Here is a 118,647-nt window from a genome sequence, read left to right as displayed (position 1 = left end):
TAGGACTTGACCCCATGATACCTATGAATCTCATTTGTATTGCATCTCTTCTCTGTGTCATGTTTTGGGGGATGGTCATTGGCATCTAGCCAGAATGTTGAGGGAACTCAGAACCTAGTAGGATCAGGTGAAAGAACTAGGGAACTTTGCACTGTTAGTGAAGACGCAGTAACTGTCTTAAAATATCTGAAGTTTCCATGTGAAAGAAAGATTAAGCACAAGGTGACTCCAAAGGGAGAGACAATAGTTAAAACTTTCTGGACTTGGAATGCCCTGCCTTGTGAGACAGTGAGTCCCTTGTCACTGGAGGTGTTCAAGTAGGGGCCGGATGACCACTTCTGGGGATGTTGTAGAGGAGATTCCTTTATTGGGTGGGAGGTATGACTGGGTGTCCTTTAAGTTACTTTCCAACTCTGAAATTCTGTGATTGCATCATCAGTGTTAAAAGTGAACCTTTGTTGTCCAGAATTTTTTGTTTATCTTATAACCAGGAATATATTAGAGATATTAAGGAGCTTCTCTAGGATTATAATTTTGCCCATCCTCTCCTCTGGGGTAGTGTCAGAAGTCAGTTGACTTTTACTTCCCATTTTGAAGCTGAGGCACAGAGAAAATGAAAAAGTTTTCTTTTTTTCCCTACCCCTCCACTTAGTGCTTACTTAGCTCCATGCCCAGCACATAGTAGGTATTTAATAAATGCTTGTTGGCTTTATTTCTACTGCTGGTGGTACTTAGGTTTTTATTACTGTAATTGCCCCTTTCTCACATTACCCCACAACTATTCTCTGAGTTCTTAGCACAAACTCCTCCCTTCTCTTGCCTCCAGCTCTGTCCTCTTAGGTAGAGCCAACTTTCCTTCTTAGGTTAGCCCTCTCATTCACAGGACTGGCTCATCAATTTGCAACCAGTCATTCTGATTACTTTTCTCCCTTACTTTTCTTACTTAGGGATCAGAGAGGAACCAGTTAGAAGACATGAACTGGTTTCTTATTTGAATAGTAGCTAATTGTAGTTAACTAAGGATACTTGTCAGGACCACATGTCTCCCTGTAAGACCTTTGCAACTCAAAGAAAGAAAAAAATTCTCTGAAATAACTTGGTAATTTATAAGCAATCTAGTCATCTTAAAGAGGAAAGAATAGGTCAGTTTCACATTTTGGGGAAATGCCTGTTTTTGTTTTAATTAAACCAGAATTTCAGGAAGCATTATTATCTAAGAGACTGAAAGAATGGGTTACCCAGGACAGAACTTATATAAATACCTCTCAGGCCTGTTGCACAGAATGGTGGATTTATTTTGTTCAGAAGTTATTTCTGTTATCTGACAGGTACAGTGCTTTTGAGGATGAATCCCTTATGGCTAAAAAGCATACTCTACCTCCATTAACATCAGAACTGACAAGATTGTGTTTTTTCTAACAAGAAAAACTGAGAACACTCAGTAGGACTTGGCCCCTTCAGTCTGTTATTCCCCAGTGAATTTTTTTCTTTATCTTATAGTGCATACTAAAGGCAAGGCTTACACTATGACTGTTTGCCTTTTTTTATGTCTAAAGCAGATGATTTGACAGCTGGTGAAATGTGTCTTAATTTTTTTTTTTTTTGCAGGGCAATGAGGGTTAAGTGACTTGTCCAGGGTCACACAGCTAATAAGTGTCAAGTATCTGAGGCCAGATTTGAACTCTATCCACTGTACCACCTAGCTGCCCCTGTCTATTAATCTTGATAAGGTAGCCTGTGATTGATAGAACAAATAGAAGTTTTATTTTACTAGTAGCCAAAAGAGGGACCTACCCTGAGGGACTCTTGTGATTAAGAACCTCCTTGGGAAAAAGGATTAGAACCCAGATCTGTTAACAGGATTACTAAGGGGGAAAATGTTTAAAAGAGGTTTGAGTCAAGTAGTGCCTTGAAGAAAAAAATCAGACCCCATACATAGAGTGAACTTGATTGGAGAGTTTGAGAAAGGGTATGCAGGAAACCTTCCTACAAGGAAAGGAAGAGAGGCTGAAAAGGGTTACACTAAACTTAATAGGGAGTTGTCAGTCAGGAGACCTGGGTTCCAGGTCTGCTCTTAGCTTACTGTGTTACCTTGACCAAGCCTCTTTGGTTCACTTTTTTCACCTATAAAATGAGGAGGTTGGATGAGAGCCTTTTGGGGTCCTTTCTAGCTCTTAATTTTGAGACTGGGACCCAGAAATGAAATGATTATACTGTCATTTTAAAATGTGGCAGGCCTGCGATACAAATCAATAAAATAACTTTTTTTTTTTTTGGTGGGGCAGTGAGTGTTAAGTGACTTGCCTAGGGTCACACAGCTAGTAAGTGTCAAGTGTCTGAGGTCGAATTTGAATTCAGGCCTTCATGAATGCAGGGCCTATACTTTATCCACTGTACTACCCAGCTGCCCCCAACAAAACAACTTGAAGAAGGAGCTTGTCAGTGTTGTTCTTAAGCTCTGACCCTGTTCCCTGGGTTGGAGGTATGCTATAATTGTAGAAGAGCAAGGCCCAGTCAAATCTGAATACTCTCTGATTTCTAGGCAATATAATTCAGAAATTGAGGAGGGTTTGGGTATATAAGTGGCAGCCTCCAGGTGGCAGTGTTTCCTCAGGTTTCTGTAGACACATCAGGCCTGGCTCTGAGTATGGAGCTAGGTCCCAAGCTTCCTTTTACCCCCAACTGGAACGTCCTTTCCCTGTATACACAGGCTTTGGAAGTAGCCCCGAGAAGAGGCTACTTGGCTGACTGAATGCTGTGTGCTTGTTTTGGCAACTTATTTAAATAATTCTCCCTGCTCTCCTGTGGAATAGTTAATTTGTTTGTTTTTGGGGGGGCAGGGCAATGAGAGTTAAGTGACTTGCCCAGGGTCACACAGCTAGTGTCAAGTGTCTGAGGCCGGATTTGAACTCAGGTCCTCCTGACTCCAGGGCTGGTGCTTTATCTACTGTGCCACCTAGCTGCCCCCTGGAATAGTTATTTTAAGCAATGATTTTCAGATTGATGATGTCAGTCCATTTGATTGCCGTGTATGAGTGTGTGTGTTGTATTTGTGTAGATTTGTGAGTGTCTGTATAATTAACCTCCACTGAAGTCCAACTCAGGTGTATCATTGTGCCATGGCTGTGACTGGGTCCTTGAAAACGCTGCCCATCTAGGAGCCAGAAATCCAGTCTGTAAGGTCAGTTTGTATATAGTCCTAGTGACATGATGTTTTTATGGTCAAAAGACAGACCTAGTTAAGAGGGCCCATCGGCTGAAGGGTGGCCATCCAGTGATGATTGGCCATAGCAACTCATGAAACTTCTCTGTGGAGCATTGAAGGGTTTCAATCTGCATCAATGGAGGGAGTAGCTACCCTCATGAAATCACATGCTTTTGGAGCATATGAATGGATGAAAAAACATTTATATTAAGTACTTGCTATGTGCCAGTCACTATGTCAAGGGCTAGGAATGCAAATAGAAAAGTGAGGCCCTATTCCCAAGGAGCTCATTCTAATTGGGAGAAACAACACATAGGAAATTTCAGTTGCAGAGCTTATTGAAAAACCTGAGGGTCCAACAAAAGGGTAAATGGACAGGCTCACAGGTCCTTAGAGTTCCTCAGTTGGAGCACATGGCAATCCCTGGGAGTCTGTGAGGCATTGAGGCAGGGCAGATGTTCAGGCTGGAGGTGGGTGGGTGGGCCTTAGGCCAGAGGTGGTCCTTTGTCCTACTGCAGGGGTTTTAGTTTAGTGACTTCCTGCTTATCTAAGCGATATGTATAATTAGATGGTTAGAACTGGAAGGCCCTTTGAGATCACTGATTATGAGAAAACAGGCCCAAATTGGCTAAGTGACTTCCCCAAAACCACAGAGGGAAAGTTAGTTTCACAAATAAGAAAAAAGTAGCCATGAGAAAAGTGGGAGGAATTAGCAGACACCTCACAGGTAAGTAAATAACTGCTAAACTATCCCCAGTTAGGATTAAGAAATATAGGAAATTAGGGGCAGTTAGGTGGTGCAGTGGATGGAGCACCGGCCCTGGAGTCAGGAGGACTTGAGTTCAAATCTGGCCTCAGACACTTAACACTTACTAGCTGTGTGACCTTGGGCAAGTCACTTAACCCCAATTGCATCACTAAAAAAAAAAAAAGAAATATAGGAAATTGCCCTATGCACAAAGTAGGCTTTCTAAATTGGATTTTGAAGCTCAAATTCTCCTTATAGAATTAGTTTCTCAAAAATGACTTTTTGACAACCTTCTAAAAGATACCTTGTTAAAATTCTTTTCTAAAGCTATTCCTTGGCAAAAGCCTAGTTTTGGCTACTTTATTTAAGTATAATTAATTTTGTTTTGAGGTGCAGTGTTTTGGGGGGAGGGCATCGAGAATTTTATAACACCCACTGGCAAGATTGGTGTCTGGGTGTTGCAAAAAGACTTATACCATAAGATGTCAGGAAAAAGAAATGATGGTGCTCTAAATCTCTTCTCCCTTTTATAACCAAATTAGATAAACATACCCAAGAGAGTCAACATTGTTGACTCCCTTTCCTTCCCTCTCACTTTTCAGCCTCTTGACTTCAGCCCTCTCCAAAAGTTACCAGCATTCTCTTACATGCCAATTCTAATAGCCTTTTTAGTCGCCATCCTTCTCAATCTATTTGCAGTGTTTGGCACTGGTGACCACCTCACCTAGATATTCTCCCTTCTTTAGGTTTTCCTGACACTGCTCTTTTCTGCCTGGAAGCTTTTCACTCTTTTGGATCATCATTCACGGCCCATTCCCCTAAACAGGAGTGCCTCAAGTGCCTATCAAGTGCTCTTTGCTCTACGTATCTTTTCTGTATCTGGTCATGGGTTAATAGTTACCGTGGATTTAGTTCTCATCTCTATGCAGATGACTCCCAAATAGATATTAGAACACCCACGTAGCATAGATATATTTATATGTGTGTATGGATGCCTCTATGCACACATATATGTACACGTCCAATCCTATATCCAGTATTACACATTTCCAGATGCGTGTCTTCTAGGTATCGCAAACATATCCCAAACAAACCCATTATCTCCTCCCCAAAAAACACCCCCCCCTTCTAACTTCCTTGTTTGTGTCAAGGGCACCACCATCCTTCCATTTCCTCAGATGAGAAACTTCAGAGTAATTGTTGATTCTTTGCCCTCTCTCATCTCCCATGTTCAATCAGTTGCAAAGTCTTCTTGATGCTACATCTACAACATCTCATGCATCTGTCCTCTCCTTTCTACTCAAAGGGTCCATCTTCTTGTTCACGTCTTACATAGCGCCTAGACTACTGAAGTAGCCTCCTGATTGGTCTCCCTGCCTGTCTTTCTCCCTCATCCATCTTCCATACAGCAGCCAAAGTGATTATTCTAAAGCACAAGTGTGACCATGTCACCTCCCCTCACTCTCCTTGCCCGTCCCTTCTCAAAAAGCTTCAGTGCCTCTAGGATATAACACACGCTTCTGTGTGACATTTATAATCTCCATTTGACATCACAGTCATTCTTACACACTTTATCTTCTACCTAACAGGCCTACTTGTTCTTCAATAAACTTATTAAGTACCTGCTATGTCCTAGACACTCTGTTAGCACTGGGGATACATGTAAGAAAAAGAAAAGACAGTCCCTGCCCTCAAGGTGCTTACAGTCTAACGTGGGGAGACAACACTCAAAAGGAAGTTGGGAAGAAAGGGGGTACCCCAGGTGGGGGCATCGTATTCTTTAGAGTTAAGCCAAGAAAGCAGGTGGAAAATGGAGAGTTAGCTGGAAAATTCGGATCCCTGGCTTCTCTAAAGGAAGCCTCTGGAAGGATTTGAGTGCTCCAAGGGAGAGGAGGCTGAGGGAGTTGGGGAGGTATTGAGTATCTAAAGCTGAGTTAAACAACACGATGAGATTCCAATCCTGGAAGGGGCTCCAGTGCTCTTCGTTCATGACACCCCTTTGCAGTCTCTGCCTTTGCACAGCTGTTCCTCCTGTACCTTGAATGCACTTCCTCTTTCTCTTTACTTCATCAAATCTCTAGCTCCCTTCAAAGCTCAGCTCAGGTTCTACCACCTAGTTCCCTTTCCTGATCCCCCCAAGATTTCTAGAGCCCTCAAGTTCCCCAAACTATTTTGTATTTACTTGGTATTTACTTGTATTGACTTTAGATGTATGCAGTTGTTTGTGTGTCTTCCCCATTAGACTGTGAGCACCTTTAGAGCAGGGCCTTGTGCCTCGCCTTGTGTCCCCATCAACCTAGCACAGTGCCTGGAACATAGATGTTTATCATCATGTTGATGCTTGTTGATTGATTAACTGAATTGGGTGTAAGTCTTGGTTAATGTCTAAGATAAGGGGCTAGAAGGTGCTGCATTCTTGTACCTTCTTCTTTGAGCATCTGAGACCATTGGCTGGAAAGCAAGCCCAGTGGCTTAGGGAGAGAGATTCTGATGCTAACCCAGGATCAAAAATCTAGATCAGGAAGAGATGTTTGGAATCCATTGAGGCCAATACTCTCATTTTACAAATAAGGAAACAGACCCGGGGACACTAAGTGACTTTCCCAAAGTCACATAGGTAGTTAAATATAAGGGGTAGGATTTGAACCCAGGTATTTTGACTCTGTTATCGTTCTACCTTCTGTTCATGTAAATCATTGACAGTTTAGAGCTAGAAGGAACTTTGGACATCATTTACTCCAACCCCATTGCTTTACCAAAGAGCTTGGTTACCTGAGGTAACCTGGCTTGAACCCATGTCTTCTAACTGTACCCCAGGTCTTGATGATTTTTGTTTGTTTCCATGCTACAGGGTTTATTTGCAGTTTTTGAAGATGAGTGAACACTGTTCAGAAGCCATCTGTTTATTAATCCCTTCTAGAATTTCGCTGGGGATTGCCATCAAGCTTGCTGGTCTGTCATTTCTACATATGTACCTTTTTCTCCTTTGTGAGGATCAGGACATTTCTTTGTCTCCAATCTTCCCAAACATTTCTCACCTCTCTTCTCAAAAATCACTGTCAGTGGTTCAGCAGTCACACCTGCACATTCTTCAGGAACACTGGAATATGATTCATTCGGGCACAGAGACTTCAACTCATGGAAAGGAGCTGGGGCTTAGTCTCTTACTATTTCCTCACTCACCTAGAGCCCTGTTTCCCTACCCTTTGTAATTCAAATATCATTCCTTTAGATGCAGTAGCAGTAAGCCACATCCAAGTCAAATGGCTCTTTGTTGTTGGTTAACATCAAGCCTCACAGCAGAGCTGTCCCTTCTTTGTTTTCATTTGTTCTGGGCTTTACCCTCCTCAACATTGTTTTTACAGATCTGTTCCACTCTTTCATACTCACCCTTTGCTAAGAACCCTCTTACCCGCTGCACCTGCCCTTAAAAAAATGATCTCATCAGGGTTTCCTATGCAGATATATTAGTTTCATTTGATCATAGGCTCAGAGATTTAAAGATGAAAAAGGGCTTTCATGGGCATCAAATCCACCCCCTCATTTTCTAGGTGAGGAAACTGAGGCCTAAAACAGTAAAGTGACTTGCCTAAGGTCACACATGCAGGAACCAGAGCAAGGATTATGGATTAAGGATGCTGACTCCAAATTCAGCCTTCTTCCCACTGTACTGTTCTGCCCCCATGACTCTTTGGTCATTTTTGTCTCTATTCCCAGAGCTTAGCCCATTGCTCGACATACAGTAGGCATTTAATAAATGCTTATTGATTAATTGGTTGATCATTTGCCCTTCTACTCTCAGAAAGCCAGGGATAATAGACTTAAAAAAACAAAACAAAATTATGACTGCCCCTTTAAAAGTCTTGGCCATAGGAACATCCCCTTCTCTTCCTTAAATGTTTTGAAATCTTTCCTAAAGTCCAGGGTGTGTATCTGTCTATACTCAATCTTTGTCTTCTTTGGTTATTGGAAACTTTAAAATGATATGGTTACTTCCAGTCAAGGTTCCTGTTACTTCCATATGACCCTCTAATTCTTCCTTTTGGGTCAGAATTGTCCCAAGCATGTGTTGCTATTATTACTTCTTTTACCTGAGGGATGAAATTGTCATTAAGGCAAGTAAATTTTTTTTTTATCAGAGGTTCTAATCTTTTTTTTTTCTGTAAGAAATTTCCAACATAATCTCAAGATTATTTCTTTACCATGTCTTGCTCATGTGCCAGTTTTATAATCTGTATCAGAAGACACCGTCCATATCCTATTTCTGGCTTGTTGGTCTCCAGTATTTTTACCCAACAATATCACTTTTGTGTCTCTTTATAATAGCAATAGATGACATATATATAGTACTTGATTTATGTACATCATTTAATTTGATCCCCATAGAAACAGAGAGATTATCTGACTTGCCTAAGGTCATCCAGTTAGGACTCAAAACCGGAATTTCTCTGACTTTGGTTCCAAGCTCTTTCTACCATACCACAATGTCTTTTTCTCTGTCTCTCTCTGTCTCTGTCTCTGTCTCTCCTCTGTCTTTCCTCCTCATCCCTGCCTCATGTTTTTATTTATTTATTTTTTTTATGGGGCAATGGGGGTTAAGTGACTTGCCCAGGGTCACACAGCTAGTAAGTATCAAGTGTCTGAGGCCAGATTTGAACTCAGGTACTCCTGAATCCAGGGCCGGTGCTTTATCCACTGCGCCACCTAGCTGCCCTGCCTCATGTTTTTAACCACTCAATTTTGGGTCATTGAGAACTTGATGAGGAAATTTTAGTTTTTATTTTCAGCTAGTAAAGCAGTTTTTAAAAAAGAACGTAGCATAGATGCCCCACAGCAAACCATGTTGACAGCTTTTTTATGCAGATGGCCATAGGCTCTTGGAAAGGAATCATGTTCTTTTGTGAAACAAAACAATAAGCATCTCTTCTGGTTTTCACTAAAATGTATCTTCCTAGAGGGCGTGAAGTGGCAGTAGATGATATTCAATATTCTAGTTCTAAATTGGAGATATTTTAATTTCATTCTGTGGCTGGTGAGCCAGTGAAAATTCCTTCTTATATTTCCAATTACACCTAGGCAAGCCTCAGTCTTGAATCACTCCCACTGTTTGCTGCCTTCCTTCCTACATATGTGCTACTGAACAAAGATGGGAAAAAATGACAGAACCATTTGAGTCCACTAAAAATCTATGTTATATAACCTTAACTGGACGAGGCAGTCTCACTTTCTTCTCTTATCAACTCATTCTCCTCAACAGCTCTTCCTTTTCATCTCTCCTTAAGCCTCCCCTGGCTCCCTCTCATCCCACCATCAGCTGAGAATCTTGTCTCATATTTTATAGAAAAGATTGAGGTCACTTGCCATGAACTCGCTCTTCTCCTCTTTTCCTTGTATCCTATCACTCAGGTGCCTTCTGCCCCTCTCTCCTCCTTCACCCCTGTCTGACATGATGAAGTGACCTTACTCTTTACCAAGGCCAACCCCCCTATTTGTTCAAGCAATCCCATTCTATCCTGTCACCTCCAACAGACTGTCCCCTCTATCATTCTCACTCTGTCACTTATTTTCAATCTCTCCCTCTTTACTGGCTCATTTCCTACTGTCTATAAACATGCCCATATCTCCTTTCTTCAAAAACCATCACTTGATCCTTCTATCCCTGCTAACTATAGTCTTATACATCTCTTCTGCCCCTTTGTAGCCAAACTTGAGGCTATCTACAATAGATGCCTCCACTTTTTCTTCTCCTACTCTCTTCTTAACCCCTTATAATCCAGCTTTCTGACCTTATTCAGTTCACACTATCTTTAAAAAGATCAATGATTGGGAGCAGCTAGGTGGCACAGTGGATAAAGCACAGGCTCTGGATTCAGGAAGACCTGAGTTCAGATCTGACCTCAGACACTTGACACTTACTAGCTGTGTGAACCTGGGCAAGTCACTTAACTCTCATTGCCCCCCCCCCAAAAAAAATTACCAATGATCTCTTAATTGCCAAATCCAGTGGCTTTTTCTCAATCCTCATTCTCCTTGCCCTCTCTGTAGCTTTTGACACTATTGATCACTCTTACCTCCTTGATACTCTGATATTCTCTTTTCTCTAGGTTTTCCTCCTGGTTTTCCTACCTCTCTGTCTCCTTTGCTGGATCTTCCTCTAGATCACAACCTCTAACCATAGGTATCCCTCAGGGCTGGGTCCTCTTTTCTTCTCTGTCTATATTACTTCATTCAGTGATCTCATCAGCTCCCATGAATTTAATTAATATCTTATGCTGATGTTTCTTAAATATACCTATCCTGCCCTAGGCTCTCTGCTGACATCCAGTCTCATATCTCTAACTGCTCTGCAGATATCTCAAACTGAATGTCCAATGGACATCTTCAACTCAGTGTGTCCCAAACTAAACTCATTCTCTTTCCCCCTAAACACTGTCTCTCTCTCCAGACTTCCCTATTACTGTTGAGGATTCCACCATTCTTCCTGGGTCCTCAAGTCTTGCCACTTTAGTGTCATTCTGACTCCTCACTCTCTCATGTCTCAAGTCCAATCTGTTGCCAAGGCCCATGAATTTCAGATGTCACCTTTGCAACATAGCTTGAATATACCACCTTCTCTCCTCTGATACTACGAACACCCTGGTGCAGACCCTCATCACCTCATGCTTGAACTATTGCAATATCTTGTGGGGGGGGGGTCCTGCCTATCTCAAGTCTCTTCCATTCTAATTCATCCTCTACTTGCCAAATTATATTCCTAAAGTGCATGTCCATCATATCACCCCTTTACTCAGTGAATTCCAATGTCTCCCAATCAATTCAAGGATCTGGTATAAATACTCTATTTGCTGTTATGGCCCCTGGGAAAAAGTACTTACAGGTACAAACATTTTAAAAAGCATTTCCAGGGGGGGCCCTGGAACAAGGCATTCTAATGCCCTAATTAGTCCAAACCTTCAGACGTCCAGGAAGTTAACTCTTGGCCCTTGGGTCTAGTTTGTCAAAAACAGAAAGCAGCATATTTGAGTTGGAAGTAGGGGAAGAGTCAGCTTTATGCAAATTTCTCCTCCTTCATTAGCCATTTCAGTTCTGTCCACCTTATGCCCCTGAGGCCAGTCTACTGAAAATAGCAAGAAAAACTTTAGAGATAGGACTTTGTGAGAGAGAACTTGGTACACATGTACTGCCCCTGAAGCATATAGCCTTTCGTCCATGGACCTTTTAAGATTCCACTCCTTGAATCTCCTTGTAAAGTGGCATTGAGTTCAATAATTAGTCTACAGAAAGAAGAACCGGAATTCTGCTGCCTCTCGCTTTTCTCCATCTCTTCACAGCCAATCCCTTCTTTATCATACACTTCAAGACTCAGGACCTTGAAGAGCCTTCGGCTGATACTGCCTTCTTTGAACTCATGTCCTACTTTTAATTCAGCTCCTCATCTCCAGGCCTCACAACGAGACCTTTTCATGATATTAGGAGCCTCTATTTGTGTTTTCCTAGATCTTCTATAGAATAAACAAACCTTGTTCGTTTCAGTGACTCCGATTCAGGACATGGCTCCCTATCTACTCATCATTCTAGATTTCTCATTTTGTTTTCTTTTGTAACGATTGGAATGACGCCACCTGCTGGAGACTTACTGTAGAAGAGTTCCGCCCATGAAACGAAGGTCTTTGAGGGCAAGACCAGGAGTCTTTTCTTTGGCGTCAGGAAGTGACACGGACTAGTGGGAGGAGGAAGGAAGAGACTGGCGCTCGCTCTCACTCTCTTTCCTGAGGACGCTGGTGGAGAGGGGAGCTAGAAATGTGCTCTCCCTTTAATAGATAGGAATCTAGGCCTTTCTTTCTCTCTTTATCAAATTCTTATTCTCCTTAATAAATGCTTAAAAGTCTAACTCTTGCTAAAGCTTATAATTTATTGGCGACCACTCATTGGATATTTTAGACAGACTAGCTAGAATTTTAGCCCTTAACACTTTTTTCACATGTTTCTTCAACTAGATTATAAACTTGTTAAGTACAGGAAGAAGTCCGCTTCTTTGTTATCCCCCATGTTTCTTAGCCCAGGCCCAGCCACACAGTAGGTTGATTGATTAGTCTACAACTGTGGAGGAAGTCCAATGGAGAAGAAAGAAACAACCCTGGATTTTGAATTGGAGGACATTGGTTCAAATCTAGGCAAGCTCCTTCACTTTAGGCCTATCACTTAACAATTCCTAAAACCCCTGTTTTCTTTTTTCTTTCTTTTTTTTTTTAAAAAGGGTTTAGGGCTGCTAGGTGGTGCAGTGGATAGAGCACCGGTCCTGGAGTCAGGAGGACCTGAGTTCAAATCCAGTCTGAGACACTTGACACTTACTAGCTGTGTGACCCTGGGCAAGTCACTTAACCCCAGTTGCCTCACTTTAAAAAAAAAAAAGGGTTTAACTTCTAAATTCCCTTCTAGCTCTAAGATTTATAATCCCACTGATTCATGGAACAGTATGCCCTAAGAAAAGGAAAATAGGGGAAGCCCCCAAGGTCAATGAAGGTAAATGCTGGTAATGTCCTAAGCCAGAATCAGTCAATAACAATAGTCAATAAGCATTAAGAGCCTGCTATGTGCCAGGTGCTGTGCTAAGTCTGAGAAATAGGGGAAAAAAAAGCAACAGTTTGCCTTTGGAATGTTAATGATCACTGTGGCCACAATTCTGTGATATTATTTTGGATCCAAGGGAGGCTTCTTTACTTATCTGTTTATTTACATAACCCCCCACATACACATACATACACAGAGAAAATTCTTATTTATCTAGACTAGAATCCACAGAACCTAAAAGCTCTAATAATCCCACATATTTTTACAGTGCTGTTCTGTGATAATTGATGTTCATAATAGGGTCCCTGAGGCACTGTGAAATATGGCAAGCTTTCTGAGTCATCAGATGAAATTATGTTTGGGATAGTTGGCATTTAGTGTATTTTATTATATTCTAATTCTTTGCAAATTGGTACTCCTTACATACAGGATAACACTTTTAAGTAGAATATTCAATTAGCCAGAACACCCCATTTCCCAACCATCCAAGAGAATTCTGTAGTGAATTATTATTGTTTATAATTGATGTTATTACTGGGGAAGGAGGCTCAGGGAAGGATTAAATTATAAAAGAATTTTTTTGTGTGTGTGCTAGCAGGAAAAATTGGGAAGGTAGCTTGAATATACCACCTTCTCTCTTCTGAAGGCCCATTTGCTTCTGAACATGATTATAGGTGGACACCAGGTAATCTACCTGTCCCTTTTGTAGCATTGCAATTGTTGAGTAACCTTCTCTCCAGAACCAGGCTTAGCAACTGGAGCATTTTAGCCACAGGAACAAGGTGGAAAATTCTCTTTAGGACAAGGATCTATGAGTGCAGATGGAGAGAAAAAAAGCTTTCTGACTAGAGAGAGAAGAGAGCAGAAGACAAGCTCAATGGGGCAGAAAGAATCTTAGAGCAGAAACATTTGTCATAATGTCACGGTCACACCAGGGGATGTGCCAAAATCAAGCTAATGTGCCATTTTGTAGTTGTTTAAAAAGCAATTCTCCATCATTATCATAGGTTATCTGTCATATGCAGCTAGTACCTGGGGTTCCCTGGAGATGAGGAAGTGATAGAATTTGCTACAAGTCATAGCCTAGTTTAAGGAGAGGCAGTGTGGGGTGGTGAGCTACAGCCTGAAGACTTGAGTTTGAGTTCTGCTTCTGGGGCTTGCTAGCTGGGCAGCCCCAGGTAAGCTTCTTCAATTCCCCTTCTCTTAGTTTCCTCCTCTGTAAAAAAAAAGGATAATCTATCTCCAAGGGTAAAGTGCTATGATACAAGCTAGATACAAGCTCTTATTCCTGTACCTTAAGGAGCTGTCTTCATTAGTGCCAGCACTTCCTTCATAAATGCAGATTGCAGCCCCTTCTCTATAATCAGATGGTTCTGAGACGAGTTGGGGAAAAATCCACTCCCCTACAACCACCATGTAGGGATGAGCCTTTGGAAACTTAACTGGCATGGTCATTAGATAACAGACATAGGAGCTTCTCTAGCTTGATGGTGTCCATCGGGACTTGTGCTCTGTTGGCATCATCTTCAAGAGCCCAGGAGTATCTCCACACTGTACTATGAGAAGGCATTGGGATGGGACCATAGTGGAGAGATGATGATTCCCTAACATCCACCCACAAAATGAAAGGTTTTATAGAATGGCAAATAGAAGTGTTGCTTGTCTTAGAGCTCTTCCATTCCCTTATCCTTTTTATTCCCTCTTTTTACTCCCTCATTCCAAGAATTTCCTTCTATGGTTCATTAAGACCCTGACTGCCAGATGCAGACTTGTGGTCCTTGCCAGTGAACAATTTTCTGCCCTATTGGGCCAAAAAAAAAAAAAAAAAGCACATCAGGAAGTAGCATACCTGACCTTTTTCACAAAGCCCAAGGACCTTCCATAGTAATGAGTACGATGAGTTCATACCTCCCTATAGAAAGGCAGGAAGCCAGCCACTCAATGAGGCTGAAACTTCAGCCTTCCCTGCTGTCTGCCAGTGTCCAGATGTGCACTACTGATCATTCTCGTTCTTTGTCCTTTCCCACGATTGAAAAAAATCAAATGTAGTTCATGGCTATCACCAACATCCTGTCTGATAACACTTTCACTCCTCTCCAGCTGGATTCTACAGGTTGTGCTGCTTTGTCTGAGTGCTCTAAATGCTTCATTTATATTTAATTGAACTTGTCCTGTTGTGCCTTATTGTCCATGTCCATTTACTTTCGATCTGTAATGAACAGTAGTGATGGAGCAACCTTCCAACTGGTGTCTGCTAAGTGGAGTAAAATTTGGGTCAATAGACCATTGCTTGGTTCTGATTTAATTAGCAAAGTTTACTGCAGCTATTGCTTAGAAATATTAGCTGATAGATCAAGGCTTCAGCATTTCAATGGATCTGTGATCGCAGTGATGTAGTGATTCCCTTCAGTGGTCCTAGGGCATGCTTTCTCATGTGTGTTTCCTGTCTACATCTTTCTATAAATCCTTCACAGAGGATCAATTGATGCTTTGGAGTTTTTAACATTTCATTGACATGAATCCAGTATTAAGCATCCCTGGAAACTGTCTAGTTGTTTCTTGGGGATGTCTTGAGTTGTGTGTTATACATGTGTCTTTTCTAGTCTTCTAATGTTACATGACAACAAGAACACATATGACTAGAAAGGGAGTTAAATAATCAAGGAGAAAGAATGAAGAATAATTGATCATTTTTGGTTCTGATGTTGACATTAAATACTTGTGACACCAAAAAGAAAGGCCAAGTGTTATGTGTCCTGCAGCTTTTGCCACTGACTGTCTCCTTGAGAAAATACAGAAAAAGGGGGAGGGGGGGCAGCTAGGTGGTGCAGTGGATAGAGCACCAGCTCTGGATTCAAGAGGATCTGAGTTCAAATACAGCCTCAGACACGACACTTACTAACTGTGTGACCCTGGGAAAGTCACAACCTTCATTGCCCCACAAAAAAAAAAATACAGAAAAGGGCCAATTCCTATACCTGGAATTTCCCTGTATTTTTTTAACCTCTTTTCTCCCTTCTGTCTCCCACAGTCTCCTTCAAAAATTTCACTTTATCTATGAAGCTTTCCTAGATTTCATTCAACTGCAAGGAAGATGAGGCATTTTCTTCGATACTTTCCTTTGTGTCTTCAGGACTTAGCACAATGCCTGGCACATAGTAGGCACTTAATAAATGTATATTGACTGACTGACAATGGCAGTAATGTTAATTGAGGCCTCTAGCTTGTGCCTCACTCCCTGTAGTTTTTCTGTCCTCTTCTTGATCTTATTTTTTAAAAGAAATCAAGATAAGTTGTATGACAGAGTGCTTGTTGGGGTGGGAGGGCATGATGGGAGCTGAGAAGACTAACAAAAAGCAATGTATGTGTTTATCTCCAGCCTCAGAAAAGACAAATCAAGTTAGATTATAAGGAGATAAGGTGAAAGAACTACAGGCCATGAGTGTAGATGCTCTTTTTGGAAGTATGGCAGAGAAGAGGAATAGGATAATAACCATTAGGATAATAACTTCAGAGAATGGTAGATCTGGGTTTTTTGTTCGCTTGTCTTTTTGTTTAGGATACCTGAGGCCTGACCATTTTTGTAGAGTGAGAATAAGCTAGTAGGGTGGGAGAGGTGGAAGCTGTATGGGAGTGGGAAGGAGATCAGAGGATTTGTAGTCAGAAAGGATCTTAGAGATCACCTAGGCCCACCTCTGAATTTTGCAGATGAGAGTGATCTATGGAACAAGGGCCCAGAAGAGATGGGAGAGAAGGGAATGCAGGGCACGGGCAAAGGGCTTAGTTTTGGCCAGGAAGAAGGTAATGTCATCCTCTCAGACTGGAGAGAAGGCTAAGATTTTGAGAAGTTAAGAAAATCAGGAGAGTTGAAAGAGTATCAGATGCCTTAAGCCTTCTCAATTAAGTCTGAAGCAAGTTCTGACAATGAAGGAATTCTGACTGGAGATGGGGGGTTGGGGAGGAAAGAGGAGCTGAGAAGTCTTTGTGGGGAATAAAAAAACCCAATAAAAAAGAAATAATTGGGTTACTGGGCAGTAGTGTAGACCCAGGAGATGTTAGGCAACCTAAGTGTGCAGTAATACCACTGCTCCAAGAACACTCCTCCTAAACAGGACAACTTTCTTTGAGCGTTCTCCCTAGTTATGTTCTTTTTGTTGTTGTTTTTTGTTTGTTTGTTTTTGGTTTTTGGTGAGGCAGTTGGGGTTAAGTGACTTGCCTAGGGTCACACAGCCAGTAAGTGTTAAGTGTCTGAAACCGGATTTGAACTCGGGTCCTCCTGACTCCAGGGCCAGTGTTCTATCCACTGAGCCACCTAGCTGCCCCCTAGTTATGTTCCTACCCTTGCTGCTGACTCCTGAAGTTTGTTTGTTGTTCATCCTTTGTTCTCAAAGAGATTCTGATGACATCAGGACATCAGGAGAATGTTGACTTGCCTGTGAATTGGATTTAAGTGAGGCAGGGCTGTGCAAAGTCATCAGCCTCACTCTCTACTCCAGGGTCCTTAATCCATGTAATTAGGGTTTTTTTTTGTTTTGTTTTTTAGTGAGGCAATTGGGGTTAAGTGACTTGCCTAGGGTCACACAGCTAGTAAGTGTTAAGTGTCTGAGGTCGGATTTGAACTCAGGTACTCCTGACTCCAGGGCCCGTGCTCCATCCACTGCACCACCTAGCTGCCCCCATGTAATTAGTTTTTATTGGATAGTAAGCATCCTTACTTTTGTATGCAGTTCACAAAGCCTTTTCATGTATGTTGAAAAGTTATGGCACCTGATATTATGCTCATTTAACTAATGAGGAAACTAAGACTCAGAGAGGTTGTTGTGTACCTAAGGTCACATAGCTTGTATGTGGCAGTGGCCCTATTTTGTGCTGCCTCATACGTATGGCATGGGCTCTTTACTCTTCTTTCATGTTTTGGTTTAGTGAGTTTATGGTGAGCAGGCCCCCAGCAAAAGTTCTGACAGGGATGGATCTTTTTACAATGCCCAACACTGCACCCTCTGCAATTAGGTATATAATGAGGGGTTTTGGGTGATTGATGAAGGCCAACCTAGGAGAATTAATGAGGAGCTGTGAGAAGATGGTAAAAGAGGAGGATGGGAGATGTTTTATTGGACAAGGGGAAAGGAAAATTATCTCAAAATTGCCTAACAACCTACTCACACCAGGCATCGATTTAACCTGTTCTTTTGATGTTACAGTCCAAAAGCAGATGTTTCTAATGAGTTATTTTTAAACATCAGAAAGATTGATAATTCCCCAACTCCTTTGTGTCTTAATTAAAGTAGATAAAAAATGACCTTTATGTACAAAGATGACACTATTGACCCACAATGTGGAGAATTATTCCCACTGTCAAAATGCAGTGGAGAATTTTGCAAGTTTAAATGACTCTAAGATAAATTAGAGTTTTATTGAGCAGAAAAAAAGCATTTGCATAAAGTAACTCATGTCAAATTGTAGCATAATAGAAAGAGTCCCAGATGGGGAGTCAGGCCATCCGGGGTCTAAGATTTAGTCCCAAGTTTGCCTACATGACTTAGGCCAAGTCATAAATTCTCAGGCCTCAGTTTCTTCTTTTTTTGGGGGGCGGAACAATGGGGATTCTGTGACTTGCCCAGGGTCAAACAGAGTTTCTTCTTTACAAGGAGGTGGTTTGACTAGAGCAGGGTTTCTTAACTTGTCCATTAACTTGTTTTTTTTGTTTTTGTTTTTGTTTTGTTTTTTTGCAGGGCAATGAGGGTTAAGTGACTTGCCCAGGGTCACACAGCTAGTAAGAAGCAAATGTCTGAGACTGGATTTGAACTCAGGTACTCCTGAATTCAGGGCCAGTCCTTTATCCACTGCACCACCTAGCTGCCCCCCATTAACTTGTTTTTAAACATTTTCATAATTGTATTTTAATATAAGAAGCTATAATCCATGTATTTAATTTTAAACATTCAAAAACGTTATTTTGAGGAGTCCATACTGCCAAAGGGGTCCATAACACCCTGGACCAGATCATCCCTAAGGTGGTCCCTTTCAAGCTGACTCCAAATACAATGCAAGATGCATTTCCATTCCCTCTTCTGGGATTCACCCTCACATCAAGGAGAGTTCTGTTGCTCTCTCATGACTACAACTCCCCTACAGCTCTGACCTAGACTGACCTAGACCTCTGACCTTGGGCTCTCCTAGAACTCCCCAGGTTATTCTTCCAAAAGTTTCTCCAGTTTTGGAGTCCTTCTACAGAATCATTTCTTCTGAGCAAGCACAAGCCCCTTCCAAGGCCTGAGATAAAGGGATTTCTTTCATCTTTGAGGGAAGAAGGCCTGGCTACTGCTACAGTGTCTTACCTCTTCCTTAACCACTCCAATAAAAGGAGAAGAGGAAGAATAAATTAAACCAAGGGGAGAAGTGGTCAGGAGTAGCTTTGGACAAACCATTATTTGTATTGTACTGAATATACTCTGAGCCTCCTTTTCCTCATTTGTAACAATGAAGGTGGGGGGCAGCTAGGTGGCGCAGTGGATAAAGCACTGGCCTTGGATTCAAGAGGACCTGAGTTCAAATCCACTTCAGACACTTGACACTAGCTGTGTGACCCTGGGCAAGTCACTTAACCCTCATTGCCCTGCAAAAAAACAAACAAACAAACAACAACGAAGGTGTAGGCTGGATGACCTCCAGGGCAAATGTTCCAAATTTCAAGGGAAGAAAGTGGGTGGCATTTGCAAGCCAGAAACTTGGATACCTGGAAAAATTCTTGAATAGATATCTTATAAAGGGGATCATTTGAGAGCATTTAGAAAAAGTGATTTCTAAGACCTGTCATAGCTTAAAAAATAGACCATACGAGAACATTGTACACAGTGACAGCAATATTATAAAGACAATCAACTGTGAAAGACTTGGCTCCTCTGATCAATACAATGATCCACAACAATTCCAAAGGACTTGGGATGAAAAATGCTATCCACCCCCTGAGAGACAACTGGTGACCTCTGAGTATGGATTGGAGCATATTTTTTTCACTTTATTTTTATGGATTTTTATTTTATTTTAGCAAGATGGCTAATGTGGAAATATGTTGTGCATGACTTCACATGTATAATGGGTATCATATTGCTTGCCTTTTCAATGGGTTGGGGCCGGAGGGATAGATAGAATTTGGAACCCAAATGAAGGATGTTAAAAAAAAATAGGCCATACCAGAATTGCAGTGGGAACTATATGTCTAATTGCTTTTTGTTGTTGGAAGGGGTCAATGGAGTGGGGAACTGGTGCTAAGGTGAAATGAATGTGGTATTAAAAACCAATACAGGGGCAGCTAGATGGCACAGTGGTTAAAGCACCGGCCCTGGATTCAGGAGTACCTGAGTTCAAATCCGGCCTCAGACACTTGACACTTACTACCTGTGTGACCCTGGGCAAGTCACTTAAACCCCTATTGCCTGCAAAAAAAAACCCCCAAAACAAAAAAAACCCCAAAACACAATACAGGGCGTGGCTAGGTGGTGCAGTGTATAGAGCACTGGGCTTGTATTCAGGAGGACCTGAGTTCAAATCTGGCCTCAGACACTTGACACTTACTAGCTGTGTGACCCTAGCTGGGCCTCATTTCCCCCTCCTAAAACAAAACCAAAAAAAACCACCCCAAACCCAATACAACTATTTTAGAACAAAATTTTAATTAAAAAAAAATCACAAACCACCTGAATTCCTTTTTTGATAGAATTCTAAGATCAGTGGAGTGCTATAGGCACTACTGTGCAAATCTATATTAGATTTCATCAAAGCATTTTACAAAGCATTTCCCCTATCCTGTAGGCAAGGTAAAGAGATGCCCTGGTGAATTTGGACTTGGTTAATTCACTGGACCAAAAGAGTAGTCAGTGGCTTAATGTTAACTTGGAGGGAAGTCTTTAGTGGAGGGCCCCAGGGACTTGCCCTTGGTCTTGTACTATTAACAAATTTATTAGTACCTTAGTTGAAGTATAGATTATCAAAGTTTCAGACAACATGAAAGTGAGAGGGATTAGGTAACATATTAGATAACAGAGCCAGGATCCAAAAAGATCTCAATATGTTATAATGATACTCTAAATCTATTGATGAAACATAATAGGGGAAAGTTTTGAGTCTTTCGTTTGGGTGAAAAAAACCCCACAAACCTAACAAACGTCAGAAACACACGATAGGACAGGCATGGCTGATGTCACAGCAGTTTGCTCTAGATAGAGCTCAGGCAACATCTTCAGCTTGAACTATTCTTTATCCCCCAACTGCTAGTGTCCTACCTCCCAAACTACCTTGTATTTAATTGTATATATTTGTACTTATTCACCTTTTTTATGCTGCATATATTTGTATATATCCTTACTATAATCCCTTCCATTCCCCATTAGAATGTACTCTCTTTCCAGTAGGGATTATTTCATTCCTCATACTTGTGTCCTTAGCACATAGCCCAGTATCTGGCACATAAAAGGTACTTAATCAATGCCTGTAGTGATAAAAGATTTGGAGGATTTAGTAGCTGGCAAACCCGATGTGAGCCAAAGGTTCAACATGGCAGCAGCCAAAAAAACCCTAATGTAAAATTGGACTACAGGGAGTGGATGAATGATTGAATGGACGAAAAAGCATTTATCAAGTTGTAGGCACCATCCTATTTAAGAGGCATAGAGTACAGCACAAGGGATGAGTCCTTCTGAATTCTTCCCTCATCAGAATACATTTGTAGTACTGTATTCAGTTCTGGGAGCTGTGTTTTAGAAGGGACACTGACAAGCCAGAACATGTCCAGAGGAGGGCAACCAAGGTGGCAGGAGAGACTTGGGACGACACCATATATCATAGCAGGATTGGTTGAAACAACTGGGGATATTGAGCTTAGAGAAAAGACTAAGGAGGAACATGATAACTTTTCTTAAGCCTTTGAAGGGCTATCCCATGGAAGAGGGATTGGATTTGTTCCAATAGGCTCCAGAGGGAATAATTAGGAGCAATGGGTAGCTGTACAGAGGAATATTTAGGCTCGATATAATGAACAAGTTCATATAACGATTAGAGTCATCCCAAAGTGTAAGGGGCTTCTTTGGGAGGTAGTGAGTTTTCCCTTACTGAAGGATTTCAAGTGGAGGTCGGATGACCATTTGTTAGGAACACAATAAAGATAGTTACTGATTATGTATAGATTGGACTAGATAACTATTGGGGGGCCCTCCCAACTCTGAGATTCTGGGGTTCTGAATCCTTCCATTCAACAACTCCAATTCAGCAGACATTTATTAATTGCCCGTTATGTACAGAGCACTGTGGCAAGCCTCTGGAGGTACAAAGATAGGCATAGCATAGACTTTATCCATAGGGAATTTACTACCTAACTGGGGAGGATGGAAGACACAAGTATTTGTGACACATAGGAGAGGGAGATGACTGCCAACAATAAAACTATTAAAAAGAAATCCCTGGGGCAGCTAGGTGGTGCAGTGGATAAAGCACCTGCCCTGGATTCAGGAAGACCTGAGTTCAAATCCAACCTCAGACACTTGACACTTACTAGCTGTGTGACCCTGAGCAAGTCACTTAAGCCCAATTGCCTCACCAAAAAAAAAAAAAAAGAAAAGAAAAGAAAAGAAAAGAAAAGAAAAAATTCCATGGATTCCAAATTCCTTGGGAAAACATTTGCTCCATAGCAGGGGGTCCTGCCCAGTTTTATGCAATTTCTCCCCCTATCTAGTACTCAGGTCCAGTTATCCAAGAAAACACTTAGAAATTAAAATTTAAATGATTAAAGAACTGATTGCCCTATTGAGAAAGAACATTTTTTCCCATTAAACATAAACTTGGGGATATTTTTACCCATTTCTCTTCATTCAAAAGAGAGTGAAATGGTAATATGCACTTTGGGTTATTTTTATACAGTAATGAGCTTAGAATAAGTTAATTGGATATATCATGTTTCAACCTTATTTTCCCAATCTTTACTCATTATCACTACCAGTTTATTTGACTGAAGATTGCTCAGCTCTTCTTTGAGAAAAATCATTCCCTAGAGTCTCAGACAGAGCTGAGTTTCAAAGGGTTCCTTTGGTTATGTAGGCAAGTGTGGATGCCCCTCATTCTCAGACCCAGCTGCAGGGGATCCTGACAGCCAAAGGAGATAAGGAAAGGTTATGGTTGGGGGCCAGGGTGTGTGGACGAATCAGTATGTTATGTTATGTTATATAGTAGGGAATAGATGGGGGATAAAGGGATCCATTGTTCAGAGAAGCTATGTCAAAATGGGAATGGCAGCAGGGGGAAAGGGGATGTATTGCCTATTTATCTCTAGTTTTTCACCCCTAGATTCTCTCCATCCCCACTGCTCCTTTAATCTTCTCCACCTGGAGTTCATCTTTCTCAAGTGTTATGATACATCCTGTCCCCTTGGAATCCCAGGTGTGTGGGACTGTGGAAAAACAGCACAACCATTGTATGGGTGATAGAAGAGAAACGAAATGAAAAAAGTATGTGAAGTTCTTTGTAAAACTTAAAGCCTAGGGGCAGCTAGGTGGCGCAGTGGATAGAGCACCGGCCCTGGAGTCAGGAGGACCTGAGTTCAAATTCGGCCTCAGACACTTAACACTTACTAGCTGTGTGACCCTGTGCAAGTCACTTAACCCCAATTGCCTCACTAAAAGCAAACAAACAAACAAACAAAAAACTTAAAGCCTGTATAAAACTTAGCTGTTCACCACCACCACCACCATCCAGCCCCCCAAAGCATCCTAAAATCCACTTTTTAAAAAAGACAACTTTAATGAATGTTGGAATCTTTTCAAGACATACTTTGGGGACGTTAGACCCTTAACATGCATTAGCATTAAGTCTGTGGAAGGAGAGACTCTAGAGCACTATCTTATGGTGGGAAGACAGAGATCCAAGTACCCTGGGAGGTTACTCCTGAGAAGGTTGCTACCAGGGGAGAGGGCAGGCCAGGTTGAGGAGATGCTCATCTCGGATGCAACTTGGGTGAGGAAGGAAGTCACCATCTTGTAACTTCTGATTTTCACAGACCGTTCTTGATAATTTCAGGAAACAAAGCTTCTCTTGGTAACCAAGGTACATCTTTTAAATACCAATATTCTACAGGAGTTTGTTGAGTGAGTGTAATACATGGAACACAATGGTCTTTGGAGAATTGAAAATTAGTGTCTCGGGGACAGCTAGGTGGCACAGTGGATAGAGCACCGGCCTTGGAGTCAGTACCACCTGAGTTCAAATCCGGCCTCAGACACTTAACACACTTACTAGCTGTGTGACCCTGGGCAAGTCACTTAACCTCAATTGCCTCACTCTAAAAAAAAAAAAAAAGAAAATTAGTGTCTCTCCCAGGGCAACTTAGAGGTAATTCATTGGTGTGAACAGCCTGCAACAGATAGTTGTTATTCAGTTATTTCAGTCATGTTCTACTCTTTATGACCCTGTTTGGGGTTTTCTTGGTAAAGATACTTGGAGTAGTTTGTCACTTCCTTCTCCAGCTCATTTTGCAAATGAGGAAACTGAAGCAAACAGGGTTAAGTGATTTGCTCAGAGTCTCACAGCTAGGAAGTATCTGAAACTGGATTTAAACTTAGGCCTTCCTGTCTCTGGGCCTGGCTATCCATCCATTGTGCCACCTAACTGCCCTGCAAAAGATAACCAATGAAGAACTTGGAAAAAGAATAGGAGTAAGAGATATCTTCAGGGAAGTATAGGAAGGGGAGATGGGCTGGACAGGCAGATAGCTGGAAAGCTCCACTATTATATTTGGAATATCAAGGTAAGAAAGAACCCCACAGCCTCCTGTGTTGAGCCTATGATCAGTACTCAAAGGATGGGTAGGCATGGATGGGTTTGATCAGTGCTACTGGAGGGGACATCCAGATTTTTGAGATTACACACCCACTTGAGAAGCATATATTTTTGCTAGCTGATGGCTAAACTTAGTTATTTTTAACTGTTGGAGTATAAATGCTGTAAACTCCCTTTAAATTTCCATATCCTGGGCTTTTAATCTTCACTCCTGTTGGAAAGTAGCCTCCGTTGCACTCAAGACCACCAGCCTAGAGAATCTTTGGCAACTTGTGACTGAAGTGGGCCACAGGAGAGGTCAGGGAGCAGAACTATGTTCTGGAGGCCAATGGTCCCCATGATGTTGCCCCCAAATCCTTGGGTGGTGGTACTTTAAAGCATTTAAAGTAAAAATAGGGGGCTTTATAATTTTGCCCCACAACCCTAGTGAGTTTCTTGATCTCCTCAAATGAAAAGATTAAAGTAGAAACAGCACCAGATGTAAGAAAATCATATTTTCCAAATAGTTAGCTCTCCTGGATTTGTCCACAGTGGTGACATTCTATGTACATTTGACATGAAGTAGATTGAGAGATACTAGAAAACGAAAAACTACCAAACCAGTCATTGCATGTACTATATCCCAGTTGGTCTTTGGACCCTCACTGTCTGGTGAGTGGGGAGACCTTGGCAGCTTAGTAGGGAGTTGAGAGGAGAATGTTAAGTGGAAGTATTACAATTCAGCAGCCAAGGGGAAGGTGCCACAGATAGTCTAGGACTCAGAGGGAGAAGATATATATTGGAAACTAGAACCAAAGATCTCAAGATCACAGAGAGACTCCAGGGTAGGATGGCAACAGGCTCCCCTAGGGCCCAGCCATTGAGTCCACTTTGCCTACTCTATAAGCAGGAAACAGTTGGAAATGCCTGTCAGTGGAGTACTCCAAATAGGAAGGCACTGGCTATGGGAGCTTCAGTTGGCACCCAGTCCTGAGTGTTTGCACTAAGTTTGCAAGGAGGATCTAAGACTCAGATCCAGAGTATTTGAATCTTCATCTTATGACTATGCCTACTGGCATAAGTTGGGAACTATGTTGTATCATCTATACTTCTTTGTCCAGTTTCAAGATGAGCAGCTGCAGGGAGTGGTGGGTGGGGAGGGGAGCTAAGCAAATTGAACTGTGTCCAGGAGTGAACTGAAGCCAAATTGTACCAGCTTGAGAAACTAGATTGTTAAATTTTCATTGTTAGAGCACTTGTACCTTGAAATGGCAAAGTGGGGGCAGCTAGGTGGTGCAAGAGATAGAGCACCAGCCCTGGATTCAGGAGGACCTGAGTTCAAATGTGGCTTCAGACACTAGCAGTATGACCCTGGGAAAGCCATTTAACCCCAATTACCTCCAAAATAAAAAAGAAACAAAAGAAATTGAAAAGAGTACAAATCAGGGCTTGACCTATTATTTTGTTGATTTTCTAGATGTAAGAAAGTAATGGAGAAAATGTTAATAATGCAGAATAAACGTAAAAGTGAGTCATGTGTAAACTTTTTTTCCTGAACAGTTGGTTGTTTGCATAGCACTGACTGGCTTTCTTAGAACGACTGGGTTTGGAATGGCCTAGGTTCTACCTGAGAATTCCCTTGGGGACTCCCTGGGTCTAGGAAAAGCTATGGGGATGTAGCCACATGGCAGATGGCTTAGTGTGCATCATTTTCTTGTTTTTATTATTTCTATGTCAGGCACTGTATATATTTACCACGTTGTGTCTGTTCCTAGTCAGTCAAGAAGCATTTACTAAGGCCTTACTATGTGTCAGGCACTATGTTAACCTCTGGAGATACAAAAGAAAGACAAAAACAGACTCTCTTTCCTAGGAGGTTAATTCTAATAGGGGGAGACAAGTCAGGAAAACAAAAGGCAGAAGTGAGGGGCTAGAGCATCCCAGGTATAGGGGACAGTCAGTGCAAAGGCATGAATATAGGATGTGTGTTTGTATTCAAGAACTGCAGGTAATCTAGCACTGATGGATCACAGAGGGCAGGAGGTGTGGGAAGGTGAGGGTGGTGGTGGGGAATTAAGGAGACTGGGAAAGGAGGGAAGGTTGAGTTTATAAAGAGCTTTAAATGCCAAACAGAGGCCTTTATATTTGGTCCTGGACGTTAATAGGGAGCTATGGGAGGTTGTTGAGCAGAGACAGGGAGTGAAATGGTCAAAAAAGGATGGATCAGGGTAGGAAGAGACTTTGAGGGCACAAGACCAGTTAGAAGGCTAGTGCTGTAGTCCAGGTGAGAGGTGATGAGGTCCTGAACTAGGGTTGTGGCTCTGTGAGTGGAGATACGGGGACAAATATAACAGATGTCGAGAAGATTTGACAACTACTTGGATATGTGAGATGAAAATGAAGACTGGAGGGGTGGCACCAAGGTTGTGACACCATTGGGGACTGGGGAGAATGTCAAGGTATCCTCGATAGTGATAGGGGAGCTGGGTAGAAGAGAGGGTTTTAGGGAAAAGATAATAAATTCTTTTTTGGAAGAGGAAGAGAAGAGGAAGGGGATAAGCATTTATAGTTGTCAGGCACTGTACTAAGCTGTTTTACAAACGTTATCTCATTTGCTCCTAACAACCATTTTATATTTTGTAATTAAGGAAATTGAGGCAAGCAGAGGTAAGTGATTCAGGGTTACACAGCTAGTAAGTGTCTGAGGTGGGATTTGAACTCAGGAGTTTGGAATGACTATAGGATATTTTGAGATATCCAAGAGTTGATGGTAATGTGGAACTGGAGCTCAAGAGAGAGGCTAGGAATGGATATATACACATGTATATATGTATGTATGTGTATGTATGTACATATATAAAAATATGTATATACACAATAGAGATATACCTGCATATACTATATACACATATGTATACATACATAAATATATATATATATATATATACACATTATGTATATAATCTACATAGTTATTTGATATCACATTCATCCCAATTTCTTGGACCCCTTTCTCTCATCGATGATGGGGTGATGATATTTGCTCATAATAACAGATTCACTAGGGAGCTGATGAAGACACCAAGAGAGATAATTAGGAAATCTGGGCTTAAATAACAGCTCTGCCACCTATTGGCTGTGTGATCTTGGGCAAGTCACTTAATGTCAGCCTTAGGAGATGGCAGGTTCTCCTTCACTGGAAGTTTTTTAGCCAAAGCTGGATGACTATTTTCCAGGGAAGCAGAGGGGATTCTCACTGAGGTTCAGTTTGGACTAGATGTCCCTGAAGTCTCCTTCCTCCCGGGATGGTCTATGATTGCATGACTAGTCTTTGGGCTTTGGCTCCTTCATTTGCAGAATGAGTGTTGGAAGGGAGGTGGCTAGCCTGGAAGATCACTGAGATTTTGACTCTAAAATCCTATGATTCTAGGTATCCTATAACGATCAAGGCCAAGCTGCTTCTAATTGTCGAGGATGTCCCAGTCCTCTTCAGGAAGGATATTCTCCTTCACTAATTATTAAGCCCTCAGCAGACTCATCAGTCACTTACTATATTCTTGTAGCTGTGCTATGGGCTGGAGATATGAATTCAAGCAAAAAGAAAGACAGTCCCTGTCTTCAAGAAGTTTATACTCTAATGAGGGAAGGTAACATATGAAAAGAAAAAAAAAACAGGGAGGGAATGAGATACTCACGTGAGAAAATGGGGGCAAAATTCAGAAAATGAGGGATGGCTAGCTTGGGCCATTCCTTAAAACTACTGTTCAGAAATTTGGTTCAGCTAGGTTGTGTACTGGCCCTGAAGTTGGGAGGACCTGAATTCAAATCTTACCTCAGATATGCCCCTGGGCAAGTCACTTAACCCCAATTCCCTTAAACATCTGGGGCCATCCTGATATATATCTTGCCATTGGACCCAGATGGCTCTGTAGGAGAGAATGAGGTTGGTGACCTTGCACAGTCCTCCCTCACTTAAATCCAATTCATTGCGAGTCATGACATCACCTCCTGATGTCATAGTCCTCTTCAAGAACAAAGGACAGAGAACAACCACCACCCAGAAATGACTATAATCTCATTTTAGGAGTTCTAAGAATCTTAGGCGAGACATTTCAAGCTCTCCCCCTCTTCTATGTCACTGCCTCAGAAGATCAGATGACCACAGTCTTCTTACTGGCAGGATGTTAGAGGAGTGGTATGCTTTTCCTGTCTCCTAAGAATTGAGAACTAAATATGCTCATGTTTGAGTGGAAAACTGGGAGACGGGAAGGTAAGAATAAGGTTCCGAAATCTGCTCGCTGATCAATCAGATGACAAACATTTAGTGTCCTCTCTGTGCTGGGTAGAGCAGTGTTGTAGATAGAACACAGTCAGATGGATCTGGGTTCAGGTCCCGCTGCTGACATGGACACTGCTTGCATGACTCAGGACAAATCGCTTAACCCCTCAGTGATCAAGATGACCATCTAAGACCCTAAGCTGTGGGACCCAATGCTGATCTACCTGGGTAGAACCAATTTTCTCACTGGCAGGTCCTCACAGTACTGAAGATGCCATAGCACTTCTTCTCTGCCACCACCATTTTCCCTCTGCCCTGCCCCCCACCTGGAAAAAAAACCCACTCTGTACCAGGCATAGAAACAATAAGTTATCATTTTATGTGGCACTCTGAGGTCTGCAAAACACTTTAAATGTATTATTTCATTTGATCCTCATGAAAAACCCTGTGGGGTAGGTGCTATTATTATCCCCATTTGGCAGATGTAGAAACTGAGGCTTAGAGAGTTTAAATATTAGGAGATAATGAATACTAGCTCACATTTATACAAGTTTTACAAAGAGTTTTCTTCATAGCAACCTTTCAAGTTAGTTCAAATGTTACCACATATCATCCCATTTTAAAGAAATTTTATGTTCACCTAATACTATTAGGGTTTAGTTGAGATGAATGTAAGACCTCTTCTGAGCCCTTGAAGGCAGGAAAAGATTAGAGAGACAGATTTTAGGATGAGAGGCACCAGTTAGTTCAGCTCCCATCCCATCTGTCTCTTCTCCTTCTCTGGGTCCATTCCATATGTCCCCAAAGAAATCACCTCACATTTGTGCTTGCCAGGCCCAGCCAGGGTTCAGATGGTGCTCGCTGAATCTCAGATGGTACTGATGCTCAGTTCAGGGAGAACCCCTCCCCTCTAGGAGTGTGGGGGCATCTGAGTTCCCTCCTGTCATCACCCACATATTATGACAACTACCCCTTCCCTGGGGAATGACAATCCAACAAGAGAGCAGGTGAAGCCCAGAAGCCTAACTCAGAAACATGTCAACAAATGTTAATATTGTCTTCACCCATCTCCAGACAGACTTCATTTAGAGAGGAAAATTGCCCAGCTCACGCAAAGACTGCACGGTTTTTGGCACAAAGGACTACGTTGCTAGGTAACAGCCCACTAGTCATCCCCCTGCACCCCCACCTTCTGTGCTGCCCCCCCCAACACTCTTTTATGTTTCTGGGCATCCAATCAGTATCTAGAAGGGGTGGTGATTCTGGCCAACCCAGCCCTCCTTCCCCCTTGTTGGAGAATGGCAGCTCACCTGGGGGACCATCTGGGAGGGGGTTCCTGGGGGATACAGAGAGGGGGTGGCAGATAAGAGCTGGCAATCCAGCCCAACTGAGGATTCTGGGTACTTAACCAGCCAGGAGCTCCCAGGGAACAGAGGAAAGTCCTACCATAGCAGATTCCGAAGCCTTAGCATTGTGTTCCCTGTACTCTCTCACATGGTAAGATCTGCTCTATTTATCCTTTCTTCCCCTTGCTGTACCCTCTCAAACCTTATATCAAACCTCAGTTTGCCTTTTTCAGAGTTGGGGGGAGGCTCCTCAAGTGACTCCAGGGATGGGGCTGAAGCTGGTACTTACTCTTCGCTTTCTGAAGTTCTGTCTAGTCAGGCCCCCAACCCTAGTACAGCTCCGCAGGCCTCTCTCACTTACTTGGTGATTTATTCACTTTGAAGACTGGATAAGACAGTCTCATAAAGGCAGGCCCTGGGAATTCTCTTTGAAAATCAGGATTTTCCACACCCATCAATGTCCCATTCCCAGAGCGGTGCAGTGAACAGAACACTGGGTTTGGAGTATGAAGTCTTTTTCAACTTTAAAGTGCTATAATTAACCCCATTTTATAGAAGAGGAAACTTAGGCAGAGATTAAGTGACTTGCACAGGGTCACACAGCTGGTCAGTGTCAGAAGATGGATTTGAATTCAGGTCTTCCTGACTCTAGGCCCAGCACTATGTACACTGTGCCATCTGGTTGCTCATCATTCCCCAGGAGCTGGTGGCATTTCATTTCTGCCCCATTTCTGGCAATTGATCCTACTCATAGGTCTCCTGAGATCATTTCTCAGAGATGTTTATAGACTATTGACCTGGACAAGGTATCACAGAAATTAACACAGATCTACTTTTTCCTTCCTCCTCAATTCGATGGAAAGTTATCAGGCTAAAATTCAAAGATGGAACAGAGCTGTGAAGCCCAAAGGCCAAAACTAGGGAAGATGTCAGGGGCAGAACAAACAATCCTATTCAGTCGAGGGTTGGAGCTGTGCTATCGGACTGGAGAAGGGCCAACATTCGGATTTAAACAAAACAAGTAGAGTCAGCAAACCACAGGCCAGAGGACTGGATTTTGATTCCTGGCAAAATTACAGACAATATTCTTTAAAGGATAGTTCTCAAAGACAGTTATCAGCAGCCATCTAGTTCAGCCTAGGCCTGAAAGAGACAACACAAGCCCATGGACTTCAGGCTCTGGTCTTCGACTTCTAGTGCGGGGGACCCTACCACCTCTCCAAATTCTGCTGTATCTAATTGGGAAATTGTCCTTATATCAAACCTCAGTTTGCCTTTTTCAAAACTTCCACCTATTTTCTTAGTTCTGCCCTCTGGGGCAAAATAATCTAACTCTTCTTCTATATGACAGCCTTTAAAAATACGACTTAATTGTTTTTAACATTCATTTAGGGGCAGCTAGGTGGCGCAGTGGATAGAGCACCAGCCTTGGAGTCAGGAGTACCTGAGTTCAAATCCGACATCAGACACTTAACACTTACTAGCTGTGTGACCCTGAGCAAGTCACTTAACCCCAATTGCCTCACTAAGACAAACAAACAAACAAAAAAACATTCATTTAAAAAATTCTCCGATCTAAATCCTTTCCCTCTCTCTAGCCCCTCCCCCACCGGAAAGGCAAATGATATGATAGCAATTACACATGTGAAATCATGCAAAACATATTTCCATATTGGCTTATGTTACTGTCTTTCACATTGCTGAAGACAGGTTCCATGGGTCCTCTCAGCCTTCTCCAAGCTAAACATTCCCACTTCCTCCACCTGATTCTGATATGGCACGGACTCAAGGTCCTTCACCATTCAGATTCCTCTCCTCTACACTCTGTCGAGCTCTTCAATGGCTTATCTCTTGTCTCTGAGCATGACAGAGAACCATCCTTATCACATCCTTACCCCAAGAAGCTATGCCCCTCTCTAAATGTAGCCCAAGTTCATGACTGCCTGCCATAATCACCCTGCTGACTCAAACTGAGCTGTTTGACCACTAGGAACCCCAGATCTTTTTCCAGACAACCATACCTTTCCCATCCCATTCTTGTGAAATCCATTTCTTGAACTCAAGTGTCAGATTTTACATATATCCCTATTAGATTTAGCCCAATTTTTTAGCCTGGCATGATCTCTCTTTTTTGGGGGGGAAGGGGAATCCTGATTGTCATCTATGCTTAATATCCATGCCTCCCAGACTTGTATCATCTCCACCTACGATCAGCCAGTTATCTATGCCTCTATCCAAATCATTGATAAAAATATTAAATAGCAGAAAAGGAAGCGGTGATCAGAAAGACCAGGCCCGTTTCAATTTCTCTCTCTCTCCCTCTCTTTCCCCTCTTCCTCCAAGTCCTAGTCCCCCTCTAATTCAGTTCTGTCCAGGCAGTGTCTGTGCTTAAAGCACATTAAGAGCCAGTTGGTCCTGTCCTTGGGTAAAGCTGGATGCCTCCTTACCCAGTTCGCCTCCAAAGCTGATCTCCTTTGGTATCAGCCCCGTCTAACCAGCAGCCACAGGCTGCTCTCTCTTCCTGCTCCAGAGTCCTAGGCCCCCTGCTGGGCCCTTCCCTTGGCAGGCAGGGGGATGCCTGTCCCTAGCTCTGTGCTCATTTGCAGAGAAGGGATGAGGACATGCCCCAGCCTCTGCCCCGCCCAGGGCCCAGCTCCTCCTCCTGACTCAAGTTCTCTGGGTGATGACTAGGGTGGACGTGGGCTCTGGGGTCTGTTCAAGGAAACTGGCACTCCAGGTCCACAACCAGGGGAACCCTCCTTCTCCAAAACCCTTTCTGTAAGCCTTGATAAAAGGAGCAGCTCCCATCGACAGGAAGAGAAAGGTCTGGTTCTAAGAGTCGCAGAGACCTGGCCATGTTTGTAGGAGGAGAGGATGGAGGCAGGAGAGAGGAAGAGGTGGACAGAGGGCCAGAGGAGGTGGGAGGGGCCCGGGGGGACCTGGGACAGGTTAGCCCTAGAAAGGGGAGGAGAGAGGGACGAGAGGATGGGTGAGGCAACAGACAAAGGCTGGGGTGGAGAAGAGGGGAGATAAAGGGTTGGATGATGTGCCCACTGGACTAGTCTAAAGACCAGGAGGTCGAGGCATCTGCTAAGAGGCTTGCCAAACATCCAAGGTTTACTGGCTGCTTGGGGGCTTCTTATCTTAGAAGTGAGGGTGTCTCTGAACTTTTTTTTGGGGGGAGCAATGAGTGGTTAAGTGACTTGCTCAGGGTCACACAGATAGTGTCAAGTGTCTGAGGCCGGATTTGAACTCAGTCTCCTGAAATCCAGGGCCGGTGCTTTATCCACTGTGCCACCTGGCTGCCCCTGAACTGTTTTTTTTTTTTGGCTGGGCACTGAGAGTTAAGTGACCTTGCCCAGGGTCACACAGCTAAGTAAGTGTCAAGTGTCTGAGGTCAGATTTGAACTCAGGTCCTCCTGAATCCAGGGCCGGTGCTCTATCCACTGTGCCACCTAGTTGCCCCTTTAGTTAATTTTTTTTTTACATTCTTTTTTTAAATTGGTTTCCTTTGTAATCCTCTGTATTTTGTTTTATAAATTGAAAATTTTTATTTTGAGAAGCACATATACACAGGCTTCACCAGACAGCCCAAAATGTCAAGAGTAAGAGTCTGAGTCTGATAATGGAGGGAGGGGGTTCTTTATATCTTTAACTTATTTTTCTTCCTAGAATGTGAATCTGGCTGACCAGCATGATTTGAAAGATCATCCTGGAGGGGAGGCCAGCCCGGTACCAGGAATCCCCAGAGAGGAGCCAGGAGGCGGGCCAGAGATAGTCCAGTACCGGGAGCAATTCAGTGAGGACAGGGTCGGGGAGGACAGTGGGAAATTCTATAGGATCCTATCACAAACATTGGAAGAAGGCCTTGAGGGTGGAGAGGGTCTGCTGCTGGTCATCCTTCTCTGACCTGACAACTATCAGGCATTGCACAAGAGTAGTTTGTGGGCTATTCTAATCTCTGGGGTTGCCATCTCCCCTCTTCCTCCATAGTTTGCAAAGCACATCTATTCAATTAAACAAGTGATTAGCCTTTACTCTGCGCAAATCATCATGCTAGGTGCTGGTGGTACAGAGTCAAAAATGAAAATAAGGCCTGTTTTTAAGAACTTATATTCTGAATGGAAAAGAGTAGTACAGGTACATACAGGAAAGCCACTAAATATACAAAGTAAATACCAGGCAGTTTTGGGAGTTCTAAGAGATGAAGGGGATGCCTTCAGGCAAAGGCCACAGGGGAATAGCAAGTGACTAAATTTAGTTGGGCATAGATCACATGAGGGAAAATAATGTGAAATTCGTTTAGAAAGATTGGCTGGAGTCAGTCTGGCTTTAAGTGCCAAAAAGAAATCTCTGTATTTTTATTTGGGAGCTAATAGTGAGACACTGGTACTTCTCCAGTATGGGAGTGATTGTGGTCGATATCAATCTGGCACCTGTGTGGAGAATAGATTGACAAGGGAGGAGACTTGAGTCACAGAAATCAATTAGAGGCTATTGCAGCAGTTTAGTGGGGAGGGGATGAGTGCTTGGACTTGGAATGGGAGCCACATGCGCAGAGAGGAGGAACAAGACATATTGTAAAAGCAGGGTTGACAAGGCTAACCTTCTGACTGGATACTGGGGTGGCAGAATGCCAAGGGAGAATTGGAAGTTTCAAAGCTGAGTGTTTGACAGAAGGGTGTTGACCTCAATAAAAATAGGAGGGTTAGAAAGGGAGGTGGGGTTTGGGGAGAAAGATCGTCTTCTGTTTTGGATATGTTGAGTTTGGGATGCCTTATGGGACCCCCAGGTCGCGGTTCCATAGGAGAGAGATTAGGGCCAGGTGTCTAGGACTTGGGAGTCATCTGAATGGAGGTGGATAACTGAGCCCATCAGAGGAATGAAATCACCCAGAGGGAGAAGATAGAGAGAAGAAAAGGGGGACCAGCACTGAGCCCTCCACATGCAATGGGGCATTGTATTCTTTGATTTGTCTCCCAGCAGCCCTGTGAGGCAGGCCATCCAGGTAACCCCGTGCTTGTTTTACACATGAGGAAACGGAAAGTCAGCAGAGTCTTTGTTCATTCCCTCTTCTTCCTATTCCTGACCAGGAAGAAGAAAGAAGAGGAAGCTCTCTTGTTCAGGTTGCCCTGAAGAGGGACAACTGAGTTTCCTCCCCTTTCCCCGTTCCATTCCCATGACAGAGGTGACCTTCAAGGTCACTTGCTGATGGTCCAATGGGAGGATTCCTCAAGGTGGAACATGGGGATGGGGCCTGTATTGGGCTGTCGGGGTTCTGGGTCCCAAGTTCTCTCTGCTCCTTTTTACAGACTTTCCCGATGGTGGCTGGACCTTTCCAAGGTGGGGAAAGCGTGGGTGTATCTTGTTCATGACCATTGGGCTGATGGCTGGGATAGGCGTTGGGATCTGGCTTCTAGGTCAGTGATATGTTGCATAGTAGGACTGTCTCTGGGTCTGAGGACACTGGGCCAAGGACAATGAGGCCTGTTTCTTGTTTTTCCTAGGCCTTATAAACAATCCTTTCTGACCCATATAGAAAAACTAGGAGGATGGGGGACAAAATAACAGGTTTGGCATGGGTCGGGGGCAGGGGAGATAGTTTGAAGGGGAAGGGGGTACTTGAGAGAGATGGCCACTAAAGAAGGAAGGGGGATAAGGATTATTCCTAATCTCCACCAAGAAGAGAGCAAGGGAAAATGGATTAGAACCACAGCAGGAAGGACTTGGGTTAGACATAAAGAGGAACTTTTCAATAGTGAGGGGTATAAGTCATCTGAATGATTAATGATTGACCCAGAGAGTTTATGCAACAGCTTTTGCTAGAATGGGTGAAAGACTTTTACCTAATTGCCCTGGACAGGGCCAGGGATGAAGTGGCCTCTTTAGGAGGCCTGCCCCATTTTAGAACTCCCTGGTTCTCCTTGGTGGCTGTCACTGGGCCCTTCCAGAACAAGTCTCCTCTCCTGACCTCCCCTATCCCCATCCCTTTTCATCTCTTTCTTTAGTTCTGCTTTTCAAGACAATGCCTTGTTGAGGACCTGCAACAAAAGAACATCATGAGCTGTACAGAGAACCCCCCCACCCAACGGTCTCTAAGTCAGGTGGGGTGACTGCTTCCCTCCTTCTCAAGTCCTGCTCACCAAGTCTGTGCTGAGAGAAATCCCTCCACGATTCTCCCCTTCACGTTCTCAGTTCTGGATGCAAGTCAAGAGAATTTCCGAGCCTCCATTACGTTTCTACTCTCATCAACTATAGTCAAGGATGGTTGGAAGGCTCCCTGGGAGAGAGGGAGGGAAGTTGAGACATCAGGGTGGAGAGGGACAGAGCCACTGAGCTGGGCCTGTCCTTAAATAGGCGGAGACTCTGGCTCTTAGTCTGTGCTGACTCATTGTCTCTGGGGCAATCCAACTGTCCCTTCAGCTTACTCAGTTGGGACCTGGGGCAAGGAGACATCTAGACGCTTAGGCAGTCTTAGAAAACCGAGCTCCAGATGGCTTTCCCTCTTGTACCAGGAGACAGAGTTCTTCTTAGAGACAGGTGGAATATTTGGCCCAAACTGGGGCAAGGGCCTGGGGTTTGGGGATCTGGATTTTCTCTAATCTGTGCATTTTGCCTTCTCTTTGGAAAACACCCCTGCTGGTTTCCATCCAGAATAACTGAGATGGATGTCTGTACCAAGACCTTTCTCTCCAGCCCTATCAAACACCATCTTGTCCAGACTCAGGGGCTCACTCTTGGGTTCCAGAGAGACTGGGTTTTCCTGCTCTCTGAGTGCGGGTGGGCACAGGGGACAACATGTTTTTTTTCATGCTGTGGTTCCAGTATCTTTCAGAATAAACACCAGAAACTTCTTACTGGAAGTGCAGGTGAGGACGTGGCCAGGCTGGCTTTTGGTATGCTATGAGGGCTGGAGTCCTGCCCTAGGCACCCAGATTTGTAGACACCTCGGGCATCTCAGGTACCTTGGTGGGAGTGGAGGAGGGGTGGGGAAATAGAGAGGAGGAAGAAGGAGAGGACTGGAAGGTGGGCAGATGCCTCTATTTGTCCATATTTATCCATTTCTTTCAGATGGTCCCAATGCTGAGGTCACCTAGGCTGTTCTCTTGCTTTCAGACCCCAGTTCAGCCCAGACTTTTGAGAATCTATGTTGTTTTCTACAGTGACAAAGAAGGAAGGCTCTGTCTTCCTTCCTCACCAAGCCATCCAGTTCAATATCTTCCAATTTGGAAAATCCTCCTTTTTCTCTAATTTATCTTCCTTCTGCTGGAGTTTCAATCAATTTCTTCTTATTTCTAGATATGCTACCCTTTTCTTTCTTTCTTTCTTTCTTTTTTAATTTTGGTCAAGACTCACTCACCACGAAGGAGTGAACTTGACTGAGATCAAGGTCAACAATTCTCAGGAGTTTGTTCAGCTTCTTCCCAGATTGGGTGATGACCTGGAGCAGATGTGGCAGCGCAGGTAGGGGAGCTAAGTTTGGGTTGAGCAGGAATCTTTCCCCATTTCCCCTGAGAGGGGGCAGCTCGGTGGCACAGTGGAAACAGCACCGGTCCTGGATTCAGGAAGACCTGAGTTCAAATCTAGTCTCAGACACTTGACATTTACTAGCTGTGTGACCATGGGGCAAGTCACTTAACCCTCACTGCACACAAAAAAAAATAACACGCATTTCCCCTGGAGACCTTAGGCACAAATCCTTCTTTTGCTTCAAGGGGAGGGAGGCATGTCAGGCCACTAGGGGCTCTAGGGATGAGGCAGAGAGTTTTCCCTAACCAGAAATTACAAAGGATCCGGGGTAATTCCTCAAGAAGATAAATCCCCTCTTCCTGCCAGATCAGTGGACTGCCCAGAGAGAAAAATACCTCGGGTCTGGAAGATATTCTTACAAATATTGGAAGATGGCAAGGACCAATGCAACAACCCCACTATGAATGAGTGGGGATACCTGCATTTCTTGTCCTGTCCTACATCCCCCTCTCTCAGACTCTGCAGGATCAATAGGAGAGGAAGGAGTGTGTGTGGTGGGGGTGGGGGTGGCATGAGTAAATACCGGAGTATATAAATAGGGGAGGCCTTTCTGTTTTCTCCAGGGGGAGATTAGAAACACTTGAGTTTAGTGAACAGAGGTGCCAAAGTGGAGGCAGGGACCATGCAGGTGGTGGGGGAGGAGAGGGAAGAGATTAGGGTAGGGTGAGGACTAGTGAAATGGAGACTTTTCCAGTGTCTGATGGGGCCGAACTCAACTGGGAGCAAGACAGGGCAAGTATAGTTTTCTCAGGGAATTGTTTGGACTCGTGATGACTGAGCACTGTATCTCTTTGATGTATATGCTTAAACTGTAAATAGGATCATGGGGTCATAGATTCAGAGCCAATAGTAATAGTCTATTGAGACTCTCATTTTATAGATGAGGAAACTGAGTCACAGAGAGGCTAAGTGACTTGCTTAGGGCCACACAGTAAGTGTCTGAGGCAGGATTCAGACTCAGATCTTTTTTTCCTGACTCCAATTCTAGCACTCATTCACTTACAACCATCTAGTTGTTTATAAATAGTTCAAGCCTATGTCTACCCTTGCTGCCAGTAGTGGATTTTGCTTTGTCTGAATGAAGACTGAACTGAAGGTGTGTGGCCATTCTGATGTCTGCCTCTGAGGAGGGGGACAAGAGCTTTTAGTTGTTGTTCAGTTGTGTCTGACTCTTCATGACCTCCATTGGGGTTTCTTGGTAAAGATACTAGATTCGTTAACCGTTTCCTTCTCCAGTTCATTTTACAGATGAGGAAACTGAGGCAATCAGGGTTGAGGGACTTGTCCAGGGTCACCCAGCTAGGAAGTATCTGAAGCTGTATTTGAACTCAGGTCTTCTAAACTCTAGGCCTGACACTCTATCCACTGAACAAAAATTTAAAGGGTGACAATATTGCTATGAGATAAAAGGGCCCTGAGCCCTTGGGTATGAGCAAGAAGCACCAACATTAAGGCTTCCTCTTCTTAATCCCCACTGCTTTGTAGAACAGCTGTGCCTTGGGCCAAGTTGTCTCCCTCAAATGCTCAGGTGAGTTCCATCTTGGCCCCTAGAAGAGGAATGAGCAGAACCTGAGGATGTGGAAATGGATGGCCTTGGCAGGGCCCTCTCTATAGTTGGGGTCCCAGCGGGGGATTAGGGGGTAGTTCAATCCTCAACATATATAATTCACAAATATTTATTCATCCATCCCTGCTGTGTGCAGAGCCCTAGGTTAGGCAATGGGAAGACTCCTTTCCCTTACAATCTGGTGTTATGTGTAAACATAAAGGTATAAACTGTTTACTAGTGAGGTAATTGTTCACCTCTACATGTATGTGGTGACCATTTGTCTACCTATGCACCACTCTCACACGGGATCCTATTTGATTTTGACCCATTATTCATTATTGGATGATTCTATCTGTAGACTTAATAATTCATGGGGGAAAGGGGTGAGATGTTGCCAGGGGACAATATGGCGTCCCATAAAGGGAAGCTAAGTGTGGACTTGGTCAATGGGAATGAAGTGACAAGAGGCCTTTTCCATTCCCCTGGAGATGCCAACATAGTTCATGAAGTCTTAGAATTATCTAGGTACTGTTTTGTACCTGTTATCAAATGTCTTTTGGCCATTTTATACCTTCCCTTCCTCCTCTTCACCTCCTAGAGTCCAAACTGAGGTGAAATTCAACTAAGTCTGTCCTACAACTTGTTAACGCAGGCACAAAACCAGGAGGAAGTAGAAACTCTTGGTCAAATTGGGGTTACAGGGATGAGGGGGTGATATGTGTGGAGTTCCATTAGCCAAGCTTCCCATTTTACCCCCAAGTATTATTGAGAGTTAGCCATGATCACTCCATGACCCCATAGGCCCAGGCCATCCCCCCAAGGAGCTCAATGCTAGTGCTGACACCAACTTCTCCTCCTTTATTTCTACTCCCACCAACTATGGCCAGCATGTGGGGTCCAGCACCTGACTTCCCGGATTATCGGTGGGACCTCTGCTGTCCTTGGGCGCTGGCCCTGGAGGTCAGCATGTTCAAGGGGCCAGTACTCATGTGGAGGCTCTGTGCTAGCCCCGAGTTGGGTGGTGACTGCAGCTCACTGCGTCTACAGGTATGTCTCCAGAGGCTCCCCACCCACTCCCTCAATGAACCTTTGCTTGAGCCCTGGGGAGCATGGGAGCCCCCGTCTGTTCATTTGTGGATGGGCCCATGTTCCTCTCTGGTCCTGTCTTTATGTTCTATACAGGTGTGTCTGATGTAGGTGATGACTTTCTAGAGGGGAGAGTTAGTGTTTATAGAGTATTTTCTGTGCCATCACTAGGTTGGGGCCACATACAATTTCTATTATGTTTATGATGATGACCATTCACTTCTTCAACAAGTGTTACTAAGTATGTCTCTGGCTCTGGATAGGAAGTGGAGATACAAATACATCACCTTACTCTCAAGAATGCTAACAACAACCATAATAAATTCCAATTCATTCAACATAGGGTTTTTTTTTTTTTGTTTGTTTTTTGCGGGGCAATGGGGTTAAGTGACTTGCCCAGGGTCACACAGCTAGTAAGTGTTAAGTGTCTGAGGCCAGATTTGAACTCAGGTACTCCTGAATCCAGGGCCGGTGCTTTAACCACTGCGCATCTAGCTGCCCCTCAACATAGTTTTAAAGCACCTAAAATATGCAACTCGCTGCTTGGAACTGAGGAGAAAAAAATATCCATAAAACCATCCTGTCCTCCAGAGCCCTACACTCTACTTGTGGAGAGGGGATAGAACCAAACATATAGTAAGTAAATGCAAATTATATACAAAGGATTTTAATCATGGAAGGAGGGAGACAGAGGCCATAGAAAGAGAGAGAGAGGAGAAGTGGGAGACAGGAGAAGGAGGAGAGAGAAGACAGAGACACACAGAGAAGGGGAGAGAGAGGGAGAAAGACAGACAGACAGACAGACACACACACAGACAGACACAGAGAAAAGAGAGAGAGGGAGAATGAGAAGGAAGGAAGAAGAAACAGTGAGACAGAACAGAGAGACAGAGAGGAATGCTGATAACTGAGGGGTCAGAAAAGGAGGTGGCATCTGAGCTAAATGTGGAAGGAACCCTTATATAAATTCCTTTCATTTATTTAGTTCTTTACAGTTTTATAATTTCAATCCATTTCCTCCTTTATTCTCTTCACAACAATCTCAAGAGATAGGTGGAACATTCTTATCTATGGGAAGACAAGGCTCAGAGAGGTTAGGTAATTTGCCACGGTTGCCCATTTAATCATAGGAAGAGTTAGGATTTGAACCTAGGGCCAGAATTCGAACTCAGGCTTTTTGACTCTTCTTCCTATGATACCACAGTGCTTCTTGCTTGATAATAATGATGCAGTAACAAATTGAGGGGCTGGAGTTCCCTTATATTTCTGGCATCTAACTCATCAATCAACCATAAAATATTAATAGATGCTTGTTCTGGGTTCCGTCAATGTGGATCAGTGGGGACCCCCCCCCCCAGACTCTGTAGTCTAAAGACTGAGATTCAGAACCTTCTCCTATCACTACCTGCCTACTGCCTGTGTTCTTTAACCTTTTTGGTCCTGAGGTTGGACCAGACGGCCTCTGAGGTTCCTCCCAGCTCTTGGTCAAGGTGCTGATGCTCCCCATGCTTGGTGATGTGGAAATGCAGATGTGTATAAGGCTTGGTCTGTACCCAGAGGGAGTTTCTTTCTTTCTATCCTTTACATTGCTCCCAAGAGGACCAATTGCCTCTGCCCCCAGCATCACAGTCATCCTGCCCCACCTGTGCCCTGTGCTCAGCTCCTAGCGTCATCTCTTTGTCCAATTGCAGGCTGTCCCACATGTCCAGCTGGAGGGTCTTTGTGGGGATTGTCAACCACAGTGACATCATGCCACATATGGGGGCCACGGTGGAAAATATCATCTTGCACCCCCGCTTTAGAATCCGCAAGCAGAGACACGACTATGACATTGCTCTACTCAAGCTCCAGACCCCACTGAACTTCTCTGGTAAGTAAGGCATGATCTCACTGGGCACTGGCCCTTTAAGTGGGTTGGGGGCCCAGTTGGGACGACTTTCCTGATAACCTAGCACAGAGAGCTAGACACCATACTTGTCTGATCTCCATATTAGTTGCTTCAGTCACACGCATTCTCTGTGGCTCCAGGAAAATCCCTGTGGGGAGGAGGGAGCAAATTGCTCAGTCCAGTGGTGACTTCCTTTCTCAGCCTTCCCCTCGTCCTTGTCTCCTCCTGAGGCTTCACTTTGGTGGTCAAAAGACTGTGGGGGAAATAAGAAGTAGCACCCCATCCGGAAAATATGCGGGGAACCCGCCCCTGATGAGATTTCCCTTTGACCCACCCCTCCAGACTAGGAGGGGTCTTCAGCACAAGGAAGAGAGCCTAGGTTTGCTAGAGGGTTGTGGGTGTGGGCCTCAGGCCCTCAGCTGGGGCTGAATTAGCAAAGGCCAATGTAGGAAGCCAGGGCTGTGTCCTTCTTCTCCAGACACGGTGAGGGCTGTGTGCCTGCCAGAAATGAAGCAGGATTTCCCACAGGGCTCCAAATGCTGGGTGTCAGGCTGGGGCTCCACAGCCCCTCATCAAGGTGAGCAAGACCAGAAAGGATGGATGGTTGGTATTGGACAAAAGGTGGTTGGGAGGAACCCCCTTTCCCCTTGTGAGCAGATTGGCTGTGACACATTCATTTCCTTTACCCATATCACTGTATTCCAGATCTCCTTTTCCCGGGTGCCCTCTCTGGCCAGATATCCTAGTCTGGTGTCCTCTGGACCAGACTCATGTTGGGAAGACAGCTCTATGTCAATTCTTTTTTGTTTGTTTTTGGTGGGGCAATGAGGGTTAAGTGACTTGCTCAGGGTCACACAGCTAGTAAGTGTTAAGTGTCTGAGGTCGAATTTGAACTCAGGTACTCCTGACTCCAGGGCCGGTGCTCTATCCACTGCGCCACCTAGCTGCCCCCCCCCCCAATGTATTCTATTCCTTCCTCTTCCCTGAGCCTCTCTTTGTGTCCCCCACAAAATACCATTACCCTCCTGTGGCTTTATAACAGGCCATTTGTAGAAGTCTAAGGCCTAGACCATTCATGGTACCCTACCCAGGGCCTCTGTTCCCCCGTCCCCTGGTCCCATCTGACAGGACTGTAGCCTCAGTTTTTGCCTCTGTCTCTGCCTCCTCCAGCGTATGGCTCAGACACCCTCCAGAATGCTTGGTCCCCCTGATCAGCTCCCAGCTCTGCAACAGCTCCTGCATGTACAAAGGCATGATCACTCCTCAGATGCTCTGCGCTGGCTACCTGGATGGGCACGCTGATGCATGCCAGGTGCTAGAGGGAAGGAAATTTGGGTTGGGGGGATTGGTACTGAGAGGGCTCAGGCTGGGGAGCTCTAGGCAACCGGCAGGAATGAGGGGTGGGTACAATGATGAATGCATATGAAACACTCATTCACCTAGACTGAGCAGAGGTGATTTATATAAAAATCACCATGGGCACTAGTCGTCTGAAGGAGCCAGAGGAGTGGGAAGAGTGACTCTTCACAGAAGGGCTTTGGGTAAGGTGGGCATTAGCTCTGTCCATGGCCACCTGAAGGGGAAGTGGGGTGGCAGTGGCCATAAGTGATATCCTTCTCCTGAGAGGAGCCAACCAACCTGCTCCCTTTTCTGTCTCTGTCCCTGGGGTCTCTAAGGGAGACAGTGGAGGCCCCCTGGTGTGTCTGGACCGAGGGATGTGGCGCTTGGTGGGCATGGTGAGCTGGGGCTGGGATTGTGGGAAGCGCCACAGGCCAGGAGTCTATACCAAAGTGGCTGTGTTCTTGGACTGGATTCACCATCAAATGGGGGTGAGTGGGGAAGTGGGGGGGATAGGATGGCCTCTAGGGACCTTAGGAGCCTTGGAACTTCTCATGTGTGCCCATTTTCTGTTGGAAGATGGGAAGGAGACCAGGAAATGCATCACTGAGTAGGGTGGAGGCACTGGGGATAGGGCGATGAGGCATCTAGAATGGCATTCCATGGATTAAAAAAAAGTGAACTCTTGTCTGTGGCACTCTGCCTCTCCACTGCCTTTCCCTGCTTCCCCAAACATGAGGGAAAGGAGAATGACCAGGGTGACCAGTCACTAACTAACCATTGGTACCGGATCAGACTGTAATCTATTCTCTGATCCTCAATTCTTCAACGTAAATATAAGGCTAAAAACACTCTCTGTCCTAATCTCATGGGGTGATTGGGGAAATAAAATGAATGTTTGTGATAGCCCAAATAGTATACAATATTATACTGCGGCTGCTACTAGTACTATTTGCCCCAATATGTACATGGTAGAGTAGAGAGAGTGGTAGGGCCTGGCAGGAAGACTTATTTTTCCGGAGTTCAAATCTAGGCCTCAGACATCTTACTAGTTGGGCGAGGCGACCCTGGGTAAGTCACTTAATCCTGTTTGCTTCAAGGTTCTTACATCTGTAAACTGAGCTGGAGAAGGAAATGGCCAACCCACTCCACTGTCTTTGCCAAGAAAAATCCAAATGGGGGTCACAAAGTCAGACACAACTGAACAACAACAAATATATAATCAGTGTGGGGAACTCCTAATGTGACTGTAGTTCAGGAGACCAGACCCTGAAAGAGGTTGAGTGACTTGCCAATGGTCTGCAGCTAGATTGTGCTGGATACAAGACTTGACCCCAGGTCTTCTTAATTTATTTTTTTTGGCAGGGTGGGGCAATGAGGGTTAAGTGACTGCCCAGGGTCACACAGCTAGTAAGTGTCAAGTGTCTGAGGTTGGATTGAACTCAGGTCCTCCTGAATCCAGGGCCTAGGCTTTATTCCCACTGTGTCATCTAGCTGCCCCTGGTCTTAATTCTTAAGGCTCGTTTTCTATCCCCTATGCTGAGCCGCTGCTTCTTATAATCATTTAAAAAGGTGTGAAGAGGGAGGGTATGAAATTAAAGGAGTGAAGCACCATACCTCTGGGACCTGTGATTCTGTTTCACTGGATCTTGGTGGTGGGGGGAAGGTGGGGGTCCTCCATAGGTAAAGGAGCTAGCAGCAGCAGATGAAGAAGGTGGCAGTCCTGATTTGACAGTGGCCTGCTTTCCTAAGATAGATGAAGCCCACAGCGGACAAGCTGCCCACATTGTACTGGGGCCTTCTGGATGAAAGAAACATCCCTGCTGGGACTTCTCCAGCCTGGCATTTTGGTTTCCAGAAGAGCACTTGTGGAAAGGGGGAATGGGGTGGGGGGATGGGGTGTGTCTATGGCTAACAAGAGGCCATAGAAGAGTAAGAGAGCATGGGTAGCTGTCAACTGAGCCAATATTCTGCTACCTAATAAATCAGAATGATTTACTCTTCCCACCAGCCCGAATCTCTCTCTGTGTGTATGTATGTGTTCTGTCTTTAGGAGATAGAGTCCTACCAGGGTACTTGTGTGTTGTGAACTGAAGACCAGGACATTCGAGTTCTAGTCTTCTTCTACCATTATTTGTGTGACTTTGAATAACGGCTTTGTATCATTGGCTTAGAGTCCTCTTATTCCCTCCAAGATCTGCCCTTCTCCTCCTTGGAATCAATCAACAAACACTTATTAAACTCTTACTCCATGCCAGACTCTATGCTAGATGCTCGTATACCAAAGACAAAAAAAAAATAAGAAGGCTGTATAGTGTGGTAAAGATTAATATTCCCATTTTTAGCTATAACTCATTTAGGAGGGGCCACACCTGGCCCACCCCGAGGTTACATATGCTACTAAGCTCAGAAAAGCAGCTTTGTGAAGGATCTCCCCTTTTGAGGGAAGGAGAGATTGAATGCTCCCTTGAAGGGAGGCAGGCTGCCTAGCCTTCTGGAACTTGGTTCTTTTTCCTTCTGAGCCCTTGCGCTGGCGGCGTATGTTTTGTGCTCTCAGTGTGGTGACTGTGGTCCAGGTGGCACAAGAGCAACCTTAGACTGGCGGGGCTGTTGAGGTGTTTGGTGAGTTTAATTACGGAAAACCCTAATACGCTAAGTTTAGAGGTAAGAGCATTTATCTGTATTTCTATTTTCCTATTTCCTTATCTTATCTTTGATTTTTTATCAGTTTCACCTTTGTTGTTTAATTTAATTCCCAAGTAATAAATCAGATCCTTTTGGGAACTAAAGCTTAAAGGCTACTTTCTTATTGGCCTGGGAGAAATATCTAAAAGGGCAGTTCAGAGCAGAGGGAGAACCATAAAAGGTCCCTCATATTTCCAGGACCCCAATATTAAGGTGAGTTCCACCCAAATAACGCTCTGTATATCAAATTTTGGCCCTCACAATAGAATGCTAAGGCAGAAAAAATAATCAAATATTCATTAAGTGCCTACTGCATGATGGATCTACGAACATCAAACAAAACTAGTTGTCTGCCCTCAGGGAGCTTATGGTATAAGCTTGGTATCCATCTAATTAGATGAAAATTCATGGGGATAAATGTAAAATCTACACTGGGGTTCAAGAGTTAGGTATATAATTATAGGACAAAGGAGTCATATCAGGTCCTGCCCTCCCTGATAGCTCTCATATCCAGCTTTATATGTCTACTTGGTCACCACCATAATTCAGGCCCTCACCTCTCTTAGGAAACCATTGCAATGCCCCTCCCCCAGTCGTCTTCCCTGCATCCTGCTTCCCCTTTTTCTTCGACTAATCTTCTTTCACTAGCAGCCAAATTGATGTGCCCAAAGCACAGATCTAATGATGGCCACTCCCCCTGCTCATGAAGCCTCAGTAGCTCACTATTACATTAGGATAAAACAATCCAGACTCCTGTGTTTTCTATTTAAAGCCTTTCACAATTAGCTCAAACTGATCTTTTCAGGTGGATTATACATGGACTTTTCCTTATGTATTCCATCTTCTGGTAAAACTGGCCCACTTGCTGTTCTTATTCACAACATCCTGTATCTTCCCTTTATGTATTTATACAAGTTGTCTCCCATGCCTAGGATGAATCCCCTTCCCCCTGTGACACTTGAACCACTAGCTTCCTTCAATGGGTCAAGTCAAGGCCACTCCTAAAAGAAGCCTTCTTTGATTCCCCCAGCTGTTGGTTGTAACCCCTTTCAAATTACATTGTTTATATTTACTTATCTTCAAATACTGTTTTCTGAACTAGAGTATAGGCTCCTGAGGACAGGAATTGTTTTTTTGTCTTTATATACTCAAGTGCCTAGGACAGTGTCTGCCATGGATACTTGTTGACTTATTCAAAAATTCATTTCATTCCAATATTACTTACACTGTGTTGCATTGGAAATACAAAATAATAGAAGAAACAATCTTTACTCACAAAGACATATTTTGAATGGGGTGGGGATAACATACTTATATAGTTATATGTAGAATAAATTATTGTTGTTGCTTGTCCTTTGTTCTTGAAAATGTCATGAGACTCACAGCGAATCAGATTTAAGTGAGGGAGGGCTGTGCAAGGTCATCATTTTCTCTCTCCTCCAGAGCCATCTGGGGTCCAGTGGCAAGATAGACATCAGGACTACTGGAGATGGGCCCTGGATGTTCTAAGGCAACTGGGGGTTAAGTGACTTGCCCAGGGTCACCCAGCTAGTAAGTGTGTGAGGTAAGATTTGAACTCTGGTCCTCCCAACTTCAGGGCCAGAGCTCTATCACTGTGCCACCTAGCTGCCCTGCAGAATAAATATAAATAAATGCAAAGAAGCTAAATTCATGGTTAATTTGGGAGAGGGGAAGGGCCCCTAGTAGACAAGGGCATGCAGAAAGTTTATTAGAAAGTGAGAATTGACTTATGTATGGAAGGAAGAGAAGGTCTTTATGAGGCAGGGGTGAAGAGGGAATATGTCCTAGGTATCCAGGACAGCTAGTGGAGATGGGAAAAGAATGTTGTGTGGAAAACATAAGAGAAGGCCATTTTTTTCTGGATCACAGAATGCAGGAGAGGAAAATAATGTACAATGAGGCTGGAAAAAGATTTTGGCACATTGTGAAGGGTTGAACAAAGGACTTATATATTATATTATTATTTTCATTAGCAATAGGGAGTCACTAGAGGTTATTGAGTAGGGGAATGACATGGTCAGATTTATTTGTATTTAAGAAAAATCATGTTGGCAGCAGAGTGAAGGACTGATGAACCAGGAGACTTGAGCTAGGGAGAGCAATTAGGAAACTGTTGAAATAATCTAGGCAAGAGGTAATGAAGGTCTGAATGAAGGTGTGAGTAGAGAGAAAGGGTCGCATATGAGGTGGAAAGGACAATATCAATTACACAACAATACATATGAAAAAAAAGTGAAGGTGGGCAGTAAGTCAACTGAATCAATAGTGTCATATTCAGTTGTATTACTAGAAGGGTTGTGTTCAGAATGGGCAGGTAGGTGGATCAGTGGATGTAGTGGGGTCAGGAAAACTCATCTTCCCGAGTTCAAATCTGGTCTCAGACACTTACTAGCTGGGTGACCCTGGGTAAGTAAATTAACCCTGTTTGCCTCAGTTTCCTCATCTGTAAAATGAGCTGTAGAAGGAAATGGCAAGCCACTCCAGTATCTTTGCCAGGAAAATCCCAAATGGTTTCATGGACAGTAGGACATGAGTAAAAATGACTGAACAGCAACAAAAATGTTCAGAACAAGGGGGTGATGGATTTATTGGACTTTGCCTTGGTCAGATCACCTCTGGAGTTTGGGGCTCAGTTCTGGACACCACATTTTAGAAAGCACATTGACAAATTTGGATCGTGGCTAAGAAGACTAGAAATCATGCCATATATATAATACGTTCCTGAAGGGACTGGGAATTTTTTTACTTGGAGAAGAAAAGACTTGGGAGGGGTGGGATGATAGTTGTCTCGAAATATTTGAGGAGCTGTCACAAAGAAAAGGTATTAGACTTCTAGATCCCAGAGGACAAAAATAGGAGTGGTGGACTGATCCCCAGAGGCTGGTGGGTTCCTCGTCAATTCAGAGGCTGGATGACCATTTATCAAATACGTTGTAGAGAGGGTCTGATTGAGGTATGGATTAGATTAGATAACCTCTGAGGACTGTTCCAACTCTGAGATTCTATGATTCATAGAATTATATATTTAGATTTGGAAAGGACCTTAGAGGCCATGGGGTCCAACGCCCTCATTTTACAGATGAGGAAACTGAGACTCGGACACATTAAGGGATTTACCCATGATTACACAAACCCAGGCATTACTGACTCCAAATTCTGAGAAAGGCTCTAATTTTCTAATTATCTGTATAGTTTGCATTTTCTTTGGATAACAGCCTATATACCCCTGAGACCTCACTTTTTGTTTCTGGACTCTTAAAATACAATTGGCATCTTGTTGCTAAAACCACAATGAATTTGTTATGGTGCTTACACAAGGAAATGCAATTAGCATTTTGGAACACAATCTTTTAAATTTATTAGCAATTTTTTTCAGTTATAGGGGGAGGGGGAAGAAATAAATGCATATTCATTATCAGAAGATCTTCCCCTCTGCTGTGCCCTAAGAAGCTACCACTGCCATCTCACTGACTGGAAAAATGGCTATCTTGGGCATCATCTTTTGGTTTAGATTGTCCCCAGAAGGCAATCACAGTTTGGGGAATGAAAACAAAGACCTGCTTTCACTGGGATTGTATTTTTTTCTGTAACGTTGTCTCTGTCTCTTTCTGTCTCTGTCTTTTTCTCTCTCTCCCTCCCACTCCTCCCCACTCTGATTCAGTGTTAACTCGCAAATACAGAAAGCCTTGTATTGGGGCTGTCTACAAGGTACCTCCCAAAGCTGGAACTGCCCTCTTGGGCTGAGTAGATATGTACACTTTTGCTCCTGTCATGTGCTAAAGAAACCTCTCAGTACCCCACTTATAAGTTTAGCTGGAAAAGCCCACTCTCAAATTTCTCTCCTCTCAGGCACAGTGAAAACTCCTATGTATCACCGCTATGTGCCTTGGTTGCAAGTGGCTATCAATTGCATTTTGGGGGGATTTATGCCTCCCCCCTAACTTGCTTCATTCCAAAAGCAGGCAAAAATGAAGTCCTCAAGAAACCGACCAGCTCCCTGTTACAGATCATGGGAAGAAGGGTGGCTGATTTTCAGTCTGCTAGTCAGCAAGGAGGGAGTCCCAGAGGCCCCATTTGTACATCTCCCAGCTGCCTGTGCACAATGTCTCATGCCCTGCCATTGTATCTGGTTAATTGGAGGAACTCCTCAAACGGATCAGTGACTCCCCTGACCCACTCTGTTACACTTGCTTCAAGTCAGAGTCCCTTAGTTCTTTCTCTTCATCACTACCTGTTAATATGACCCATCTGCCTTACAAGATCTTATGTTTGATTTATCCACCTTTGAAGGCCCACTCTCAGGCTATGTCCCAGAATGAGTCTTCACCTAGACAAAGAGTCTCACTGAGATCCAAAGAACTTTACTTCACAATCTGCCTGTGAGCTAGGTAGTACAAATATTGTTTCCTCCATTCTATGTGTGTGTGTGTGTGTGTGTGTGGTGTGTGTGTATACATTACATAATATTATATATATATATATATATACATACACACACACACACACACACACAGCATCCTCTCAATTTTCCAGGTCTTTCATACCCCAAAGAGAGCTGCTATAAACATTTTAGAACATGTAGGGTTTTTCCTTTTTCCCTGATCACAGTGGTAAACAGACTTAATAGTGGTATTGATGGGTTAATTCCAGATTTCTTCTCCAAAATGGTCTGATCGGTCACAGTTCCACCAACAGTGTATTAGTATCCCAATTTTTCCACATCCCCTCCAACATGTCATGTATTTATTTTCTCCATATCTGTTCTCGATATAATTACATAGGTACTTCTTTCTCCCACTAGAATGCAAGCTTGGGGCGGCTAGGTGGTGCAGAGGATAAAGCACCAGCCCTGGAGTCAGGAGTAACTGAGTTCAAATCTGGCCTCAGACACTTGACACTTACTAGCTGTGTGACCCTGGGCAAGTCACTTAACCCCCATTGCCCTGCAAAAAAAAAAAAAAAAAAAAAGAATGTAAGCTCATTGCAAGCAGGGATTGTTCCATCTATTGTGTTTGTATTCTCGGTACCTAATACATGGTAGGATGTTAATTAATATTTGTTGATTGATTGATGTGGCATGATCACAAGGCCCCTTACCATGTTGGTTATCCTCCCCTGGATGGAACAAAAACTTATCAATATCTTTCCTTAAATGTAGTATCTAGAACTGAATGTCATAATTCTAAATTTGTTCTGACCAGGGGCAGAGTATGGCAGGAGTATCATGTCTCTTATTCTGAATTTGGTGCTCTTATTCAGTTCAGAACAGGATTCATGGTTTTTTTTTTCTCATTTTGGGGTTTCTTTTATGTGGTGACTGACAGATTCTCCCTATTTCTACTTTACCTTCTGGTTCTAGGATATGCGGAAAGTTTTCTTTTATGATTACTTGAGATATGATATCTAAGATCCCCACCCCCCAGGTATTCCAGTGATTCTTAAATTCTCTCTCCTCAATATGTTTTTCAGTTCACTTGTTTTTCTTATGAGAGACTTCACATTTTCTTCTATTTTTTGTCTTTTGACTTTTTATTATTTCTTGATGTCTTTTAGGGAGATTTCTGCCTCCTCCCTAACTTGCTTCATTCCAGAAGACAATCTAAACCACAAGATGATGCCCACAATAGCCATTTTTCCAGTCAGTGAGATGGCAGTGGTAGCTTCTTAGGGCACAGCAGAGGGGTAGATCTTCTGATAATGAATATGCATTTATTTTCTTCCCCTCCCTCTATAACTGAAAAAAAAAATTGCTGATAAATTTAAAGATTGTATTCCAGAAGCAGGCAAAAATGAAGTCTTTAAGAGACTGACTAGCTCCCTATTATAGACCATGGGAAGGGAGGCTGATTTTCATTAGCTTTTATTTGTTCAATTCTAATTTCAAGTAGTTATTTTCTTCAGTAAGGTTTTGTTCTTTTTTCCAAGTTGTTAATTCTGTTTTCACATCTTCCCTATCTTTCACTTCTTTTACTACTTTTTCCTCTACCATCCACTTAGTTTTTTTTTTTTTTTTAGTGAGGCAATTGGTGTTGTGACTTGCCCAGGATCACACAGCTAGTAAGTGTTAAGTGTCTGAGGCCGGATTTGAACTCAGGTACTCCTGACTTCAGGGCCAGTGCTCTATCCACTGTGCCACCTAGCTGCCCCCCATCCACTTAGTTTTTTTTTTTTTTTTAAGGCAATGGGGGTCAAGTGACTTGCCCACGGTCACACAGCTATTAAGTGTCAAGTGTCTGAGGCTGGATTTGAACTCAGGTATTCCTGAATCCAGGGCTGGTGCTTTAACCACTGCGCCATCTAGCTGCCCCCCCATCCACTTAGTTTTAAAAATAATTTTAAAAGTTCTTTTAAAACTCTTGCTTTAACTCATTTAGGAATTCTTATTGGACTTGTGTCCAAGGTTTATTTTTCTTTCCTTTGAAGTTTTGTCTGTAGAGGTTTTTTTTTTAAAGTCATTTTCTTCTTTTGAGTTTTCTTGAGCTTCTCTGTTGCTATGACAGATCTTCATTTATTCATTCATTCAGCTCTGATTCATTCATTTATTTTGTGCATTCTTCCAGCCCACTTCTTTACTTTCAAGTGTAAGATTCTGCACACTTCTGGGGAGAGGAAGATGTCTGGCCAGAGCTTCTGTCCTCAAGTTTTCAGAGTTCCCAAAGTCATGTGGTCTGCTGCAAGGTCTGCACACAGTCCTCCTGGCCTGTGCCCTTCAAGGGTCTGTTGGCTAATGCCTGGGATAAGTTGGGAGTTTCAATAGAATGTTGCAGGCCTCAGCCACGGTTAGCTTGCTAAGAGTCTCTGTAGGTTTAGAACGACTGAGTTGCAGGCTCCCCTTTGGTCCAGGACCTCTGCCCTGGTTATTCCCCTGCCATGCTTCTAGGCTGTTTTGGAGGCTAGAACCAAGCCTCGCTCTACTTCTGGGATCAGAGCTTCGCAGCTGCCAATTGCTTTTTTTTGTTTGTTTGTTTTGTTTTTTTGAGGGGCAATTGGGGTTAAGTGACTTGCCCAGGGTCACACAGCTAGTAAGTGTTAAGTGTCTGAGGCTGGATTTAAACTCAGGTACTCCTGAATCCTGGGCCGGTGCTCTATCCACTGCGCCATCTAGCTGCCCCTGCCAATTGCTTTTGAAACATGTTCCTTGCTCAGTATACAGTTAGGGCATCTGCCCTGTGGATCACTCCTCTTTACCCTGAATCTGTGACCTAGAACTGCGTGGTGGGCAACAGAGGTGCTCAAACCCAGGTCTTTTTGACTCTAAGGCTATCCCCTACCTCCAAACAACCTCTCTACTGAAATACTTAGTATCATTGATTTCAAGCTGGAAAAAACCTTGGAAATCTTTATGAATCATAATTCTATTATATGACATATTTAATCTCTCTCCCAGCCTCAAAATCTGATAAGCCTGCTATCTATGCCTTCATTCATTAGAACGAGTGATTGATGAAATTGTTGAATGAAACAGGGAAGCTCTGATACAATGGAGAGAGCACTGGATTTGGAGGCAGAAATTCAGGTCTGAATCCCAACTGTGTTGTTTATTAGTTGTGTGCCCTTGAAGTCTTTGTGCCTCAGTTTCCATATCTGTAAAATGAGATGAATAGGGGCAGCGAGATGGCGCAGTGGATAAAGCACCGGCACTGGATTCAGGAGGATCTGAGTTCAAGTCCGGCCTCAGAAACTTAACAATTACCAGCTGTGTGACCCTGGCAAGTCACTTAACCCTCATTGCCTCACCAACACAGAAGTCACATTTACCTATCTTCTTGGTTAAGAACAACAGAAGCAATGACAAAACAAAACAGTCTATTCTCCTGGAATATCCAAAATGGAAGATCTAACTTAGATCTGTCTACTGCTATTAACTACTGTGAGATTTGGCCTTCATTCTCAGAACACAGGACATTCTAGGAAAACTCTTGAGAAGAGACACGTAGCAAATTCAGTTGCTGTCTTGATCCTGTCTCTTTTTTTCAGGTTGTCAGGGCTCAGGTTACTATACTTCATTCTAAGTCAACTATCCAAGCTCTAAATTTCTTCTGCAGTAGAGGGGAAAACCCTCACATTCAAACAGCATAGAATCCTCACAATCTGTGGGACTACAGTAATGCTCCTTCACTGAAGCCCTCCACTAATCCTTTGTCATGTTATGGGAGTGACCTGGAATTATTGGAAGATGATGTCAGGGCACTTAAGCTCTCAAGGTCCTACCTACCTAGAGTTTAAGTGTAGACTCCAGTAGGTCTGTTGGTTTAAAGATCAGCATAATTGGGTTTAGAAAGGCACAAAGGCTGGCTATCAAGTAACTAGTATTTTTGGCAGACCAAATCATTAAACTATGCATTAAAAACATGTCAGTGGATTTCCCTAAACACATGTACTCCTGTCTAAAGCCATACAAGCTCTGCAAACACTACTAAGTTCCCCGGTAGGAGAAGTATTCCTCTAACAGAAGAAAATATAGGGGTGGGGGGGAAAGGTGGGTTTTTTTCCCCTTCCATGTCCAGCTAGTAAGCTAATACTTTAAAGGTAGTGAATAAAGTGGTGAGAACAAAATGTAGTTATGACAGTCTCTTTCTCTGAGTCTTTTAAAATGAATTTTACTTGAGGTCTCATTTCATGAGAGAAGTCAAAGTATATAATGCTTGCCAGCAATCCTTTATGTGTTTTAGATTAATACCATATGATTGAACTGATATCAATTTTGAAACATACACTTTCAAATAAGAAACACATTAATAAATCTTGTTTTGTAGCTGCCAAATGCACCAAGTTCTCACATAGTCTTATTATTTCATTTAGTCTTATCCTACCTGGTGAAGAAGGGGATCAGAGTACATTTGCTCAATGGTGTGGGTAGTATTTGCAATGCGGTTCTTTAGATCTGTTGAAATAAAAGACATAATTCAACACACAAGGTAAAAAATTGTTCATTCCATCTCATATCAATTGCATCAATTTTTCTATGAAGACAGTGGTTAGTTATCCATAATCTGGGTTTTTTCTACCCAAACTGCTCTCCCAAAGTTACCCATGGTCTCTTAATTGACAAAACCAATGGCCTTTTGTCAATCCTCATCTTTTCAGACCTCTTTACAGGCTGTTGATCACCCTCTTTTCTTTCAAACTGGTTCTCTTCCACCTATCTGATTTTCTCAGTCTCCTTCATGGGATCTTCATCCAGGTTACAGTCACTAACCATGGGTGATACCCAAGACTCTATACTGGACCCATCTTCTCTGGCCTCCTGTATACTATTTCACTTGGTGACCTCAGCAGTTCACATGGTTTCAACTATCCTATCCATTCAGTTGATTCTGACATCTCTCTCTCAGTCCCAAACTTCTCTCTGATTGCTGGTCTTACATCTTCAACTGCTCATTGGATATCTTGAACTGAATGCCTCATAGACATCTTCAACTCAACCCATCAAAAAACTAAAACCCATCTTTCTCCCCACCCCTAACCCCTTCCCCGTCTTCCTCACTTCATATTTTCTATTGAGGATGCCACCATCCTCCCTGTAACCAAGGGTCATCCTTCCCTCCTGGCTGTCTCTCAACTCTCTTAACCCCATCCAATCAGTTGTCCAATCCTGTCGTTTCTACTTTCATAACATTTGTCCTATCTGTCCCCTTCTCTCCTCTGAAACTCCCAGCACTTTGGTACAGGCCCTCTTCACCTCACACCTGGACTAGCCTCCTGGCTAATCTCTCTGAATCAAGTCTCTTCCCATTTCAGTCCATCTTCCACTTGGTTTGTCAAACTGATCTTCCTAAAGTACAAGTCTGACCATGTTACCCTCCTTAGTTTATAAATTCCAGTGATTTCCTTTTACCTCCAGGATTTAATATAAAATTCTCTATGTGGCATTTAAAGATCTTTAACATTTGGGCCCCTCCTACCTTTCCAGTTTTCTTAGTCCTTACTCCCTTTTACATACTCTGAGATCCAGTGACACTGGCCCTCTTGCTGATACTTATGCTAGACACCCCATCTCCAGATTCTGGGTGGGTTTTTTTGGTGAGGCAATTGGGGTTAAGTGACTTGCCCAGGGTCACACAGCTAGTAAGTGTCAAGTGTCTGAGGCTGGATTTGAACTCGGGTCCTCCTGAATCCAGGGCCAGTGCTCTAGCCACTGTGCCACCTTGATTCTGGGTGTTTTCACTGGATGTTCTGCATTTCTGGAATTTTCTCCTCACTTCTACCTTCCAATTTCCTTGGCTTCCTTCAAGTCTTAACTGAAAATCTTGCCTCCTTAAAGAAGCCTTTCTAAATCCCATTTTACGCTAGTGCCTTCCTTCTGCTGATTATCTCCAATTTATCCTGTATATCTTATTTGCCCATAACTATTTGCAAGTTGTCTCCCCATTAGATTGTAAGTTCCAGATCAGGAACTGTCTTTTACCCCTTTTTGTATCCCCACTGCTTAACAAAGTACCTGGCACATAGTAGGAACTTAATAAATGCTTGCTATCTAACTAGGTTCTGCCTATATTGCTTCCACTGACTGGAAATCTCCCTGAATCTCGAGGTGATCAAGTATCATTACAAATCTGGGAGACATTTTTGAATGAGACCTTTTTTAAAACAATTTGAGAGATTTCACAATCAAAGTACAAAATAAAAACCAGCCCAACTTAAAATGCAGAGAGAAAACATCTTTGAATAACTTAAGTTGTTTAACTTTAAAAATTCTTATTTAAAATATACTAAATCTAGAAAGAAACTGCAGAATAAGAGGGGTTAGGTGTAGTTATGACAACAAAAATTATGCAGTAAAGACAATGGCATAGATAAGAAGTCTATCTTAGATGGAAGACCCCCAATTATCTTCTTCTAACCTAACTTAAAAAAATTTAAAACAGTAAAAAGTAACTGCTTAACAAGATGCAAAACATTAAACCTTGTATATCTTGTTCAATCTCACTCCTCCACCTTTGAAGACAGGTCTTAAGAAAGTTCATTTCCTCTTCAGTGATTGTTCGTGGAGCTGGGTGCTCAGGCATTTTAGATGAAGGTCGGGAAGATGTAAATGGTTTATTTATCAGATCAGTTTGTAGTAAATTATCTTTTTCCAAAGAGGATGGAGGAACTTCAACTTTGCCAGAATATTCTTCTGCTCTAATACTAAAGGGGAAAAAAAAAGATCAGACTTCCAGTAAATTATTCCTTTCCAAGGAATAGTTCTGAACTAAGACTAAGTTACTCAAGATGGTAGCATTGGAGCTTCCCTTTTCTATTGAAACTAACTACTTCATGGAATATTGAGAGAACCAATTGGAAAGTTTCTAAGAACCATCTTTCCAAAGGAGACTCTTCTTTCAGACCAAATTAGATAGAGGCTTAAACATTGAAGTATTTACCCAACACAGGATCAGAAGCTGATCAAATTTCCCTTAACAATCTGGTCGTTATTCACTGTTGTCCAAAAGTAACAGAAATTTACAGATACCCAAAAAATATAGCTTCTCATTACTGCTGGGGGTTGCCATCAAAATCTGGCTACAGAATATAATTTCATTTAGCTTGAGCATTAAGAAATACTACCAAAGGCTAAGAATTGGAAATGGAGGGGATGACCATCAATTGGAGAATGGCTGAACAAGTTGTGATATATGATGTAATGGAATATGCTTGTGTTATAAGAAATGGCAAGCAGGATGCTTTCTGAAAAAACCTGGAAAGACTCACATGAACTAAGCAGAGTGAAGAGAAGAACCAGGAAAAGAACGCAAACAGTAACAGCAATACTATATGATGAACAACTGTGAATGACTTAACTCTTCTCAGCAATACAATGATCTAAGACAACCCCAAAGGACACATGATGAAAAATGCTATCCGCCTCAGAGAAAGAACTGATAGCATCTGAATACAGATTCAAGCATACTATTTTTTACTTTTGTTTTTTTTTAAAGTTGGAATTTTCTTCCACAAAATTACTGATATGGAAATATTTCACATGACTGCCCACGGATAACCTATATCAGACTGCTTGCCTTCTCAGTAAAGAGGCACATAATTTGAAAGTCAAAACTTAAAAAAAAATTACAAATGATAAAAATTGTTTTATATATATGTATATATATATAAATTATCAGTGTGTACTAATTATATCAAAACAAGAAGAAAAAAAAGGTTTATTACAACTGTCTGAACTCAGGGCTAAGACTGAAATTCTCTGTATGAGAACTGCCTTGAATTCTATGAACACTGAATAGCTTTGGAAATTAGCTTTTGCTGCAGATCTAATAACGTTTCTTAACAAACTCATCCTAAAATTATAAGGCAAAATAGTGCTTTTATTTGAAACTTGTACAAAGTAAAGTCAATTTGGCACCAACAACTAATAGTCTGAATCAGAAGTAACATCAAGCTGCTTGACATTTCCCATCCTGACAAAAGTTAAAATAAGCAAGATCTCCATTCCCATATAAATTTGTAGCAGGTATATTTTCCAAGCTTGAACAGTTCTAGCACTGTTTTTCAGACTAAGAGAAGAATGTAAATAGAATTATAAAACAATTAGAAATAGAATTCTAAGTAATTAATGGATTCAACTAAAATTATAGTCTCATAGACTTATATCGGTATATGGCAATACACATCATTTTTAAAGATGAAATAAATGTTATTTCATTACAAGATCAGCATTAATGGACGATTATTTGCAATTTATTTTGATGCTCAGGAATACTAACATTGAACCCCAAATAAGTGAAATGTTATTCCACCACCACCCCTCCCACCAAATTCCATTCATCTCATTAATAGATCTGTATTTTTAAAAAAAATCACACTCACTTATTATTACTATATTTTGGATTTCATCAATAAAAATATGGGGAAATTAGTTTTCTCTCTTATACCTACACAAGTACTTCCATATATAAGTATCTTCATAATAACCTTGTTTTTGCCTTTTAACCTGAAAAGCCTAAAATATTTACTATCTGGTCCTTTCAGAAAATGTTTGCCAACTCCTATACTATATCTAAGAAAGAGGCAGCTAGTTAGCACAGTGCGCATGGAGTCAGGAAGTCCTGAGTTCAAATCTAGCCTCCATTAGCTGTGTAACCTGGGGTGAGTCAGTCAACCTCTGCCTGCCTGTGTTTCCTCAACCATAAAATGGGTATAATAATAGCACCTACCTCCTGGAGTTGTTGTGAGGACCAAATGAGATAATATTTGTTAAGTGTCTGGCACAAAGTAAGTGCTAGGTAAATGCTTATTCTTTACACCCTGCACTCCCATTGATCCCTTCCCATTCATTATTTCTTTGGGTCCTCACAACAATCCTTCTGAGAAGGACCAGGTCAATAATTTCTCCAACATTTCATAGATGGAGAAATAGACTCAGATAACCCAAGTGGCAGAAGGTCAGCCAGCCACTCCATGGGAGTAAGTAGCTGCCTCCCTCCATCTTTTCTAGACATTCATATGGCACTCAAAGTCTCATCTCATTTGACCCTCACCCCACACGGGTGGATGCTAGGAGGTGGCACATGGCTCAGGGTCTTGGCCACATGACTAGACCATTAGAATAATAGAATTGAGGACATGCAGCAGCTTTGGAACTCCAAGCCTTGAGTTCTGTTCAGCTGCCCATGATTCAGCTTCTGAATTATTCAATGGCATAACACCCCACCCTAGCATGAAAAACCCAATTACCTCTTCTTGGCTGTCAGCTCAGAAATGGGGCAATGGAAAGATGAGGCTTGGCTAGAGTGAAGTGATTCCTTGGAAGGCTTGGTGCTGGCAAAATCAAGGACATATTTCAAGGACATAGGGGCAATCGAGCTGGGCCAGAGCCATACTTCACATACCTAGGAAACAACACAAACATGTGCTCTGAGAGCCAAAGTTGCTGCTGTGTTTTCTAAGACAAATCCAGGATCATTGCTGTGGAGACCTAATAGAAAGGGTCACACCAAAGCAGAATGAATATCTGGAGGACACAGGTAGAAGCCTGGGAAAAGTGCAGCATCCAGATAGAGAGCTATTCTGAAGTACAAGATCATGATAACCAACACAATTTTTTTATACCTCATGATGAATTCAGAAATTCAGAGTACTTCAACTGGGCTCCTACTCCCTAAGTCTAATGTCAGCTGCCCCATATTGCCAGTATGCCACAAAGTAGTTCTAGCCTGATGTGCATGATCTAAATATCTCAAAGGGAAATAAAGACTTTATTAGAGCTGCCAGGAAAGGCAAAACAATGAAGTTGGCCTATAGAAACAATGCAATGATCCGGCAGTGCCAATTATAACTGAACACTATGCAAAATAGAGTTAAGATTGTGTCTTAATTTGAAGGATTTTTTTCAGTTTCATCCACTCTTTCTAATATTTATAACTTTTCATTCCAATAGCAAATCCTGACTGTTATTTAGTCAGCAAATTTCAGGGTTTGACAGCTATGAGATGGGAATAGGTAGATATGGCATGGGATGGTCCAGCTATCTTGATCTAATGCCTTGCTTATAAAAGTAGCAGTAAAGAAATTAGCAGACTTGGGTTCTATTTCCAGCTCTGCCACTAACTTTTTTTGTGTGACTTTAGGCCAATCACTGATCCTCTCTGACACTCATTTTCCTTACCTGCACAATAAAAGGGATAGGGTTTAGATTCCCTCTAATGACATCTAAGATGCATTCTAGCTCTGAGATATGTTTATTTATAATTTCTTCACTATTTTATAAAAACAATGGAGTTAAGACATGCAATTCCACTTTAACTTTTTTTGTCCTCTGTGAAATTTTAAACCACACTTTAAAATTCTCAAGCTTATTAATAGGGGGGTGAAGGGAAAAGTACATTTAACATGGCTAGGAGCTATTTCTGATGCTATGTAGCAACGCAAAAAAATTCTCTAAAATAAGCCTGGTAATGGACCCTAACAATTTGTGAATAATATTTATTCTACTTTTTATCTTTTAGAGTCTTTACATTCTTGAGTTCTAAGCTGCAGATGACTTACCTTTCCAATTTTTGCTGCAGAACTTTAAATTCCTCTTTCAACTTCTGAATGCATTCTCTCTTAGTTCGAATATGTTCTTTGCTGCTATACATATACCTGTGATGATTATCATATATAATTTAAGAGAATAATAATCCCACAAAATGCTTTGTATGATATTTTAAAATTCCACTAAGTAGCAATTCTTTTTGGGAAATAAAAAGAACAAAATTAGTATTTTGAGTACATACATATGCTACCTGGCTTCCACATTTACCTTACTTTTTTCCCCCCTCCCAAATGCATTGAGAACCCTTCATTTAAAGTATACTTATTGGGGGCAGCTAGGTGGCACAGTAGATAGAGCAATGGCCCTGGAGTTAGGAGGACCCGAGTTCAAATGCGGCCTCAGACACTTAACACTTACTAGCTGTGTGACCCTGAGCAAGTCACTTAACCCCAATTGCCTCACCAAAAAAAAAAAAAGGAAAAAGATAAGGCATACTTATCTCTTTAGAGTTCAAAGGTCAGCACTGGAGGTAGCTTTGTAAACCATCGCCATCAGAAACAGAAGTTAAAAGGAAAAGAAAAATGAATTTCAGAAAAGAGCACTGCTCAGATTTAACATCAACAATTATGCTTCCCAAAACTTTCTTCTTTAAAACATCCAAGGAAATGGTCTCTTATAATGAAGCTCACTCAATGAAGTTAGTTAAATATTTCACAAAAGAAAGAATTTATAGTAAGTTCCATTTTATGCAATTTATCATTTACTACAATATAACTAAGGATGGGTGAACTGGCATGGACTCGTGCCAAGATAATGGATGCATACTGTAATGATTGGAATGATGCCACCTGCTGGAGACTTTCTGCACCATGAGGTGAACATCTCTAAGGGCAAGACCATGGGTCTTTTCTTTGGCGCCAGGAAGTGACGTTTGCTGGTGGGAGGAAGAAGGCGGAGCTGCGCGCTCTGACTCGCCCTTTTTCCTTTGGACTCTGGTGGAGAGCAGAGCTAGAAATGTGTTCTCCTTTTAATAGATGAATGTAGGCCTCTCTCTCTCTTTACCAAATTCTTATTCTCCTTAATAAATGCTTAAAAGCCTAACTCTTGCTAAAGTTTATAATTTATTGGCGACCACTCATTAGATATTTTAGACAAACTAGCTAGAATTTTGGCCTTAACAATACCAAGTAGCTAAGGCTAGTTTGTAAAGTAGCAAGCATTCAAACATCAATATAAATGAAAGTCATTGTTTCTCAATAGGATAAAGGGGGAAATATTGGGAATATAATGTGAAAAACAAGTATAATTCAATTATTATTTCTCACTGTTCACATTTCTGGCAATTATTTCAATTTCTACAGAGCTATCTGATAGTGGTAGTGAGAGACAATTTATTAAAATTACTAAAAAGTATTTAGTGAATGACCCAAGACAATCCCAAAGGACTAATGATGAAGCATACTATCCACCTCCAAAGAAAGAACTGCTATTGACTGAACACAGACTGAAGCATGCTATTTTTCACTCTTTCATTTTTTTTCTTTTATTCGAGTTTTCTGTACAAAATGACCAATATGGTAATGTTTTACATAATTATACACGTATAGCATATATCTGATTACTTACTGCCTTAGGGAGCAGGGGAGAAGAGGGAGGGAAGGAGAGATAGAATTTGGAACTCAAAACTTTTTTTTTTTGAAGCTTTAAACTTTTATTAGTGAATATAAGTTAAAAAACAAAAACAAACTCCTCCAGAAAGCTGGTTGTTTTCACATATTCACTTTGAAATTCCTCTGATTGTTTAAAGAGATACCTTTACTACCTCTGTGCCCCTCTCCTTAGTTTTAGGTCTACATTATGACCTGACAAACATTTGAAACAAAAAGACAAATAAATATTTTTACTACAGTACACGAGGAGTTGTTTCCATTTATCTAACAAGTATTCCTAATGGAACTTTGGCTACTTAGAAACATTTTCTTTTCTGGGACTGCTTGCTGCTTGATTTATTTGTGATACTTTCCTAATTGGTCTTTGGAATTTCTGGTGATTTGCACTCAGTGAAGAGTGGAAAAATGCATTCCAAGTCAAATTGATTTTAAGGAGGACTCATGAAGACAGACTGTTATGCCTTAGTCCTATCATTTCTAACAGTAGATGCTCAATGAGTTAAATAGAATTGAAGGGTGCTGAGTAAATAGTAGAATATAGGAAAAGGGTCTGGGTGGCCATTAGGCTACAGGTAAGAGCCTGTCTTTGGCTTCATCTCATCTGGGCCACTGAGAGCAGGTTAATATTGGTCCTCCTTGGAGCCCACTGGCTTCAGTTGCTGTAGGTGTTTTGCATATAATTTCTTCCCTGCAGAGAGATGCTATAGAAATCTCTGAAGGATTAAATATAAAGTTGGTTAACCACTGTTCCTAGATAACTAGTCAATATTCATTTCCAAGAGTAACTCCTTGAAGTCCTCAGACTAAGTGAACAGGCGGGCAGTCACAAGGGTACTTTACCCAAGGCTACTTCCTTCCTAGGTGCTATGATGAAAGGGATGGGGGTACAGCCCCTGACTAATAATATTAACTCGATTGCCTGTCATTTCTTTTGGTTTCCCAAGCTCTTCTGACTATTAGGGTCTGCTTTCTAAAAATGCAGATACCTTGGGGAAGCTAGGTGGCTCAGTGGATAGAGCACCAGCCCTGGAGTCAGGAGGACCTGTGGAACTCAAAACTTTAAATGAAAATGTTTATTATAAAAAAAATTTGGTGAGTGACCTGTTTTCATAGCACGGGAATGAAAGGACCTTGACCACATGGCTTGCCCTCAGACCCCTTCTCCTCATGGCGGAGCTTTCCTACAGTAGCTCTCCAGCAGGTGGCGTCATTCCAATTGTTACACCACACTGCCCCACAAAAAACCATAAACAAAAACAAAAAATGATTTTTGATATTGCACTAAACTCATGCTTCTTCCCCCTTACCAGCCCCCAGCCCCAACCTCTCATTCCCTGTCCTCTAAAAAAAAAATAATGCTAGGGCAGCTAGGTGGTATAATGGATAAAGAAAAGGCCCTGGATTCAGGAGGACCTGAGTTCAAACCTGGCCTCAGACACTTGACACTTACTAGCTGTGTGACCCTGGGCAAGTCACTTAACTCCAATTGTCTCACAAAAAACCAACCAAACAAACAAATAATGCTAAAAAGTAGAGGCCAGAGAATTTAATATTAAAAAAATGTGATAGGAAAAATATTTTATATGTCATATTAAAGAGTTAACCTCTGTACTTTTTTACCATCCAAAAATATGGAGGCAATAGGTTCCCCCTACTTAGGTATAGGTAAGCTTCGAAAGAAGAAAAACTGGATCACACTGAAAGCATGAGATATAGTAAATGGCTAAAGAATCTCTCAATTATAGTAAGCAATTTCTCTACCAAAAATATTCAGGATCACTGGCTCAAATAAATGAATTTTGCTCAAACACTGTTAAGTATCAAGTATATTAATACATTTTATTAAGTGATGTGAAAGAGTCCTCTGCCAAAGACCTCAGTTTTATTTAACTGGCACTTTATCCTTTGCAAAGCAAATGAAAACATCAAACTAACCTCTTGTCCATACTTCACTGAATGATCAGGAGGAAGCATCTCAATCTCTCCCTCCACCATGGCTCCTTCCAAACATTCATCTAAGTCCCGATAACCGTTTACCTGAAGAGGATACTGGCCAAAGGTTTCATTGTTGCAAAAAGTTTTACCTAGAAGAAAATTTGTCATGAAAAAAACAACACACCACCCTACCTCCACCATCTGCCTTCTGGTCCCCAAAACTCTATTGTACAGTATCTTTCTAGAATTGGAACAATTTCTGGTGAAATCAGGAAGTAGAAGTCACTTAATGTTTTATAGCAAGCATGCAGTTTAAATAAACACTGAAGTGGAGGACATTAACAATTTTCCCAAAGCAGAAGGTCCTTATAAAGCTGTCATTCCCAGAAGAGTGTGGCTTTGTATAGGACTAAAATTCTGAGGATGCAATATTAAAGAAATAAAAAGAACAAAAACTATAATAAAAGGAAAGATGTGTTCAACCAGATAATTTCACCTAGAACCTCCAATAATATATTCCAGATCATAAATCAGAGATCCAGAAGGGACAACCAATCAGAACACAGCATTTACCTTCATGAACCCCTTCAGTCAGGAAAGTGCCATAGAAAAGCTACACCATTGGGTTTTCGGATTTGTTCCTGGGACTGCTGCTTTCATAAAGGTAGAGAATTCTGCATCATATGGTCCATAACATCAAGCCCTCCTATTATTCAAAGGTGGAAGTTATTTAACTTCTACCAACCCCAAAAGAGCTACATATGTTCTAAGACAAATAACAGAACACTTTTGTGAAGCCTTTTCCACAAGTGCCTTCTACCCCAATGGCATGCACACAGGATACAAAATGAAAACCAGACTCTTTCCTACTTGTCTCACTTAAAATTGTTACTGGCGATCAATTTCCTAGTACCTGGAACACCTAGTACAAGGAACATCTGTTACCCATCACAAATTTCATTTCTGTCAAAACGAAAATGGCTAATGTTGCCCAACCCAGCCAACAGGAGTAACTTCAAAATGGTCACATATTAAGAGAAAGTTTCACCACTTTCTCAGAGACTAAATTAATGTCTTCATCAACAATTAATGCTACTATGGTCACACTCTAAGGAATTAATTGTGATTTGGGGTTTTCATTACATTATCTTTGCTTTATTATGGTCAGACTAAAAAAAGTAGGCTTGAAAGGCCCAAGAGAAGATGGGTGTTTTCTTTTTCTTTTCTTTTCTTTTTTTTTTTTTGCAGGGCAATGGGGGTTAAGTGACTTGCCCAGGGTCACACAGCTAGTACGTGTCAAGTGTCTGAGGCCGGATTTGAACTCAGGTACTCCTGAATCCAGGGCCAGTGCTTTATCCACTGCGCCACCTAGCCGTCCCTGGTGTTTTCTTTTGAGAGATAATTGAACAAACAAGAGGAGCTCTGACCACAGGGAACATTTATTGAAACATTGTTTCAAAAGCCTCCCTCTAATACCTTTTCCACGCCCACATGCCTCTGGCAAGATTATAATGGGGACAGACCTTGTGGGGTGTGCTGAACCAATAGGAGACTTAGCAGGTCTAAGAACGGCCCCTCCCCTTCCAGTGGGGGTGATGGTTGAGATTCAGTTAAGAGTCAGTTAGGGGTTGATGTTAGAGGGGTTAGAAGAAAAAGTGAGTTAGGGAGGATTCTGAGGTAAATGGTTAAGAAAGTCAGACATTTTAGAGGAGCTGCAGGTTTTTGACCTTCGGACCAAAACAGAAGAGGCTAGAGGTACAGATTTCGGTTGTGGTGAGTGAGTTTTTGGTTTTTAGGCAGAGCTAGCTTTTTTGAGCTAGCTGGGCTGGAGGCAGGTTTGGGTGCCTGGGGTTTTCTTTTTACCCCAGAAATTTATACATTGTTTATATATTGTTTCTAGTTCTATTACTCTCACTTATGTGATTCAGATAGTGTTTTAAACTTGTTCTCATTAATAAACTTTTATTTTTGAAAGAGGCTGTTTCTTTTCTTCAATATTAACTCTTCCTATACTAAATTTGCCCCTTATAACACCATACATTAATCTGTGTGCAACACAGGTGGTAGCTGTTCTAAAGCAGTAGCCAGGGACCATCAAGTCAAAGAATTGCAGACTTGGGATAGAGCTATCATCTCCGAGACAAGAGGAAAGGCAAAAATCTAATTGTGACTCTCAATAAATCTGTGTGGATAGTAAAATCTCTATGATTTGGTGAAAATTATTTATTTCTCCAAGAAAGCAGCCAGGATATATTTTTAAGATATCCTAATTCATAAAAGTTTGAAATTCTCTAGGGGGATGCTAGGGGTGAAAGAAAGAAAGAGATAGGAAAGTCAAATTCTTAATACTCACTTGACATTAACAGCAAGCTGGAATGCATCCTCCAGCCAATCTAGGAGCTTGTGGGTGAATTCACTAACGTCTGGCTGTAAGAGGCAAGAACAGCATGAACGTTAGATACATTCCTATGTTTAAGTGGAATAAAGGACTTCCTTTTACCCAACAAGTAGTAGAAAATTCTTACTATGTAGACCAGAACATGAATGCTTCTTTCTGTTCTTTATTCACAACACTCAATCTCTGTGTCTTTGCACTGGCTGACCCCCATGCATAGAACACGTTCCATATTCACCTTTGCCTTCCTGAATTCCTTTCTTCCCTTAAAAGGCAGGTCAAACACAGTCTTTCCTGATCCTCCTCCAAATGCTAGTGCCTTCCCTTTCCATAGTACCATGGATTTAACTATTTTGTGTGTTATGTGTGTAAATATATAAATCTATGAATATAAGCATTCCCTTATTAACTATATTTACTTGGCATGTAAGCTCACTAGGAGTAGGAGGTGTTTTATTCTTTGTCTTGCATACCCAATGCTTAGCACAGTGTGGAGCACACAATAAATACTTGTTGACTGATTGACCATGGCACTTACATTTTCTCCCTGCCTATTTTTACCACCATTCCTTCTCTTCTCCACTCTCCAAAACCTTTTTTCTTCTTCCTCCTTGATTGCCTATGCTTTAAGGCTGTCCATAAGCCACAAAAGCACCCGTATTAAACACCCATTTTTCAAAGCTAAAGCAGAGGCTGATCCTTAGAATAAAGCAAAAAGTCAGTGAAACTTCAACAAAGAATAACCAAAAGGACTCTTTTATGGGGATGTTTTGGGGCAAAAAAAATTTCTTTTGTACCTGTTGTTCATCAGCTGATCGGAATGCCCCCTTTAAGAGATCCAGGGCTGCTGAAGGGTCTACAAATTTACGATTTGATCCCATCATTAGAGCAAACAAATACTGAAGCTCCTGCATAAATACAATATTTCTTTTTTCCTGTGGGAAACACAACATACAAGATAGTTATCATCACTTGATGTAGGGAATTAAGTGTTTCAAAAGAAAAAGTGTCAGTGACCACTACACCTAAACTATATCCAATCCAATTCAGGAAAGAACCAGGCTCTGAACTATAGAACAGAGACCATCAAGACCTGTGTGATTACTACTAAACTTAGTGAGGTCTAAGTGGGAGTGACAGTCTTGGCTGAGGACCAACCATATGATCATTCTCTGCAGCTGGTCAGGGAAATACATAACCAGGAGAAATCTTCAGAGGCATTGGACCCTGGCTGAAGGCTCATTGCTCTGATAAGAATAGATTATTCTCTGTTCCAAGAATGTCCAGGCCTTTGGAGAATTTGGGTTGAACACCTACTGAAGTCTCACTGAGGCATGTCCCAAAATAGAACAAATGTTTCTAAATCTTCTATTCATTGAGTCCCAAAGGCAAACAGACACAGAAGTTAGTGGTGACAAGGTGACTCTCACAACTAGCATTCTTTGAATTATTCCCTTAACATCCCATAATTCTTCACTTAAATTTAAAATCCTACATAAATTTAAAAAATCTTTTTTATGTCATGAGAGAAGAAAACTTCCCACTCAGAGGGGAAAACAATGGCCAGGACAAATCGAATATGATCAGAGACAGAACACTGAAAAAAGTCAAAAGCTTAAACCCTTCAAGCTGAAAGGAACTCAGGCACTAATTATGGAAATCACTTGGTACAAACTTACTGTGTGGCTTCTACAATTTTTGAGTATATTTTGTGGAAGACTGTAGCCAAGAACAAGCCTTCGAAATTCAGATAGTTGAAACAGAGACTAGGAAAAAAAAGTATGGCTTATAAATTTCACTTCAAAATCTATTTAAAGAAAATCCTCACATATGTATACATTTACATTCCATATACTAACATTCAATAAGAATTCATTATATGTGAGTATACTGTTAAACTATTCAATTAAATACTGTTTACTAAGAATTCTAGGGGGCAGCTAGGTGGCGCAGTGGATAAAGCACAGGCCCTGGATTCAGGAGTACCTGAGTTCAAATCCGGCCTCAGACACTTGACACTTACTAGCTGTGTGACCCTGGGCAAGTCACTTAACCCCCCATTGCCCTGCAAAAAAAAAAAAAAAAAAGAATTCTAGGGGATGGGGCAGCTAGATGGCGCAGTGGATAGAGCACCAGCCGTGGAGTCAGGAGTACCTGAGTTCAAATCTGGCCTCAAACACTTAACACTTACTAGCTGTGTGACCCTGGGCAAGTCACTTAACCCCAATTGCCTCACAAAAAAAAAAAAAGGAATTCTATTCCTTCTGTTCATTAACTGATCAGAATGTCCCTTTAAAAGATCACGGCTCAAATTTATAAGAATCCAAGTCATTCCCCAGTTGAGAAATGGTCAAAGGATATGAACAGGCAGTTTTCTGATGAAGAAACCAAAGCTATCTATTCCCATATGAAAAAATGCTCTAAATTAAATTAAAACAACTCTGAGGTACCACCTGACACCTATCAGATTGGCTAAAATGACAAAAAAAGAAAATAATAAATGTTGGAGAAGCTGTGGGAACATTGGAACACTAATGCATTATTGGTGGAGCTGTGAACTGATCCAACCATTTTGGAGAGCAATTTGGAATTATGCCCAAAGGGCGATAAAGTTGTCCATACCTTTTGACCCAGCAATACCACTTTTGGGTCTTTTTCCCAAAGAAATCATGGAAAGGGGAAAGGGACCCACATGTACAAAAATATTTATAGCTGCTCTTTATGTGGTGGCAAGGAATTGGAAGTTGAGGGGATGCCCATCAATTGGGGAATGGCTAGACAAGTTGTGGTATATGAATACAATGGAATACTATTGTGCTGTAAGAAACGATGAGCAGGAGTAATTCAGAGAAACCTGGAGGGTCTTGCGTGGGCTGATGATGAGTGAGATGAGCAGAACCAGAAGAACATTGTACACAGTATCATCAACATTGAGTGTTGATCTACTGTGATGGACTATATTCTTCTCACCAATGCAATGGTACAGAAGAGTTCCAGGGAACTCATGATGGAAGAGGATCTCCAATCCAGGAAAAAAAAAAAGAACTGTGGAGTATAGATGCTGAATGAACCATACTATTTCTTTTGTTTTTGGTGCTGTTGTTTTTTCTATTTTGAGGTTTTTCATCATTGCTCTGATTTTTCTCTTATGACCAATGCAGAAATAGGATTAATGTTATTATGTGTGTGTGTGTGTATATATATATAAAACCTATATCAGATTACCTGCTGTCTAGGGGAGGGAGGAGGGAGGGGAGGGAGGGAGAAAAATCTGAAATTGTAAAGCTTGTATAAACAAAAGTTGAGAACTATCTTTACATGTAATGGGAAAAAATAAAATACTTTATTAATTAAAAAAAAGAAATAGAGAGAGAGAAAAAAAAAGATCAGGGCTGCTGGACCTCTTCAAGGTCTTAAAGACCTCAGTACTGTGCTGACCTCCGAGGCCATAAAATCAAATACAGTGCTTGCCCTTTAAGGAGCTTACATGGTAGCCAGGGAAAGGGGAGAGAGATTGCACAGTCACTTGAATGGTTCATTCTTCCCCAAGACTGCTAGCAACCTGAAGAAGGTGGGCAGAAACAGATTCTAAATCTGAAATAAGTGGAACATCTTTATTTCTGCAGATATACTCAGTATAAGGGAATGTTATTGATCCTAACTTCCACTCTCAGAGAACTTGAAGTTAAGTTCATCCTGAATGGAGTCCTCTCAAGTGACACCACAGAAAATAGATGCCAAAGGAAACTAAGATCTTACACAGTAAATAAGTCATCAATCATTAAGTTGATCTGTTAAAATTTCATATTCCTAACAACTTACCAACTGTAATCTGATCTACAAAGTTCTATCCTGGAAGTATTTAGAGCTGGAAAGAAGGCCTCTGATGCCACCTAGTCCATCCCCATTTTAGAGAAAACTGAGGACCAGACAGGTTAAGTCATTTGCCTATGGTCACACAGGGTAGTATGAGAAACTATAGCAAAAAACCTAGTTGAATCTTTTCTAAATCCAGTTGAAATGAAGAATTCTGACATTATTTCTGATCCTGGAGTTATAATTATAAAATGCCAACAAACAAATATAGCTCATATTATCTTCATCTGATTTAGTCCTATCCAGTGACACTTGAAAAAGACTTGCTAATCATTTTAGATCATTATTTTAATTTTAAACATAAATTCTTCACATTTAAGTTTGGTGATACAGATTATATGCACCATATTTCCTAAAAAAAATGGAGACTACTCTACCTGTATGACAGCACTAAACCAACAGTTACTGCCAACATTTTTCAGTATAACTGGCCAACCACCCACTCTTCTCCAGTCATTGGGGTTGGAATTTTCTCCCCAGACTTCACAATGCTTCGTCTTTGAACACTTATTTTCAACAGTAGTTGCTTCATGAGATCTGTGTTGTTCCAAAATATATACACACAAAATCAAGAGTTAAACTTGGCAAAATAGTAATTGCCATTTATATAGTTTTATAGTTTATAAATGGCTTTATATACCTTATTTCATTTGTCAATCATGTGGTAAATTTCAGTGACCTTTTGTAAAGAGATCTAAGTTCAAAAGAACTATAGAATCAGTGGTTATATGAAATGAATTCATATCCTTGCTTTTAAAAATATCAAGTAACAAGTTTTACACATACACACATAGTCTTAGTTTAAAAAAACCCTCAAAGTATTCACTGACTCATGGGAGTTGAGATAACTGATTCTAATATAGTCTATCACAGTCTTGACCTAAAACACAGGATTATTTGATGATTATTAGAGAAAAGAATTTGAGGTTATCAGAAGGGATCATTAGCACAAAAGAGGTTCCTGAAACCATATTCCTGGATGAAGCTGAAATTGCTCTTATAATATCTGGAAATAAATATTTTTTATATAACACTTTGAAGTTTTCAATGGGTTTTAAATACATTATCTTGGTAATCTTGATGGCGGGGGGGGGGGGAGCCAAGATGGCAGAGGAAAGACATTAAACACACAGAGCTCCTGACACAATAACCCCCACCCCCAAACAGCAATAAAACAAGCCCTGAAGCAGCAAAACCCACAAAAAGACACTGAGATTCTTTTTCAGATTAAAGAGAGCTGTACTGGGCTGCGAGCAAAATCTAACCCCCAATTGCACCAACACATACCCCAAACACTCTGCACAAGGGGAACTTACCCCCAGCCTCTGAATCAGCTGAAGTACTGGTGTCTTCTGGAATTAAGCTTACCATCACGTGAGAGGGCTGAACAGCTGGCCCAGGGGATGCAAAACACAGGGGTGTCTGCAGGACCTGAGGAGGAGTTCGGATATCACACCCCAGCAGGGAACCAGGAAGAAATCTTGAGCAGCAGGAGGCCCAGATTAGGGAATGGTGCAGGCTTGTCGAAGCTAAAAATCAACACAGCTCTCTGCTGGCTGGTTATCTTGCAAGTTGGCTCGAGGTTACCTCTAGACCAGAGAACAGGCCAGCTGAGAGAAAAACTGGCCCTCCCTCAAACCAAAACTCCTGGGGCCCTCTAAAACTTGACACAATGTAGCTTGCAAGTAGGGCCCCACCATAAGAGAGAGCTAAAAGTCAAGTAAAAACCGGCAAGACAAGCAAGCAAAGAAAGTTGAGAACGATACAAAACTTCTTTAGTGACAAGGAAGATCAAGGTACACCCTCAGAAGAGCATAACAACCTTGGGGCCCCTACATCCAAAGCTTTCAAGAAAAAATATGAATTGGTCTCATGCCATGGAAGTGCTCAAAAGGGACTTTGAAGAGAAAGTAGGAGAGATAGAAGGAAGATTTGGAGAGGTGGAGGAAAGAATAGAAAGAGAAATGAGAGCAATGCAGGAGAGCTATGAGAAAAAAGTCAACAGCTTAAAAACCCAAATGGAAAAGGAGATAAAAAAGCTGTCTGATGAAAATTATTGCCTAAGAACTAGGACTGAACAAATGGAAACTAGTGAATTTATGAGAAACCAAGACACAGTAAAGCAAATCCAACTGAATAAAAAATAGAGGGCAATATGAAATATCTCCTTGGAAAAGCAACTGACCTGGAAAATAGATCCAGGAGAGAGAATTTGAAAATCATTGGACTACCTGAAAACCATGACCAAAATTAGAGTTTAGACAGCATCTTCCAAGAAGTTGTCCATGGATGACATATTTAAAATAGGGTTGAGGCGTAGGAAGAATAGACTGGGGGAAGGGGAAAGGGAGAGATGGTCTGGGGAGAAGTAGTTCACATGAAGGAAACAAGAAAAATGCTTATGGAGGAGAGGGGAAGAAGGGGAAGGAGTGGGGGAGTGAGTGAACCTTAATATCATCAGAATTGGCTCAAAGAGGGACTAACATACATACTCAAGTGGGTATAGTAATATATTTTTGCCCTGAGGGAAAGTGGGAGGGGAGGGAGATAAGGGATAGGGGGAGAAGAGGGGAAGGAGGGAAGGGCAGATTTGGGGGAGAAAGCAGTAAAAAGCAAAACACTTTCAAGGAAGGTGAAGATGTTCTGCATAACTGCACAAGTATGACATTGAATTGCTTGATTTCATAGGGAGGGTTGAGGAGGGAGGGAGGAAGAAAAATTTAGAACACAGAATTAGCTCAAAGACCTTAACCTCATCAGAGTGGGCTCTAGGAGGGAATAACATTCACACCCAATTGGGAGGAGTAATCTATTTAACCCTACAGGAAAGTAGTGGGGGAAGAGGATAAGGAGGGAAGGGTGAAAAAAGGGAGTGCAGAGTGGGGGAGGGGACAGTCAGAAGTAAAACACTTTTGAGGAGGAATAGGTAAAAGAAGATAGAAAATAGAGTATATATCATGGGAAGGGAATAGGATGGAGGGAAATAGTTATGATGATAGATTATAATGGCAAAACATATGGTACCTACTTTGCTGGGTTCTTATAAAGAAAATTCTTTGTCAAGTTTAAGGTACTATATACAGGTTATGATGAACAGGATACTATCAGAAAAACCTGGAAAGACCTACATGAACTAAAGCAGAGTGAAATGTACTGTATACAAAATAACAGCAATAGTGCAAGATGATCTGCTGGGAAGCATGTGGTTATTTTCAGCAAGGCAATGATCCAATATAACCTTGAAGGACTTATGAAAATTGCAATCTATCTACAGAGAAAGAACTGATGGTATGTAAAAACAGATGGAAACACATTAAAAAAATTTTTTTTCTTTGACAATTCCTTAATCTGAAATTTTGTTTTTTAACTGTTTTTTTCTCACAACCTAGCTAATGTGGGAATGTTTTCCATGACCATTCATGTATAACTTATTTTGAATTGCTTGAGTTCTTGTGGGTGGAAGGTAGGAAGGGAGGGAGGAAGAGAAGTTGGAGCACAAAGTTTTAAAAAATTGATGTCAAAATTTTTTTTTACATATATTTTGGAAAATAAAATTTAAATGAGGTGAGAAAAAAAAAGGCCTGGAAAGACTTATATGAACTGAAGTACAGTGAAGTGAGCAGAATCAGGAGAGCATTATTGTTTGATGAAGAACTGTGAATGATTGAATTCACCTCCAAAGAACTGATATTGATTGAACACATACTGAAGCACGCTATTTTTCACTTTCTTTTTTTTCTTTTATTCAAGTTTTCTTGTACAAAATCACTAATATGGTAATGGTTTACATAATTGCATGTGTATAACCTATATTTGATTGCTTACTGCTGTTAAGGGCTAAAATTCTAGCTAAACTGTCTAAAATATCTAATGAGTGGTCGCCAATAAATTATAAGCTTTAGCAAGAGTTAAACTTTTAAGCATTTATTAAGGAGAATAAGAATTTGGTAAAGAGAAAGAAAAAGGCCTAGATTCCTATCTATTAAAGGGAGAGCACATTTCTAGCTCCGCTCTCCACCAGAGTCCTCAGGAAAAAGCCCCAGAGTCAGCGCCAGTCTCTTCCTTCCTCCTCCCACTAGTCCGCGTCACTTCCTCCCGCCAAAGAAAAGACTCCTGGTCTTGCCCTCAAAGACCTTCGCTTCATGGGCAGAACTCTTCTACAGTAAGTATCCAGCAGGTGGCGTCATTCCAATCGTTACACTGCCTCAGGGAGGGGGAAAAGGAGGGAAGGAAGGAGGGTTAGAATTTGGAACTCAAAACTTTAATAAAAATGTTTATTATAAATACATTGTCTCATTGTTGCCTTTGATAATTCATACTAACAGGGGATTCTAAAATGTCTATTAATCCAATGACCTGTTGTGATCCCTTCCATCAGTTTGAATTTTTGGCGACTCTAGCAGACTCAAAGCAATGGCTGCCTGAAGATCATCTTTATTATCATGTGTTGGATCTGTTACTTCTGTAAAACAAACAAAAACATAACTTGGTTTCTTTGTACATTTGCATAAAGTACATCATGTTCATTTGAACTAGAAAAAGAAAAATTATAGACATTCATACATTCCAAATATAGAATCTCCAAGTATACAGTGGATGGGCTATACTGAGTTATTATCACACCAGGTAGAACAGAGAGGCGAATGAATAATTTATAGGCAAGATGTAACTTTAAACAGTTCCCAGAAGCAACAAGCTGTGGGACTGTAGATGAATATACCACCTCCTTCATATTGTCTTTCCAAAGAGTCAAAAATATTCCTCATATCTGCAAGTTAAATTTCCTCTGTCTGGCTTAATTTGAACATCAGCTAAAAATCTCTGTGGATTTATGGGTACATTAAGAGTACAATGCTCCAAGTTTCCCAACCTCCTTTTGAACACTAACCATTTTTGGCTGCTAAAAGAAAAAAAAAACTACCCAGAGGTTCAATTCACAAAAACTATATCCTGCCCCCAAAAAAGGGAAATCAGGAAGATAAATGATTATTTGAAAAGGTTCTGTCACCCGACTAAGTGATTTCCCTTCAGGAAGGGTTTGAGAACTCTTACTAACAACTTTCCCAGAAAGTGCTAATACTGCTGTTCTCAGTTGTGGTCCAAGGACTCATGGTGGTTCCCAAGACCCTTTTAGGGAGTCTATGAGGTAAAAACTATTTTCCCAATAATTCAAAAATGTTTTAATCTCCAATATACCAAATATTGGTAGATACTACCTATTTATCAATTTTTAAGAGTATAAAGAGGTCCTGAGACCAAAAAGTTTGAGAACCACTTGGCTAGAACAATTATATTCTTTAAAAACACTGGCATGGGGACAGGTGGGTGGCGCAGTAGATAGAGGACTGGCCCTGGAGTCAGGAATACCTGAGTTCAAATCGAGGTCAGACATTTGACACTTACTAGCTGTGTGACCCTGGGCAAGTCACTTAACCCCAATTGCCTTACCAAAACAAACAAACAAACAAAAACCCAAAACACTGGCATGTCTAGTTTACTAAGTGCAATTTTAAAGTAATGCTATAAATTTCAGGGATTTTTATGAAGATAGGTATCCTCCCAGATCATGATTTGAATGTCAAAAACTGGCATGATGTATTAGGAATCAGGCTCCTAACTACAGGATTCAGTATTGTTTATAATAGACCTAACACAGATAGTGGTAACAGAGCATGCATAGAGCTGCCCTACTACAAGAGGAATGCTCTCCTGAGAAAGAAGTGCATCAGCTTCTAACAAAAGTGTCACAATAAAACTTTACACATTATAAAATAAAACCTACCTTATATATTATGTTTAATTTCAGTCTTCCCATTTTAAACCATAACCTTTTTACTTATTATCTCTCCCACATACTGTACTCTGAATCAAATAACTCCAGTTGTAAGGGACCTTAAAGATCATCTAGTCCAACTTGTACCAGGTCCATTCAGCCTTTTCTCAAAGACTTTTAGTGAAGAGGAATCCACACCATTCCCTTCCTAAGCAATCCATTCTATTTTTGTATATTTGTTGGAAAATGTTCTCTATAGCAGACCTCCATCTGCCTCGCTACAATTTCCATTTACTACCTCTAGGTTCTGTCCTCTGAGGCCAAGCAGAATAAGTTTAATCCATCTTCCGAGAGGATAGCCCTTCAAATACTTAAAAGACAGTTAGTTATCTTGTCACCCTGTCTTCTTTTTCCCTCCAGGCAAAGAATCCTTAGTTCCTTTAACTGATACTTGTATTACAGGAGCTCAAAGCCCTTTACTATCCTAACCCTTCTTTAGACACTGGTTTGTAAATAGCCTTCTTAAAATGTGGCCTAAAATTCTACATGAAATATAAGCCAGGGAGGGATGAGAAGAACTCAAGAATGAAATTCAGGAGTTACAGAAAGAAACACTTTTTATTAAGAGTGTCTCAGCTTTCCCACATCCCCTCTAACATCCACTAATTCACTGTTGGTGGAATTAGGAAAAGATCCAACCATTCTGGAGAGCAATTTGGAACTATGCCCAAAGGACTATAGAATCGTGCATACTTTGATCCAGCAATACCACTGGTTCTAGATTGTATACTAATGTCTCTTCCTCAGTCAGCTATTATAGGCCTGTAGGATGGTTTTTCTAGGGTGTCCTTTCTCTATTTGTGCTTCTATCAATCTCTTTCATTTACTCTAGGAAGAGGGAGACAACAGGCCCAGCGATGTTGTACTACTCCCCCAACCATTGCTGACTGTTCTCTGTTCTCTCCTTGTGATCTACCTCATAACCTACTAGAATTGGGTAAGATCTGTAGCCCTTGGGGACTGGGTAATTAGTTGGGTCATTGATGTAGGAAGATTCTGAAAAGCTGCTATGTCTGGGCTTATCCACTACTTTTGCCAGCCTCATTCATTTGGGTTCTCTCCTACTCTCAGCAATCACTTTTTTCTGTCTCTCCTTAGGCTGATGGGATTCATTGGTCAACACCCTGGCCCCTTCTCCACCTTTCTTTTAATTCTTCCGTATCATTCCTTTTCCTCCTGTACTGTATCAGAAAATTGTAACATGACCTGAAGTACCCTCCTTCCTAGATCATCAACAACTTTCTTTCCTAACCCTAGCCTGCCCACTGAGCTGATTCAATTCCCCCAAGCTCCTGAAGGGCTTACAAGAGGTAGAGGGGGTATAGAGGTAGACTGGTCAGGACACTGAAAAGAAAGAAAATCAAAGGCTATTCAAGCTCGGTCTTTTTTCCATGTGGGCTCCACAACTGTGGCCTATGAGGTAGTCTTATTTTTCTGTAAGACTTGGGAGTGACTAACTTTATTTATTTTCTTGTTGTTCATTGGTTTTGATTTTGCATTGTTGAGTCCATTCTTATTGGTCTGAGGTTTAAGAAATGAGATGGAGAACTGAGCCTGCTTTAGATAGCCTCTCATTCCACCATTTTCTTAGGATATCTCCCTAAGTTTCTTAATGTCTACTTCTAACCATGATCAAGGCCTCCTCTATTCTAAAAACAACAACAACAAAACTTCCCTTGACCCTACTACTCCCTCTCATGCTCTCATACCATCCACTCACTTCTTAACCCCTTGAAGATTTCCATTTTCACTACTTTAATGAAATTGCCCTCTCTAAAATCACTAAGGATCTCCTTTATTAATGAATTTAATGTTTTTTTCTTTTAATTCCTTTATGTGTCTATAGCATGACACTGTTAACCACTTTCTTTAAAATCTCTCATCCTTTGGATTTTGTGATCACCTTCTTGTTCTCTTTTTTTCTATATGAGTGCTTCTTCAGTTTTGTTCAACAGCTCATTTTTTTTTTTTCACCCAGCAGCTAAATGTGACTGTCTCAAGCAAAGTTCTGCCCTTGAATAGCTAGCTTTCTCTTTTTTCTCTTCCTTGAGGATCTGGTTCATCCCCATGGTTTTAATTATCTCTATGAATGATTCACAAAACCATCTTCCCTTAGCCACAGTATAATATTTCCAATAGCATGTTGGACATCTGTACATGGCGTAGTGGATAGAGCATTGAACTTGGGAGCTGGGGAGACCTGGGCTCAAATTCTACCACTAAACTAACTGCTTAGGCAAGTCACTTTACCTCTCTATGCCTGTTTCTTCATCTGTAAAACGAAGGGGTTGTGGCTCTTAGTAGCCTCTAAGGTCCCTTCCAGCTCTAAATATGTAAGAAGTCTAGAAAGCTGCTTTGGAGCTTGACTTTGAAGGCCCTTAAATATCAAGCTAAGGAGCCTAGGACATTATGCTCAAAAGAACTGTATTCAAATATTCTTGCAGAGCTGTCATGTTTTTTTGTTTTTCTTTTAAATCCTTTAGCTATAGACATATTCTGAAGTTACAAGAAACTAACTTGCCAGGTATATCTATGTTTCTGCTCTAGGTGACATGAGAAAGGTATAAATGAACTTGGGAACATCACCATAGCTGTATATGAGAGAAAGAACAAAGATAGCGAAGTCACTTTGAGCTAACTTTTAAAGCTAGTTTACAATTTGAATTTTTTAAGAACTGTCTTGCTTCTTGCCCACAAAAAAGAGAAACTTACTTAAGAGAACAACTTGGATATTGGGTTTTTCTTGCTTGGTAGAACTGAGGAGGCCTAGTGAAATATTACTACCAGCTCTCCTGGCCAGGATCCTAGGGGAATATCTAAAATACAGAGCAAATTGATTTCTGCTTGAATTTTTCTTCCCATGGTCAGATCAGCCTGGAGAGGGTGAACTAGCACCATCTCTAGAGACATCTAGTGGCCAAATGAGAATAGCAACATGCCGTGTTTTTGCTGCTTCTTAGATATAAGGTCTGTCAGTGGCATTTTGTTAAATTGAACCAGTAAAAGATTTCTTTAAGTAGAGGAGGTACTTTACTTAACAAAAGGGATGGAAAATTTGGAAGTCTGTTACTGAAGTCTCATACTGATATGAATAACGAAATATTGGAGCCACTATCTCACAGCTTTTTATTGGTTTTTCTGTGCCTGTGTGTTTACAATTGTGTCACATATACAATATGTCTAAGCCAGGTTAGTGGGCAGATGAGGACACAGATAAGTGGGTAAAGAGCTTTCTCTCACTTTGCAGGACTTTATGGAATCAAAAACTAGCCAAAGACTAAAATATAGGTTCTCCTCTGTCAATTTCCAAATTGTGGATTGAATGTTTTTGTTTTGTTTATAAATGGTGAAATACTCTAGTGAGTTTTAGGTTAATGTTCTTTAGAATTTGTTTTAAGGAAACTGAGGGCATAATTGTGAAAGTTAAAGGGAAAATAACACTTAGGTCTCTTATTACTCTTTGCCTGCCCAGTGACAAATTCATTGTTTCATAGTTTAAGAGAAGACAGTCATTTTGCTGATTAGAAAGAAGGTGGTTTGAAAGCTGGTATCAGTGAAGTTTAAAAGTGAAGATAAAAATAGGTTGCAGCTTACATTATTTATGTGGTACTTAGGAACTACCTGCCCATTAACAACTCTTTCCTGGTTCATGAAAAAGAGAAAAGTTTGTATAAATCCGGAAACAACCAAAAAGTAAAATAAGTTTTATTAGAATACCTAATTAGATACTTAGGAGTTTTACAAATTAAAGTATAACTAAATTTAGAAAGGATTTTAAAAATTGGTGTGTTTTGACATGAGAAACTTTAACCTGGGAATTTTACCAATTGAAGCTGTAACTTAGAAATTTTGCTGTAAATTATATTGGACTTCTCAATTCTCATATGGATATTAACTGGAGTAGATTTTAGACAATTTTTCAGTAACAAAATAAACTCCTGCCCATTTTTAGAATAGATTATGTAGATGTATCATTAAAACCCTGTGATGGAAAAATTATTAACTCTGCTTTTGGTGGAATAGAAAAATCATCTTGTCCTTGGAATAAAATAGTTCTTGTTCAAGCACTTGTTCTAAACATTACAGAAACCCCAGAACCTATCATGACTGGTGGCATATACAGGTCTCCTGGTGCCTGTGTAACTTCAATGAGGAAAATGCCACAAGGATTATCAGAAATATACAGCGATACACAGTTCCCATCATTGCGGTCCGCTGCCAAGTATGTAGAAAGTCGGAAAGTTCTGAGCCTTCATAAGGGTTGATTACCTCATATTTGCTGCACTCATTGTGGACGCCATGTGGATCACAACTTCTGGATAAGAAGGTTACAGCTATTAAGTGGCGAGGTGAAACTTTAAACCAGCTCTACTGGATTCCTATCAGAAACACTGCAAAAGTCAGCTGTCTGGGTTCTGATCTCCTATAAATGACAAAGATTTAAGTAACCATAATTAACTTGTCCTGGGCAGCATCCTTAAGGAATATTTCATAACTATGGCTATATATGATTTTTCCTGAGATGTACCATTCTCAAAAGAACTGTATATGGAGGCAGCTAGGTGGCTCAGTGGATAGAGCACCGGCCCTGGAGTCAGGAGGACCCGAGTTCAAATCTGGCCTAACACACTTAACACTTACTAGCTGTGTGACCCTGGGCAAGTCGCTTAACCCCAATTGCCTCACCAAAAAAAAAATGCACCTTGAAATTCCCAGGCTTCAAGCATGGGGAGGCCTGGAAGACCAGTATTGATGCTGTCATAACCATACCCCTGCTTCTTCCTTTCATAGCAAATCTCTAGCTATGACAGATAAAGTTGTAATTTTTTTCCTTAATATAATGAATCTTTTTTTCTTGGGGGGGTGGGGGTGGCGCAGGACAATGAGGGTTAAGTGACTTGCCCAGGGTCACACAGCTAGTAAATGTCAAGTGTCTGAGGCTGGATTTGAACTCAGGTCCTCCTGAATCCAGGGCCGGTGCTTTATCCACTTCGCCATCTAGACGCCCCCTATATACTGCATCTTCTTATAATACTTCAGCACTTCTGCACTGCTATAGGATACATGTATATAAGATCTTACCAATTTCCATCTGAAATTATAGTCATTTCCATATCCTAAAAAACTAATAAGTGAATGAGTATGTGGCCTTGTCATCTGCCTGTTAATAGTTATATATTCATGTATAAGATAAGGTTCTTGAAATATCTCAGAATGTTATGGGAATAATTAGACAATGAAACAGAAGTTTGTGGGACCAAGATATAAACCTACTGATTAGTAAGATGAAAATCAGAAACATCTTCTGATTTGTTTTAAGGAAAAGTTTTTCAGAGCAATCAGTTATCTTGGAAGAGAGTAACTTATGGACTATTTTGTGCTACCTCAAAGGACAATCCATTTTTACTCAGGTTTATTATTTAATTTGGGATTAAAACCTATGTATAATTTCCTGAAGTGCAAGCAATTTACATATAGACTACTCACTTGAGATATATACTATTCTTTGTGTGCAATTTGGAATTAATTGGCATATTTACACATCCCTTCTTTAAGTGAATTCATTTATGTAATAGAGGTTATCTCCTTATACAGTGTTGTTACCTGTGCATTCTTGTAAGGATTAAATCTCCTAAGGTGAGAACTGGAATTAATTGGAGTTCTAAATAATTAAAATAGAAAATTAATTGGAGTGGAAAATTTTGAGAAAGCAACAAGATCAGACAATTATATATGTAATTATAAAAGGTTTTCAGAGTTCTGCCTTCTGTGGTACTTTAAAATATTTAGTTTTTGATTTTTCAGTCGTTTGAATTTCTTAAATACATAGCAACATAATTTGCTAACTAACCTCACAGGAAGTTAAATGATAATGTAGTCAATGCCAATATAGAAAAGTACTCTTAACCCTAGCTTACATGTCTTCTTTGGTAAATATTAAATCCTTAATCAGAAGGGCTCATTTTGTAGGTAAAATGTTCACAGATTTAAAAAAAAAAAGATTCTTCAGCTTATTATTGGCAGTGGCTATGTCAGGTACAGGGTTTAGGAAAAGACAGGAGCAACAAGGGGTATTTAAGAACTGAAATTTTCTGAAGTTTCAAGTGAAATATAGATTCCTAGTTTGATATCCTTTTAATACCTCTGCTGTTAATAAGATCAGAATCACAAGATTTGAGCTGTTTTTTTTTTTTACCACATAAACTAGTTATCAGAGAGTTCAAATTTATGAGAGTATAAATTGTATTGAGATCTATCATGCAAAAGATTTTAGTAGAAACATCTCTCTACAAGTGATATGGAACCTGAGAAGCAATCTACTCAAGAGGAACTCCCTTCAGAGCTGCCCTGAGAACAAAACCTATCCTGGAATGTCCAAGAGAAGATGCTTCCAGAGACCACACATTAAATGGGCACTTAAGTGGGTTAACACCAAGCTACAAAAGAACTTGATGTTACTTAATACTGATGATCCTTATTGTACCACTTTGGCTTTTTGTTTCATGGTATCTGTTTGTTGAGTTTTCTTGGCTACCTTGGTGACATGTAATTAAAAAAAAAAAACCTTATAAAATTAACCTATAAGTGATCTATGAAAGACACTGATCAAAGTGGGGAACTGGAATAATCATATTGATTCTGTGTCTTTTTAAAATTGATCTTATTTATAATTAATTGGTATTGTCTGGTTACTGCCTAAATCATGATTCTTTGTCCCCACACTTAGTTCAGAAACTCAGATGATCCATAATGAGTTAAGTTTAGAAATTCAGTTCTCTTGCTAATCGTTGTTCTTTTCTTACCTCAAGGAAATCTGCTATATTTGGGGGATGTGGGTGGACAACAGGGGGTCTAGTCTAAGATCTTTACCAAGCTATCCTTCTTCAAGGATGTCTGGTCTACTATCTCTAACCTTGAAGGTGAACTCAAAACAACGAACATTTCTCTTAGTCCCTAGGAGGAAGGAGGGGGTTGTTGCTAACCCCTCATTCCCAATTTCCAATAAATCATATTATCTCCCACACCTCAGACTTGGGCCTTTCAAAAGGCAGTGAATCACTCATTTGTAACAGCTCTTTGCCTTCCTGAAGGAGCTTCAAATCAGGTCTGACTCTTGTTTCATCCATCTCTTGGACGGTATCTTCCATGTTTTTAAAATGCTTACATGTTCTATCATAGTTGCTTATCCATTAACTGGAAAGTCACTGATTCATCACATTTCACCACATCTAGGGATTTGTACTCGTCTTCTAGAATCAGTTCATTCTTGCCTATTCTTCTCTAACCAGCCTTTTCCACTTAACTTATCTATCCTTCTCTGAAGCATTAAGTTCCTTCAGTTCCTTGATATTCTTTCTCAAAAGAGGCAGTGTCAAGGGGCGAAGCCAAGATGGAAGAGGAGAGGCTGTGACTCCCACAAGCTCCAGATAAACCTGTCCATTCACGCCCAAATAATGCAGTAAAAATCAAAACCCAGGGGCAGCTAGATGGCGCAGTGGATAGAGCACCAGCCCTGGAGTCAGGACTACCTGAGTTCAAATCCGGCCTTGGACACTTAACACTTACTAGCTGTGTGACCTTGGGCAAGTCACTTAACCCCAATTGCCTCACCCAAAAAAAAAAATTAAAAAAAAAATCAAAACCCAGAACAACCTTATGCACATAAGAACAGAGTGAGACTGTTTCTTCGCAAAAGAGGGCAATTCTGATCACCTACTGATCAGGCTGAACAGCTCAGCGCGCGGTCCGGACCCAGCCAAGGGACACTGCTTCCAGCGCATGTCAGAGTCTTCAGCACCGGTAGCTTCTAAGGCTCCAATCACGGACTGGTGAGGGGGTTCGGTGGTAGGCCGGGGTGAAGTGGAGGCAGTATCTACTGGAGTTGGAGCAAAGCGCCCTGGGTCTGAACCAGTGGGCTGAATTGAGTGGTGGTGGCCCAGTGGGGGAGGGGTAAAAGCACGCCAAGCTTCCGATCATAGAGAATCAGAATTCAATCAGACTTCTGTTTCCGGGTCAAAGAGAAAGTGGCTGTGATTACTCACAAGCCAGGCAGGCTGAGAAGAAGCCCAATCACCCCCTGGGCCACACTGTAACACTAACAGTGTGTCCTGGAAGCAACGCTATACTTTAAGGAGTAAAAAGCCAAGAAACAGTGAGCCAGGATGAGTAGGCAGAGAAAGCAGAAGACCATCGAAAACTTCTTTGGGGGAAAGGTAGACCACAATACATCCTCAGAAGAAGAAGATAATAATAGGGTCAAAGCTCTAACATCCAAAGCTTCCAAGAAAAATATGAACTGGTCTCAGGCCATGGAAGCTCTCAAAAGGGACTCTGAAGAGAAAGTAGGAGAGATAGAACGAAGATGTAGAGAAAGAGAGGAAGGAATGGAAAGAGAAATGAGAGCAGTGCAGGAGAGTCATGAGAAAAAAGTCAACAGTTTGAAAAGCCAAATGGAAAAGGAGATTAAAAAACTGTCTGCTGAAAATAATTGCCTAAGAATTAGGATTGAACAAATGGAAGCTAGTGACCTTATGAGAAACTAAGACACAGTAAAGCAAATCCAATTGAATGAAAAAATAGAGGGCAATGTGAAATATCTCCTTGGAAAAACAGCTGACCTAGAAAATAAATCTAGGAGAGATAATTTGAAAATCATTGGACTACCTGAAAACCATGACCAAAACAAGAGCTTAGACACCATCCTCCAAGAGATTGTGAGGGAAAATTGCCCTGATATTCTAGAAGCAGAAGCTAAAATAGAAATTGAAAGAATCCACTGATCACCTCCTGAAAGAGATTCCAAAAGGAAAACCTCCAGGAATATTATAGCCAAATTCCAGAACTCCCAGGTCAAGGAGAAAATATTGCAAGCAGCTAGAAAAAAGGAATTTAAGTACTGTGGAGCTCCAATAAGGATAAAGCAAGATCTAGCAGCTTCTACATTAAAGGACCGGAGGGCATGGAATATGATATTCCAGAGGGCAAAAGAACTGGGACTACAGCCAAAAATCACGTACCCAACAAAACTAAGCATCATCTTTCAGAGGCAAACATGGAACTTCAAGGAGAAAGAAGACTTTCAGGCATTTGTTATGAAAAGACCTGAACTGAATAGAAAATTTGACTTTCAAATACAAGGCCCTGGAGAAGCATAAAAAGATAAACAGGAAAAAGACTTCATGAGGGATATTAAAAGATCAAACTATTTATATTCCTACATGGGAAGATAATACTTCAAACTCATAAGAACTACATCAGTAAGGATTTAATAGAGGACACAGGTCTGAACTGAATACGAAGGGATGTTACGTTTTGTTCTGTGTGGGGTGTCTTATGTCTGGGGCTGAATTTGGGCTTGGGGCCTCCTGGGTCTAGGGCTGGTGCATTGTCCACTGTGCCACCTAACTAACCCATAATGACATCCTTAAAATAGGGTTGAGGTGTAGGAGAAATAGACTGGGAGATGGGGAAGGGGAGGGATGTTCTGGGGAGAGGTTGTTCACATAAAGGAAACAAGAAAAAAGCTTATGGAGGGGAGGGGAAGAGGGGGAAGGAATTGGGGAGTGAGTGAACCTTAATATCATCAGAATTGACTCAAAGAAGGACTAACATACATACCCAAGTGAGTATAGTAATATATTTTTGCCCGAAGGGAGGGGAGGGAGATAAGGGGGTGGGGAGGAGGGAAGGGCAGATTGGGGAGAGAGTAGTAAAAAGCAAAATACTTTCGAGGAAGGTAAAGATGTTCTGCATAACAGCACAAGTATGAAATATTGAATTGCTTGATTTTGTAACGATTGGAATAACGCCACCTGCTGGATACTTACTGTAGAGGAGTTCTGCCCATGAAGGGAAGGTCTTTGAGGGCAAGACCAGGAGTCAGGAAGTGACGCGGGCTAGTGGGAGGAGGAAGGAAGAGACTGGCGCTCAGGCTCGCTCCTCTTTCCTCTGGACTCTGGTGGAGAGCGGAGCTAGAAATGTGCTCTCCCTTTAATAGATAGGAATCTAGGCCTTTTTCTCTCTCTTTACCAAATTCTTATTCTCCTTAATAAATGCTTAAAAGTCTAACTCTTGCTAAAGTTTATAATTTATTGGCGACCACTCATTAGATATTTTAGACAGACAAGCTAGAATTTTAACCCCTTACAATTTCATAGGGAGGGTTGAGGAGAGAGAGAGGAAGAAAATTTGGAACAAAGAATTAGCTCAAAGACCTTAAACTCATCAGAGTTGGCTCATGGAGGGAATAACATTCACACCCAGTTGGGAGGAGTAATCTATTTAACCCTAAAGGAAAGTATGAGGGGAAGAGGATAAGGAAGGAAGGGTGAAAAAAAAGGGAGTTCAGAGTAGGGGAGGGGACAGTCAGAAGTAAAACACTTTTGAGGAGGAATAGTTTACAAGAAGATAGAAAATAGAGTAAATATCATGGGAAGGGAATAGTATGGAGGGAAATAGTTATGATGACTTTGCTGGGCTAATATGAAGAAAATTCTTTGTCAAGTTTAAGGTACTTTATTTAGGTTATGATGAACAGGATACTATCAGAAAAACCTGGAAAGACCTACATGAACTGAAGCAGAGTGAAATGTACTGTATACAAAATAATAGCAATAGTGTAAGATGATCTGCTGGGAAGCATGTGGTTATTTTCAGCAAGGCAATGGTCCAATATAACCCTGAAGGACTTATGAAAATGGCAACCCATCTACAGAGAAAGAAGTGATAGTATCTGAAAATAGATAGAAACACATTTTTTTTCTTTTTTGGTGAGGCATTTGGGGTTGGGTGGCTTGCCCGGGGTCGCGGTGTTGGGTGTCTGGGGCTGGATTTGGGCTCGGGTGCTCCTGGTTCCAGGGCCGGTGCTCCGTCCACTGCGCCACCTAGCTGCCCCTGGAAACACATTTAAAAAAAAATTTTTTTTTTCTTTTTGACAATTCCTCAGTCTGAAGTTTTGGGAGTTTTTTGACTGTTTTCTCTCGCAACCTAGCTAATGTGGGAATGCTTTCCATGACTACTCATGTATAAACTTATTTTGAAATGCTTGAGTTCTAGTGGGTGGGTGGGGTGGGAATGGAGGAGAAAGAGAAGTTGGAACAATTTTTTTTTTTAAAATTGATGTTAAAATTTGTTTTTACATATATTTTGGAAAATAAAATTCTATTCAAAAAAAATAAAAAAAATAAAATTCTATTAAAGAGTGCTTTGGAAAAAAAAAAAAAAAGAGGCAGTGTCCTGGAGTTTCTCCCTACAGTTCTGGGCAGCTTTTTCTATAGGGGAAAAGGTGTGGACTGCATACTCCAGGTTATACAGAGGGAAGTCTAATCCTCCTTACAGAAGAGCCTGAGGACTTACTGGTGCTTCTAACAATGGCCTTGTCTCACATGATTCTGCAGGTTCTGAGGGTTGAGCTTCCTGCAGATAGCAGTTGGCTTTGACAGATGCACAGTGAAGACAGGGAAGTTCTGGAAGATTTCTCTACATTCAGTAAAAGAGAAATATGTGGGCTTTCCTTCCTTACTCCTAGTCAGACAAAACTTGCAAAAGTTGTACCCACAGTTGAGGGTGACAGGGTTTAAGAATGTCTGACAGATGCTGCAAGTGGTTTCCTGCTGGAGACTTTGGACCAGTGTGACAACATCCATGTTCCTTTTCTTGAGGGTTTTCTTCAGCCTGGAACCCCTTGACTTAGCGCCAAGGACTTTCCTCAGGCAGTGGCTCTTTCCTCTGGAGATCTCAAAGTCTTCCCATGGTTTTTGGTTTGCTCCAACACCTTAAATCCAGTTCAGAATGTCTTCTTTGGAGTTTTTTCAACGGACTGGTTACTCCCTTTCACCTTTCCCAAGTCAGAAGATTTCATCAAAAGAGATATTCCACATAAAGAAATCTATGATAACTTTCAATAATTTAAGGAAACTAGTCTTTTTTATCACTTCCAGGTAATTTTTGAAAGAGCTTTTGGTGTTTTATCCAAGTTTAAGATAAAAGTAGCATTTTATGAAGATAGAAAGTCTAATGGGAAAAGACCTTAAGCATAAACAGTTCAGAGAAAAAGGTCAAAAAGTCTGCTAAAGCAGTTATATGAAAATCCTTTTGGTTCTGTTTAACAATGGACATGTCTTTCTTTTAAAAATTTATATCCCCAGTAGTAGGCACTGTTAAGGGCTAAAATTCTAGCTAAACTGTCTAAAATATCTAATGAGTGGTCGCCAATAAATTATAAGCTTTAGCAAGAGTTAGACTTTTAAGCATTTATTAAGGAGAATAAGAATTTGGTAAAGAGAGAGAAAGGCCTAGATTCCTATCTATTAAAGGGAGAGCACATTTCTAGCTCCGCTCTCCACCAGAGTCCAAAGGAAAGAGAGCGAGACTGAGCGCCAGTCTCTTCCTTCCTCCTCCCACTAGCCTGCGTCACTTCCTGACACCAAAAAAAAGACTCCTGGTCTTGCTCTCAAAGACCTTCGCTTCATGGGCAGAACTCTTCTACAGTAAGTCTCCAGCAGGTGGCGTCATTCCAATCGTTACAGCACTTAAGAAATGTTTATTGAGGGGGCAGCTAGGTGGCACAATGGATAAAGCACCGGCCCTGGATTCAGGAGGACCTGAGTTCCAATCCAGCCTCAGACACTTGACACTAGCTGTGTGACCTTGGGCAAATCACTTAATCCTCATTGTCTGGCAAAAAAATAAATAAAATAAAGTAGGGAACACCTGTGTATGTTTCAAAGCAACAGGGAAAGATGAGAAGATTGAAAGTTCTGGAGTTGGAAAGGATTTGGAAAAATAGGTCCCTTAGGAGGAGAAATGGGGAAAGTATCTATATAGTAGAGATGGAGAGATTCCTTTAGGGATTGGCATTGTTAAAGAGTGAGGCAACAAAACTTTGGTCAAATACAGTAGTTAAAGATAGTACCATATAATCCAAGTTAATGTGCACATCTCTCCTTTCAATAAATATCAAAATCAATAAATTTTTTTTTCAGGGAATATATACTAAATGTGGGAGAAGGGGGTGGTGATTGTGAGATACTGTTGTATCCAAACAAAATACATCAGTAAATTAAAAAAAAAACTAAAGGGCATTTCCTTCTTTGAGACTGAAGGGAAGAATGAGATATTAAGTACAGAAATAGTAAAGAGAAGATGGAAGAGGTAATTCCTGCTGGATAGCCTCAAACTTTTAATATATAAGAGGAAAGAAGTCACCTGCTTAGACTTGGACAGGGAAGGACTAGGAGTCTGACAAAAGTGGAAGTTTAGAACAGGTTCACTAGGGAGTCAGTAAAGGAGGAATAAGGACAGTTGACCAAATTAAAGGTTACTGCACTTCTCACTATGTCACTTGAGACTGTGCTGGTAAAAACATACTTTCTATATTCTGACACTTGCTTTTCTTTGATTAAAAAACCCTTATAAGTAAACAGAACACATGGTGAGCTTTCTTCTGGTAAGATGCCATTTGTCAGTTTGTTTTATAAATACTCATTGTTTAGCCTAACACCCTTTGCAGCTGATGAAGCAACAGTAAAGTCACAGAAACAAAGCAAGAATTGGCTCATTAATGTACCAAAAAATATAAATGATCAACAAATCCTGGATAAAAAGTAGTAAGACAAGAGTGTGAGTTCCCCTCTGAGATTTAATCAGTGAGGGATTAGTTTTTATTGTTTGGGAATTAGACAACAAAAGGTGATACCAATTAGGGAAATAGGAAAGTAGAAATACAAATGAATAATCTTAGATCTAAGCTTAGTCTATATTCCTTTAAAAAACTCACCGAATCCCAAACTGCCTGCCAGGCCGAGAACCAGCACTGAACACCAAACGTGTGTGCCGCCAGGGCTAAGCTGAAAAGCCAGAGAGAGCCCAAACTTCCATTCCACCCTCAGTTTTAAGCTGGAGTCCTGGAATTTTGTCGCAGTCTCCACCCCAAAAGGGAGGTCCTTCAAAAGCCACTTCAGTAGAATGCGCTCAACTCTCAAATGATTCAGCTAAAATTTCTGGTTTTTACCACAAGATAAAACAAACAGCTATGAAATCCAATTTTTAAAAATTGCAAAAAATTAGTAAGCTTTTTTAAAACTGGAGAAATTATGTTCTTGCATAAGAATAAGGTTACGGTCACCTCAACAGGTGACAGGTTTTATGAGATCCCCAATTGTCTTCATGTGAGTATTGCTGTAATGCTTTCTCATATTGTGAACTGATGTTTGATGAAATTATAAAGGCTAGTACATCAAATGTAAAAAAAATTGATAAAAGAATTATTCTCTCCCTAATGGTGTCATTTTGGTGTGGTAAAAATTATTTGTGGTAAAGATTAATATTTCCGTTTTTAGCTAACTCATTTGGGAAGGGCCACACCTGGCCCACCCCCAGGTTATGAAGGCAGCTTTTTGAAGGACCTCCCCTTTTGGGGGAGGGGACATTGAAGGCTCCCACAAGGGAGGTGGGCTACTTCCGGTACTCCAACAGGAGCTGGCTCTTTCTGTTGGGGCCCTTGAGCTGGCAGCGCATGTTTGTTGTCCTGTCTCGAGTGACTGCTGTCTCTGTGAGAGCAACCTTAGACTGGCAGGCTGTTCAGTTGTTTGGTGAGTTACTTACAGAAAACCCTAAATTCCTTTGAACTAGCTTAACTGGGAATGGTCTGGGATTGCCTAGGTTAAGCTTAGAGTTAAGAATATCTGACTGTATTTCTATTTTCCTATTTCCTAATCTTTGATTTTTATTATTTTCACCTTTGTTGTTTAATTAATTCCAAAGTAATAAAACCTGATCCTTTTGTGAACTAAAGTTTAAAGGATCCTTTCTTATTGGTCTGGGAGAAATATCTAAAAAAGGGCTGTTCAGAGGGGAGGGTTAAAACTTAAAGGTCCCTCACATTTCCAGGACCCTAACATTAAGGCAAGTCACCCAAATAACACTCAGTATATCAAATTTTGGTCCTCACATTGGCAATTTATTCTGGGAGTACTACATTCTTTTTTCATCAAAATACTGAATGGTTAGGATTTTGTGACCAACTTTTAAAGCTTTAATAGTTCTGGAAGGTAAAGGAAGGAAGTGGTATAGCACTTTTTAATTAGCAGAATCTTTAAAGGGTCTAGGTATAAGTACCAGAAAATTGTCCATAGTCTTTGAAGAATTAAAAGTTGCAGGCCAACCAAAAGGCAATGGATAGACAGATGTAAAGAATGAAGTACCTTACCAACAAAAGGAGCATAAATGATCTTATCAGAAAAAGAAAACAAGTTGAAGTATAAACTATTCCATTGGTATAGCAAAATGTCATCTAATCTAGAGGAAGGTACTCATTACATTTGGTGTACCATTTATTGAAGACTTGTAGAATTCGGACAAGGGTCAAACAGGGAGAATGCTTGGAAAGATTTCAATGAACAAGGGTAGAGATTCTAACAGCAAAGAGATCTCAATTCAATAGAAGTGTTGTTTACTCATGTCTAACTCTTTATCACTCCATTTGGGGTTTTCTTGGCAAAAATACTAGAATGGTTTTTTATTTCCTTCTCCAGCTCATTTTTACAGGTGAGGAAACAGAGGCAAACAGGGTTAAATGACTTATCCAGGGTCACCCAGCCTGTGTCTGGGACTGGATTTGAACTCATGAAGATGAGTCTTCCTGACTCCAAGCAAGGCCCTCTTATCTAATGCACCACCTAACTGCTCTGAAGGTCTATGGCAGTATAAGCCCATCATAACAATTAAGAAGAGGATGTTATTACTGATCTAATATCCATCATATTAGAAAAACAATACTTTTTTCACATCAGATTCATTCAAACTGACTGGCTAACTTGAGATGACTCAAATTAGCAAGAACAGGAAGTAATTTAAATAAGAACTAGCATTTCACTCTTCATTCATCTGCACAGAGCAAATCATCAGTACAATATAGCAAATGTCATCACTCTACAAGCTACCAAGGATCAAACTACTCTTGCCTGACACTGTGATTCCAAGCTCTCCAAAAATAGTTTTGACTTAACCAATCCTATTTGTTAAAGATCTAAAGATTAGTTATGTCCTAAAACAAATCTGAATACACAAGTTGAGAGCAATAGTTAATCTGTGGCAAAATTAAGTGAAATTGCCATTAATATATACATGGTCTCATTAACAAAGATATAGCTGACCTAAAGAATGCTCACTTCTCTTGATTATTGACAATATCTTAAAGCTAAAATACTCTCTTATGTCTCTAAGCAATTACTCTCAAAACAAACTGATCTCTGAATCAAAAGAGACAATTTTGGCTTAAATTCCAGTGGTCATTTGCAAACAACATGTACATAAACTAAATAAAAGTCTTTTATTTCCTTTTGAGTTTTCTTAAGAGACTTCAAATAAATACATTGCAACTCATTATTAGCTATGTCATGGGGAAAATGGGGTAAAGGGTTTGGGATAGGGGATAGGGGTAGGGGTTTGAGGTCCCCATGAATTCCTCTTTAAAGAACTACACCCTCTTGCACACAAAAGCAATTAGAATAAGATAGTTTATTTAGAGGAAGGGGAAGGGAAAGGGAAAGGAAGCCATGAAAGAAGTCCTTGGACTTCTTATGGGGAGAAGGAATGGCACAGAACATGGCTCAGATACCAATCTCCTCAAGCAGGATACTGGCAGCTACTTTTATAGAGGACTGATGGGGTTGACCATCAGACTAGAAAGTTCCTTTAGTGAAGGAGGACCAGTCTCTAGCCATCTCAGGACATAAAGGAAGCAGCCACACCTAATCTTATCGTCCTAGGGTTGAGGGAGACTAGAATGAAGGGTGGAGGTCCTGAAGCTAGCTCAGTCCTATCTGGTTCCACTTATCTCCTTAGGTGTGGCTGTCCTTTGGTTTAGTTTCTCTGTTGTGCCCTAGAGAACTTCTGGGGTGCCCTGAGCCCATAACAGCTATGAGCAACATATAAGAAATAAAGGGCAAAAAATTTCTTTCTAATGTTTGTGTGTGCATATATGATTAGTTTGATGGTTTTGTGGTTTAGTCAGTCAAGCAGGGTCTTCCAATTCCAAAATATGATTTCTGACACCAAGTATACTTTCAACATACCCTTACCATCCTGGAAAAAAAAAAAAGTACAGTAATTGGGTATAATGTACCTTAGTATCAGCGATTCAAAAAAAGGTTAAAAACAATTTCTGGTTTTCCAGAATGATAACACCTAATGCCAAGCACGAGTTTTCTCGGGGAAATTTTTAAGCATCCTACTTCCTAACTGTTTTCAGTCACATTCTCACTTTCTCCCAAACCTTGGGTACCAGTGTTAATCTACACCAGATTCCTTGGGCAGCCACGCAGTTCCCTATCTTCCTTATACTTTTATTGGAAATTGTTACCAACAAGGCCAGCTACCTTTTAAATATTTCCCTGCATGCTTTTGCACTTATCACTGTCTCTCTCGTTGGGTAGCTATTTCTGTCCAAGTTTTCCTACCCCCTCCCCGCCCCAACTCCCCATCCCACCATTAGATATTAAACTACTAGAGAGCCGGGTCTGTGTCAAGTCTTTGTATACCGAGTGTGGTGCCTAGCATAGATAGAATAGTAGGCTCTTAAAGTGTTTGGAATCGAATAGAGCTCTCCTCTCCCCACCCCCACAAACCCCCATAATTGAGGGTGATGAAAGCTAGTTTGAAAACCAGCTCCTTCTGGAGAAAAGTTATCACCCAAGGGGAGTGGGGATCCCCGGGCGTGAGCATTCAAGTCGTTTCCGTTGAACAGGTCCTTTCTCCCCAAACTTTTCAGAGCGCCCCAGCATCCTCCTAGCACTGACAGAGCCATCCCTCGAGGTGCTCCCAGGCCCCAAGCTCTCGGCTCGCCATTCAATCGCATCGGCTGCCGCCCACCCCCCAGCCCCGGGCTCCCCGCTTCGCTCTTCAAGGAGCCCCTTCCCTGCCCCGGGCTCCGCTCGGCCTCGCTGCCGGAAGCTTCGCCCCTCGCCCGGCGCCGGCTGCGGCAGAAACCCCTGGCCCACGGCCCGGCCTCCATCTGGCGGGTCCTCCTCATCCTCGGCCTCTCCCCTCCCGCCTCCGACACCGCTAGGGGGGCCAGACGCGCACCAGCCCGGCTCCGCCGCCGGCCCGCCCGCCTGCCTGCCCCGGCCCCGGTGGCTCTCTGCCGCGATCGCCGCATCCTCCTGCTGCAGCTCCGCCGTCATGGCCGGGACCACCCTTCCCTCCCCCGCCCCCCCCCCCCCCCCCCCCCCCCCCGCTCTCTAGCTCGCTCGCTCGCTCTCTCTCTCTATCCCCCTCCCAGGGGCCCGCAGATATCCCACCGCTGCCGCCGACGACTCCGCCGGACTCAGCCCCGCGAAGGAGACCCTCCCCCTCACTAGCGCCCCGCCCCTTCCCCGCCTCTGCCTCACAACCCCCCTCTTCCTGAGTTTGGTTCCAGCCACGCCCCCTTCGTTCGCCTGCCCCTAACCTGGGGGCGCGCGCGCTCCAGGCGGGCCCACCCCTTCGCCGACTCAGGTGCCGTGCGCGCGTGCGCATAAGGGGGGGGGGGGAAACGTGAGTGCTACGCGTGCACGCCCGCTCGGGTCGTCGAGGGGAGCGAGAGCACGCGCTGTCCAGAGAGCCGATTCCCCTTCTCCTCCCCCACTACCCCCAGCAATTCCTCACGCCCACTCACGTGACTTTGCTTCAGCCTCATAACGGTCGCCTTCTCCGCCCCTGCTTCGGCCTCGGCCGTTGGTGTTCCGGGTCCGTTGTCTGCCAGAGGAGTTTTTAGAAGCATTGTTGGCCTCGTCTTCCAAATCTCTCTCTCGGTCCCTTTACTGCCCCATACTAACCCCAAACCTAAACTTTCCCCTCATCCTCGCTGACACAGCGGGCACTTTGAGGACCGTTAAGGCTTTAAATAAAGTGCCTGCTGCTTCCAAGAAGCCCTCTAGTCTAAAAGGGGAAACTGAGGAATCCCGGATCAGGCTCGGCGAGGGCTAAATGGCGAGTCATGCCCCAAGAGTAACGGGCTGAGTCCCCGGCCAGCTCCAAGCGCCGCTTCTTGAATAACAGCGTGTATTGGGAGGTTTTCATTTCATGTCAAATAAAAATTCGAGCAGTTCAGCTACATGTGGGCTAAATGCGCCGCAAGACCTCAGAAGCGAGGTGTTGTCACGATGGAATTAGAAAGCAGGAGCAAAGCCGATGGTTTGCCCTGAGAACCGCTGTTGTGCTGGAGGGCTTAGGACAATGGGGAGCTGTGCTTGTTTAGAAGGTAACAGAAGGGTAGACTAGAGCCTGAAGGGGGCTTAGAGGTCAGCCAGATCAACCCTCTGATTTTGCGGAAGAGGAAACTGAGTCGGAGTCCAAGGACATGCTCAGGGTCACACGTAGCAACACAGGGTAGAGCCCCAAAGCTCTGAATCCGAATGCAAGGCCCCTTCCACCGCCAGGAGCCGGAGAGTTCTGTAATCTCACTTCATTTCACTTAGGAGAAAAGTTTAGGGTCAGGACTGAAAATGGCAGCGCCAACGATAGAACCTATGATTCCCTAATTCCTTGTTCGGACCTTTACAACTCTACAACTCTGGCCCATTAGCCATGGTTTGGCTAACAAATTTTGTTAATCCACATGGTCGGTATTCATATGCACATATGTAGATTTTTGGCACAGTTCCTTTTGCAAAATCGATGTCTTTTGCTTTTATAGCTTTATTTTCCAGTGTATCCTGTCCCCTATTTCCTCCCAGACAGCCATTTCTTAAAACAAAGAATTCAAAAAGATCAGGGCAAAATCAATCATATATTATGCGGTGTTCCACATCTATGGTCACCACTCTTGGAAAGAAAGGAAGGAGGTTCATTCTTATTTCATTTCTCATCTCTGGGGCCAAGTTTGGTAATTATAATTTTACAACATTCAGTTTTTATTGTTTTTTTTGACATTGTTGTAGTCATTATCTTGCTCTCCTGGTTCTGCTTTCTTCATTTTCTATCAGTTCATGTTGTTTTCTTGTTGTTCAATCATTTCGGTATTGTCTGACTAAACTTTGTGATCCCATTTGGGGTTTTCTTAGCAAAAATACTGGAGTGGTTTGCCGTTTCCTCCTCCATTTCATTTTAGAGATGAGGAAACTTAGGTAAACACGGTTGAGTGACTTGTCCAGTATCACACACCTAGGAAGTGCATGAGGACAGATTGGAACTCAGGAAGATGACTCCTCCTGACTGCAGGCCAGGTGCTTTATCCATTGTGCCACCTAGCTGCCCTTCATTGTTTTCTTACAGTACCATAATAATATTCCATTACATTCATATGCCATAACTTTTTTCTGGCATTTATTTCTCTGTGTGAATTTAAGAAATATAAGTACAAGACATTTCCATACTGTGGATACAAATGAACATTTTCCTTTATTTTGTGCTAACCAAGTGCAAATTAGTGCTGATTAATATTGCTGTACTAGGGTACGAAATGGACTCTAACTGCTTTTAAATTCCCCTTGATTTGGGACAATGCAAGGTTGGGGGAGGGGGAAGAAGGAGAGAAAGAATGGCTGAGTTGCACTTGGAAAAACCAAAGCTTTGACTATACAGACCTTTCTTGGCAAGGTGATGTCTCTGCTTTTTTAGTATACTGTCCAGATTTTCCATAACTTTCCTTCTGAGGAGTAAGTGTCTTAATTTCATGGCTTCAGTCACTGTCTGCAGTGATCTTTGAGCCCAAGTGTATAAAATTCGACACCACTTTCCTTTCTTCTCCCTCTGTTTGCCAGGAAGTGATGGGATCATTTGCCAAGATCTTAGGGTTTTTTATGTTAATTTCAAGACCGCTTTTACCCTCTCTTTTATCTTGATCAAGAGGCTTCTTAATTCCTCTTCACTTTCTGCCATTAATTAAGTACTTACTATGTGCTTGGCTGTGTAGTGGCAAAAACAGTGGATTTGAAGTCAAAAGACCTAGGTTCCAGGATGTGATAGGTAGCTAAAACAGCAAAAACCAGTTAAAAATTTTTCACTGTGATCATTTACAACTCAGAAATCAGCCAACCTAACAAATCAAAATTTGATTGATTGTTCTGTTGATTGTCTAGACTTAAGAAAGTGATAGAGTAAATGTTAATGCAGATTAAAATCAAAGGTGGGTCTTACAGTTTTAGAAAGCTGATTGTTTAACATTTACTAGTATATCCTTTCCTAGATTCAAATTCTAGCTCTGTTCCTTCACTTCCTGTGTGATCTTAAGTCACTTTAATTACTCTGAGGGAACTGAACTAGACCACAGGTGTCATTTGTGAAGCCAGAAAGAATCAGATTAAGATGTACTTAAGAAATATTTAACAAAATAAATAAAAATGTAATACAACACAGATAATGCCAATTTGTGGTTTTTAAAGTCAAAATATAACCTATAGAAATCCATTTCTTTTTAAAATGATGTTTTCCCTAATTATATGTTAAAACAAATTTTAACATTTAAAAAAATTGACTTTCAAATTGTATCCTTTTTTCCTCCCTCCTTCCCCCCCATCATTAGCAATCTGATATAGGTTATACATATGCAATCATGTAAAACACTTCCATATAAGTTGACTTGAACAACAAAAAAGAAAGAAATGAAAAAAATAATATGTTTCATCTGTATTTACATGCCATCAATTCTTTCTCTGCAGGTGATTATCATTTTTCATCAAGAATCCTTTGGGATTGTCTTGGATCATTGTATTACCGAGAATTGCTAAGTCATTCACAGTTAATCACTGTACAATATTGGTGTTACTATGTATAATATTCTCTTGGTTCTGCTCACTTCACTTTGCATAAATTCATGTAAGTCTTTCCAGGTGTTTCTGAGATCATCCTGCTTGTCATTTCTTATAGCACACTGACATCATATACCACAACTTGTTCAGCCATTCCCCATTTGATGGGCATTCCCTCGATTTCCCAGAGATCCATTTCTCTTGGAATTTAACTCTATTGAACTAAATGACTTTACATGTCCTTTTGTAGCATTAAAACTATTATCCTAAGTCAGAGAAGGCTTCTTGTCTTACAGATTTTTGCTGTTGTTCAGTCATGTTTGACTCATCATGACCCCATTTGGGGTTTTCTTGGTAAGGTTACTGGAGTGCTTTGCCATTTCTTTCTCCAGCTAATTCTACAGATGAGGAAAGTGAGGTGAACAGGGTTAAGTGACTTGCCTCGGGTCACACAGTCTGAGGCTGCATTTAAATTTGGGAAGATGAGTCTTCCTAACTCCAGATCCTGTACTCTATCCACCTAGCTCCCTGTCTTACAAATAGTAGATACTAAATAATACTTCAATTTTCCAGTGATCTCATTGTGGATACTCCCTCAATCACTGCTGACAATAACCTATCCATGCCTGGTCTGTGAATGTAGTAGATATTTTAGTGTATCATGAGAAATAAGGAACTAATGTAGAGTGCAGTCAGGAGAATTGGGAGAACAATTCAGACAGTAACAAAAACATTATAAAGAGAAACAACTTGGAAATACTTGAAACCTCTGAGCCATATGATGGCAAAGTAGGATTTCAAAGGGACTGATAATGAAGCATGCTACTCACTGCCTGAAAGAGCAATGATGGACTCAAAATTCAGAATAAGACATGCAGTTTTGGCCATGGCCAATATGGGAATTTGCTTTGTTGACTATACATATTTGTTATGAAGGGTTTTTGTTGTTGTTCATTTGAAGAAGGGAGGTAAGCAGGAGAAAACAAATTATTGTTAATTAAAATACTAATTAAACTAAAAGGCACCGGAAGGAAAAAAAGTATCATTCCTTCAAAGAGACCTCCCTCCTTGAAACTGGCCCTGAAGATTCCTTCTGGCAAAAGAAAGGGACAAGCTAGGCTTTTTCAGGCTCATCATACCTTGTGGGAGTTATGTGGAACAGGATATCCTTTTCAGATTCTTGGCATCCTTTTATACACTGCAGCAGAGATAAGAAACAGAAGCTGCCAGAGGATTTTAAACCTAGAATAAGGCCCAGAGGGAGCCAAGCAGGAGAATCAAATGATATCAAGAGAAAAACCCTGGGATCAGAAAGATGTAGGTCTCCTCTTCATTAATATAAAGCCTCTCCCTGAAAAATAGATGAACCCTAACAAGGCGGTAGTTTTCAGATCTGAGATCTTTTGTCTTGAATACTTTCCAATTCTTTCCTCCTCTTCTTTTAAATTTTTTCCCCTCCAGGGGCAGCTAGGAGGCACAGCAGATAAAGCACTGGCCCTGGATTCAGGAGGACCTGAGTTCAAATCCAGCCTTAGACACATGACCCTGGGCAAGTCACAACCCTCATTGCCCCCCCACCCCCATTTTTCCTCCCCTTCTTTAAGAGGGTTTGGTTATCAGGAAACACTTGTGCCCAGGTTGAGTTCCCCTTACTTTCCTTTAGTTTGCCCAGAATAATAATAATAATAATAATAATAATAATAATAATAATAACAACATTTAAATAGTACTATGTGCAAAGAATTATACAGTTATACCATTTGATCCTCATGACACCCCTGGGGGTTAGGGATTATTATCATTCCCATTTTACAGATGAGGAAACTGAGGCTAGCAGAGGTTAAGGGACTTGCCTAGGGTCACACAGCTAGCAAGTGTTTGAGGCTGGATTTGAACTCATCTTCCCGACTACAGCTGGACTGCCTGCCTTTTGGCAGCTGCTTTCTTCTTATGGGAAAATTCCCTTGTGCATCCAACCAATTCTGCAGTAGAAAGAAGGCTTACTGGGACACAGGAAACCTGGGTTTTAGTCCCGACTCTGCCACTGAATTGCTCTATAACAAGTTCATTTGGACAAGTTGGATAAATTTCTTTACCTTTCTGGGGCCTCAATTTCCTTATATGTAAAGCAAGAGGGTTGGACTCCAAGGTTTCTTCCAGTCCTACAGATGTGCTGCTATGATCTGTAAAATTGGTGGTGGTGATGATGATGATGGGGGAGGGGAACTTTGCTCTGAATTATTTATAAGATTCATAGCATTTCTAAGGGTCTATGATCCTAACCTTTTTTTTTTTTTGGACTGTGTCTGTGATTTCCTTGATTGGGGAATTCTGAGAGAGGACACTTCTATCATCATTGCAGGTCTGTGCTTGCCTTGCAACTTGTAACCCTAGAGCATGGTACACATGGTACACATAGAGGTTAAGTGATTTGCTCAGTATCACATAGCCAGTATGTGTTAGACATGGGACTTGAAGTCATGTCTTCTTGACTCCAAGTTTGACTCTCTATCCACCATGCAGCACTGCCTCTTGAATCCTACAGTACTGAGGTTAATAATAATAACAACAGCTAGAGTTTATATAGTGCCTAATCTGTGCCAGGCACTTGCAAATATCTCATTTGATCCTCACGACCACCTTGGGAAGTAAGTTCTATTATTATCCCCATTTTAGAGAAGAGGAAATGGTAGAAAAGAGAGCTTAAATTGTTTTGCCACATAGCTAGTAAGAAAAAGTTGCAACTTCCTGATTCCAGGCTGAGTAATCTAGTCACTGCACCACCTAATAACCTCTAAAAGTCAGAGCCCCAATTGCTCATCCTGTTCACATATCTGGGGACAGGAGCCACTGCCTTGGGGACTGATCTAATGAAATGTTTGCTTATTGCTTTTTTAGGCTTCACATAAGACTGGAAGTCTCAGGCTACTGTCTCCCTGGGGCACCTGTAAGTTTCTTGCTAGAGGCATCAGGAAAAGGTCTTTTTTTAAAAATGCCCTTTCCCAGTGGTGTCCCATTGGCCCAATGCCATTTCCATTAGTCCCGGGAAGCAGTTGTCACCAGACTGAGCCTTTTCTGCTCTTTCAGAACCACTTTGGCAAATTCCAGTTGCTCTTTCTTTCCACTCATCTAACACTTCTAACATTTGAAGTTGATCCTCTCTGGCAAAAACCAGGCCATTTCCTTTATGTTTCCCTTCTTCACCAGTAACCTCATCTCAGACACTACCACACACAGTTTTCTTTTTGTTTCTGTTCTTCAGCAATATTTTGAATAAAAGCCTTTAGGCCATCCAGAAAGGCTTGGTAAGAAGATGTAAAAACCATTTCACATGGTTTCCTTAGTTCTTTCTGCATGCACAAGTAAGAATAAAGAATATTTCTTTACCCTCAGTCATAGTGTCTAAATGTAGACTACAATGTCAGCTGTAACTCAACGCCTTCCCTCCCATCTCCTCCCCCCCCCCACTTGATTGAACCCCAGGTGTCTGATTGAGAGTCTTTCCTGATAGCCAACAGTCCTAAACAAAAGATAGTTGTCCTGGATATGTGATGCAGACAGGTCTGATCTCTTGGTGGAGGATGCTAAGTGAACAGGAACTACCAGAGTTTTGGGGTCCCATGGAAGGTTGCTCTTACCTAATGTCAGTTGTGTGCCTGACCTCTTCTTCTTCCAGCCTGCAACTGGCTCCCTAGTGAGTGACTGGAGTATTCTGCACCTTAACCCAAGGAGTGCATGCAGAAACAGAAACAGAAACAGAGGGCCAGGTGCTGGCAAACAGCCAGAATTCTTCCATTCCATGGAGACTGAAGGAAACTTTGTGAAGTGGGAGAGGCCATGCAGGTCCCAGGGTGCCCTATGAGGCTATGCCTATCCCCTTCCTCTTTTCTCAGGGAACATAAGGTGGGTTATTGCCATTGCTCCTATGGGGCTGACATCTTGAGGTGTCCTGGGGAGCTTCTCTGGCAGGGCTGCAGCCAGAAGAAAGGAGAAATGCAGAGAAAAATACAAGAGCCACATTTTTCTTTGCTATTGAAGGTGGTAATGCAGAGGTAAGGCTATAAATACAAGAAAAAAGGGAGATTTACTCTTTCTACAGCTTTGTAGTATGGTGGGCCTCTGGTGTTAAAAGGCCCAGTGGACGATGGAGGGTGGAGAGACTTTGTAGAAGGAGTATGCAATGGCTGGGGGGAGCAGGGGAGAGCAAAGCACTAGGATTTACTAGCTTGCTGCCTCTCCTTCCTGAGGGAGACCCAGAGATGAGCAAAATCACACAGCTGCTAAGTAGCACGGCTGATATTCAAATCGACATTGAGGACCTGGATTTGAATCACTTCTTTGCTCTTTATTGCCTACTGTGTAACCTTAGGCAAGCCCTTTAAAATCTCTGAACCTCAGTTACTTCATCTGTGAAATAAGGGGTAATAATACTTTCACCACCCATCTCACAGTGTTGTGAAGAAACATGAAAGCACTATATAAATGTACATTATTATTGTTGTTGTTATTATTATTTACCTGTGTGACCTTGTGAAAGCAACAGCCTCTATGGATCTCAGTTTCAACATTTATAAAATAAGGAATGGGAGCAAGTTGCATTATATGATCCTTAAGGTCCAAGGCTGTGCTAGAGCCAACTCAGACTAGATTAGGACAGCTGATTGTTAAAATTTTCAGTTTGAGCATTACACCTGGAAAATCAGCAAATGTTACAAAAACAAGATCTTGTTTTATTTTTTTTTGTTGTTTTCTAGACTTAAAAAAGTGTTCAAGAAAATGTTGAGTGCAGATTAAATTTAAAAGTATTTAGTGTACATTTTTTCCCCTCAGAGAACTGGTTGTTAATAATGTAGCTGAATGACCCTGCTAAGGTCCGTTCTGGCTCTAAATCCCATGATTCTATGACTCATACAATGGTTACATGGAAAAATGGGGGATCTGGGAAAGACTCTCCCCATCCATAACACTATGTGACGATATCTCCATTCCTTAAGACAGAAGGCCCATCATTCTTCTCCCTAATCCTTTCAGGGCATTGGAAAAATGGAAGTATTTGAAAATATAAAATGTTTATTGATTGATTACTGATGCATGTTTATTGATAGTAGAATGATAATGGGGTGGTGTGGGCCTCCCCAAAGAGTACAAGACCAAGAATCAGAAGACAATATCCTAGGGACCTCCAGAAAGAAGTTCCCTGATCTTGACCTGTCACTTATACTTCATAATAACTGGAACAATGTAGAGGTCCAAATCTCTAAAAACCTAGCATAGGACTGGAGCTGATGACAGATTGTATTCATTCCTGGGGCAATAGATATGTCACCATGGGGATATGTTTGTCTCACTTTTGGGGCAACCTCGGAGATTGAAGGAAGCATGGGGACAGTAGGGAACCCTAGGTGAGGGATGAAGTAATAAGTGCCAAGGCAGACAGATATCCATGGATGTGTGTTGGTGGAGAGGGAGAGGAAAGCCTCTGTGGGAAAAGGGGGTTGGGGAAAGAGGGTCTAAGTTCCCTGGTGTAAGTTTTGTAGGGTTTCTCCCTAACTCCAAAGAAGACTTCCTGGTACCTTCTTCCTTCCTTCCCATAGGATCTTAAGGTTTAGGACTTGAAGGAATCTTAAGAATTTTCCGGTCTAAACTACTCACTCTACAGATTAAACTAAGGACAGTCCTCATCTCTCCCTTCCAGACCAGGGAATGAGTGGATGGGGGGGTGGTCCAGAACCCAGGCTCCTGGATCCCAAACTTATGTTAGGGGCTGGGATACTAGGGAAGGGAAGTAGTTCCTCTGGTCTAAACTCCTAAGTTCCCATGAGGTGAGCTCTTGTGTGGGAACTGGGCATTCTATAGCTACCACCCTTACATCACCATGTCCTCAGTACCCCCACAAAGGGTCACCATTGTTGTCAAGATTTAGTCCTTTTCAAGGAGAGAGAGAGAGAGAGAGAGAGAGAGAGAGAGAGAGAGAGAGAGAGAGAGAGAGAGAGAGAGAGAGATTGGAAATATATTTCTCCAATCATGCATCAGCAACTGTGATAGACTTAACTATTCTCAGCAATACAATGGTCCAAGATAGTTCCAAAGGACTCATGATGGAAAATGTTCTCCAAATCCAGAGAAAAGAACTATGGAATCTAGATTCAGATTGAACCATACTGTTTCTATTTTGTTCTTTTTTGAGGTTTTTCCTTTTTGCTTTGATTCTTCTTACACAGCATGACTAATACAGAAATATGTTTAATGTGATACATATATAGCATATATCAGATTGTTTGCTGTCTTGGGGAGGAGGGAGGGAGAAAAATTTGAAACTAGAAATCTTATAAAAACAAATGTTGAAAACTATCTCTACATGTAACTGGAAAATAATAAAATACTTTTGTGGAAAAAATCATGCATTGGGAAGCCCTGTTTCACAAGTAAGCCTGCTTCCTTTTCTCTTTCAGGAGTGACCCTGGTACAGCCCAGAAGCTCATTATCTCTTGAAAATCCTATTCAAATTCAGAATGCTTTAATTAATTACATGTTGTTCTTAGTGCACTCCCAAAGAAATCATTTGAAGAAGTTAAACCTGCAAAATGTTAGTGAAGACAAATGGATTATACACTAGATCTAGGTCAACAACAGCCAGTTTAATAAAACTAACATGTTCATTGTGAATGATCAAAGAAACATTTCTTTGAGGTCCTTGGAAATTTATGGGTATCTGTTTTAGGAAAATGTGGATTGAGTATTAAGGACTATAAGGGTAACCACATGACAGTGTAGTGAATATGAGAGGCAAAGACAAAGATGTGGAGTTGTAAGTATTGAGCTGGAAAGAATAAACTTTATTTGATCCTCGTTTGGGTCAAACTTTTGGTCTCCTTCTGACAGAGCTGCCAATTTGATTTTACAGTTTGAAAAGGTGATGAACGGCTTTCATCCCCCATTTGATGCATCTCATGACAAGTAGATTGTCTTGAAAGAATTGATCAAAGCCACTCTCACACCGTTTTTAAGCACTTACTGGCAAGTGTGAGCTGGTGTAGGAAAAACCCTGATTGACCCACTACCATCGGTATGTGAGACTTTAGAAATAAGTGGCAGCAATTGACAATTCGGTCTTTTTCACCTGTAAAATGGGCATATAATTCTTAGGGTCAAATTAGATAATTGAAGTGCAAGTGCTTTGAAATGGTCTTTTCAAAGATTTATAAAAATGTAAGATCTTATTATTTCTGAAAAAGTGGGAACATTGAATTGAAAAACCATTATTTGAAGGAAATGTCCATAATGACTGATTGAAAGAAGATAGAGAATGTTGAGGGATATTTCTAATCCTTTGAGGTCGACATCATAAAGGAGAGCCATGCCCTCTCATCTCTCTTGGTGTCTTTGTCAGAAACAGGATCAGGATAGAATGACCTTTTCTTGTCTGAACTGGCTATCTCTCCTAGTGCTGAGCACAATGCTTTTCACATAGTAGATATATAAATATATTTGTTGATCTGAACTGAATTTCTTTTCTCCCTAATGAGAGCATCATCAAGTGAATTTCCCTATCTACTAGAACCTCAACACTACCACTTGCCCTTAACCCCCCTGTCTAAAATCTACCTTTCTATCACATAATCTCCATCCCCTGTGCAAGTAAGGTATTCTGCCAGAAGTAAATATGTATGTTCATTTGTTGTTGTTGTTGTTTATCCTTTGTTTTCAAAGAGGACCATGGCATTGGGGTGATGTCATGACTTGTACTGAGTTAGATTTAAGCGAGGGAAGGATATGCAAAGGTCACTAACCTCTGTCTCTTTCAGAGCCAACTGGGTCCAGTGGCAAGATATACATCAGGACAACTGGAGATGGCCCCAAATGTTTAAGACAATTAGGGGTAAGTGACTTGACCAGGGTCACACAGCTAGTAAGTGTCTCCAGTGATATTTAAATTCAGGTCCTTTTGACTCCATGGCTAGTGCTCTATCCACTGTGCCACTGCCCTATATGTTCGTTTAAAGTCCAGTGAAAAGAGGTGGAACTTCTCAGCAGTTCTTTAATTTTGTCCCTCCCCCTGCCCAGTAGCCAGGCTCCAGGGTTAGCTCTAGTTTATTGTTTTTTATACACTCATATACAGGTGTAATTAATCCTCCTTCCCTGGGCTGGGAATATGAGAGCTGGGTTATCATTTGTGATTTCTCTAATTGGCTTGTTCTTCCTTCCTCCTCTACTTTTCTCTCCCTGCCAAGGGGTCCTCTGAATTACTGGGCCTTCTAGTTCCTTCAGGTTTCTAGTGGGGAGAATGAAGGTGATTAACAGTGGGCTAGCAGAGAGCTCCCAAATGACAGCAATGTCTCAGGTCCCTGCTAGATTTCACCATTATCATACAGCTCTTAGGGAAACAGGAAGTTTGTACTCTCAGCACCACTCCTCGAGGACAGCTCCCAGCAGTTGAAAGTCTTGTAGCTGTCCCTAAAGCATGGATCAGTTTTTGTTCAAAGGAACTTGTTTCAAAGCTTTTTGCAATTATCTTGGGACTGAAGCACTACACAGCAGCATGTTCTTAGCTTCCACTTTAGTTCCCTTCTCTGGTACCTGCCTTGCCTCTCTCAGGACTCAAGATGCATCTTCATATTCTCTAAGGGTGTTGCAATGTAGAGCCTTCACTCCCCTCTGGCAGGTATGTTATGAGATTGTAAGATTAAGAGGTAGAAGAGATGTTAAAGATCATCTCCTCTAGCTTCCTCATTTTACAGATAAGTAAATTAAGGCCCAGAAAGTTAAGTAATTTGCTCAAGGTCACACTTTAAGTGGTAGACCTGGAATTTGAATCCAGAATCTGTGATTTGAAATCTAGAAATATTTCTTCTCAAATTTGTTAGAATCTAGGACCATGTGCCCCTTCTCTTTATCCCATCCTGGTATTTCTCTATTTCTTGGTTTCTGTCTCTGTCTTTCTGTCTGTATTTCTCTATATGAATCTCTCTTGTTCTCTATTTCTCAGTCATTCTCTGGACACCTGAAAGAAATAAACAGAGTATACCTATTATTATAGTAGCTGTTACTATTTTCTCCTCCTTAAAAATAGACCATGTGGAGGGCAGCTAGGTGGTGCAGTAGATAGAGCACCGGCCCTGGAGTCAGGAGTACCTGAGTTCAAATCCGGCCTCAGACACTTGACACTTACTAGCTGTGTGACCCTGAGCAAGTCACTTAATCCTCATTGTCCTGAAAAAAAAATAGACCATGTGGGTGGTGGAAGATCCAGATCAAGAAATCACCTCTTCTCAGATTTGGCTTTGGATGAAGACTAATGTTATGTGTGATTTAAGAAGAGGAGAATTTCAACTCAATACAAGAAGAACTTCCTAATAATTAGAGCTATCCAACAATGGGATAGATTGCATTCAAATAGAAACTGAGTAACTACTTATGGGAATACTATCGATAAGATTCCTGTTCTTATAAATTCTGGTATAAATGGCATGTGGTTTCCTCTAAGTTTCTATGATGTTTCTTTTTTCATACATTCTTTACTTTCCTCCTCCTCCTATAAGGGAAAAGAACTAATGTAAATCAATTGCTGGGAATTAAATTCTCTTTAATCATTTATAAAGTTCTTATGCAAAACATCACACTGTATAGTATATAGACTTTTGTGTTTGGAGTTAGGAAGACATAAGTTATAATACCACCTCTCACATATAACTATCTTAGTGATCCTGATCAAGTCACTAACCTCAAAGAGTTTCAGGCAACTTCCTAGGATTTATGTACTAATTAATAAATAGCATACATATACAAGATTTATGCTCTGTGGATACAAGTGAAAAAAATTAAACCATTCCCACTCTCAATAAACCTACAGTATATTTAAGAACAGCTTTAAGTACCCTAGTGTCCTAAGATGGGAAAATTTTAAAAATGTACTCTGGGTTTCATTTAAAGTTTATCACAGTGAATAACCTTGGTGCCTTGCTCTCAGACAGCACTTAATGAATGTTTATTCAACTGAACAATTCTTATTTATGGGTTTGTTTTAGTCATTACAGCCCATTAGATTGTAAGCTCCTTGAATGCTAGGACTGTCTTTTACCTCTTTTTTGTATCCGCAGGGCTTAGCATGGTGCCTAGCACATGGAAGGTGCTTAATAAATGTTTACTGAATTGAATTGAATTATTCCACAACTTACTCCTACTGTCAACTGTACCACAAAAAAAGATGGGTTTCAAACTAGTCTGTGGAAGTCATTCAAAGCAAACCATCCCTATACATCTCCCCTTCTTCCTTAATCTATTCCTCTGATGTGTCTAGGCTTAGAGGAAGTGCATGTGTTGGGGTGCACAGGGCTGAGGGTTTGCAAGGTGCTTTCCTCCCAACAACTTGTTGAAGTATTCAGCATAAGCATGGCCCCATTGTATAGATGAGGGAGTTCAGGCACAATGTCCAAGTGGCAGAACCAAAATGTAACTCTGTTTTTTGACTCTAAGACCAATGTTCTTTCTACTGAATTCTGCTACTTTAGGGACATATAAATGCATGATGACTTTCTGATTCTGATCACAAAACTGGCCCAGAAACAAACATACAAAATAGGAGTGAGGAGGAACTTCAATTACATGGATATCTGCTAGAAGAGTCATTCTATAAAAAAGCAGGCCATCTGACAAATTCACTTCTTCTTTGCTGGCAATTTTATTTCTCAGAAGGTCAAATCAATGATAAAGAAGCACTACAGGGGAGCTAGATGGCACAGTGGATAGAGCACTGGCCTTGGAGTCAGGAGTACCTGAGTTCAAATCTGGCCTCAGACACTTAACACTTACTAACTGTGTGACCCTGGGCAAGTCACTTAACCCCAACTGCTTCACTAAAAAAAAAAAAAAAAAAGAAGAAGAAGCACTACTATCCTGGGCCCAATTCTGACCAAAGAGGAGAAATTAATCATTGAAGTGAAAGTAACAAGAATCTTGGGAGAAACTGACCCCTATTATATTAGAATTCAGGACAGCAAAGTCAGGATACTGGTTGTGAGCAGAGATGTATGCAATACTTTAGGAAGATGTGTTTTTAAAATTTCAGGAAAAAGATAGGTGTGATCTTATGATCTGAGTCTCTAAAAAGGAGGATATCTGGAAAAGGCTGGAGAGGTCTTAAAATACTGTGAGCATCTCACCCATGAGCCCCCAGGAAACCGCCCCTTGTTCTTGGTTCTTTGTGGGTCAGAATCTTTTCCAAATCATAGCTTAAGAGTTGTTACATCATAGGGCCACATATTCAGAGCTGGAAGGGATCTCAGAGACCAGAGACCAGAGTCTCTGCCAGTGTATTTTTTCCCAAAAATATTTTATTGATGTCTTTTGTTTGTTTTTGCATCATCATAGTTTTTCTAAGTATCCCTTCCCCTTCTCTCCTATGGAGTCATCCCTTATAACAAATAATATTTACATATTAACTTTATGATACATCTAGAATACACATGTAATCCAATGCAAAAACCTTTTTATGAAATAACATAGTATTAAAAGTAACAACAGAAAATTCCACCCATAAAGTTGGAACTCATTCTCCCACAAGTATACAGTAGAGATGGTCAATGATCATGTAGCCCTTGTCAGAATACTATTAGTGGAGAGAAATTCCAGGGTTGTACTGGAACTAGCTTGGACTTTGCACCTTGGAAATTGGCAAATATGATGTAATCCAAGCCCCAAAGTCCATTGGTATGGGTAGAGATCAATGCCATGCCCATGTGAGGAGCAGGGCAGAGAATGGGAGAGAAGGAAGATCTAGTTTTTTCAGTTTCTTCTAGCTTCTAGCTTCAAGAGAAAAGATGGACCATTTCAACCTCTTTTAAAGCCTTTAAAGGGAGAGAAACATTTTGTGTCACATGGATATTTTCCCCTAAGAGAGTCATTTTGCCAGCACACCACACTCAGCCCATTCCACTTTTGGATAGATCTGTTTGTTAGGATACTCTTCCTTCCAGTAAACTAAAATTTCTCCATGCCTGGAATTCTCTTCCTCCTCATCTCTGCCTCCCAGCTTCCCCAGCTGGGATCCCATCTTTTACCTTTCCTGATCCCCTTTAATCCTAGTGTCTTTCCTGTGTTAATTATGTTGTATATAGCTTGTTTGAACATAGTTGTTTTCATCAAACTGTGAGCTTCTTGAGGGCAGGTACTTTGGTCTTTCTTTGTATCCCCAGTGCTTAGTATAGAACCTGGAACATCATAGATACTTAAAAAATGTTTTATGACAGACTGGAATATCCTGATTTTCTAAAGGGGGAAGATAGTGGATTCTACAAACTAGGGATTAGTGGGCTTGTTACTGACCCTGAGTATAATTCTAGAATGAATGAATGGACAGTCAGAAAGACAGGGAAGTGTTGATTCAGACTGAAAGATACAGACAGACAGACAAGGTAGGTAAAGCTATAGACAGACAGACAGACAGATAGAAGAGGTAGGTAGTTAGATCAATAGATAGATACATAGACAGACAAACAGACTGACTGACAGAAGCTTTTAGAGCAGGGACAGTACAGGAAGATAGACCCTAGGGCAGAGGTTTATAACTTGGGGTCCATGAACTTGGTTTTAAAAAATACTTTAATAATAGTATTTCAGCATAACTGGGTTCCTTTGAAATCCTATGCATTTAATTTTATTTATTTAAAAATATGATTCTGAGGAGGAGTTCATAGGATTCAACAATCTCCCAAAAGGGGTCACAAAACACTAAAAGTTAAGAACCCTTGTCCTTGGGGCAAAGTGCCTACACAGGGAAGAGGCTACTTCAGGGTCATTTTGTATGCAAAAGTTGCTGCTAATTTGGGTCTCAGGAGGCATCCAGGGAACAGTTTCAACTTGTCACAGGGCTAGACTTGGAGCCAGACAGAAAAGATCGTACCTTCCCAGTGATCAAAGGAACTTAGCATTGACATGGACTCGAGATTGGAAGTGAAGTGAAGTCACAATAAAATGTCAATGCCTAACATTTATATAATGCTTTTTGGTGGACAAAGCACTTTACTTTCTTTACCTCATTTTATCCTTAAGACACCCTTGTGAAATTGGTACCACTATTATCCCCATTTTGCAGATGAAGAAACTGAGGTTGAGAGGCTTTGCTCTAGATTACTAGTGTCTGAGAGGGGTTTTGAGTTCAGGTTTTCTGGACTACCAGTCCAGTGCTTTATCCACTACAGTTGGCTGCCTCAACACTTTCCTCACAACAACCTTCTGAAGGATTTTTTTTGAGCAACCAGTAATATCCAGGGTAAGAAAATTCCTCTACCAGGGCAGATCACTAACTTCTCTGCAACTTGATTTGGTACTTTCACTGGAGAAATTGGTTGTGGGATGGGGGTGGAGGTCCTTAGGTATTCCTCTTTAAAGAATTACACCCTCTTGCACCCAAGCCAATTAGAACAAAATAATCTTTTATTTAGGCACTAGAGAAAGGAGACTAAGAGAGAAGTCAGGACTTCTCTCAAGGGGAGATAATTCAGAAACATTCTCTGAGATGCCTATCTCCTTGAACAGGAGAAAGGCAAAGGCTTTTATAGATGGTAGATGGGGTGATCAGATGGGGTAACCACCTGACAATGGAAAGATCCATTTGGGGGTGGGGAAAGCTTGAGTGAAGGCTTGAATGAGAGGACTTCTGGAGTTGTTTCTGTCTCCCACCACAGATGAGGCAGCCATAACGCCTAACGGGCTTATCTCTCTTAATTCTCAAAGTTTGTTCATCCTTCTAGTGGGCCAGTTTAAACTTTAATAGTCCCAAATTCCTTGATATGTCCCAACCCCATAATAATACTTAGTTTTAGAGTGTTGTTTGGGGACAATGAGAAGTGAAGTGATCTTCCCAGAGTTGGACAGCCATTACATGTCAGAAGCTGGACTTGAACCCAAGTCTTTCTGACTTCGATGACAACTCCATCCATTCCACCATGTTGTCTCTCAGTTTATGGATGGATTTTCATCTCTACAGATGATCACCCTATATCTTTCATTCTATCTTGCACATAGTTGGACCTTCATAAATGTTTGTTTCAAATGAACTTCTTAAAGAAAGACACTGATTTGGAGAAGCTGAGTGATTTGCCCACAGTCACACAGCTAGAAAAATGTCACAGCTCAAACTCCAACTCAGGCCTGAAAGTGAAACTGGGTCATATGCCATCATGCGGTCCTTAAGGATCATTTATTCCACCCTCTGATCTCATAAATTAGACAACTGAGGCCCAGAGAAATGAAATGTCTTTCCCAGGATCATGTGGGTAATACAAAGCAGTCAGAATTTGAACCCAGAGAGGGCAGCTATGTGGCGCAGTGGATAAAGCACTGGCCCTGGATTCAGGAGCACTTGAGTTCAAATCTGGCCTCAGACACTTGACACTTACTAGCTGTGTGACCCTGGGCAAGTCACTTAACCCTCATTGCCCCACAAAAGAAAGAAAGAAAGAAAGAAAAATAATTTGAACCCAGACCTTTGACTCTAGATCACTTTCCATGGTGGCGTACTCTTTGCCAGCCTAGACCACATTGGATCTCTCAGCAGCCTGTGAGATCATAGTATTTTATATGTCATCTGGTCCAAGCCTCTCATTTTATAGAGGAGGAACTGGGGTCTGGAAAAGTTAGGTGACTCATTCAAGGTCACACAGCTTGTCCCCAGATGAAAGTCATTAATCTCTCTTTTAAATTTTCTTTGCCTGGTCCTTTCTTTCCCATTTACCTCACTCTGCCTTGTTATTTGTGTACCTGCCCTCCTTCCCCCAGGAGACTGTAAGCTCTCTGAGGGCAGGGCCGGTGTTCTATCCACATTCATATCTCTGAACTTTGCTCAGTGCCCTGCACAGAGTAGGCACTTAATAGTTTTTTTAAAATGAAAATTGAACTAAAGCCCACTATAAATGACTGTAAAAAAGACCTTCTGAGTGGCCATTAGTTAAACTGAGTAAAACCAGTGATTTCTAATTACTATTCTGCCTGCAGTCTGTACCCTGAGGCTCCTTCACAGGGAGGGAGGAACCTGGGTGGTGCATTTTAAGTGGCTGATTGAGCTGGCTGAGGAGAGGTGTCTGGAAAAAGAGGTGCAGAAGGAAACAGCCCAACATTTGGAAGACAAAGCCTTAATGCCAGGGTAGAGGAGGAGCAGGGTTAGGGGCTTCCCTGGGCCTCATCTCATCACACGAGGTGACTTTACTTGAGGAACAGAGAAGCTTAGAGCCTGGGATCTCATATGGGCCAGGCTGTCATTCTAAGATGCTAATGTTTGGGTGCATTTCTGTAGGTATCTGAGGATTGGTATGTTTGGCAGAATTCCCTTTGCTGTTTCCTTTCCTTATCAGAGGGAGTTCCTTCCTTCCTTCCTTCCTTCCTTCCTTCCTTCCTTCCTTCCTTCCTTCCTTCCTTCCTTCCTTCCTTCCTTCCTTCCTTCCTTCCTTCCTTCCTTTCTGTCTTTCTGTCTTTCTTTTTTTGCAGGGCAATGAGGGTTAAGTGATTTGCTCAGTGTCACACAGCTAGTACATGTTAAGTGTCTGAGACCAGATTTGAACTCAGGTCCTCCTGACTCCAGGGCCGGTGCTCTATTCACTGCACCACCTAGCTGCCCCTGGGAGTTTCTTAATCAATACATTATGAGACCTCTGTGAAAGAGAGATTGAGGGTGATGACTGTACAGCTCTGCTTCACTTAAATCCAATTCACTTGCAAGTTAAGACTCCTGATGTCATTGGTCTTGTAGAACAAAGGAGGAACAACATGAGACCTGTATTGCACTGAGGGTTCCTAAGGTGTAGGGGTGGAGAGGGGAGGTGTCCAATCAGGGAGTAGCCAAGAGTGCTGGGTAGGGCATGCTAAGGGATGCTCTCTACACATATGGGTTGCTAGGCACAGGGACAAGAGGCAGGAAGTGGGATTTGGATTAGAGGCATGCATAAATAAGATTGCAGAGCCCAAGACATGGGTAAAGATTTGTGTTCTAGGAGCAGGCAAAAGATTCAAATATCAGGAGACATGAGGAGAGTTAAGAGTTTCACAGATACCCATGGGAGGGTTCAGTTTAAAAGGTTATCGACTAACATCTTCCAATCAGCAAATGCCTTAAGTATTAGTTGACATTTTGCAAGGATCAGAACCTATAAATGAAACATTTTTGCATCTGGGCCACATACCATGAAGAGGTAAATGTCTGAAAGTCACCGCTAGAGGGGATGATAGGTGTGGACACCAAGGGGGATGGGCGGAGGGAGAGAACACCTTGAGGCCACTGCTGGGGAAACTGCTCTCATCCATTCTGGCAATCAGACCGTTTGGTGGCTTCCTATTATAACTAATCATTATTGATAGCTAGGTGCTAAAATCAGTTTTCCCCCCTCACAATTGTGAGCTAAAAGGCTGATGGGAGGGGATGAGGGTAGTGTGGTACCAATTCATTACAGCAAAAAGGTGCTTTGGGGATGGGGGCTGAAAGAGAGCTTGAAGCCAACCCCTCCCTTTGAAAGAACCCAATCTTTGAAGCATCATGGGAGAGCTGGATGGGGACTTTCAGGGTTCTCATAAGTTCAAAACCTTGTGGGGAGGGTATTCTGTGGATAAATTTCGGGGGTGGGGGTGGTCTGTGAAATTAGATTAAAAAATTACATCTTTATTTTTACTAATCTCTAACTATAATTTAGCCTTTCCTTCAATTTTTAATATAGGCAACAAATATAATTAGAAGGGGTTCATAGACTTATCTAGAATTCCAAAAAGGTTAAGAACCCCTGACAGTCCATTTAGCCCTTGATTTCACAGAGGAGGAAACTGAAGTCTCAAAGATGGGAAATGACTAGTTCAAAGACTCAGAATAATGCTAACTCTCATTTGTATAGAGATTTAAGGTGTGCAAAATGCTTTATGAATATTTTCTCATTTTATCCTCACAACATCATTGGAAGGTAGGTACTATCATTATCCTCATTTTACAGTTGAGGAAACAGAGGTTAAGTGACTTGCCCAGGGTTAAACAGGTACTAAGTATCTGAGGCAGAATTTGAACTCACATCTTCCTGACTACAGGCCTGGCATTCTATTCACTGTGCCACCTGGCTGCCCCTTACCCAGCTGCCTAATTGAAAGAAAAATTTCAACTTGGTGAAATTACAATGAGTGGAAGTAGAACTAATTGGAACCCAAATTTCTAGGACTGTTTGAGTTGGATGGGACTTAAGAGACTATTTTGTCCAACCACATCATTTTGTAGAAGAAAGAAGAGACCTTTGTATAGGGCCAGCAGGAATTAGAACACAGTGATGACTCCCGGGTCTTGGGGTTTTCATTTGGGGTATTGAATTTTGTCTATCTTTGGGGAAAAGAGGTGGGGTGTAGGGGCACTGGCCCTTCTTACCCTTAGAGCTTTCAGGCACACTGACCCCAAGCTCATCACCCATTTCTTTCCACTCCTTCCCTCCAATTTTGGGAAAATCCAAGAGGTGGGCGGAAAAGGTCTGCAGCATCAAGAAAGCAGCACCATAGTTAGAAAGGGTAAACCCTTCAGCATGGGCTTAGGGGTTGTCTACCTTCTCTTACCTTGTCTAGCCTGAAGGGCCCTCCATTTGTGAATTAACTGTAGGGAGGGGATACACCTGTCAGTCCACCCCTGAGATGACTGGCCTCCGTGCTTCTCTCTCTCCCCAGGCAATGAGATGCACTTTGAATTACTACTAAAGGTCTATTACTGTGGGCAGTAAGTTATAAGGGGAAGGGCTCAGTGGGTCAGGGTTAGGGTCTTTCTTCTCAAATCTCTCCCTTTGACAGAGGATCCTTGTGATCCAGTTGAATTACTTTCCCCTTCAGGACTCTTAGAACTTGCCACCAGTTCTACTGGGCTATTGCCCTACTTTAGTCTTTCATCTTGGAGTAAAAGTACTGTCTATACAGATGCTCTTTATATTTCTGGCCTTGGGGCAAATTTCACTTATTGGGCAAATTCCACCCTTCTAGGACAAAGCCTTGTCTTCCAGCCCTTGTTATGCCTTTGGATTCACTGACAGCCAACTGAAAATAAGAATGGGCCTCAGGAGATATGGTAGGCATCCCCTTCCTTCCTCTCCTCATTTTTCGGTAATAGGACTTCCAACCCTTTTGGCCTCATTACTCAGCTGAAACTATTATCTACAAAGTTGCCAGATCTGATCGGTTTTTCTTAATCCTCGTCTTCTCTACCTCTCTATTGCATCTGACATTCTCTCTTTCTGAATACTCTCTCTGGATTTCGGAGACATGGCTCTCTCCTGATTTTCCTTCTAAATGTTTAACATTCTTATCCTGGTCTCACCCTCCAGATCATGCACTCTCATTGTGAGTGTCATCCGAGTGCTGTCCTGGGTCTTTATCTCTTCTCTCTATATTCTCGCTACGGTTCCATCAATTCATATGGGTTTAATTATTATTTTTATGCTGATGACTCACAGGTCTATATATTCAGGTCCAGTCTCTCCCTGAGCTTCAATTCTATATCACCAACTATCTTTTAGACATTTCAACTGGATGGCCTAAAGACATCTCACACTCAATGTGTACAAAATTCAATATCTTCCCTTTCCTTCTCTTCCCTAAGTCACCCCTCTTCCAAACTTTCCTATTGTTTGTCAAAAAAAACTTCCAGTGTCCCAGATTTCTAACTTTGGTGTTATCCTTCACTTCTCTCTCTCATTCACCCTCCTTGTTGTTGTTGTTCAGTAGTTTCAGTTGTGTCCAACTCTTTGTGAGCCTATTTGGGGTTTCCTTGGGAAAGATACTGGAGTAGTTTGCCATTTCCTTCTCCAGCTCATTTGACAGATGAGGAAACTGAGGCAAACAGGGTTAAGTGACTTGCCCAGGGTCACACAACTAGCAAGTGTCTGAGGCTGTATTTGAACTCAGGTCTTCCTAACTCCAGAAATGGTGTTCTAGTGTGAGCCAAAGCCTCTGCCCTCTCTCTCCCTTTCACAGAGGATCATATGCTCTATAGTCCAGCTACATTGGGCTTCTCTCTGTCCTTCACACATGGAATCCCCCTTTTCTGTGTGCCTTTGCACTGGACATCCCTTGTGCCTGGAAGGAACTCCCTCTCTACTTCTGCCAAATAGAATTCCTCTTTTCCTTCAAGGTCTAGCAGAACCTCCTTCTACATGTTTTCTTGGCTGCAAGTACCCTTCTTCCTTAAATTTTATTCTCTTCACATTTATTCTGTATACATTTAGATATGTATACATTGCCTCCTCTGGTAGAATGTAAGCTCCTTGAGGTCAGGGATGATTTCATTTTGGGTTATGTTCATAGGCCTTTAATAAATGCATAGTGATCAATTGACTGAAAGGGACACTGATCTCAGAAGTGATAAGACACCAAAAACATGATGCTGAATTGACCAATTCTCCAAAGGCCCAGCTGAAGGTTGAGAAGTGCTCCTCCCCTCCTCAACATCCTCATTTATACCTTCTGAATGCAGAGTGCGTCCCAAACCCTTGGGAAGAGGAAAGAGGTGAGAGAACTCTTTTCTTTGAACAAACTGCACCCCCTTCTCTCTGCCTGCCATCTGGGAGAGCCTCATTTCTCTCCTTCTCTGTCATGTCCCCTTTCTGCCTTTTCACTCTTTCCCCAAGACCTACATCCCTGCCCCCTGTGTTTTGGCAGCTGAACTGTGACTTAATTAATTATTCTGCAAATCATTTTAATTATTTAAAACAGGTGTCAGTTCTAATTGTCCCTAGAATCATTTTTTTCTGTACAGCCTGCTTAATTTTAAGTATAAATATACTTAATGGCATTAATTCCCCTGAACTTGAAAAGCCTCCTTAGAGAGGAGTGCTGTGTGGTGGCTGAGAGGAGGTGTGTGTGTTTGTGTGTGGGGGGGTTGGAGTAAAAGGCCAGCAATGGGGGGTGAAGGGGTGGAAGGTGTTATGCAGGTCCTTTCCCAGCAGCAGCTTATATCTGGCCCCTCACTTGCTAAGTAATACTCTTTGAACTTCATTAGCATGTCTGCTCCCAAGGGTCATCTCTGTGAATATTGTCATTTACTTGATTCTATGACAAGCTCAGGTCATGTACTGATCAGAGGAAGAGATAGAAAGTAGAAAATTGTGGAAAGAATGCTAGCCTGGAAGTTAGGAGACTCAATGTTACCAGTGATTTTGGGCAAGTCACTTAACTTATCTGGCAGTTTTTC

At 41.6% G+C, this 118,647-nt stretch overlaps 1 protein-coding gene and 2 pseudogenes across 1 annotated transcript; 1 reads left to right on the top strand and 2 right to left on the bottom strand.

Moving 5' to 3' along the window:
• The first annotated feature begins 29,998 nt into the window (after positions 1-29,998).
• TMPRSS5 (transmembrane serine protease 5) lies at positions 29,999-44,012 on the top strand. The gene is given in 15 exon segments (XM_043997127.1): positions 29,999-30,102; positions 33,624-33,750; positions 35,264-35,371; positions 35,960-35,975; positions 35,977-36,029; positions 36,032-36,055; positions 36,777-36,912; positions 37,302-37,428; positions 38,967-39,009; positions 39,918-40,077; positions 41,808-41,986; positions 42,483-42,581; positions 43,175-43,198; positions 43,201-43,316; positions 43,681-44,012. Coding segments are annotated over 15 exon segments (1,491 nt in total). The 5' UTR covers positions 29,999-30,099; the 3' UTR covers positions 43,957-44,012.
• An 8,695-nt stretch (positions 44,013-52,707) lies between these two features.
• On the bottom strand, positions 52,708-81,032 carry LOC122747903 (annotated as a pseudogene).
• A 56-nt stretch (positions 81,033-81,088) lies between these two features.
• On the bottom strand, positions 81,089-88,376 carry LOC122747902 (annotated as a pseudogene).
• Between the last annotated feature and the right edge of the window lie 30,271 nt (positions 88,377-118,647).

The sequence above is a fragment of the Dromiciops gliroides genome, chromosome 3 (genome assembly GCF_019393635.1).
Source record: "Dromiciops gliroides isolate mDroGli1 chromosome 3, mDroGli1.pri, whole genome shotgun sequence".
NCBI classification, from domain to species: domain Eukaryota; kingdom Metazoa; phylum Chordata; class Mammalia; order Microbiotheria; family Microbiotheriidae; genus Dromiciops; species Dromiciops gliroides.
The sequence above is the reverse complement of the archived record's forward strand: the minus strand, read 5'-3'. Positions and strand labels throughout refer to the sequence as shown.